The sequence below is a fragment of the Cavia porcellus genome, unplaced genomic scaffold (genome assembly GCF_034190915.1).
Source record: "Cavia porcellus strain 051 isolate PalLab524CR breed Dunkin Hartley unplaced genomic scaffold, mCavPor4.1 scaffold_2, whole genome shotgun sequence".
In the NCBI taxonomy this organism is placed as follows: Eukaryota; Metazoa; Chordata; class Mammalia; order Rodentia; family Caviidae; genus Cavia; species Cavia porcellus.
The window spans coordinates 56,924,668-57,068,846 of record NW_026947485.1 but is presented as its reverse complement, the minus strand read 5'-3'; the positions used below and the strand labels follow the sequence as shown (position 1 = coordinate 57,068,846).

At 33.1% G+C, this 144,179-nt stretch overlaps 1 protein-coding gene across 1 annotated transcript; it reads left to right on the top strand.

Annotated features, from left to right (window-relative positions):
• Positions 1–44,138: 44,138 nt before the first annotated feature.
• LOC100726863 (carbamoyl-phosphate synthase [ammonia], mitochondrial-like) lies at positions 44,139–130,048 on the top strand. The gene is given in 7 exon segments (XM_023567269.2): positions 44,139–44,213; positions 126,056–126,156; positions 127,281–127,516; positions 127,519–128,390; positions 128,392–128,569; positions 128,572–128,936; positions 128,938–130,048. Coding segments are annotated over 7 exon segments (1,983 nt in total). The 3' UTR covers positions 129,094–130,048.
• Positions 130,049–144,179: the final 14,131 nt, after the last annotated feature.

Below are 144,179 nucleotides of genomic sequence, written 5' to 3'. Positions count from 1 at the left end.
TATTTTAGAAAATCCGTCAAGTGTCTTTACCAGATAAATTACAAATGTGCACTTCAGTGAAAGCAGAATTTAACTTTTTTTAAAAAATTCAACATGCAGTATAAAAATATTCTAGTTATCAGATTATTGCATACCTTATAAATGTCAACTTAGAATAGATAGCTTTCAAATTATTCTTGATCATAGTTTATTATATAATTAAAACTTCACCACCCTAAACACCTAGAAATGAACATCATACATAAGTTTTTAGGGTGATAAAATGTTCACTTTGATAATTTTGTCTACTCTTAAAAATGCATTAGTTTGGATGTACTCATTATGATACATATTTTAAATAATCACAATGAATAGAACATTGACAAGTTTGGGGAACATCTACTTCATTTTCAAACTTAACCATTAAAATAGAAACTATGAATATGTAGTTTAATATATGTATATATATATATATATATATATATATATATATATATATATAATGATCCAGAGCTAAAATCCACCCTAATGGTAAAAAAGTGACTACTTAATACTATTATCAAGGACAAGACAAAAGTGTTAAATCTTCTCTTTTATTTCTGTATCATGTTGGAAATTCTAGTCAGTGCAATAAGGCAAGAAAATGGAGATGAGAAAGGAATGTACAGTTGACATTACTCCACTTGGAACATGCTCAGAAATCAACATAAATATTAAAATTAAAATAAGATTGAAAGATACAATGTTAATGTGAAAATCAACTATGTTTATCTGTAGGGAAATATTTGAAAATTTAATTTAAGATGTCATTTGTAATAGCTATAGAGTGGTTAATTAAGCAGGATTTTAAGGAATATGACATGATTTTTATAACAAGATTGATATGATGACACCACATGTCACTGATAAAAGAAGGAAATACTTGGTACACAGTTCTGTAAATATATATGGGCTTTGGAATGGACAATTCAATATTTAGGTAACAATTCACCCCCAAGAGGATTTATAAATTTAACTCAGCACCTCTCAAAGTATTTGCAGCACTTAAAAAATAAAACATTATTCTAAGATTCATATGTAAAACTCAAGAAACTAAAATACCCAAACTAGGGGTTTTTTTTGTTTTTGTTTTTGTTTTTTTTTAATGCAGGAGGTCTAATAATGCTGGATTTGAAATGTAATAAGGAATTTTAGTAATCACCCAGTGTGGTAACAAGAAGACACATTTACATAAATGGGACAGAATCTTGACTGCGGAAAACAATGCATATATGTACATGGAGCTGACGTTCAATAATGAAGAAAAGTTAACAAGAGAATGTCAAATAAAATTTGCATAAACTTTGATCCATAGTTCACAGCTTGTAAACAAATTAACTCATAATCATTCACAGACCTAAATGAAATATAACAAAACTAAATCAATAAGCAAATAGCAAAATGAGAGAAAACCTTTGTTTCTTTAAAGTAAGTCAAGACTTCTTTGGTGCAATGCGAAGTCCTTTATAGAAAGGAGGACGCAGATGAATTAAATCTAATTTAATTTAAATCTAATTTAATGAAATCTCATTAAAGCTAAGAATAACTGACTTTAAAAGATACTGTCAAAAGTGAGTAGTTAGAGAATTTGAGAACTATTTACAAGTCAAATACTGTATGATTTAAAGAACTTTTGTTCAAAATATAGAAGTTACAAAATTCAACAGCAAAAAATCAATAAAAAGAATATTACCAAAAACTGGCAAGAATTTTAACAGATAATTTTGAAAAAGGATGGTATATGTTTGGAACATAAGAACAAGAAAAGATGTTTAATATTATTACTAGTTGCAAATTAAATTTTAATTTCAGCAGAAATGCAAATTAAAACTATTGTGAGACTCCATTACAACTCTACTGAAATGGTTTCAAAATAAAGAAAAAGCTTCACAATACTTAGTTTGAAGGAGAAAGTAAAGCATTTCTGTCTTATATTTTAAGATTAGGAATGTAAAATGATCCAGCTAGGTTAGAAAATAATTTGGCATTTTTAACATGTACAAGGCTAATGCATATTTACCATAAATCCAGAAACTATAGTCCATGTCATTTATTTCATGAAAATAAAGCCTGTGTTCCTCTAATACCCATAGGTAAATTCATATTAGAGCTTTTTTTCATACATGTCCAAACTTAGAAATAATAATGGCCTTCAAATGCAAAATACACTTGTAGGAATACATATAGTAGAATGCCAGTTGTCATCATTGACAAAAATAGCAAGAAGGGCAAAACAACAATGTATTAATCCATACAACATGAATAGATCTCAGAGTTTGCTATGAAGAGGAAACCAAATCAAAAAGGCTGTATTCAATTTATACAGCATTCTTGCAAAGATAATAGTACAGAAATAACTATGGAAAAACAGAGACCAGTGCTTGCCAATGGCAATTTACAAGAAGTGTAGTGCTGGAAATACTAGCCAGAGCAATTAGATAAGAGAGAGAAATAAAAGGAGTAAGTTTAGGAAAAAAAAAAAAAAAAGGTAAACTAGCATTATTTGCAGATGACATGATACTTTACATAGAAGACCCCCAGAACTCCATTGAAAGACTCCAGGTATAATAAATACATTCAGTAACGTAGCTGGATACAAAGTCAACACTCAAAAATCAAAATCACTCCTTTACTAACAACAAATCCCCTGAGAGAAAAATAGGAGAAGCCGCACCCTTTACAATAGCATCCAAAGAATAAAATACTTAGGACTCAATCTACCACAAGAAGTAAAAGATTTATTCAGGGAAAATTTAGACTACCCTGAAAAAAGAAATTGAAGAGGACTTCAGAAAATGGAAAGACATCCCTTGTTCATGCATAGGAAGAACCAATACTGTGAAAATGAACATTCTTCCAAAACTGTTATAAAAATTTAATGCAATTCCAATGAAAATACCTCTAACATACCTCACAGATCTAGAGAAATCATTCCCAAAATTAATCTGAAACTAGAAGAGGCCTACAATAGCAAACACAATTCTAAGCAACAAAGGCAAGGCAGGAGGCATCACAATCCCTGATTTGAAGTTATACTACAAAGTTACTGTAATAAAATCAACAATGTACAGGAATAAAAAGAGATTAGAAGATCAATGGAATAGATTAGAAGATGCAACTGCAACTATTAACACACACAGCCACCTTATCTTTGAAAAAGGGATCAAACATGTTCCCTGAAAGAAAGTGTCTTCAGTAAATGGTGTTGGAAAAATGGTTTTCCATACGCTAAAAATTAAAACTAGACCCATGCCTATCACTGTGTACTACACTAAAATCTAAATGGATCAAAGAGCTAAATATTAAAACAGAAACACTACATCTGTTGGGAGACGTATATAGAAATCTTGAAAACACAGGGTTTGGTAGAGAATTCATGAACAAAAATTAAACTGTATGGGAAATACTCCCCAGAATCGATAACTGGAGTCACATCTTATTAAAGAGTGTTTGTATGTTGAAAGAAATCTCCAGCATAGCAAAAAGAAAACTCACAAATTGGGAAAAGCTCTCAGTGAACTGTCCCTCAGACAGTGGACTTCTGTCTAGAACATATAAATAATTAAAAAAAATCAGACCTCCGAAATTCAAAGATCCAATCCAAAAATGGGCATCTGAGATGAATACACAGGTCTCAGATGAAGAAATACAAATAGCAAATAAGCACATGAAAAAATGTTCAGCAACATCGGTCATTAAAGAGATGCTAATTAAAATCACACTTAGATTCCATCTCACTCCAGAAAGAATGGTCAGGATCAAGAAAACTACCAATAACAAATGCCAGAGAGGCTGTCGGGGAAATGGAACTCTTCTGTACTGTTGGTGGTAGTGCAGACTTGTGTAACCACTGAGGAGGTCAATCTGGAGGTTCCTTTAAAAGCTTGGATTAGAAGTCCCATTTGACTCATCTATTGCAATTCTGGGCATATTCCCAGAAGAATTGCAAACATCATATCAGTGATACATATGCACCCATGTTTATAGCAGCACAATTTGTAATAGCCAGATCTTGGAAAAAAGCCTAAATGCCCATCAATTGAGGAATGGATTAAAAAAATATATGTTATTTTTATACAATGGAGTACTACTCATCTATAAAGAATGGCACACTGAGATATTTATGTACAAATGGATGCAACTTGAGACCATACTCATAAGTTAAGTAAATTAAACTCACATGTAAATATTGTATTGTCTCCCTAGTGTAAGAAATGGTAAGAATACATAAGATACAAAATACTCAGTAAATACAGTGAAAGGATAAGAATCTGCTCAAAAGGTGAAAAATAATATCTCAGGGAAAAGTAGGAAAATAAAAGGGAGAAGAAAAAAATCTAAAATTATATAATCGCACTTAGGATAAGTAAGATGATATGCTACAAATTCCATAAGTTCTTGGAACAAAACAGCTAACATCCATAGGGTTGGAACAATTTTGCATGTTAGTGTCTGATGATCTGAGGAACTTTTGAAGAACAGTATGTAAACTAACAACCCTAGTTATGCTCCTATCACCTTGTTTTGAAGGCCTATATCATCATTGTTTTGGACTCTTTGATACTGTTATTTATTTGTCTTTTTGTTTCATATTTTTCTAGTAATTTGTTTTGTTTGGTTTTGTGCTTCACTCTAATGCAGAAAGGATAGGTATACATGTAGAGGCTTATACATGCCTAGAACGTTTTCTAAATAGTTTATGAGAGCTGATTATATTATGTGTGATGAAATGAACAGCTACTTTGAAGAAAAAGAGACTTCATGTTATCTATTTCTGATTCCCTATTATCATGCTGTGAAATCCATTAATGTTTTTATTCTTTGTTTAGAGTGGTTTTAGTCTGTTTTGTATTGTTTAACTTCAACATACATGAAGATAAGGACATCTATTTTGAAAGAGAACAAGAGACATCATGGCTGCCATTGTTGATTTTCCTATTTCTGGGTTTTGAAGGCCTATAATGCCTTCATTACTCTGTTCTGGTTAGTTTAATACTATTTTGTTTTGTATGAATTCATTATGAGTGAAGATATGGACAACTATTTGGAAGAAAACAAAAGATATTACAGGAACCATGGTAGATATCCAACTATCTTTTTTTGAAATGTATCACATTATTTTCTTCTGATCTACTTTGTTCTGTTTTGTTATGCTTAGTTTTACCCTCTTTAAAATAAAATAAATAAAAATAAAAGAACACAAGAGAAATTCTGTAGGAAAAGGAATTTTCCTATATCTTGACTTTAGTAGTGTTCATACAACTATATGCTCTTGCTGTAGCTCATAAGACTGTGAACTAATGATATTTTATTTTATAAAAATTACATTATATTACAATATTGCAGACACATAGATTTCAGAGTGGAGAAAAACATAGATTGACCCTGTGTAAGCACACAAAGGTATAGAGTGGAAATAACATTTATAAAGCTAAAATGATAGAGGATGAAAATGTTTCCTACATTTTAAAAATCAATTTTTAACTACTTATATTAAAATTGCTTTTTAAAGCATTCCATTTATGTCCATAACAGTAATAATTTCCATATCAGTTTAGCCACACAATTAACTCACTTCAAATATAAAATTTAATGTATTTTACCACATTCACAGAATTGTGCAACAATTAGCGTAACTTTAGAAAATTTTCATTATACTCAAGAGAAATCCTGTGCAGTCACTTTCTCCTTTTCCTAATTCACTAGCCCTAGAGAACTACATCTTATCTATCAATTGGTTCACTGTTCACATGTCATAAACAGAAGTTTAGATAACTGTGGGCTTTTGTGACCAGCTTTTGTGACCAGCTTTTGTCACTTAATGGGATATTTTCAAAGATAATTCATATTGAAGCAAGCATCATTATTACATTCATTTTTACTGCTGAATAATACTCCATTGTACAATCATATTTCATTTTGTTTATCAAGTCTCTGAGTCATTTGAGTTGTTTCCATTTTTTATATATGAATATTTCTGTATCAACCTTCATGTACAACTTTCTATTGGTACATAAAAAAGTTTTTAATTCTCTTGGGTATATGACAATGAGCAAAGTTGCTGTGTCGTAGGATAACTCCGTGTTTAACCTCTTGAAGAATTACCCATACATTTTTCAAAACATAACTGAATTACCACTTTATATTCTCATTAGGTGATTAGTTCTAATGTTCTACCTCCTTGTTAATATTATTATCTACCACATACATTGTAGCATCACAGTTAGAGTGAAATAATAACTTGTAGTTTTGACTTGCTTTTCCATAATGACTGAAAATGCATGATATTTAAATTACAAATAATTAAAATGGATTTCATTCTATTTGAAAACTTAAATATCTGTGCAGGTCAATGAGGAAATCAGAGATATTGAACCATTTAGAGACTGAGTGCACAAACTGCAACCCCAAACCCACTTATTTACTGCAAGCAGTTTAATGATTATTGCCAACACATTGATTAAACTGCAATACTGACGTTTTAAAAAGAGTAACTCATACATTAACACATTTCTCTTAAAAGAAAAAACACATCACATGTACTGTAGGATGACGACCACTCATGAAGGTTATTTGTCTGAAAGTCACAGAGTTTAGCTTCAAACTAACATGTTCTATGGATGATGATTGAAATTAATTCCTTCTTTTCTGAACCACAATCTTAGAGACTGAAGTCAGAAGACTGACATTATGCATCTTTAAATCTTCTGATAAACAACAGTATTTAAGAGAGCAAGGTATAAGTAAAATATATAATTAACCAGTGAAGATACACATATTTCATTATTTTTTTCATAAAGTCAAATTGACAAAGCAGCAAAGGTAAAATAATTGAAGAAAAATTGTCTTTTCACAAATTGGGTTGGTACTGTTAGACATTCACATGCAAAAATAAAATGAATCTAGACACAAACTTACCTGTTTCATAAAAATTACCTCAAAATTTATCATAGGACAGGCTTTGCACATCTATAGTCCCAGTACATGGGAGGCTGAGGTAGGAAGATGCTTGTAACGTCAAGGCCATTCTGGGCTCCACAGTGAGGTCAGGCCACTGTCAACTACACAGCAAGAGCGTGTCTCAAGGGAAAAGGAAATACTTCTGGTCTTCGTGGTATATGCTGGCAGTTCTAGCGCTCAGATGGCTGAGGCAGGAGGCTCACTGGGAGACAGAGACTGAATTGGCTCCATAGTGAACACAGGTCACCTGCACTAAACAGTGAGATCCTGTCTAAAAAAAATGATAGAGCTAAATATAAAATATAATACTATAATACTTATAAGAACAGAAAACACAGGAGAAAACCCAGATTATACTAGGATCATGACATTTTAGACATAACACCATATATAACCCATCAAAGAAAAAAATTGGTAAGCTAGACTTCATTTAAATCAAAAACCGTTGATCAGTAAAATACACTTTCAAGAGAATGAAAAGACTAATCAGAGACTAATAAAAATATTTGCAAAGTATATATTTAAAAAGCATTATACAAAACATTTCTAATGTTTAACAATAAGAAAACAATCTGAGTTTTTTAAAATGCCAAACAAGATACCTGAACAGACACATTACCTTAGAGTACAGGAGCTAAGTAAGCATGTGAAAAGATTTAATACCATGTCCCATCAGGAAATTGCAAACTAGAACAAAAATATGGTACCACTACCTTATCTATTAGAATTAAAATCCAGAACACTGACAGCACCAAATCCTGCCAAGAGTGTGGAATAAGAAGTCAGCTCATCTACTTATGGAATATAAAATTGCATACAATTTTGAAAGACAATTTGATAATGATTCTAAAACTAAACCCACTCATAGTATACCGTCTAGTAATCATGATTACAGAGAATGTGAAAATTTATATCCATACACATCTTGTACACACATTTATAGCAGCTTTAGTCACAATTTTGCTAAATTCTGAAGCATTCAAGACTCTCTTTAGTGTACGAATGCATAATAACAAGGGGTACATTCAGTCAATGAAATAATGTCTAACACTGTCTTCTTTACTGTTCACTCTGCTGAGACAAAATACCTGAGTCTTTGCTGAGTCCAAAATTAGAAATGGAAAGATTTATTTATCTTACAGTGTTTGGAGGTTTCAGTCCATATTAAGCTGGCTCCAAGGCAGGGTGGAGTGGCATATTGGCAGCCATTCATGGTGGCCACAAACAGCAGAGTTGACAGGGAAAAAGAGGAAACAAAAACTTGCCTTCTTACCTCCCTTATATGCCAATTCTTCTCCTGGATGGGTGCAGTAGTCACATCACCAATCCCAGTGCTAGACAACAAACCAGACTCAAACACTAGATTCAGCCACCTCTATTAACTGCATGAGCCTTGGGAGCCGCCTAGACACAAACCATAGCAAGCACTATAAAGAAATGAGTGACTATGCTCCACCAAGACAAGGAGGAAATTTAAACTTCAAGTTGCTCTGTGAAAGAAGCCATTCTGTAAAGGTTACATATTGTGTAATTCTGACTATATGACATTCTGGAAAAGTTAGGACTATGGACATAATAAAAATAACTGGTTGCCAGAAGGTAAAACAGGAAGAAACCAACAGAACAGCTCTCAGGATTTTATAGGCCATAAAACATTCTATGGGATAATGTTATGGTTGATACAAACTGTTATATATTCGCCTAAATCCATAAAACATACAGTATCATGACTGTATCCATAGAATGAACAATATCCATAGGATGGGCAGTATCAAGAGTGAATCATAATACAAACTATAAATTTCGAATGATAATCTTTCAATGCAAATTTATCAGGTGTTTCAATGTGCCATTGTGTTTGGAGATGTTGAGAATAAAAAAGACTACACTGGGGACACAGGTGTATCAGACATAGGTGTCCTTTCAGTTCTACTATGAACAAAAACCTGAACTTACAAAGAATTATTTTTTAATTAAGATTAGAAAGGAAATTCTTGTAGGTCATTCTCAGAGAAAAAGTTTGACTCCTTGAAGCTTATAGAAAAATATTGTAGCTGTAGCTGTAGGAGCAGTGATCACAATGAATGTGTCTGCATAAAGACTTGCTGTGGAATCACTGCCAAGATTCTTTGTTATGCCAAGAATAGGAAAGAGGTAACTACCATAAGCAGTTGTCCAATAGAAAGTGCTGTCTTGGACACAAAATTCCTAACTGGTCATTTCTCTCTAGTTCAACTTTCACTATCAGGTTGCATGTTTAGGAAACATTAAAAAAAAAGAGCAACCTAAAAATAACAAATTGCTTTTAACATATCCTGCAGTCCTTTCTGTCTACTTAACATACTTAACTCTTGCCAGGCTTTTCTGAAATTTCTCTGGCTTGCAGAAGATACTCTTAATTCTTGGATAATGTTGCCTCTTTGTCTCACAGGTGCTGTAGTCTCATTTATCTTCTTTCTCACTGGAGTCGTACAATCAAGATCTGTCACACCTTCCAATAAATCTAACCGTAATTGTGTTAAGAGCTGGAACTCACCTTTAACTTACCACAAAGCCTGTTTTATAGTCTGTCTCTTGCAGGTAAAATGGAGAGGAATGTAGTCAGAAATTCACTAAACCAGGAGCATGACAATTTTCCCTCCAAAGCCATACAATGTGAAATGCAGTTTCCAAATACTTTATGCCTATGATTACAAATTAGAGATTAATAAGGATTGACATTGAAATTTTGCAAAGAATCTGTAATTGTATATGAATAAATGAACAGGAGGAAAAAATTTTTAAAAAGAAGCCAATTGCCTGTGATGCCAGTCAAACCTTTCTTAAAATTACACAGAAATGTTTCCCATTTCATTTTCCAAAGGTAATAAAAAGTGTTCTCTGCTGGAAAGAACTGCAGTGACAGTATGCAAGCAGGTTTCCAATCTACTGTTTGTATTGTGACACCCACATACACATCCCACTCTGATCATGTTTTTATATTTTTGATTGGTATGAACTATTATTAAATGTGAAAGGGCTGAAATGCATGAATAATAGCTATTAATTATCACAATTTATTTAATATATCAAGGCAGCTGGGACTTCAGTCTGTCCCTGACACAGATGAGGCTTTAGGTAAACAGTACTCACAAAAAGGTTATGTTTAGTCATTTTTGCAGGACTTTATTTAAAACTCAAACTTTGTAATAACATTGTGCTTGTTTTTATTTTTATCAGAACTCTCTGCTTCCAGACAATCACCACTCTAATATGTAAAAATAAACACAAAACCTCAAATACTACTGTATTTTTACTTTTCCATAATTGAATATTATTCAGAAAACTATGTTCCATATGACAGTATGAGAAACAGTGGATAGAGACACAAAAAGGCAAGAGTATGTTCAATTTTACCTTACACAGGGCAGAAGCGGTAAATTCTTGAGGCACTAAACAATGAAAAGTAGTGGCAATGATATTTCAGGTGCTGTAACTGCTCCATTTTCATGTATTTGGCCTAAAGATGATGCTCTACAATAACTTCACAGCACTTTTACTAGATGGACTATATTTTACTGCTATTTCCATTTTGCTGCTCTTCCTGCCTATAAGTGAAAACGGGTATTCCAATTTGAACTTTTAACATTCATCTCATCAGGCTACAGTGTGTAAAATCAATTCAAAGTAAGTAATGACTTTGATTGTTTACTCAAGTCTCCTTTATTGTTTTATTTAAAATACAGTGAGTTTTCGTCTTCCTTTCTTTCTTTCTTTTTTTTTTTTATTTTGTATTTTGAGAACTCTTCCATACCATTTGTTCAGAGAGAGAGTCTGAGATCAATAACTCACACATCTGTCTTCTAGGACGTCACTAAATAATTCTCCAAGTCTATCAGTTCCCACATTATCACAAGAAAGTGTGTCTTCCACATAGTTTTAAAATTTTATGTTAGCTAAGATGTGTCTTAATAATCTCATACACTCACTACTCATGTTTATTTTTCTTCTACTTTTCTCAATAAAGAGTCTATAGAATAATTTTAAAAGTAGTTACATAGAGAAATGATTGAATTCAAGCAAAGTCGTTTGAATTTGAGAATCCTTAAGAATTTTAAAGAAATAATGAGTAGAAGTTCCCATCATGAAACAGGTAAATCTTCACTTGGCAGTTATTTGGAAGTGAACATAACACAGAGGCTAGCTAAAATCATAGAGGCTACTCTGACCTTCAAAACACTTTATGCCTTTATAGAAACTAGCCGTCTATCTCTATTATATAAATAAAGAAAGAAGAAAATAAAAATAAGGATCAGATTATAAGCGTTCTTTTCATGATTTTGCATTATTTTCATTTCCAAGTAATGTCACCCTGACCAACAGTGCAGGTTAAATTTTATAGGCAAGTTTTATAGAAAGTTCAATTTAGTAACAAATCTGATAGTTACCAAGCAAGAGATTAATATGAATACCCAGAGGCTACAAACCTCAGAAGGTATTATCAGAAGTTGCTAACCCAGCAAGAATGATACAACCATTACAGTTTCATGATGGTAACTCACATTACATCAAGTGAAAAACACAATTTGAATGTCAAAGATAGAGAAGGGTAGGAGTATCCTGAAATTTAAAGCTCATAAATAAACAGAGAATTCAGGGATGGGAATCTAAGAGAAATGAATATGAAACAGGGAGTAAGAAGGTCAGAGATGGATAAAGAACTAGATCACCAGTAACTACAAAGTAAAATGGCATTTAAGTTCAGGTCCATTGTGTCTCTACAGCCATACTTAGAAGGATCAGCTTCACTCTATAAGCATTTAAAAATTCTGTCCACCTAGATGAAAGCAAAAATAACAAGGATCCATTTTATAAGCAGGAAGACTCTTGTTAAGCATAGTAACTTAGTTATTCCAGATGTCAAGATAAAGCAGGAGATGCATTAAAGAAAACATTGCTAACAGATGAATCATGTGTTCTTTCATTGGAGTACATTTTTAAGGTATACTGAGTTTGACTTACTGTCTTACTTTTCCCTTGCTGCTGAGACAAAATACCTGACATTTGAAATTAAGCAAGGAAAGGTTTATTTCGTTCACAATTTATAGAGGTTTTGATTTGCAATCTATTGGCTCCAAGGCAAAGTGGCATGGCAGAGGGGCAACAGTTCAAGGCAACAGAAGACAGAAAAAGCAACAAAAACCAAAAAACGGATGAGAGCAAGCCTCTTTTTCCACCTTATATCGTTAGCAGACTACCCATCCTGCAGCAGGTGCAGCACTCACATCATCTCCCTGCTCTCCTTTTGCACAGGCTCAGGATGTTTTCAAAGTGAGAACCCTGCCCCTTGCTGAACCACTTAGTTAGACTCCTAAACTTCTCAAGTTGACACAATGTATCAACCATCACACTTACTTTGCACATACTTTGTCATACTGAGCAATCACTTAATATTCGGGTTCAACAAAAATTCTGACATGATAAATGCAATTTCATTTTGTCATTATTTTAACACAACTATTACAGTGACAACTGAAATATACTAAATGAACATCTCATTTTTTAAATTGGCATTTTTAAATTCTTACATATTGAACAGTAAAACTGTGTGTTTTGAAAGAAATTCACATATTGAAACAGTGCTGAATTTGAGATAGTGTACACAGAAGTATCAGAGAGAAAGAATGAGAAGATGAAATGGCCAGCTTATAGGAAACATTACACACATCCAATGATGAATCCATTGAATGTGTCTTTCTACAGTTAGTTGAAAGTATTTGGCACAATTTTAGGATTTTAGATATTTATGCTTGTTATAGATTAAGAATTGGTGGTCAACTTAATGCCAGCTGTATAACATCAACATGGTGCTGAGTGTAGATGTCACACCTGAGGAAAGCATAAATAGAGCCAGCATAAAGACTTGAGAAGGAGAAGCTGTTGCGTTGAGGCATTGAGGCATTGTAGGTTCTCCTACCAATTGCTGTTTGAGCTGTTGGTTCTCTGGAGAAGCTCTGGTCCTCATATCAAGCATTGCTTCCTGGGTCCAGAGGGGAAGACGTGTGCTGTTTGGTCTTCAGGATGAACTCGTCACGCTAGCTTCCTGGCATGTACTCGACTATGCTTATTGTCAGAGAAACTCGGGGGCTCCGTGTCACTGAGGACGGCTGTCGTGCCTTTCAGGACAGCCCTGATCTTTGTTGTGAGTGTGACTTCTTGGCTCCAGCAGAGAACCCTCATCGCATCAGCACAGCTCCTTCACCCAGCTAGCATGGACTTTCTGGCTTCTACCACTTTGGGCCTTCCTATCATGGATCCATAAAACAGACTGGCGGGAGTTCTTGTTGTGGGCTCTGCACCTCCAGTGGAACGCGTGGGAAGCATTGTCATGAACTCTGGGCTTTCATTTGGACTCATGTGAGGCATTGCTCTGGTGTTGTGGATAGATTTCCTGCATTTTCTTGTGTTAACTCCCAGTGACCATCATAATACAATATTACAAACTCCGTGTCCTGATTCTAATTGTTCTTTGCACAACCCCTAACTACTACAATGCTTCAGGATATATTTGAACTATTCATTTGTATATCTCACACATATTGTTAAGATGTTTTCATCCATTAAAAGCTAAAAAGCAAAAAGGAAATATTTTAGAAAAATTCGCAGTAAATTTGTTTCTTTACTTACACTACCTTGGCAACTATATATGAGTTTATCATAAATCATTAAAATTTACACTAGTTAAATATGATGTACCTGTTTAATCTGGCTTAAAAATGCTCACAACATGAAAAAACCAGAGCTGCTTACCACAGCATCTATCACTGTGTCACTCTGATACAGTGATAAATTAGTGCCTAGGTAACATGTAATCTAGAACCTATGCAGTAAGGGAAAATGGGCGTGTGCTATTGCTTTCTTGAGAATCATATGTGTTTCTCCTCTTATTTTTAATAAATTCAAACAATCCTCACTATATTCATAAATAATTTTTCTGCATTAATTTAGGAATTTCAAAGTGGAGATAATATAGAGGATCATTTAAACTTAATCACATGTCAGTGTTACCTTACCACATGTATTTGTGATTGTTTTCCATTCTCTTAGATTTTAAAAACTTTATTTGCTGGAAATGAAGGTGATTAGTGAAAAGTAGAAACATCATCTTCACAAGCTTGTAATATTTACCAAGAGGCACTTACTTTATGACACATTTCTTTAGAGGAGTATATTTGCCAAGTTCTTCACATATATGCAGTGTTAATCCTTCCTATTCCATTTATTATCATCCCAATAGAAGGGTTCATGTACTTAATTAAATTTTTCAAGAAAGTCAGAAATAATTTAAAAGATTCTGACTTTAATCAGAGAGTTAGTGTAATTTTCAATTAAAAACAAACCAAAGCAAATTATAAGTAGGAATTGTTTTCAATTAGAATATACTGAGACTACACTTTTAAGATTGAAAAAGAGCTCCTTTTCTAAATTACCAGCTTCCCCCTAGAAATTCCAATTCTCCGCACAAGTAAAGGGGCAGGGTATTCCTTACTCCCCAATGCTAAGAACATGCTGATTGGTCTGTGCATCACAGGTCTTTGTTTATTTTAGATTTCCCCTGTCACTTTTGGCTAAGTACTGAACAAGGAAACTGAGACTTAGTAAAAGTGATGCCAGAAGTGTCTAGTCAAATAAAAAAAATTGTATTGCTGAATTTTTATTTTATCATTTTCAACTATCACTCTGAATGTCTTCTGAAATTCCAAACAATTACTGTATCACCACTGTATCTGACAGTTAGTAAGTGGTGAGTGAACATTTGAAATTAATCCTATCATTTCTTCTGAACTAGTGATAAAACCTTGTTAAACAAATGGAAACTTTTTGTCTGTTTCTATGAAAACAACCAATTTTATGTTTGAAGAGCACACATGGAACAAAGCATTCCATGGCTCCTATATGACAGCAGGTGTCACCAACTACCCTGGAGCATCATGGTGGTGAGATATAGCACAGACAGAACTCAGAGCAGATGGCAGGTGGACCACGAGGATAATTTCAGTATCAAAGTTCCAAATGTGTTACAGTAAGACAACGGGAACATTTTTCCACTCAAGGAGAGTGTTCTACTTCTGGGGATGTTTCATTATTATTTGTTTAAATTTATAATTTTAATTTCATTATCAATTTGAATCATGAAAATGTTCTTGAGGCACTTAAAAACGAAATGATCTAGTTTAAATTTAAAGGACAATATGGTGGTTTATTATACAGACTGATAGGAATGGAAATCATTTTCAGTGCACCATATAGTTGGGCATACACAGCATCAGGATATGTTATTGGCAGTGATATGCTCTGACATAATATTAACATATTAATTTAATACACTTACATTTCTCTTTTGCTTCACTCCAAATAAACTATCTTTATGGTGTGTTCACATATGAAGAGTATTACATATGGACAGGTCAGTCGTAGTTTTTATACTAGCAAAAGTTTAGATGAGACAAAAACATCTATTAAAATGTTCTATGAAATATCTATATAAAGTAATAAAATAAATATAGAACAATCATTTTATATCCATAGCTATTAAAAATCTACATTATTTTAAGTAAATAAAGCAACTGACTGAAGACAGTACATATTATGCTACTAATTTGTTATAAAGAAAAACATGGACATATTTATTTAATGTGAATACACATTATATACACACATGTATAATATATATATATATATATATAATATGAAAAAATAAAAACTAACAGGTAATTTTTTGCTGCATGAATCTCAACATTTGAAATATAGGAGACCAAAATACTGAATTTTATTCAATATAATAGTTATATATTAAAACAATTTTAATTAAAAGAATGATATTTGTGTTGCTCTTAATATAGAATGCAAAAATAGTAAACATTTTCTTATATTTCTTATCTGCATTTCTTCTTTTAATTACTATTATGCCCCAAGTAAACAGAAAATAAAGACTTTAGTCAAGTGTTTCATGTAGGTCAGGATTTCCCCAGCTCTTCAATATAAAATAATTACTTTGAATTTGATTTAGGGTTCTAACATGTTAGCAACAATGAAGTTTTCTCTTTCCTTAAATGTTTCATGCAATCCTTACACTAAAACTTGCAGTGAAACTTGGGAAAATCAATGCTTCTGGGGACTCCATGTCTTACTTTCATTTCCCTGGAGAAAGTTTTCAGCAACTTGCAGACAGAGCCCTTGCTTCTTTGTTAATATCGTATGGGACTTGGTTTTCACGTTATCCCTGTGTGTGTAGATTTCTAAATGCCATTACAGAAATTGGCAGCAAAGTGGTTTACTTCTGCATAAAGGCAACATATTTATATTTTATTGGAAGTCTTTTTCCTAATACATGCGTTGGGTTTAAAAATCAAAAATATAATTCAAGCAACTCAGGCTTGACATAGAAGCACTAAAATGAATTTAAACAAGTGTGGTATAGAAAAATTAATGACAGTTTCTTTATTACCAGAGAGCTAAAAGACCATGAGATGGTTTCTTTGCTATTAAGAAACTAATTAACTCTTATGCATACACTGTACATGTCTCTGAAATCAGTCATAAATTACTTAAATGCCAAAATAGCTGGTATTATTTTTGCTTATTTTAGAGAGCAAGATAGAAATGGCTTCTTCTATTTATTTAATAATTAAAATTTAAAGAGTTTATTTCTTCCTAGTCTCTTTATTTTATTAATATATTTTTGCACATTAGTGTTAAATGAGTTCTAAAGTAAAATTATGGATATTAAGACTTAACTTCAACATGCATTGAGCTCAATCTTTCTATGATCAGTATATTTGTGGTAGTATTACTCATTGTCTCCTTTGAATTACAAAGAAATGTGATTTCATTGTGATGAATGACATTGTTTTCTTTTTCATTTGTCCTCCTAAGACAAGAGACTGGGTAAATGAATGAATTGTTATATAAAGTTTAGTCAGTTTATGCATTTGAAATGTATTAAACTTTAATGTATTTCTTCTGCTTGTTTTCATTTTTAGATAAAAGGACAAGCACTAAGGTATACAAGACCTAGATCTTTATTGATGGGGTATTGTCTTCAGAATTAATTATCTTTACATTCTCAATGTGTATGTGTTTATATATGTATGTATGCATGTGTGGTGTAGCAGTTATGGTTAGACACTGGACATTTTCTTAATTGAAGGACTCTTACTAACATTATGAACATGCTGGTTTTTGAAGAGAGAATCAGAAGCAAAATGACCTTTTGAATCACAAAAAGGCTTTGTAGTTTTAATATTACATATGCATTTGGCATTCCATTAATTTTTTTATTTGAAGTAAATAGAAAACCAGCAAAAATGAAAATGACAGTATGAGATAAAGATAGAATAAGTAGCAGTAAAATGGGTATATCTAAGCTTACATAATTTGGTTCAAATTAAACACTGTGCTTGAAATACCTAGATATGGTAAAGATGACTGTTGGCTTTCTTATTTATTACAGAACTCATCCTTAAATTCTTAAATTATTTCATTTGGGAAAGTTCTTTCTAACAGTCTACAGCTATTGCACATTACTGCCAAATCAATGCATAAAATTCCCTGGAGTTCTTCTAAATTACAATAAATCCATTAACCCCCAAAGGGCATTGGTCAAAGAACAGATTTACATGCTTGTGTTGAACTTAGCACTAGAGATAAAGAAATAACTGTTTTGGATGTTTATCAATTAAATTGATTCACACAAAACAAAATAGAGAATGAGGAATTCATTCAGATATATACTACACCAAAATGGCAATTTCATCTCTCAAGTTCTAGGTTATGCTTATATTTGGTTTTGTTCTTTTTATTTCACACAACCACACCCATTCATTACATTAAAATGACTCAAAACTTCAGTTGTATACAATTGCAGTACCACAAATTATTTAAGTAGGTCTCATTCACAACTGTGTCTTCCTACTAATCCAAGCAGCACAAACATTAGGGTAAAACAGGATGAAATAGCCATATTGCTTTAGTGTCTGTGGTGTGACTGATTCATATGTGAAACACCTCTGTAAATCTAATAGATCATGAGTTTTGAAAACTTTATTGTATTCTTTCATCAGTAGGTATATCACTTTCATATTTAACAAATCATATCACACATGTTAATTTAATTCTATTGCAGAGTATAAACAAACAAGTATTTATATCTCCATGCTTATCAAAAATTTGTATTTTAATACAATCTTACAGGTAGCAGGCTCCACTTTTATGCACTGAATAGGTAAATTGAGGCAAGGGAAAAAAGAAGAAAAGGAAATGAAATGTAACAAACAGGGAAAAAAAGACTACAACAATAACAAACACAACCACATTCAAGTATGGCAAAATTAAATCAGTACCCCTAAGTGAAGAAGACAAATGCAATGGAATTATGGAATTTAATAGTGCCATATTCTCTGTACTAACTTATACTTAAGTATAAAGAAAAGGAAAAATATGTTCCATAAATCACTGAAGACTCGTAAAGGTACCAATTAAAAAATATGCACCTCATAAAGGAGGTTCAAGCCAAGTTTAGGAAATAACTACATAATGCCACTCATACGTGAAATATTAAAAAGTCATGCTCAAACCACGTGTAGTCCCAGAACTCTGGAGTGTTGAGGCAGGAAAGTTGAAAGGCTGAGCCCAACCTGGGAAATTGTGTAACTTAGTAATACCCTGCGTGAAAATTATAAAAAAAAAAAAAAAATTAAAAAGAGATGGAAGTGTAGCTCAGTGTGGAAGTTCATGGTTCAATCTCCAGTACCACACGCGCGCGCACACACACACACACACACACCACCCCAGCTGAGAAGTTCAGAATACAATGGTGATCATCAGAAGCTAGAGAAAATAGTCGAGTGGGAAGAGTAAAGAGAGCAGGAGAAGCTGAGCAAGTACCAAGTTACAGCTTGAAGAAACTCTTGTGTGGTATTGCACAACAGAACACTGTAGAGAACAATCACAGGTTTAAAAAAGCATAAGAAAGATTTTCAAATCTTTGTGCTTCAAAGAAGTATTGAGTATTTGAAAATATATATTTAACTTGATTTAAATACTACTTAGCATGTAAATGTTTCAAGCACCACGACGCACTTCATTAACGTGTAAAATTTTACTTAATGTGCATTCAGTTAAAAAATAAAAAAAACAAAAGAATAAAAAAACAAAATAAATAATATATTTATTATTGTTAATTAAATTCCAAAGCCAATCTTAACTGAAAATAGGTTGTCATATGCCTTTCTTACAGCACTATTGTGGGAGTAGTCATAATTAAAGTTCTGTATCAATGAAAACATTTGGTCAAAGAACACATTTTAATAAATACAAACCAGAAATACCTGAAACTGAAAAACTGAAAGTCTTCATAGTATGCTAAAACAAGTTCTGCTACACAAATAGCCTTCCTACACATTTGGAAAGTATGTAATTAGAAAGTATGTAAATAGCCCCAATTCATAAGTAATCTTCATTTTGAATTTGCTAAGCAAGTTCTGCTTTATTGAAGATACTTCTACGATATATTATACAACAAAATTTCATCATTTCTTAAGTTATATTAATCTATAATAATATTTTATAACCCTAATTCTAATTTGTTAGCTATATCAGCCATTCAAAATCCATTCAAATTTTATTGATATCCATTCAAAATTTTATCTATAGAACTATGGTTTTTAATTTTTATAAGGAATAACAGGAAAATGCTTTATATTATTTTCCAAAAGACATGAAAATATTTTCAGAGAATCAAAGAAGATCTTTTATGTAGAAAGAAAAAAGTCCCTAATTTTAAAACTTCATCCAGCTAAAGCCATTGCTATATTTAGCTAAAAGTTAACTGCTGGTCACCCAACTGTTTCTCTTACTTGCTATGAATTATTCAAGTCAATAGTTTGATGGTTTATGTACAATAAATTACATTTACATTTAAGACGTAGGTTATTACCAATGCAAAATAACTCATCTTTCAGACCTAGATAGGAAAAGATAAACATAATATGTAGCAAAATTATAAGTTATTCACTTTAGCAATACTTTATTTCTTCAATAATTTTCTTTCTATAGAATGAATTAAACTATTCCATTGAACAAATACTGTCGTATTTCAACACTATAACATGCATGTTACTAGAAGAAAAAAAGTCAATTTATGAATATATCTGTTAATGTCAGTTATATTTTGTCATAGCATAGTTAAATTCTTTAAGTGTTAATCTATTTACAGTTTATAAATTTTAATTCCATTGTTTCCCTAAATCAATATCATTTTAAAAAACGGTTTTAAAATCATATTACACATTTCTATCACATACCCACTGTTATAGGTTAAAAGCTGGTGGCCAACTTAATACCAGCTAAATTAAATCCACATGGTATTGAGTGTAGATGGCCCATCTGAGGAAAGTTGGCAGCATAAATAGAGACATGGAAAGGAAAAGTGGGCTTTGTGAGTTCTCCTAAGTGATATTGTTTGGAGCCATTGGTTCTCCTGGAGGATCTTGTCATGATAAGAATTCAACCATTATCGTTGGAGGAGCTCTGCACCTCCTCGCTGAGAGTGGCTGTGATTCATTTTGGAGAAGCACTGGTCATTATGTTGAGCATCACTTCCTGGCTCTAGATGGGAAGATATCTGCTATTTAATCTCCACGAGAAGCTTGTCACTCTGGCTTCATTATATGTACTCAATTGTTCTCATCATTACAGGAGCTTGGGACCTCACTGTCACTGAGGTCGGCTGTGATACTTTTTGGGGGATCCCTTATCTCTATTTTGAGCCTTGCTTCTTGGCTCTAGTGTAGAACCCTCAGCCTAGTGCCACAACTCCTTCATCTCACTGGCATAGACTTTCTAGCTTCCACCACTGATCTGTGGACCATCGCAGTGCAGATCCATGAAATAGACTTGCATATGTCAATGTCATAGGCTGTAGGCTTCCAGTTGGGAGTGTGGGAGGCATTGTCATAGGCTCTGGATCGTCAGCTGGATTCATGCAGGACATTGCTGTAGGATCCAGGGCCTAGGGCTGGATTTTCCAGGTCTTTAGTATTTTGGTCAGATTTCCTCCAATTTCTTGTATTTAACTTTGAGTGACTATAATAAAATAATATTATAAATTCTGTGTGCAGTGTGTAGTTGTTCTCCGTGCAACTCCTGATGACAACACCAACTTACTAGTCTTTATTCTCAAATGTCTAGATGAAGTCATATCTGTTCATTTATAATTTCACTTTGTCCTAATAGTTCTTTCCTTTTCCTCTAAAATACACTTTCCTTCACATTATTTTAATTCATGAACTATGATTTACACATATATGATTTATCATTGTTCTGGCTGTATTTCCTATATTAGTGACCATGTGCATATTGGTTATTTTAATAGCAATTTATGTTATCATGATTTAAAAATACAATTTTCATAACCTTTCTTTTTATAAATTGTAATATCACAATGTACAGTGTATATCTGATAGGAGGGAGAGAGCAAACTCAAATGCACTTTTTGTAAACGTAGCAGGAATTATAAATCAAGGTATTCCCTTTCCAGACACATGACTTATTTAGGCAACTTGAGTAATTTTAATTTATTCCTTAGATTAATCAAGAAAAAATTGATTGACCTAATGAATGCAAAAGTGTGTATGATTGAGAAGTGAACTATACTTAGAGCCCAAATAGGAATGCAAAGAAGAAAATTGAAACTGACCCTTACACTCAGAAAAATTTTAAACTTTCATTTAAGGGCCTCATAGGACATCAAGTATAAAATAAAAAGTGCAAGGTCTACAAAAATTAAAAAATAATTGAGAAATACCCCATACAAAGTTGATAACACATTTGTCCCCTTGAAATTTATGAATCCAACAATATCTATTGATATCAGTAAGGAAATTCCTCAAAAAACTAAAACTAGGTATTGCATTTGATCAAACAATTCCCTTCCTAGATATCTTTCCAGAAGAATCAAAAACATATAAAGAGATCCACATATACTTGTGTTCATACCAGCACCAAAAAAATCTGATTCTTGGAACCAGCCTAGATGTGCAATGATAAATGAATGAATAAATAAAATGTGTTATTCAGAACCATGTAGTACTATTCTGCCATAGAGTAAACTAGATTCATAGAAAAATGGGTGTACCTCAAAAACCTTAATGCTAAATAAAATTAATCAGACACACAGCCTAAATATCACATTTTGCTCTTATATGAGGAACCCAAACTAAAAACAGAGAACAAAATACAAGAAAGATAATAAGAAATGCAGATATAGATATACAGAGACAGATTTTTCTCAAGAGGCAAGAAGGAGATCAAGATATAGATGAGTTGGAGAGGATAGAAAGGAATAAGGGGTTGAAAGAAAAGAATTGGTATGTGTTAGGTGCTAACTCTACACAAGAAATTTAAGAATTGCATAATGCACTATGTACCAAAAATAAAGAAAATAAAAGAAGAAAGAAGGAAAGAAAGAAAGGAAGGAAGGAAGCAAGAAAGAAAGGAAGAAAGAAAGAAGAGGAACAAAGGGTAATGGAAGGGGGAAGGAGGGGAAAGAGGAAGAAAAAAGGAATTAAGATGTATAATACACAATATCAGCTTTCTACAGAGAATGAAAATATTAGGTGGTATGTAAATATACTAATAAACTAAAATTAAAAAAAATAAATGAAGTGCTATGCACTTTTGTATGATAGAAATCATTATAAATTCAATTTACTAAATTAAGGAAAATTGTCTTGTAAATACTTTGGAGCTAGAAACTGAGAAAATGAAACTCACTCAGTATCAAAAATCCATCCATGTGACCATTAGCAAATTTGTCAAGCAAAGAAAATATAAAGCAAAAAGCAAACAGACAAAAAATATACAAAACAGACAAAAAAGAAAAATTAGTCAAAATGAGAATGCAATATGGCCAGATTTGTTTTCCATATACCCAAATAAACCCTGAACAGATCCATCCTTTCCTACAGATAAGAATTAAAGAGAAAAATGTGAGCTAATAATGAATTGAGGACATTTGAGAATGAAAAATTAAGTGGATCCATTTTAGAGGGAAGTCAATATTTGTAAAAATGGAAAGATTTGGGTGAATTAGCCCTTTTTATGGTTCAGCTTTTAAGATTCCAAATATGACACTACATAAATTATAATTATGATTAAAAGAACATATATTTTCAAATTTAAAGAATTTAACAATGGAGTTGTTGGAAACCAGCATTACAAGAAAGTGGATAAGAAGTAGCATCAAGTGATACTACTAAAATCACTGGCTAATTCTTGAGTTCCAAGTTGAGTTCCAAATATGTGAGGTAGACTAAATCTAAGAAAATTATAGTTTATCTGAAATTTGAGCTTCTGTCCAAAACATGTACTTTGTGGTTTTAGTCTAACCTGATTTATTACTTGCTAAAATAAAAGATTAATTTTTTTTGAAACACAAACACACATATGACATCCAAAATGTCTAATGTCTAATGGTTATAATGCTCAGGATTTAATCCAAAATCAGCACTCAATGAATCAAAAAATATGGCCTTTAAATAAATAATCAGGGGAGACCAACCAAAAGATGACTTATATTTAGGAACTGGTAGATAGAGACAGTATATAAGATATATGTTTTCCTCAGTATTGTAAAGGAAAATAGCCTCCGTGTTAATGAAAATATTAGAAATAGTAGAAAAGTAGATATTATGAAATTAAGGGAATATAAATTCATTTTAGTGGAAGATACATACAGAATAGATATTTTACAATTTATGTTTTTTTTACTAACAATTTTTTATTTGGAAGAGAATAAAACCAAATGAAACAAAACATAATAGAGTCAATCAAAACAAAAGGATGAACATGGTACATGACTTAAAAACAAAATACAAGGAGATCAACAATGGCTACCATAATGTCTCTTATTATCTTCAAAAGAATTGCCCATACCATTAGGCATAAAACAATCAATCAAAGTAGTACATAATAAAATCAATAAAAACAGAACAATGGAAACAGTATAGGACTTCAAAGGAAGAAAATAGTAAAACTACAGTGGGTATTTTATTGTCTTCAAAGTAGTTTTCTATACCATCCAATATGACACAATCAAGCAAAACAAAATAGAATAAATTCAGTAAAAAAAAAAAAAAAAAAAACAATGAAAGCAAAACAGGGCCTCAAATCAAGCTATTAGGAAATCAAAAATGGTTACCATGCTATATATTGTTATCTTTGAAATATTGTCCATGCCATCAAATATAATGCAATTAGACAAACTGAAACAGAATAAAACCAAACTAAACAGAACAATGAAAACAATATGAATTTCAAATCAAGATAACAGATTAACAATGGCCACTGTTACCTCTTTTTAGACAATTCCTCCCCTTTTACTTTCATAGGATGTATCTTACAAGTTGGATCCCACTAACTCCTTTAGTTTTTTATTCTAAGGAGGCAACACACTATTCACCTATGTGACTCTGAACATTTTTATCCCTGAGCATGATCTCAAGTTGTATCCATTTACCTACAAGAACCTCAAGGTTATCTTTCTTTATAGCTGAGTAGTTTTCTATTGTATATAAGTGTTATGGCTTTCTAATCAGTCTGCAGTTGATGGGCAAGCTATCCCCACTTTTTTTCTGGTTCCCTGTCACACAGAGCATTGTTTTCTCAGCTTTGAATTTCAGTCTATCAATCCTCTTTTGGGTTAAATGTGTTTCTTGTATAAAGCATATTGATCGACCCTGTCTCCTGATCTACTCTGCCTGTGTTTCTTTTTACTGTGAATTGAGGCCTTCTATATAAGTGATTATGGCCAAACTTCTCTGCCTCATCTCTGCCATGCTAGTTTACTGTAGTTTTTGGCCAACTTTTCCCCTTCTTTCCATTATCGGCCCCACTCAATGAGCTCTCTCTGCCACTGTTCCTGAAACCGTGGTCTTTTTATTTTTTCCTCTCTCTTGAATGACCTTCAGTATTTTTGAAGGGTTGGTGTCGTGGTCATAAATTCCTTCAGTTGTTCTTTGTCATGGGAGTATCTTGTTTCCTCATTAATTCTGAAAGATAGTTTTGCAGGATATATCGATCTGGTTAGATGTTATTTTCTTTCAGAACTTGGAATACTTAACTCCAAGCTCTTCTTGATTTGATGGTTTGTGTCGATAAGTCGATCATGATCTGGTGAGTTTTCCTTTATAAGTGATCTGTTTGTTTTCTCTAACAGCTTTTAATATTCTGTTCTTGTGTTTAATGTCTGGAATCTGGATTATTTTATGTCTGGGTATAGATTTCTTTTGGCTATGGCTGGCTGAAGTTGTATATGCCTCACTTATCTGAATATCCTTCCTTTCACTATGCTTGGGAACTGTTCAGTAATTATTTCTGTAAATAGCCTTCATATTTCATTTGTGTTTACTCTTGCTTTTTCACTCACATTTATTATTCTTAAATTATCCTTCTTTGTGTCATCTTGTAGCCTTTGAATTGTTTCTTCCTGGTTCCCTGTTATTTTTAGAAGATCTTTCCTTTCATGATTGTAAGCTTCAAATCTATCTTCAAGATTTGAGAGTCTATCTTTAGTTTCTTTAAAGCAGTTTGCCAGCTTTCCATGGAGTTTTTAATTTCCTGGTAATCTCTTTGAATTTGTTTCATATATTGCCGTCTCCCTTGGGAGGACTGAGTTCTCTGATCTCACCACCAGCCAGTGCTTCCACGTCTGCTGCTCCCTCCCACCAATGTCTTTCTTTGCAGAAGCCTTCAGGCTTACCTGCCACTACTGTCACTGTGACCTTGTGTCTTCATGTTCCAACAGCTTTTCTTTTCTTGAATGATGGATCCAGCTCCAGGTGAAGGCACTGCTAGCTACTGCTATTTTCTTTGTGTAATTTTTTTTTTTTTTTTACTCTCTCTGTGGGTTTCAAATTTCACTTTAGGTTCTTCCTGGATTGAGGGGACCAGTTCCCTTCCTTCTTGTCTTCCCTACAATTCTGTATTCCATCATCTGGCCTTTTTCTCTCAGAGTGGTTGTTTTCTCTGCTGCTTACTGTTCTACCATTTCTTGTAAATTACAAGTATTGTTTTAATAATGGTTTATACATCTAACCCTTAGATATTTGTTTCTAATATTCTTCTCCCTGAAAGGAAATATTATTCTATTATGAAAACTGATTTTAAGATATAGAGAAAATTAATCAGAGAGAAAATTTCCAGGAAAAATAATAAAAACCTCTCTGTTGCAAGGCATTTTCAAAAAACACAAAGTCTACTGAAAAAGTTGCCAGTATCTACAGTTAGATCAATTCAAACAACAAAGTAGACAAAGCAAAATTGAACTACAACCTTCCCCCCAAGATAAATATTTATTAGTTCATAAAGACCCAAAATAAAATGATGAAAACAATTGATAAATAGATGCAAAGAGACAATGTCCCAAATAATATAATTCTAAATTACTTATGTAGACAAACCACTTTTGCAAAAGATGAGCACAGCTCTCCATTGCTTTTTCTTCTAATGAATACAATGTGTGGATGGAGAAAAATATAGCTTAATAAATCAAATAAATACTACATCAATTAGGTGAATATGGTCAACAATATCAGTGGTAAGTCATACAGATCTTACATATTCATTTATTTTTCTTTTTGGTACTGATGATCGAGCTCATGACCTTGAGTTTGCCAGGCAGGTGCTCATTCCACTGAGCTAAATCCCCAGCCAATATTCTTGATAAAGAATAATGAAAATAGCAGTTTGCCCCTGATGTCTTTGTCTCTCAACTCTATTAGTCCATTCATGACAAAAGCATCACATAAAACATGATAGAAAGACATTTTACCAAACACACAACCAGTATACCTCCTAACTATCAAAGTAAAATATTAGATATTAGTCTGAGGAATGGTTACAGCAAAAAAAGATGCTGAAAAATGAACACTTAATGTAACATAGAATCCAAGTTGGGAACATCCTTTCTCTATGAAATACCTTTGACCACTGCAAGATAAAGAATCATTCTTTTTGTAAACAAAAAGGCCCTTTTGACTTTCAGTGATGAACACTCTACAGTTTATTATTTATCCATCAATAAAATTATTCTTTCCTGCAATTAAATTCTTAGTGAAACATTGATGAGTTAAAAAGCTTTGTGTCCTTTGACATTTAACATAATTCCTTGGTAAAAGGAAAGATTCTAGATATCAATGGTGTTGCAATTAATTTCTAGGGTTTTTTAATTAAGGAAACATAACCCACTTACAGGCTTGAACAATCAAGATACTAGATAGTCCTAAAGAAAACTAAATATTTTCTTTAGAAAGTTTTATATGATAACTAAAGTTTTATATCATCTTGTTGGTATTTTTTGGTAACTTATCCATTCCTTACCCTAATAATTTACAATGTCAATTTTTATTTACAGATATGGAAGTAGATCCATATCTGTAAATCAACTGAAAAAGTGAAAAATTAGCAGTTTTAAAGAAAAATTAAAATTCTATTTAGCAATTTATACATGATAGAGATTATTCACCCCAGAGTTATGAAGAGTATTTACACAGGAAACCCTAATATGACTGAAATCATCCAGAAAAATAGTGAGATTTTATTGACATGTATGATACACGCCCTTCTTTATTCCAGAATGAATCATTTTTCTACCACTTCCGTATGTATTTATGCCTACTTCTGTATGAAAACCTAAGCCCAGTCATCTAAATTAAAGTCCCCTAATCCTCTAAATGAATTAACACATTAATCTATATTTAAGCTTTTATATATGTTTATTCTATTACCACTCTATTCTTTAAATTATTGTAGATTCTTAGGCTATGTATTATTCCTATTTTAATATGATTCTCATTTCTTTTGATTGTAAGAATAAAATCATTTCTTCATCTTTATTTATATTGAAAAGTTTTTGCAACCTTGTGTGACTTGTTCACAAACCAAGTATATAAAGGTGAAGAATTCATTCTTTTGTTAATTATAGAATTTTTCCCCAATCATAACAGAATACAAAAAGTTCTTGCTTTGAGAGATCTTCAGATAGCACCACTGCCCACAAAGTTAGATATCTTCTGAGTTGCCAGTTTTTACCAATGCCAGCTTGTACCAAGAAAGTAAAAGTAGTTGAGATAATATCATGAAACCATAATTATAGAAATTCTGGTCTATACAGGTACTTCTTTCTGAAATGAGAGAGACAGAGAGAGAGGGAGAGAGAGAGAGAGAGAGAGAGAGAGAGAGAGAGAGAGAGAGAGAGAGAGAGATTTAGGATAAATGTGACCATATAAAGCATTTAAATTGCTATTTTAATTTCAGGATAACAACAGATAATCACAATCATACCGAGAAAAGATCTTACCTGGAAGGCTAAGAAACATGGTCTCAGTACTTTTTTAATGCATCAGAGATATTTTTATTTGTTGAGCTTCAATAAAGCTTCAGTTTGTTTAAAAAAAAATGAGTTCCTTGTTTTCAAATAAGGATGAGGGAATTAAAAACCAGTATTAATTCAAAATATATACACCTTACCAGATTTTATATACAAAATATATACACCTTACCACCTTACCAGAAACAGGGTTGAATTTGGCAACAAATTCATGAAACTTCTTTATGTGAAAATGTTAAGGAAGTTTTTTAGTATTTAACTTCCTCAAAATAGCTTAAGCTCCAAAATTATCTGATTGATTAAAAAATTTAAATATTTTTATTGAAACTCTGGATGAATCAAATAGTGTTTTCCTTGTGTCTTTATTCATTCATCTGGCATAAAAGAAATAACAAAAGGAACTTATTTGATTAATAACCTTTGCTAATCATTTCATGAGAACACATGAAAACTTTTTTTAATTTTACTTCACTAACAAATTAAGTTAGTGTTAATCATAAAAGTCATTCACATGCAAATTATGCATAAATATTCAGGATGATCTATATTTTATCAGTAATAGCAGAAAGCTTGTCAGTATGGGTTTAAACAAACAATTAGTGCATAACTTATTAAACATTTTAAACAAATGGGCTTTATCAAACCCAAATTAGGAGAGTTCAAAGAAATCTTATAGCATCTTCAGTGCACAGATGTCTAAACTCTTGAGCATTTCTACATTTCTGAAAGATAGGATATGTTAGTTTTACATATCTTGTAATCCTGTTATACAGCTCTAGTCTTTTCACAGGCATTTTTGGATATGCTTACTGTAAACTCTGTCTTTGATGCCATGTACTTTGTAATGTTTCAAGCTTTTGGGGAATTCAAGTAAAGAAGGAAAGTTTAATGGGGGTGAACTTCTGAACTAGACAATTTAAACAAGGATTCTTCAAAGTTTCCAATTAAGCAAGAGTTATTTCTCTCAGCAGAACTTGTAGTGTTCAAGGGAGCCTGGTATATGCTGAATGAGAGCAGTGTATCAGGATCTTATAATCTGATGTTTTATTTTTGTGGTTTCTTTTAAAAAACAGCTTAACGTTAGATAGAAACTTCTTATAATTCATTGAATATTTTTATTTTCAAGAAATTTCTCATTTTCCTGGAAATTACAGCATGGAATGATGGCTCAGGACTAGAAATAGTTCACTATGTTAATTGTTCTAATAGAATGATCATGTATGTAAAGTGTAATCCCAAGTGGGACAATTTGAATGGTACAAAATGTGTTTTTTATATTATTGGTGAATAAATGTACTTAATTTTATTGAAGAAACTGAACCAGGCATGGTGTCTTATCCTCCATAGGATACCATAAGAAGAAGATTGCGAGTTCAAGCCCAACCTGAATAATTTACTGGCTCAGAGAAATCCTGTCTCAAAATAAAAAGGACCAGAGTTATACATTACTAGTGCAATGTCCCTGGGTTCAATCTCCAATACACCAAAAAATGGAAAAAAAGTATGAGAAGTGTGCACTAAAAATTAAATTACTTCAGCCTAACGTGGTGAAACGTGCCTGTAATTCCAATACTTTGGGAGTTGAGGAAGGAAGATTGCAAGTTCAAACCCAGCCTAGACAACTCAATCACCAACCAAGATGCTAGCTCTGAGTTTAAAAATTTTATATTGCTTGTAATAAGAATGATGCTATTTCAATGCCAAAATTAAATAAATTGATTATCTAAATATTAAACTTTTAAGGCAAAAATTAAACATTTAGGTACTTGAACCAAATTTTTATTTTTTCTAATACTATATTGCCTATATTTCTCTGAAGAATATATTTTGAAGTAATGTGTTAATTTTCAAGTTTTTTCAGAAAAATTTCCTATCATTATTTTCAGTGTTACAGGAGGAAAGCACTGAAATGATCAACGATGTTAATTAATATTGCTCTGCAGTTGTCTATATTTTTAAACAAGAAGATAGTCTTTCTGTAGATGAGCAGGTATCTTAAATATTTAGAGAAGTTATGAAGGACATTCTCAATTTTAATCCCCATTAGAAATGTATGAATGTTTCAGCCCCAAAATTTTTGCTGTTAAAATATTATTGCTCATATATTAAATACCATCTTCAAACAATATTTTTGCAGAACCAAACTTGCAAAGTAGATAATCTCCATTTTTTATTATTTTGAACATATTGCCCCATTTGGGTTCTATAAATCATAACATGCTGCTAAATTTTGTCATATTCTAGTATAGAAAAGAACTTTCACAAATTAAAAATACGGTACCAATCAGTAGCCATTTCTCATGTCAATTTCTTCTAAAACAGTTATAGAATCTAAATATTTATTTTTAGTGTATATTAGTGCTAGCTATTGAGTTTATTAAAATTCAGTTTTAAATTTTTGGTCAAATTTCCATGTTTTTCTGCTTGCAAATGTTTCAATAGTAATATCTGACTTAAAATGTGCATGCTGAAGATTTTTGTTTCTTTTATTGAACATTGTTAGTAAATAGTTCTAATTGATCTTAAACATAAAAGAAACAAAAATTTTATGATTTATTTTATAGAAAGTTCAATACTATTGTAAGATATTTTTAAGGTGACATACAAAGTATTTTACAGCTCAACTTTTTCTAAAAGCTGATTGTCACAGAGCATCAAAGAGAGAATTCATTAACTTCAAAGTATAAAAAAAGCATTACATTTGATTTAATTTTTTTCATACTTTAGTAAAATACATATATATATATACATATGTATATATATATATATATATATATGAAGTGAGAGCCAAAAAATATACATAATTCAGGAAAACAAAAACTTGTGCAAATATTTTAATACTAAATTCATTGTGACATCATGTGATTAGTACAAAATATTTAAAATTATTATCACAATTTGTTTCTATTGGATGCACATTAGGTATTTACTAAAGCAACTTGTATGTGTTACATTCCTAAACTCATTCTTAGGGCATCAAATTTTGTAATGTTTTTCCTACTAGCACAATAAAATAAATAATTAAATCTTTAATATTGAAATTATTTCAATTTTCAGTAATGTCAGATGCTGAACAATCAATGGAATGAACTTCTAAACCATGTTTCCATAAATTATATTCAAGAATAATAAACTATGATGGAGAGTTAAGTAATTTTGTGTTTGAAAATTCTGATTATATTGGTTTAAAGCTAGCATCATTTAACTGTCCAACAATTTCTATTTGAAACAATTGTTATTTGATACAAACTTCACAAGATGATCTGTAAATATATTTGCTTCAGCTGTTTATATTAAATTATCATCCCAACACATTATCTCTCTAGCAATTATTAATGGTAAAAGGAGATGTTACAGGATTACCAATGGTTTTGCCTTCCAATTTTCAGTGACAACACTGTGATTCCCAAAAGATCTGTAAATTCAATATACAATCTGTCTTATTTACTGAGCCATTTTGACTTGTAAGAAGCAGAAAATTATTACAATTATTATGCAAGGATAAAGGTAAAAACGCCTACAAATATAAGCATAAGGAGCACAATCATCAAAAATCTGCTATCTTGATGAGTTAGTTTTATTTAAGTAATATTGTTGAATTTTATATTTACCAGATAAATGTTTACATTCATAATCTTCAGTGTAAAAACTAGAAATGCAGCTCAGTGGTACAGCATTTGCCTAGCATGCATATGGTTTTGGGTTTAATCTCCAGCACTGACAATAAACCAAGAAATACAATGTTCATTGTAATAACACACAGTTTTAAGAAAGTTTAGTATTAGAAAGCGAGACAAATAAAATACATTAAGGCACAGCTGACCAATATTAGATCTGCCTGTATCTATGTAGTATTTAGATATTGTAATATATGCTATTTATTAGTCTTTTTTTCTTATATAAGTAAGGTACCATTTTTCATTAGTTGTTTCTAAGTGGGTCATATTATATATGTATTTCATTTTGGAAGAATAGTTAGAGTCACAAAATATTATGAATTTGTTTTCAAATTTAGTAATTTGATATGACTAGAAATCACTGTTTTAATGAAACTATATTTTTCAATCCAATGCATGATAATTCTTGTTCCTGTTACTTCCTGCATCTTTCTTTTAGCCTATAATAGACTCTTATCTTCACCTCACAAATTTATGAAGTCCCTGTCCCACCATTTCCTTAAGGTACAGCCTAAAGTCCTCTAATAAATGGCTCCTCAAATCATTATGTTGTTTCTGGATGCCTGAAGTCATATATCTGTAGTTATAGTACAAATATCTAGCATCTTTCTCACCACTAATATTATTTATTTTTTGCTTTATAAATTCTCTGGTAAATTAAGGAAGTTATAGCTTATCTCTAAATTATATAATACACTTGTAGTGGCATATATCACATCAATAACTTTCACTGAAAGAATTGAAAAGGAAAACACTTGAGACATATGTTAACTTTGAGATGCGTGAAGAAATTTTGATTTGTTGAAGAAAGGAAACAGTTCTCACTGGTGCTTATTCCCTCTGTATAGATTTTTGTTACAATGTCAATAATTATCACAATGTCTGCCATAAGCACCAGTGAGAACTCATCAAAAATGAATACTCAGACACACGTGAGTGAATAAAGTCTGAGAGTATCACAGGATTTGACAATGAATAGTTGACCAAAGAAAAGAACATTGAATGATTCAATGTCATAATATCAATTCGAGTAACAATTTATTGGCATTTTTGTATTATGAGAAGTGCCCTACTCTTGAATGTTACCATTAACCTTCAAATCAATCTGTCCAGTTAAGTGTCTCCACTTTACATGGAAAGCAGTTGAGGTCAGAGAAAATGTCTTGACTAGCTTATGGCTAGAACTGGTGGAATACTGATCCTGGTACTTCCTGTGTGCTCTTAACTACGATCCCCTAATTTGACAGCAATCAAATTACAACCGTTGAGGGGAAAAGGTAAAGGGTATGGATGGTGTGAATTTTGTTAGCAGAAGACATAACACTTCCTTAAAAGGCTTGAAAGGCCTGATGCACTTAACAGAGGTTGGTTTGTTTGTTTGTTTGCTTTAGTAGAAAGATGTCTCTGTGTTGTAGAATAATGATCAACATTCCTGTAATCTCTACTAACTCAATGCCAGTATCACATCCTCTAACCAGGGTTGCACACCCAGAAATTTCTTCCCATATTGCTAAATATCCCTGGGAAGTACAATATCCCATGTTAACAATCATTAACTTAAATGTATTGTGCAGTCAAAGGAGAGTGTTTCATTTATTTCTTTTTTTTTTTTTCTTGAAAGTGAAGGTAAAGATACATAGAGACCTCATTGTGCTTAGTGATAATGAGAGAAAGATTTACTAGAGAGTGACTAATTGAAAATGCATGCAAGATAAATGAGGCTTGCCAGAACAAGATCCTATGATATTCAGCATAATATGTTACAAGGACATAAACATATCCTACCCACACAAGAATAGACTGAGATTCAGAAGCCAGCTTCCTTTGTCTGAGCAAGCAATGATTTCTGTGCAATATTTATCAAAGTCTCTTGTGTGGAAAATATTACTGAGGTTATTTCTTAGAAGCTTGGTGTTAACATTAAATTATGTTGAAAATACAATTTATTATAAATCTGAGATAGTCACACTGCACAATAACATGTTAAAGATATGGAAAATTAAACATTCATTTAGAATATTTTTGTCATGACATTTTGATATGTCTGACACTTGTTAATATATAAAATATAATTAAGAAAAATATCTAACATTAATGAGTTCTTTTTGACTTATTTGAAAGTAATGCAACAATCTATTCTTGTGCAAAAGGACAATTATGAATCTTTTTCTCCCGTCTCGATTTCTAAATACCATGAGTAGTCCATTTTCTCTTGCATTATGGCCCCAAGTCTGTCTTCCCTTAGATACAAAAACTTTTCCTTTTAGGATTTAGGGTTTGAAAATATGTTTCATACTTTATTTTACCCAATTACTTAGTTACTTTCCCATTACTAAGACACAATTTAAGGAGGAAGGGTTCAATTTGGCTCACAGTCTGTAGAAGTTTCAGTCCACGATCAGGTGGCTCCAAGGCAGGGCTGCATGGCCAAGTAGCATAGCAGCAGAGAATTAGCTCAGGACATGGCAGACAGAAAGCAGAGAGAGAACAATAGTAAAGGGAGGAACATTGTAGTTACTGGGTCTTTGTGTAAATTTTCTTAAAATTCCATGTGTTAAACGCCGGGAATTTAGCTCAGTGGCATAAGTCCCTGTCTGGCGAGCGTGCAGTAATGAGTTCAATCCAAAGTATAACAACTACAAAGTTTGTTATTGTATTTATAAAAAATAAGTAAATGATAGAATAATTTCTATTCCTTAGAAAGACATTGAAAAACATTCTGTAATAAGCCTGAGATTTGATAAATTTTAAAATGCAAGAACTTACTGTAGTGTGTGAATTAAAATTAACAGTAGAATAAAATCAAGAAAAAATGGGACATATCAAGTGAAAATACAAACACAAAAATGATGAAAGAGGAAAAACTTCTAGCAGTAGGTTTAAGAATCTGTGTCAGTACTGGCTTATTGTTTTAAAAGAACTGAAAAACAGCATAGCTATTAAAATGATGTTTATAATTATATGAAATTTGCTCTTTTGTTTGTATTGATAATCTATTTATGAATCATTTTATTCCAATTCACTTTTCTGACTTCATTCTCAAAATTTTCACAAGGTGTGTTAATGTCTGTTTCACAACCTATAGAGTTTATGTAACTTTCTCAAAGTCATATTTTGATATTTATTTAATTTCAAAGTCTATACTATTTTTCTGTTCCCTAATCATAGTGATGTGATTGATGAAACAAATCAAATGTCTTCTCCCAGTATTGAGAAAAAGAAGCACCAAAATAAGGCCATTGTTGCCCTTTATTTTCATCATTTCCATAAAACAAATGAAGTCAATTAACAACAAACAAAGAACCTGGAAAACTGCAAAATACTGAAGAACAGAAAAATATTCAACATATCTTAACACAATAGTTTTGTCAGTTCGGCTGCTATTATAAACATTTCATAGGCTGGGATACCCAACCTATATTTGTTTTATCTATCATAGTTATGGAAACCCTGAAATCCCATAGCAGGTTACTGTCACATCCTATGCCTGTTGCAGGCTTTTCATTGTATCTTTCCATGCTAGGTTAAGGAGAAAAGAAACAATTTCTTGTGTCTCTTCACAGAAGGAACTAACCCCATTCACATGGGTTTCACCCATACAGCTTAATTACTTCCCAAAGGTCCCACCTCCTAGAAATATCAATGCAGATTAGGATTTCAACATATAAATATGGAGGGATACAAACATCTGATATATAATTCATAGCATATAGCCACTGGTATAAAGAAGAAAAGAGAAATGGGTTATCTTTAAAGATATTTTAAAGTTTGTACAAAAAAAGGCAAGAAATGGTTTGTTTTGTGTTTACTTTGCCTTTTCCTTATCCTGACTCCATTCATGGGATGCACTGCAATTCCCTGAATGTCAGTATTTCAATTTCAGTAATTACCAGACATTGTAGCAAAAACCATGTTCCATGTAGTAGAGTTTAAAACAGATACCTGGAATATAGCAGATGGCTGATATTTGATCATTTATTATTTCTTAATTTATAACTGTAAGAGAATATATTTCAAATTCAAAAGACTTTTTGTGCAGAGCCTTATTGTCCTAGAGAATCTAACACTCAAAATTGTAAGAAATAATTCACAATAGTAACTCTGCCTCTATCTTCATCAGAGCTAAATGAATTGATAACAGACACTTGACCAAAAAATTAATAAGATTAACTTTGCAATAGTATGGGGAAAGGGAGAATAAATCTACTACATCTGCATTGTTGAACTATAAGTTCATCAAATGCTGGAGGATAATATCACCACTTTGGATTGGCTGGATGGGCCATGTATCCATAGGTGAGAACAAAGAAGAAACTTAAACTCGAAGAAAAAAGAAAAGAGTGGAGAGAGAGGAACATAGATGTTGACAGATGTTTAAAGGAAAAGAGAGAGAATCAAAAAAGAGAGAGGAAGAGAATTAGTTTACTAATATCTAGTTTCAGTAAAATCTAACCATTTTTTTCATTTATATTTCTCAAGATAGTCCTTTATCTATACAATAACACCGTCTTTTCACTGGTTTTCTCTAAGTGGATTTCAGCTCACTCCAAAAACAAAAACAAAACAAAAAAAATCTTTACCTCAGGCAGATTAGGGCTTAAAATTAAATAAAGCCATTCAGAAAAACAGTAACATTCTTGCTGCTACTCTTATTATTCTCTCTTAAGAATTCAGCAGGCTTCTTTACTCTTGATGTAACAATGGTTGTGAAGATGCTAAGCCTTGATGTGAGGGATAAGGAAGAGTTGCACAAATTAGCATGAAATAAAATAATTTCAATTCAAAAAGAAAAAGGCAGATAAGTGAGAAATTGATCCCTATAGATTTAACTCAACTGGCTGAGTGGTCTTTAGCTGCTGAGGAGACTACTGATGACCACAAATTTCTTTCTCACTCCTTATTTAAATTTTGGGAAGGAGGAAGTAGACTGATTACTCAGAAATGCATCCACTGTGAGAAAACTGTATTTGCTTAGGCTGAAACTGTTTTTAGAAAACAAAGTTTGCTTTGTAATTACTTAAGATAAGTGAAAAGAACAAAATGTGACCACATTACCCATGTGTAGAGAGGTAGAAGACAAAGATGGCAAGCACATGACCACATTGATTTTTGCAGTAAGTAAAGGTTTGTGAAATGACACATGAGAAAATACACAGATGTCAGCATATTTCCAGCTGTGCACTGAGTTTTGAATTACCACAGTAGATTCAATGATACTTTGTAGCTGTAGGCTATTTTATAATCCCATCACACAACATTTTTACTTAGATACTTGATAAAGCTATTTCTCCTTTCAAAGAGAATATAGACTCCTTAGAAACATACAGACTTATGGAGAATCTGACAGATGCTATTAACTAAAAGAAATGTGTATTTCATGAGTAAAATTATTTTACATTCCACCCAAACTAAACCATAATTGAGTTATTCAAAGTAGTTCCAAAAACAGTAAATATTCTGAATCTTGGGACCCATGAACATTGCCTTCTAATGATTCCTTTGTAGAGAAAAGTGACAATTTATGATGAGAAAGTGATACCACACAAAGAGATATCACTTGCCCTGACCTCACGTGGGGTTCACTGACAAGCAAATGTGGATGGCTTTTTGCTACAAGTTGTACCCTCTGTTTTTCCTCCAGAGAATTAAGATGTAGAATACAGGCTTCAGCTTACCAATAATAGACTATACGTCAGCCAAGAGTAAAGTTTAATTAGAAATGAGTAGAACAAAAAAACAGCGAACTAATTGATGTTGGAATTCTAGATAACAAGAAATGACAACATCTCTTTTATCTGTTTCTACTTTATGGTTCTGAAATTGAGTTTGCTGAACTTCAATTCCTAAAATTATGAAATGTCTAACACACTTGTTTTTATTTAAAATACATATGCATAGAATTCTAGTTTTCCCATCAGAATACTTCCCAGTTAATGTATGCAGGGATTGACCAGTCGAATGCATTTGTCTCTCAAGATTTCATTTAAAGTGATTTTTCAAATTAAAAAATTGTCCATGTGTTTAACCAAGATAGAATTACTCTTCCCTTTGTCCACATTTTTCCTCTGTTAAGACATTTGTATCAACCATTCCATTGATCTCTGAAATTCATCAGTTGGAGCAAAGTAGCCTACATGAGGCTCTTGCAGAGGAGACACTGTAAATACATGTCTGATATAAAGACTAAAAAGTAAAGCAATGCAGACAAGTTTGTTTAAAATAATAATGACAATAAAAAATCTCTTCATGACTTAAATTTAAAACCTAAGCCATTTCCTAGCACTGTGACAACATTATTCTCTTTCAATATTAAATGTTAGAATAAAAACAAACCAATAAGAAAATCATTACTTTGTTTAACTTCTTGGAAAAAGGCGACTTATGTCTCTGCAAGAAAACAGGCTTTGTTTCTGCCCAAAATGTCTTTGATATTGAAAGTGTCTCTAGTATAGAGGAGGAGGTGGCGAGAGATGATGAGGAAAAGGAAGTGGTGGGGGAAAAGAAAGTGAAACTCTGTTTTAAAAAAATATAATTCTGTACCACCAAAAAAGACACAAACTTTGAGACAAACATTACCCCACAGTACCTGTAGACTATAGCATGTCACTTAATTTTTCTTAATATATGTAAAATATGACAACCCTTCCACAAAGGGTGCCTACAACAGGGCCGTCCTATCAGAAATTAAAAACAGAAGTTCACTTATTTTCCTTAAAATAATAAAATTCTTAAATAATTTTACGCAGAATATGTTCTTACTGTCTCTCCTCCAATCATATACAAAAAGAAAAACAAAATGCCCTTACTATTTTTATAAATTAACACATTATGTAGAAGATAGGTTTTAATGTCAGTTAAGAACTTACCTCCTTCATACCTCAGTACTCATTTTAATACTTGTCATCTTCTCATCTCTCATTCAGCCTCTCATTGTTCTCTCTCTCTCTATCAGACACACACACACACACACACACACACACACACACACACACTCAGTTATAGTAAGACTAAATCTGAATCAGTTTCTTTGTTCTAGTTCGGGTCCTGAAAATCCCCAAAAGGCCCACATGTAGAAGGTACCATTGAGAGGCAATAAAGTCTTTAGCAGGTGGAGCCCAGTGACAAGGTTTAGCTAATGAAAGAGTTGCCCTTGAATGGAATATTGGCACCCCTCACCTCCCGCTTTGAGAATTACAAAGTTTTCATGCCTCACACATGTCTTCCATGCAGTATTGTGTAATCATAAACTGAAAGCAACAGGACCTATCTGACATAGACTGAAACTTCTGAAATCATGAAACAGAATATACATTTCTACTTACAAGCTGGTTATCAGAGGTATTTGGACACTAAAGGAAAGCTAAGCAGAACATTCTGACTTCATATAAATGTTGGTGACAGTAGAGATGTTGGGTAAATTTACAGAAAGATTCACGTGATAATGTTGTTTGCATCATTTTGGAAATTCATAGTATCTGCCGTTCTCGCTGTATAAGAAGCATGCTTAACAACTCCTCCAAGTCCAAAAATTGTTTAACATATTCTAGTGCTCACCCACATTAACAAATATTTTAGTAAGTTTATAAATAATCTTTCAATAAGAGGATCACATTGAGCATATATATATAACTAAATTCAACAATAGATTAATTAAGTGCCTACTGGTAAAATTTACTTTGTCCAACTAGGCACAGTGGCACATATCTGTAATCACAGCATTTTAGGGGCTGAGTAAGGAGGATCATCGTGAGTTTGAGGCCAACTAGACTATATAGCAAGACCTTATTAAAAACATAAAACAATATGAAACAGAACACACATAAAACCAAAAATCTACATTGTCCAAGAATCTCTGTCTGAAGGTATATATAAAACATATGTAGTCACATTCATAGAGAGTCATTAGTAGAGAACTCTAAGAGTATTCACACTCAGTTCCTGATTTGCAAGAAAGCAAAATATATGAAAAAGCATGTATCTTAATGAGAAAATAAAGTGCACTAAATCAGAATTTAGAATTCACAAAAAGACTCTGTGGAAGTTTATCTAGGTTGTACCTAAGCAGATGTGATTTCCTGAATTTGTTTTCCCAGTACTGACGATGTGGCATTTTCACATTCTCAGCCATTTAAGAATATTGGCAGACTTATTTCAAGTTATTAAGTGTCAGAAAAGTGTCCATGACCAACATGAGAAAACAGTCTCTTCATGCTTTTCAACACTCAAAACATATTCAAATGTAAAAAATCCAATAATATGATTGCAATAACAAACTCACTGATGTGTGTTTATCTTGCTTTTACACACTGGGATTTACTAGAAATCACCTTATGGAAAAGTAGTTCTATGTGCTAAAGCCCTAACTCAATGGAGCACTACACATAAAAGTTATTAAAATCAAATGGTTCTTTTAAACTTTAAATTTAAACCCAGAGAGCTAGATAATCCAAAAAGAAATTAAGAAAATGACCTGCTGTAAATAGTCAAACTACTGAATTTGAGGGAGAAAGTAATAAGTGATAGAATATCTCCTCCAAACAAAAGAAAGTCCCTCATTTTGGTAAGGTAAGTTAGATTTTTTTCATGCGTATTGGAACTACACAAATAAATATGCTTCAAAAATTAATTTGAAAGACTTAAATAGAGTTAAGTAAAATAAAAAATTCACTTCCTGATATTATTTTCTGTTTTGGTTAATGATAATTCACACCATTAACCAAAACAAAAAATAATTCTGAAAATAAACGGTTCTTAAGTGTAATTCTGATTCGTGCATTAATAAATAGAAATATAATAAATCCCTTTTTCATGCTGAATAAGTTAAATGGTTTGCAGATTCCACAACTTGTAAAACTTTCTTTTATAAACTTATTTCTTTAGCAACTAACAATTAGTGTATAAAATATAGTTTAATATATTTCTTTATATATTAAAATTTCATTTTTCATATATTTGTATACTTATATTCACATTATTTGATATTTGAAAAATATTTGGAAATGTATTGAGATTATATTATGATATGAATTTAAGGAAATCATTAATTTTTTAAAAGAGGCATTGTAAAACCACAAAATATTAGAATTAGAAAGTAACAGAAGGAGAAGAAAAGAAACAAAATACCACCTACTGGATGTTAAAAGAAATTCCCTATTACCTTTGGTGTCAAAAAGCAAGAAATTTACCCCAAAATATAATAAAACCCTAAAGTTATACTAAAATCAGAGTTTTAAAAATTATGGGATTTATCTGAATGATTAGTATCAGCTGAGATACAGAAGCTGACACAATATTGTTGGTGTCGGTACTTTAGAAAGAAATACATGAACTTACATAATGATCAGGAAGCAAATAATTCTTAACTTCTTCAGGAAAAAAGGTGTCATTGGGAAGCTTCATCCTATATCAAAATAAAATTTAGGTATATTAAAATGTATGATAAAACAACTGAAAACTTCACTTAAAATGTAAAGAGCAACATCTCGGTATAGAATAAGTGTGACACTGCAGAAAAAAAATCTTAGAATAAAAGATAAAAGGCATCTAACATAGTTCTTTTAAAATTCTGTTTATCAACTTAGAACTAAACAGTCACAAAAGGGAAGACATTTACAAAAACATTTTGTAAAGATATATTACACTCACATAAAAATATTTAAAATATCAGAGTTCAGATGAGTCACAAAAGATAACGTCAAGACTCCAAGTATAATTTCATAAGTGTTTACTATTTCATTTATTTAAGGAGCAGATAAGCATTTGAAAATATCGATAAATAAATAAAAGAAATAAATCAATAAAAGATTAAATAATGATGTTACATATAAAAGACATTTCAATTTCAAATATAATAAAATGTATGCATTAATTTTTACATAAAAATATTGAAATGAAACTATAGCATTGAGTAATTCTTCCTGGCTTTAATATGGGCTTAGTGTCAAGAATACATTCCTGAAATGTACTAATCATAGCACTGCAGCTAGTGACAACCAAAATAGCCCATCATTGGAAATATATTGTGTGACTGCCAGCATGATTATTTCAAATAATCCAGTATAAATAAGTTGTGGCATGCAACAGTGCTAGATTTTCATTATGTCCATACTGCTTGATTTCAAGGTGTCAATCTGAAGAACATCCCCATATTGACATTATTGAAATCTGCTGCCACTGCCACCATTCACATGGCCCTGGCATTCTCTACCTACCCTTCTGGTTACTTATACTGTTTGTGACTAAGCCATTCAGCTGTTCGAATATTACGGGGGCAATGAACAAATCATGAAATCAACCAAGGAAAATCATGAAACTGAAATGGATATCGGCAATTCCTGTCCTCTGCTCTGCCAATTTATGCAGTTAGCAGCATCATCCTACAACTATTTGTCTGAATTGTTATCTCAATTTTCCAGTGAAATACTGGATACTACTAACAATATATGTTAGAAGAGATACCTGAACAGTTGACATGTACATGTGTGTTGTGTGTGTGTGTGTGTGTGTGTGTGTGTGTGTGTGTGTGTGTGAGTGCTTATGGAGAGAGAGAGAGAGAAAGATAGAATTTTACTACTAAATCTAAAGTCAGTACTTTTTACATGGAATGAACTTGATAAAAAGTCACAGCATTCTGAGGTTATTAAAATAAATTTTATTAATAAATTATGTAATATAATTATCGGTACTAGTTAGAGTGAGTTGAATATAATTGTAAGGAATTCATATTGTACATAGAGTTTTAACTAAAAACCACATCTTGTTAGCATCTATGAATTAGAATGGGTAGATAGATGCACAAACAGAAACACATACAGCTTTTTAAAATGCATTTTGAAATAGTTACAGATTAATAATTTTTTATAATAAATAATAGTCTGTGTGCCCTTTCCCTAATTTTTTTTACAATAGTAGCATCTGAAAAAAAAAAAACTATTCCATTATCACAATAATATAAACAATGATGTGATAACCATACAAAATTTCCACGATAGCCTGAATCCCTAAGCATTTTCTCTTTGGAGACTTAATTTGTGATCTCTTAGGCTTCCTTTTTATTCCTGGCTACCACAAATATGATCTATTTTTCTATATTTTTATAACAATATATAAATTACATTCATACTGGGTAAACTTTAGGGGTCATATTTTTTCTATTCATCAAGGGTCTTTGGGGATACATAGAAATTATTGTAAAACACAATCTTCTTTACTTCTCTCTGAGGTCCTTGAGATTCTGTTCATTTTTCGTTCAACTTTTCATTTCTAAATCAATTTTAACTGCTCTAACTTCCAATTCTTCTAATTTCTGTTAATTTTTTCTAGTTGTGCATCTCTATGGTATATAGTGGTGGTGACAAAAGCATCTCACTGAGACACAGCTTTGCTCTCTTACAGGTTTCCCCATGGTTGAATGGAAGTGGACCTCCAGGTATTTAATGATGTCCTACAGGATTCCTTTGATTAGGACAATGGGATCATCAGCTAAATGACACATGTGTTAGTCTGTGAGGATTTCCATAATAAAATACCACGGATTTCATGGTTGATGAAACTTGCAGTAGACTGAAACTTATTTCTCTCTGCTGTGGAAATCAGAGGCCTCAAATCATCTTCCATTGTGTTTCATATTTACGGTACAAGATCTTGATCTAGAACTGCCTTTTGTCTTCAAATGGTCTTTTTCTGAGGGTACTTGTAGGAGAATCATTCTGACTCAACCTCATGACCTCTTTTATCTGTAAGTATCTCCTAAAACCCTGCCTATAAATGTAGTTATCCTGAGGTCTAAAGCATCAAACTATGAATGATGAGGACAGTCTCAAGTTCAGGAGCATCGGTGTCATCTGGGAGACTTCAGTAGTTGAGTGATAACAGAGTCCTTTCAGATTCACATTGGACTTGAAGATCATCAAGAAAATAACTCACACATTAAAATTTGAATTTTTCTGAATACCTTGTGTATAAGAAAATAAAAACAATTGCTGGCATGTGAGAGACTATTCTTAGCTTTCATTGCTTTTCATTATTGTTTAAAAAACACACCCAGAGAATCGGACATGGTGGAACCCAAGCCGCTGCAGAAGAAGGCAACTCGCCCACCGTCTTGGCAAGCACCTCCCTTACTGGCTTCAGTGAGTCTACTGGCATATGGGCTGGAAATCAAAGATCTCAACCCCAGCACCTCATTTAGCAACTAGGGACAGAGGTCTAAACATGACTTGAGAGGATGACCTTAATGCAACATAGCAAATATGGGGGATTTCCTTCCATCTTATGTTTGAAGGTAAATGTTTTTTTCACTATTTTGTTTCATTACGATTAATTATATTACACTATTCAATATTCTCTTTTGAATAGTCTTATAATGTTTTGCTTTTGATTTGATTTTGTTATACCTAACTACCTAGACAACTATTGTGAAGATAACAATATATACTATGATACCTATTACTGTTATGCTGGTATCCTGCTGTGAAGTTCTGTACCAGTTTCACTGCATTGTCTCAATTGGCTTTGTTCTGTCTTGTTCTATTGTGTTTTTACTACCTTCAAAATAAAATAAAAAATAAATAAAGTCAAATACAGAACCATAGAGAACACGAAGTGAGAACAAAATTTGTAAGAAAAGTGCAAACTTCACATTGAAAAGAAGATAGTATTTGGACATTAACTGTTTACTCTCTGATTAGGTAGGAAATTAAAGATTAAAATAATTCAGAAAGGATTCAGGAAGGTGATTTAGCATATATTGTTTGCCACAGATTGCAGACAGTAATAGAAAGGATGACACATTATGAAACACAAAGGAAAAAATAAGAGAGAAGTCTACAGAAACTAGTGAAGAGGAAGACATTGTTAAACCTCCAGGAAGAGAACAGCACTACTCCACTCATGAAACTGATGTGTGTAGAATGCAGTAAGATTTAAACCAAATGATATTTTGTTAAAAAATATTTTGTGGCACATTAGAAATAAAAATATAAAGCTTATTTCTATAACTATAACTGAAAACCAGTATAATAAAAGTGCACTGTAGCACATTTAAATGTCAAAACACAGAAAACATACTTTTAAACAAATAGTAGTTTGGAAAAACGTTCATTGGAGTATGATTTACATTCTATTGTCACACGTATAGGTATTTCTATTATATCATTATAGGTTTCAATTTTTCAGTGAATATGTCTGAGGGTTCTTTTCCTGTATTTGAATTAATTGTTTAGCTTTTCTAAAAGTGGAATTTTTGTATTTTTATAAAATGCATTCTCATCCTTTAAAAATAAAAAAAATTAATGTCTCAATTTTCTTCCTGAAGCTTCTGTAATGGGATAACCTGTGAAGCCTAGCTGGAAAAAAATGGCAACTTCAAAGTCATAAACATTTTTCACTATATAAAAAGAAGACAGGACTTTACCTTTGGAGCTAACTTATTTATATTGGGAAAATCAGTTTAACAGATAATTAAGTCAAGTGAACTTCAAGTAAATACTCTACTGTCCTGAGAAAGTTTGAGTAGACCAAGTGAAAAATTCATAAATATGTTAAAGTCCAGCTTCTGAATGAAAACAAAGTAAAAATGTATTACATAATGAAATGTTTTAGAATACATAAACCATATGTGCAGTACTATTTTTGCAAATGTGGATTAAGATGTTCTGAGCCCAAAAAGCATTGTTTAATCTTTGGGGACATGTTAGGTGCTGACCACAGACTGTGAGAAGAGACTGCACCACTGCAGGCTGCATCAGGCTGTCTTCAGTTTCTAAAGGAGAAGTTCCTGTGGGGGGCATTGAGCTGAGGTACTGTCAGCCTGCAAGACACGAAGTATACTGCTTAATTTGTAATCTTGGGAATTATGTTCTCTAACTCTGATAATTGTCCATAGTGAGTCCCAGGATTAGATATTTCTTTTTTGAAAAGAAAACATGGTTTTTCCAGAAAAGAAGCAATATGCTTTCTACCTAGCAGCATTGGGACTGTGTAAGGCAGGCTGGGTACATTGGAGGCAATAACAGAAACACATTCCTATTTTGGGATAATAGATTTGGTATTTCTCAAAGCTAGGCACTGAAGTATTTGGGAATGGTAGTTAATGGGACTAAATATGTATCAGTCTCATCAGAGAAGGAAAATCTGCAGAATTCAGGTTTTTTTTTTTTTCTTTCTTTCTTGGTTTGTTTTTTGTTTGTTTGTTTTGATTGGTTTATTTTTGAAAAAGAGTTTTGCTATGTAATTCAGGCTGGCCTTGAGCTCATTTTGTAGCCCATGCTGATCCCAAACTCATAAAGATCCTCCTTCCTCAGTATTCTGAGTGCTAAGATTACAGCAGTGCACCTCCACACCTAGCTTTAGAAGTTTATTTTCATAAAAAAATAAAAAAGTAAGATTTTGTTGTGAGATCAAAATCATATAATTTCACACTAATTATCTCTCTTACATTGCATTTTAAAATTAGAATGAAACGAATTTCTGTTCAATTTTAGAGTACAAATTCAGTACCTCACACGATACAGGAAAATGTATACCCATTATTTCAAAACTAGAAAATTAGTTGAGAATAATTCTTTAATATAATAAAACTTGAGAATATTGGTAAACTATGGATTTTAAATCATGTAGAACTCAAATCAAATTGAAATTTCCTTTGAAATTTTAATTTCTAAATTATACCATTTTAAAGATCCTAACTTTTCACACAGTAGTCATATGGCTTTTGGTTAATAGTGATGGTAAATGTGTCCCTTGAGTCACATTTTTCTTGTATTGCTATTTTAATGTATGCAAAATGATGATTAACATTGATGATAAAATCATCTGCATTATATGGTCTTAACACAGTATCACTAAGAGACATAGAAAATTATTATTCAATAAAAATTCAAAATGTCATATCAGTACATTTCCTGATGAAGAAAGAGAATAATTTTCACTTTATAATATGATGAGTTGCTTCTGAATGTCTGATTTTAGGAATAAATAGAGGGAAAATCTGTTAACAAGGTATTTAATGATGGATTAAAATTTAGCCAAATACAGTGGATTTTTTTTTCAAATTAATCCATCTCCAAACAGGGCATTCTATGCAGTAATGAGAAGTGCTCTTGGATTTTGTTGTGCACAGCACCATCTTTGGAGTAATAGATCATCTAAACACCTTTTTCTGATGATACATTACTCAGATGAAGCATCAGCCAGATCAGTGTTTCTAATGATTTATAAGTCCACTAAATCATTAAAATGAGGCATAGTGATGAGACAGTATTCAAAGATGGTTCCATATGGACAAGAGGAAAAATTTTAACTTTGCAATTCAAAAATCAAGCAAAAATAGTAAAATCTCTGAAATTTAAGGAGACATTATCTTTAACTGTTTATTTCTATACATACTAAGTATTGTCTCAGAAATATGGCATTAGTATTTTTTGTTTTCATAATTATTTTTTCAGCCAATTGCATAATATCTTAAGAAATAATTATTTGACATGATTAACAATAAATTTGAATAATTATGATATTTAAGAGTTCTAAATAAAAATAATAAGAGAACCTACAATTTACACTGCTTAAAGAGCTAGAAAATATTAATTACAAGTAGGATTGAAAATTAGAGATAGCAAAGCTAAAATAGCTGAATTAGCCATTTTGAATAGCTGTTAAAGATTGACAAGTGCTTGTTAATTTGCCTTTCGTTGCTACTGCCAATTTTCAATAATTGAAAAGCATGAAAGTGTCACTCTGAAACACACAAGACATCTACTTCTAAAAAAAAGGAAAGAATGAAGGAAGGAAGGAAGGAAGGAAGGAAAGCAAACTGCAAGTCACAAAGTTTTCCTCCATCTGTCGTGAAGCTATGATCTTGGGGCCATGAGATAGACAAAAATGTGGAGACAAACAAGCAGCCATGGTGATAAGTAAGGTGGAAGCCCTTGGCTACGTGTGCAGGCTGGAGTAAGAGAATGGAGTTATTGACAAATTAGCTAAGACCAACTGTAAATTACAAGAAGACTAAGAAGTTCCTGGAAACTACAGATGCATAAGTTGTCACAATATCCCATGGTTTTCCCCCTGAAATCTTAAGAATCTGATTGATAAGACTGAGGAAAAGGTCTGAGAAAATATCCCTGATAGTCCAAGTCTAAGTGAACTGAGCAGCTGGGACAAAAGTGTCACAAATCTCTGATCAGATTCTTCTTGCCTCCCTATTCTATTGAGAAAACATATTACTTTTTAGGTGGGAGGACCATAGAATTACCAGAGGTAGGGAGCACTGGTGACAAAACTGTCAGATTAAGGAGGTGGGGTGTATTCTGGAAGAGAAGGAGCACAGAAGTTTGTGAAAATCCTGTTCCTCCAATCTGGGGGCAAATTACCTCCCTAAAAGTTAATCAGAAAACAAATATTTTCATCCAACCGTAAACATCACATGCATATAAAAGTATAATACTGATGAAAAACTTTTACTTTTCTTCCTTCTTCCTTTTCAGACACAGAAGAACGCAAAATAAGAAATCTAAGTCTGGAGCAGATATTGAGAAAATTTCTGCATAAATTTTATTAACATAAACTCAAGCTGTCATTAGCCAACTTAATGCTTATATTTAACTTGAGGTAATGACAAGAAATATCTGCATCAAACCGTGAGGTCATTCAGTTGGGACACAAAAGTCCCAAAGGAATGACCAATAGGAAAAATGTGCACAATCTATCTCAGTCTCTACAATCTTGCAAAGGAAAAAGAGTCATAAGACATAGGAAAAGACAATGAAAAAAAACCAGAAAATTGCTACGAGGTGAGGCAAGTAAAAAGAACACACACAAATTCTGTATGACACAAATTTTATTTTTAACATAAATATTTGACCCATGATATTAAAATGTGCAAATATTTTAGACCCATATTTTTAAAAATATGCCGATGGACAACATGCAAGATGGATAATTTCACCAGACATATGGCAGGTATAAAGGACTCAAATGGAAATACTAGAGATGGAAAGCATAGCAGTATAGATAAAGAATTTCTGGATAGATTCCTGAGTGGATTCCACATAATGAAGAAGTGAATCAGTGAAAAAAAAAAAAATATATATATATACACACACACACATACACATAATGAAACAAATGAGAGAGGTACAAATGCTTGAGCATCTAAATACTGTGAGACAACATAAAGCAGTCTATTGTATACCAAACTGGAATCCTAGAAAGAAAAAAGAGAAATAATTGCTAAAATTTTCCCAAGTACTCGCTAACAATATATAGCAGACATACTATTTTTAGAGATCATTAAATAAAATGAATTATAAAACATACAAGAAAATGAACAATTAACACACATATATGTATGCATTCACACACACTTATATGTATATCACATATTATATTAACATTTCTGGAAACAATAGACAAAGAAAAAAATCATAAAGTTAGACAGAGAATGAAGAAAATTTATGTGCACATAAAACAGCATAGGAAAAACTATATACTTCTCAGATACCATACAGACTTGTATGCATTAGATGAGCATATTTAAAACTCTAAAACAACAACAGAAACAATTCTACAACAAGGAAAACATCCTTTGAAAACAAAAGAGAAAGGAGAGCTTAAAGAAAAATAAAAATAATAAATTAATGCTAGCACTTTAAATCAATGACAAATGTTAAGTTGCTTCTTTAGATATGTGATATTAACAGGAAATGGAAGTTATGTAAATACATGGACATTGATAGATATCCTACAAGATTGTTTATTTTTACTATCACTTTTTTATTGTCTTAAAGATGAAGTAATTATCTCAGATAAAGTGATCCATTAGTCATTACATAGAAAACTGTATAAATGTGAGGAATCAGAAATATCATTAGAAAATCCTTTTGTTACAACAGAAATGGTATTATTTAAAGATGTTGATTTACTAAATATACATATTATAAATCCTAGAAAATAGTCACTTAAAACCAGAGGAAAAAATGTACGTTTATATGGTTGTCTTTTTTTTTAAAGGGGGGGGGGGGCTTACAATGTTGTTTAAGCTAGCCTTGAACTCACTTTGTAGCCCAGACTAACCTTAAATTCATGGTGATCTTCCTGTTTCAACATCTTGAATGCCAGAATTATAGGCATATGCCACCAGGTCTGGCATATATGTCTTTCAACAGACAGATGAATTAAAAACAATGTACTGCATACTATTGAGTTATACAATACTATGAATCAAACTTATATGCACTTATGAAGAAAATCAGACTTCAAAATCTATTTATTATTTTATAAAATATTGATTTAATTTATAAGGTATATTGAAAAAGCTAAAATATAATGAAACAAAGCAAATTCCTCATTTTCAGTGATGAATGATAGAGAATGGGAAAAGTTTCTGTATGATATCCTCATCTCTCAGAAGTGCATTGTTTTTTTCAAAATAAAAACCAAAAACTTCATTACTGAGGCCCAGCTGAAGAGTAACTTGGGCTTTGATGTTCAGAAACAAGATTATTTCTTGATTTTTACTGGAGTATGTGATGGGAAATATGAATGTTGTGCATTACATTTCCCTCGCCCAACATTCAGTCCTTGAAGCTTTAAACTTTAAATCTCATAATTTATTGAATTTGGAAATAAGGTTTTCAAAGTGGTCACTAAAATAAGCGGAAATTAGAATGATTCCTAGTGAAATCTGACTGGGATCCTAAGAAGATTTTAGGGCAGGATAGGCACCTGGGACAATACACAGTTGAAGTCACCTACCAGCCCAAGAGAGAGGCCTCAAGAGAAATAAACCTGTCTACAACTGGATGGTGGACTTCATTTCCAGAAATGTGAGCATATAATTTCTTTTGTTTACATCACTCACTCATTGGTGTTTTGCTCTGGTAGATGAAGCAAGCATGAAGAGTGTTACTGTACCTCTTGCCCAGAGGGGTGGGGGGCTATGCAGGCTTTGACTAAGTGAGCATCTCCAAGTTTTCAGTTATTTACTTAAATATGGTGAATAATAATTACGATTATGAGAAAACACAAATAGTTACATTGGTTTCTTGGTGATGAGAGCTAAATGTTTGCTGAGCATGAAAGGAGGCATTGAAGTTCACTGCTTGAGAGGAGGTGAATGTTTGGAGGAGGTATTATAAGAAACAGAAATAAAGGTAGACAAGAAATAAAAGATAATCCCAATGAACTCCATGACAATATAACACAGGAAAGTAGTTAATATGTTTGAATTAAAGTCTAATTATAAATGCCTTGTCTGCTATTTGTAATTCATATACTTTTATCCTTTTGTAAAACTGAAATTCAGTATAAAATATTATATTTATAATAACCTCAACAATAAAAGCTTTCAGATATTTGGCTTTGAGTTATCTAATTAGTGTCAGTAAATCTTAAAATATGCACAGTTCACACTAAATAATATATATTAAGAAATAATTTTCAGAAAAAGGCAAAATTATAACTATCATTTTTTTAAAAGAACAAAAGTTAAATACTGTATTTAACTCATGAGGCAACCAGGCAAATGATACAACTGACTCAAATCAGAATCCACAAAACAGGAACAATTATAGGCCACGAATATTGAAGTGAATATGCAATTTCCACAGTGTAGAAAGAAGGCAATTAAAACTCTGTCAGACAGGATAAAATTTGTATGTCCATCAACTGACATGTAACATATAAATGATAGTAAAATCCTTCAAACAAAAGACTATCATCAGATATCCTGTGTCCGTCTTCAAAAGAGAACACGTACACTTATTTTTGAAACAGTGCATACAATTATGCAGGATGTTGACACACATTTACATATTCAATAAATATTTAATTCCTTAAGTGTGAATAACATAATGGTACAGTGTCTAAAAATGCACATAGCTTAGTTCAGAAATATTTAATTGTAAATATAATAATGCTCACCTGATTCTCCAGAGATTCATAACATCTTGCTGAATGAGAGGTCTTGGGTCAATTTTGTTAGATGTTGCCTAGTCAGGGTGGTGGTTGCTAAAGTTTGACATGGTTGTAACAGTTTCTTAACATAAGATATCAATGCAGTTTCCCACCTAAGGTGACTAAGAAAATATTTCTCTGTAGCATGCTCTGAGCAGGATTTAAAATTAAATAATTAGCTTTCTATGTTTATCTGTGAGTCTGTCCTAGGCCTAGGCCCCTTTCCTGGTGACGGGAGCTGATTCATAGCAAGTGAACCTCTATGAATCCCTAGTCCTGGCTGAGGCCTGTAGTGGCCTGTGAGGCCAGAGATACTTCAAAAGGCAAGATAAGGCCATAGCTGTGGACACTTGGCTCAAACGTCAATTAAGTAGACAGAGACTGCAGCTGCAGGAATTACTCCTACAGTCTCACTCCTACCATGCCTTCATGACAAGACAGTTTCACTGAATTGACTTGATTCATTACTTGGCCACGTCCTTGAAGTGACTCCCAAGGTCCTGCTCATTCCTGTGCTTTCCTCAGTTTTCTCACCCCTTGTTGTTGGTCATAATAAATAAAGTGGGCTGTGCAGAGAAGTCTTTGTCTTAGCCCTCGGAGTCTTGAGCTCAACTAAAGTGTTTTAACCCTCCTGCGGCCCTAAAATCATATAACTTTTCTCAATTTATTTAAACCTCCACCATGCACTAGTTTGGGAGACCTGGGATCTAGGTCAGGACTCAATAAAAGCATTTAACTCATAAGAGATTTTCTTTCAAAACTGAGTCAGTCCTCTCCAACTGTTGCTTCGTATTAACTACATTTACATTATGTTCGTATTAACTACATTTACATTATGTTCTAAATTCTTTGTTGTTTCAATACTGATCACTGGGAGTAAATTCTATCTTATGAAACTACTATTTGTCATTCATTAGAATTTCTCACTCTTTCAAATTTTGTAGGTGATGATCACAATTCACATTTTTAGGCACCACTTTTAATTCAATATTTTTAATTCATCTGCAGTTATTTCCTGTCCTAAAGTCTTGAACTCTACAAAGACTTCCATGAAGACTGGAATCGATTTCTTCAAACTATTGTAATATTGATGTTTTGGTGCATGTCTACAAATCACAATCTACTTCAAGGTGCGCAGGATGGTGAATTCCTTCCACAAGTTCTTAGCTCCAGACTTTTCTTCCACTGCTTCTTTGCCACACTTATCCTTCACAGAATGAGAGTCAGAGCCTTGCTCTGGCTAGGTTTCAGGTTAGGGGATATTGTGCATGCTTGGATTTACTCTCTGTCCTGACCTCTAAAGCTTTTTCCACATAAGCACTAAGGTGTTGTGCTCACTGGTGTAGCACTTTTACTCCCTTCAACACTTTTTAAATTTACATTCACAACTTGGATAATTATTTAATACAATATTTTTGCTTATCTCAGCCTATCTCACTATACTCAATCATTTCTAGCTTTTGATGTCAAGTGAGATATGTACTGCTTTTCCTATGAACACTTTGAGGCAATTGTAAGGTTAATTGGTCTAGTTTCAGTACCGTGGTGCCTTGGGGAGGGTGATTTGAGGGAAGGAAAAAATTGGAAAATAGGCTGATAATTGGAGGAGGAAAAAGCACACCACATTGATGAAGCTCACTGCTACCTGGGTCAGGGTGTGGGTCCTATGAACAATAAAACATCCAAAATAATTTTTCAAAGATCACCACAATAACAGATAATGATAAAATTTAAAATATTGTAAGAATAATCAAAATGTGACAAAAGACATGAAATAAGGAAATGACTTTAGAAAATAAAAAGTAACAATAGACATATAATGCAATGTTTCCAAAAATGTGTAATTTGTGAAAAAAATACAATATCTGCAAAGCACAATACAGTAAGGTAAGCTTAACAAAAAGTAAACTTAAATACTTTATTTGACTGGAGAATCTATGAATTCTTGGTTTAACATATATATGTAATAACACAGGCAATAATGTTACATTTTAAAAGTTTGACTGAAGTGAATTATTGATATCTTTTTCACACTTTAAAGTATAATGAATAAAATAGGTGAAATCTTGAAGACATTGGTGCGGGCAGAGACTTAATAAAAAACCCAGACTTCAAGGGAAACATTAAAAAAATCAACAAATGGGATCTCACTTTACTAAAAAGATTTTGCACAACAAAAGAAATCACCAAGTGAAAAGACAATCCACAAAATGGAAAAATTATAGCAAGTTGTCCCACAGACAAAGGACTCACATCTAGAATATAAAAAGAACTCAAAAACATCGGGCTTTCCCCTCCAAATTCAAAGACCCATTCCAAAAATAGGCATCTGAGATGAATTCATACTTCTCAGATGAAGAAATACAAATGGCAAATCTATACAAGAAAAAATGTTCAACACCATTGGTAATTCAAGAGATGCAAATTAAAACACTGAGAATCCATCTCACCCCAGAAAAAATGGCTATCCTCAAAAAGATAAAACTGATAACATATGCTAGAAAGGCTATGCAAGCAAAGGAACCCTGCTCCACTATTGGCGGGCATGTAGAATTGTACAACCACTGTGGAAATCAGTGTGCAGATTCCTCAAAACCAGAATTAGAGGTTCCATTTGACCCAACTATTCCCTCCCTTACAATCTTTCCAGAAAAATTAAAAACATCATACCACAGTAATATTTGTGCACCCATGTTTTAGAAAAACAATTTGTAATAGGTATGTCTTGGAAACAATCCAAATGCCCACCAACTGAGAAATGGGTAAAAAAGTTTTTCTTTTTTAATATAATGGAGTACTATTCAACCACAAAGAAGGATAAACTGGAGACTTTTATAGGTTAAGGATGCAACTGGGGACCATATTCATAAGTGAAATAAATCAGGCCTATATGTGGAAACATCACATAGTCTCACTAGTGTAAGAAACTGAACAAGTAAATATGATCCAGAATGCACAATAGATGTTGAGAATTGGGAAGAAGCTGTTCAAAAGAAAAAAAATTATATATATACACACACACACACACACACACACACACAAACAGTATACCGCTAGTTTTTCTTAGTTCAATGAAAAGAAAGCTTTGTATTAATATTGTTTGGACAAGACATCATGACTTTTTCTTGTAACCTAAATAACTACTACAAAGATAAAAATACACAATGTGTTGATTATTTTAACTATCCCTAGCTTGTTTAGAAACTGTTTCAATGTTGCTTTTTTTTCTCTTTAAAATTAAAAAAAATAAGTCTTCCACCAGTTGGAGAAGGCCATATAGTTTTGTTTTGCTACTCGAGACCCCTTAAGACCCATTAATGTGCTCAGCTGATAAGTGGTTTATTTCTTGTTTCTAACAGCTATCAAACTTCCTGTAAAGTGTTGGTCAACATACACATCTCTTTTTTTTCTTTGCTCCCAAAGTAATCATTTATTTTTAAAGGAGTATCATTTGCTGAAGTCATTGTCACAGATAAAAAAATTTATGATTTTAATCAGATGATACTTGTTTTTATTATATAACAACAGGTGATTTGACCAAGAGAGGGGGGGCATAGCTATGGATTTTTCCTATTACATGTATTCAGGACAACAGAATTATCAAGAGAAACTAATCAATTTTTTAAACAAACATATCAAGGTGTTTGTTTGTCTGCTTGACTGTCCCATTCTCAGTCTCATGTAAAATATGGAAAATAAAATACGACAGGAAACATGACAAAACCAGATGAGAATGAGCAGTGCAAAAAGTAATAATAGGTTAGTGTTGCCTGGAAATATATTATGGAAGCATTATTAATATTAAAGATACAATTCAAATAAAAATCACCACAAATTATAGCACCATTCATTATAATTACAGATACTTGGAAAACATTACTATTTCCAACAGTCCTGAGGTAGGAAATAATGAAAATTTAAATGAGAACACAGTTCCAAATAGGGCTGTACTGGCATAAGTGAGATTACACTGACTGACTCTCTTGAAATGTACTAATGCTTTGGCTAAAAATTGAACAGTTGCCAAAAAGTGATAATTCAATATTCTCAGAATGGCATTTCTGATTATTTTAGTGCCCTTGTAAACTTGGAAGCAAAACAGATTCCAAAGGAAGTAAGAGCAGCTCTGAATTTGAATACTGAGTGTAGGTAAAGTACTTAAGCTAATCAAACCTCATATCCCTCCTTAAAATTGTGTGATTAATATTTACCTCAAACTATATGTTTATGTATTTTATGCTTAAATATGTTTCTTTCCATACAAAAATAAATTTTGGTTAAAATTTTATTTTGAAATTAAGAGACTAATTAAATAGACTGTAACAGAAAACACACACACACACACACAACACAAGTGCACAGAAAATTGTTTCATTACAATAGTGAATGTATACATTATTAAATCAGTTTTCATACTTCTTTGTTAAAATTTCTGGTGTGCTTTTTTCTGTGCTGCCTTAACAAATTACAACAAACTAAATAGCTAAATAACACATGTATTATTGTACAGTTCAAAGGTCACAAGCCTGGAAGGTCTAGATTTCACTGAAACAACACCAATTATATTGGTGGGACTGGTGCCTTTCTCGGGGCTCCAGAGGAGATCTCTTACTGCGTTTGCCCCAGTTGGTCAAATCAAGTCCTGGCATTATTGTTTTTGGACTGGTATATTGAAGGATACCACTTTATACGTGGATTCCAAGCAAACAGGCAATAAAACAATTGAAACATAGAAATAGAGAATTGAGGGATTTATTTAGAAGTTACAAAGTAGCAGACATATAGAACTAACCTCTTTAGGGATCTAATGTACAACATGAGGTCTATAATTAGTAAAACTGAGTCATGTTTGGGATTCCTGAGAAATGAGTTGATTTTAGTTCTTCTTGCCAAAAGAAGAAGAAAGCAACTGTTAACTATGAGATATGAAAGCTGATAACATGTTTTACAATAGCAAAGATTTTGCATATGTGTTGCATAGCATCATGTTGTAAACCTTAAATATTTTCAATAAAATGTATCAAATAATTGGACAAAGCATGATATAACTGTTTGTGAAATGCCTGCTTTACATATAGCGTTATACATTTTTAAATTTACAAAACAAAAAATTTATAACATATATTAGCAGTTGACTTATTGTCTTTTTAATGATGACTCTACAGTTTAATCAAAATTAAAGATTTTTAGAAGCTATTTGGGCACTGTCTAGAGGTATCAAATTACAAAGAAAGCAGGGTTTTCTATTCTGGTTAACCTACTCTTACATATTCTGATCACAAGCCTCCTCCCCTACTAAAGCTTGGGCCTTGTAGTGGGTATCCTGACATGTGCGCTGACATTTCATCCCTACTAATTTAATGGTTGAATGAATAACAGTTTATAAATCAATGAATAATTTCTTTTCTGTATTTTCGCAATGTCTGCATTTAAATGTTGGCAAACAGGTTAAAATAGAACTATCACAGCAGTACTGGTAGCATAAAAAATTTATGCTATTTAAGTTTTGATCAAAGTTGAGCAAGGAGTTTAGTTGTGTAATAACCTGATAATATGTGAACACTCAGGAGACGACCAAACAAAAATACTATTTTAACTTATTTTAGAATTCACAAGTTTCTCATCAGGGTCCTATTTAAAATAAATGAAAGGTGTTCCTAAAAGTTGTTTCTGTAAATATACAAGGGAATATCAAACCATAAAGCAAGTTTACATAACAGTAGTAGTACAACACTCAATGCCCATAATTTTATTCAAAATACCCTTATATTTTGAGCACACTTATCCTACAATTATTGACACCATTTGAAGCAATTATGAAAGTCCTTTTGCATGAATATTTTCAAAAGATGTGATAGAATATGTGATAAATGCCAGTGTTCAATATCATCCAACAAAATAGCAGTCTCCTAAATCATTACTGTGACTTATCCACTTTATTCCTGGAATCTGGCGTTGTGTGACTATGGATTTTCCCTAGTGTCATTCTGACAAAGATGGTAAATGCCTTAAATCAATTCAGCACAGCCAGATGACTACACTAGCACAACTAAAGGTGCTCTTGAAACAGTGAGAGTACTTGGAGAACTGCTTCAGAAAGTGTCAAGAATGAGGGCAAGGTATATTCTAAGTGAGAGGAAATATATGGGAGGCTGGGGAGGGTGATGCAATTATCTACAATATCTTTTATTTTAATATCTTTTAAGAATTCACTGCGTTTGACAATCAAAGCAACATTAACTTTTTAGAATATGAATAGACTTCCAAAACCTTACAATAACTGAATTAGAAAGCATAATTTAAAAAAAATTATATTTGTTAACTGTGAAAGTGCACATTAACTAAAAGAATGAGAAAATTCCAATATTTTTCCAAAAGTTATTCAATAAGTTTTGCATAAATAGCATGGCATACAATGCTGATGATGGGAACTTTTCAAATTGTTGTGATTCCAAGTATCCCTAAAATGTTCTATAATTTTGACCACTCCTATGACTCTATATTCATTAAAATCAAAACATAATTTTAACATAAAAGTTTTAAACTTTATTTATAGGTATGAAGTATTAAAAACTAAAAAATTAAAACATTAAAAATTAATAACAATAAAATTCATTGTACATGAATTCAGCATTCATGCTTTAAGATATTAAACTATTAAAACTGTTTTCCAAAAATGTAGATAGTAGTGGTACCAGAAAAAAACATATCAATTAGTAGAACTGAATATGGAATTCTAAAACTGAAAGAAGGATAAAAATATTTAGTAGTATTAACATAAGTTCAAAACACTTTAATAAAAAGAATAGTTAGGTAAATGGAAGCAGAAATTTGGGAATGGAATATAAATTTATTTATTCATTCATTTTTATTAGTATATATATTTGTGATACATAGCGACTACATTTATCATGGGAAGTTTAAATATACACATAAATAATATATATAACTGATTATGATATATATAAAAATATAAATATATGACTTATTTATTTAAACATATATATGTATATGTATATGATTGTATGATTGTATATGTCATCTTAATCACTTAAAATTTTTTTGTGTCTTCTCATTTTCTCCCATTTTTTTCAGGTCTCTTTCCCATGTCTACATATTCTACTCTCCCCATTGAGAGTCCAAGTTTATTTTTTGACATACAAATAAATCCAATACAGAACAATGAAATAAGGAAAGAAAGAGGGAAGAATCAAAGGAAACAGGAAAGAAATGAGGAGAAAAAGAAGAATTAAAAAAAAGGAAGGAAGGGCTAAAAGTAAATAAATGTGGCTATGCAAGATGTTATAAGTATATAATACTGAATGTGTTTATAATATAAAATATAGGCAAATTAAAATGATTATACAATGCTTAGAAAATTCGTATTTCCATAAACAAGTTAGAAAATTACTTAGCTCCTATAATTTTTAAATTTTATTTTACAAAATCATTTAATTTCAGGAAACTATTTTCTGGATATGTAATCAATTGCTTGAGGTTTCATAACTTCTTACCCCCCTAAGTGGTCAGTAGAATTATAAATCTTAAGCTACCCTGAGAATAGGTGACCTTGATACATATTCTAGACATTCAAAGGGCAACAGAACTCTCAAAGACTATCAACATCAAAAATTTGGCCAAACTAATGTGGACGTGCACAGCTGTGATTCCTGTTACCTCAGGGCTAAGGTATGAGGACAACCAATGCCAGTTCAACCCAGAGAAATTAGAAATACCCCGTCTCCACACAACAGCAGTAAAGGACTTGGGATGTAGCTCATTGTGAAGGACCTGGATTTGATTTCCAGTGGGGTGAGGAAGAGCCAGAGACAGTGAGGAAATGAACAAAGAAAAGATGGAAGAGGAGAAGGAAAAAGAGAAGGGGAGGAAGAAGAGGAGGTGAGGAAGGAAGGGATGAAGGGAAGGAAGAAAGGAATGAAGGAAGGAAATGTTATGTCAAAGTGCAAAGGATTCAACTTAATGTGGCCAAAGATGAGATTAGTTGAACACAGTGTCAGTAACATTTGCAATGTGTGTGAGTTTATCCTCTGCCAGTTGCCTTTGCCACACTTCTCTGCCTCTCTATCAGCAGAGTATGCACTGAAACCTCTACAGATTGGGAACCAATATAAACCTCTACTTTTTTTTTTATTTTGAGATCATCACATCATGTGTCTCAGTGAAGAGAAAAGCAACTAAGACAGAAACCATCAGAAAGAGTTGAACTTCGGCTGCATATTTGATAATGTGAATTATTTAATTGAAGCAATAATATTTTAGGGGTATATAGTGAAAATTATAGAAGAAATAAAATATCTGTATTTTGTCTTAATATACAAGGTAGTTACAGACATGTGAGGATATTAATAAATCAAATTGGGACATGTAATGGTGATTAATTTGGTAAAGGATATAAGGAGGCCTATTCTATTTTCTTCATTTTTATGTTTATCTTATTTTAGATAGAAAATAAAAATTAAAAATAACAATAAAATAGAGTTTCCAAACAGGCTAGTGGGACAGTTACATTAATTGGTACAATGTCTTTTTTTGTCTACATAGTGGTAATTCAGTGCACACAATACAGGCAAGAAATATTGTCCAAATAGTATTAGCATAGACCTTTATTTTCAGTGAACTAAGGAAATTAGCTGTAAAACTATCTTGTGTATAAATCTATTATTTTTCTTTTTCCTTTTCTTCCTTTCCCTTTTCCCTATCACAATTTGTTTCTCTCTCTCTCTCTCATTCTCTTTCATTCTTTCTCTCTCTGTCTAAAGAATAAAATAGAAATAAAATAAAACAGTTTCAAAGCAGACTCATAGGACAGTAATAAAAATAAATACATTGTGCATTGTTATCTTCATAGAAACTATTCAAAGTAAAATTAAGCCCATATGTGTAAAAATCACAGTGTATGACTAGCGTGCGAAGCTGAGTGAGTGAATAAGAATCACAATGTACAACAGATATTGTGAATTGGTAAGAAATTACTCAAAAAAAAAAAAAAAAACAGAGAGACTAAGGGGGAAGAGAAAAGGAACAAAGAGAAAATATACACACTCAAAATAGTTAAGATAATTATACAGTTAGTTTACCTTAGTCATTGGAAAAGAAAAAACTTATATGTTTCTATATTAATATTAGAAAAGAGTATTTTGTTTTAGAATAAATGTTAACAGTTTACTATATTAAGATTAAAGCAGATATAAGCTCTATCGTCATCCACTTTACATGACAATCATTTTAATCATTTAATAATTTACTATGAAATGAATCATAAAAATGACTAATACTTTAACAGAACTGTCATTCAGAAAGAAAGGTCTGTAATAGTGCATCTGTGTGCAAGCACATTTCTTCAGTTACCTGGAAGCATAGCACAAGCTCATAAAAATACTAAAAATGTGATGAAACCAAAGTTAATAAAACATATCAAAAACTGCCCTCTCCACAGTCATTTCTTTCCTTTGATTTAATCAACATAAGTTGATTACATATTTTATAAGCATCATTACCTCCTTAACAAAGGTGAATTTAGCACTACAAGATTACTGTTGCAAAAGCCAGTGCTGTATTGTGTAAGGTGATTTATATCATATATGAAAATCTTGACATGCTAAATCTGAAGTTGATCTGTGGTATCAAATTTTAATGAGTACATTTGTGTCATATATATATATATATATATATATATATATATATATATATATACTTATTTTTGGTACCAGGCATCAAACTCACAACCTCGTGCTTGCCAGGCAGGTACTTATGCCACTTAAGTAAATCCCCAGTATGTAAAGTATTAAAATGCTTCCCAGTTACTATACATCACTGCTTAAGAAGTATGAGAGATTTCTTGCTTCTCTCTGGGGCCATTTGGCAGATATTTTTGGTTAGCTGCAATTTCTGTTATCAAATTAAGAAACAGTGTTATTGACACGGGGTTGCTAGAAACCAGGGATAAAGTTTAACCTTCTCTTCTGTACCTGGAAATCTACAGTGAAGAATTACCCAATTCATTTAGAAATTACACTTTATCTATAACATGTTTTTCTGGGAAAATTCATAACTTTCTTCAATTACAATGAAAAATTTTATTTTCTTGAATTCATTTATACTCTTTCTTCACACTAGACTATTTTACTTTTGAGACTATTAATTTTTTGTTTAAAATTATAAATGATAGGTCTATCTAACTTGTATGTGTTTTTTAAATATTTTCTTCATTGGGTAGATTACAATTACAATGACAAAATTTACTTCAGGTCTAAATTAACGATTATCAAATTTGCCCTAACATTAGAAGAAAATAGCAACCACATAGGAAACACGCCCTTGGACTATAATTTTAGTTCACTGGAAACATATTTGAAAGGTGAGTAAATGCCTTTTCTTTTTATAGATAACAGTTTTCAAAATGTAATACTGTTTATTGAACTTCAAAAACATTTGCACATTCTAATCATATAAAAATAACAGAATATTGTAAATCGCATTAAGAAGATTTGTAAAGTTTTGTTAATTTCATGGCTCTTTGCTTTGCTAACATTAGTTCCTAAAATTTGTTTAAAAACAAAAGTTGAAAATTACACATGTAACTATGGCACTAAAAAAGAAAATGGAAACAAATGAAAACAAAAATGAACTTTAAAAAGCACCTCTCATGACAGTTGACTCAATTTTTTTTGCAAGTAAAAAAAATATCAAACTGTTATGTCACTGTACACAAAAACATAACAACCTAAATCAGAACAGAAGCCTATCTCAGTATTATCAGGTTCAACCTCACGCCCCTCAAAAAACCATCTTCCCTCCAGCTGCAATGAAAGCCCGGATGCCCAACAGCTAGTCTACATCATTTGTTCATTTTGAAAACTATAAGTATAGCTGATAACTCAGGGTTTCAAGCTAATAATGACATAGTTAACACTACTTGACAAATATTAAAATATTTTTAAAGGCCTGTTCACACAAGCAGCAAAATGAAAACAAAGAGGTTTTTTTTGTACAATTTTACTTAGTTTCAGGGTATTTCAGGTACTCATGGGTGTCTGGACCTCTTGACAATTTCTATAGCACGTTGAGAGAGTATAATTTCATCATGATTATGTTCTATAATTAAATATAGTGAGTACAATAGATATGTCTCAAAAGTCCTGTCAGACACATTGCTTCCCTAAATTATTCATAAGAAGGTAATTTCTAATTCATTCTTTCTCCTTCTTTCTCTTTCCTGTTCACAGCCCATCTGTGCTGGCTCAGCATGATAGGTTACCAAAACTTCAAAGCAAACACATGGTGGCAGCTTAGAGATAGAATTTTTGAGAATTGCTAGCAGGCAAGTATCCACAAGGAGAGGCATACTGTCCCACAGCATTTCTCAGAAGCTCCAGTGCAATCCAGCAGGACACATAATGGCTAATTTCTGCACAGCACTTTGCTTGGTTTATGTGGGGTGAGAAATTTTGTACATTTAGCTACATACCACTGCCATTATTAGCTTGTTGTCTTCATTGTATGTTTAGCATTTTAGGAATTAGGTGCCGTAATGCAAAAATATAGTTTCATGGAAATCACTAATTTACCCTAGTTCTCAATATGCATGAGATGAAGCCCATGTCCTTTAATATAATACTGTACTTTAATATCTATTTTTGACCCTTCAAAATGGCTAAAACTTTGGGAATGGAATGGTATGTTCACAGACATGGTGTTTTTACTTTCTTCTTTTTCACAAGAATGATACTTTCCTTCTCTTCTTTCTCCTTGTTTTCTTCCCCATATCCTAGGAAACTTAAGCAAAATTTTTGCTATCAAACTATTAGATTTACATTCATCTTGTAATGCTACTTTGGTTTGCTGCCACAGTGTGATGGCCACATCAGTGGCCATCATAATCAAGATGGTTCCATATAATCCTAGAAACCAAAGGGCAAGATGCTTCCTTACTCTCCTTCATGCAGATATTCACAAAAGAACATAAGGAGAAAAATAGAAATCTCTTCTTTTTGCCTTCATTTATGGCATTTCACATTTTAGCCCATTTTTGCCCTGTGTGATCATTAATTGTGATCATTAATTATGATATTGTGTGACTTGAATATGAACCCCTTAGCAAATTAGTACATTCTGGGTGTTTTTGTGCATTACTAAAAAGGAGGTCAGCAAACTGAGAGGGAAAGGTTCACTGCAGATATGGGGAAAAAAGGAAATCATTTCCATTTTTGGAGGAGCTCCAGTCTTCACCATTGACTTTGAATGTCGGTTGCCTGTTCCTTCAGCTTTTCAGTGCTTTCAGCCTTCTAATGCAGACTCTTTAATTTTCTGATAGACTCACACCAGTGACTCTCCACTGAGTTTCCAGTTCTTGGGCTTTAGTTGCTACCAGTTTCTGTAGCTCTCCAGCACACAAACGGCCATTTTGTATTCTTCTACCTCTGATCTGACAGTCTTCCAAATCTCATCTTGAAAGCTGAATAAACCCCATGCATAATCAAACATATATTTTATATTGATTCTGCTCTACACACATCTCTAAAAGAGATGTCAGGCTTTGCCAATTTCATCCAATTGGGGCATAATTTTGAACAGAACAAGGAAAGTACAGACAGTGGTCTTTATGCCTATTGCTTGCCTTAGCCATAATCCTTCATTTCTTCATGATAGTGTTCTATCCTAGTTGCTTTCTTATTGCTTCAGCAAAATATCCAACAATCACAAGTTAAAGGAGGAAAGCTGTATTTTATCTCAGAGTTTTAATAGGTTTCTGTCCATAGCTGGTTCTTGGGATGGGCAGCATGGTAGAGGGGCGTGGCAGTGAGAGAGACAGACAGACTGATAGATAGATAGATAGATAGATAGATAGATAGATAGATAGATAGATCCAGGCTATGCTCACAGTGACCCACCAGGCTTTACCTCCCAAGTCACGCCTAGCTCTAAATCCAGCAATGGGTAAATCTAGTTCTCATACCCATGGTCCAGTCACTGCTCACAATCCGAACCTATGAGCACATGAAGCTTCAGGTAAATATCTCAATATAAGCCATAATGGATATTTTACCTGTTTTGATAATTCATCAGTTTTGGATTTCTCTTTCTCTGACACTGTCTTCCAATTTTCAGAGTACTTATTGGAAAATTCTAAAACACTGACAGGAACTTCCATGTTTTTCTCTCTATGTTCTTTTCTGAATGTCTGCATGAGTTCATACGAGCAGGCATCATACTTTTTGGTTTCTGGGGTCTTTAGAGCCATCCTGATTGTGATGGCCACTGGTCTGGGTTGTACAGTCCATCTCACATCACTCAGCACTCTCAAGCATCCACCAGGTTCCCCACAACAGCTGCTGAGAAAGGTCTTCCTGAGAAGGAAAAGTGCTCTAGCACACTACACAGTTTACAAAGAGCACTGTCTTAAAACTAGTACTGTCTACTAGTACTAGCACTGTCTTAAAACTAGTAGCATGCGACCCCATCATCAACAAATTATAACTGCAAGGAAAAGATATTTGGAAAGCATATTATGAAATTATATGGATTATATGTTTAAAATTTGATTTTTTGAAAGAATGCTTAAAGATAAAAAGATAGCATTGGACTTATTCTCAGATTTGAACCAGAGTATAACAGAAACAAAATAAAATAATCCTGTTATCTTTATATCAAAAAAGCTCAGAGATAATTTATTTTATTTAATTTGAATGAAAAAATGACCACAATTAAATTCCAAATTTTATGTCATGTAACTTATACTGAGTCACAATATGTATCCTGCTTCAAAAATGCTATCATCACAAAATTTATTATTTATGTTTTTGCATTTTAAATAAAAAGTTGAAGCAAAGTTAAAACTTGAATTTTAATACTTAATTTTCAGTAATAGTATTTGAATTTTTATTATTAAAGAAATTTTACTAAAATATCCTTGAGTTTTAAAACGATGAACATATTTTTAAAAATCAAATATTTACAAAATATATTCTTCACCAACACAGAAGACAGAGTGACTTTTACAATGTTTGTTTTTGTTATTACATGCTTGCAGTACATAATGATTGCATTCATCATAGGGAGTTGGGCCACGTACATAATACTCCTTAAGTTTTCTTTCTCCCTTTCCCTTGTCTTCTATCCCTGTCCATCTTTAGGTCTTTCCCTTTTACAAAGGATACCTTTCCCTAGTTCATATCATTTATCATTTACTTTTATTTTTTTATATATCTTTGGTTTCTCATGCAAGAGTAAATATGATAGGCTAAACAATTATAAATATTTAGATTGCACTTTCCTCAACATGAAATAATATAACTGAGTCATTTACCTCAATCTTAATTTATACCCATATAATACTGGATAATTAACTCTATACTTGAAAAAGTATCTAATCAGATAATATGGACTTTCTCATTTTACAAAACAAATCATTGTTATCAAATAGTACATTTATATAAAAGAGAAAATGTGGCTACCAAAAATGAAAGATTTTAAAGACATTCTAATTATACTAATAATGCAGCAAAAATCTCCAGCTACAGGTAAGTAGATATACATTTAAGATTAACAAATTTTTTATTGTGTGATATTAATTATAAAGAATGTGTGATCACTGGAGAATCTTTAAGCCATTCTCCATTTAATATTTCTGAGTCTACCTAGAATCAATAAAATTACTCTATCCAAGCATAAAATATTTCACATTTGTAGCTTATAACTTTCTTTGAGAATATTTTAAAAGTATGTAATTGTCATTAAAGACAAATTCACTATAGACCCTAAATCCAGCTATAAATCAACAAAGACAAATTCAGACCATATAGTAATTGCATCAAACAACAGCTCTTTTCCAATCAGACTAAAGCGTGCTATCATTTGCCAGTTTATTACAAGGCTAGTAACAGCAGTCAGGAATAAGTGTGGCTTAAATGAGAGGAAAGGCTAAATCTTCCCATGCAAAATGTATTCTGAGGACACTCCAGGCTAACTATGATGACTCTGTTGTTTTATCAAACCCAAGAGTTTTGTTTATTTGCTTTAATATCCTTAGCACTGATTTTCTATCTTTAAGTTAGTCTCATGCTCCACAGGGATAAAAAACCAAATGTTACAACCGAACTCCACCAGAGAAGCAGACGAAGAAAAGGAGAGTGCCTAGGGTCTTGAATTGCATTCCTGGAAGCTCCTTTTAATAGCTTTTGCTTCCATCTATCTCATTGTTCAGCTGCAACTGCAGAGCCATCATGTGGGCTTTCACTGTGTATCTTACTGGTTTGTTTCATTTTTCCTCTTAATCGAAGAAAATAATAGGTAAGGACTAAGAAACCAGTTGTATGTTTCTCTGCCCTGAAAAGCACAACATGTACCAAATCTTCATTCTCAAAGATATCAAGCACTTACCAAATGATCTTAAATTTTCCATTTGTGGTTCCTATGATATGGTACAAAACATCCAAATAGCTGTGCTCAAGTACTTAAGAAAAGACGTTAATGGGATGGAAATGTCATTATGGAAACATTTTAACACTAGTTAACAGTTATGCATTAGACTGAAGAAAGTATATGGTGGATTGATTAATGGTCAATTTGTAACACTTGGCTGAACCGAAACAGCTTGGTGTTGGGCGTGGTGTCGGGTGAGTACCTGAGAATTGTGTTCAGTGGCATTAAAAAGAGAACTGGAAAGGAGGAGGGTGGATTATTGATTCTCCTGGAGAAGCCTCTCACACTAGTTTTCCTGGCATTGAAGTCAACTGTTCTCGTCCTCAGAGTTCAGATGCTCACTGTCACTAATGATGGCTGCAGTTCTCTTCAGGGAAGCTCTGGTCTTTACCTTGAGCATCTCTTCCTGGCTCCCATGCAAATCCCTCAGCCTCCTGGCACAGATCCTTCATCCTGGTGGTGCAGACTTCTACCTTCTACCATGACTTTCAGGGCTTCCCAGTGCAGATCTTTAATACAGACTTGCATGAGACATTGTCGTGTCCTGGGGCCTCCAACTGGACTCGTAGAGGCCATTGCCATGAGCTCTAGGGTCTTCAGCTGGACTCCTGCAGGACAATGCCATGGGATCCAGGCCATTCGCTAGATTCTTTTGGTCTCTCTTTGTGGATAGATCTCCTGCACTGTTTTACATTTGAGTCTTTGAGTGAATATTATAAAGTAACCCTATAAATTATGTGTCCTGTATCAAATTTTTCCCTTAAAAATCCTGACTACTACAAAGTGCATTCTTTTTACATTTTTTCTTCAACTTTTAAACTTTTCATCAGTTATAAAGCTATGGAAGTCTCTTTGGGTGATACGTATTTCCTGTAAAATAGAACCATTAGACAACTCAAACACTTAAACAAACATTGCTGGTAACTATATCTGCAATATAGTTACAGAATTTGGCTATACTTTAGGAAAAATTCTTTAGAAAATTATCATTTGCAGAAAATAGATTTCTTATTATGATGAATGGATGTTATATATGTAAAGTCAAAGGGACAAAATAGGAGAAAGGGAAAAATTTGAAAGGACAGTGCGCCAGTAGCATGAGTCCCTTCTCATGACTGCAGCGTAGTCTTCTTCTACAACTCTATACAGCTGTACATCTCAGTCTCCTCAGGTAGCTCTTCTGTGCATAGCTCTTTTCTTTCATATGGAGTGAGGACTTGTTTTTCTTCAGATACTTACTTCTCATCATTGTTTAAAAAATAGAAGCAATTATTTTTCACTCATTTATCTTATACAATATTTTTGATATTGTTAGATTAGGAATTGATGATGAATTACTTATATTTATGATGAAACCTGGATGGGTAGCAGAAGATGAATATCATATACTGTCTTCTATAGAAAATGATGCTGATGCAGTAATTGGAGTACAAAGATGCTTATCAGATATCAATATCTGTTAAGAGAAGTCTTTAGAACTGAGAAGAACCATGATAGGAAGCCATATAGCTTTCAAAAATCTAGTAGCAAGCATAGATGAATGAACTGTCCATTCAGCTAACTGAAGACAGCTACACACAGGATTCTCAAAAAATAGTTGACCATAGGAAAATAGCTTTCTCCTGAGTCAGAACCCAAAATCTCAGAAGCAGAACCTTCCTCAGACTATACTTTATGTCACTGGTCAACATATCTGAAAGATCATCAGGAAAGTACGTCTCAGTGTCTTTCACAGGCCATCCAGAGGCCGATCATCTGGAATTCTAATGTATTTATTTTCCTCAGAGGAAACTAAAAGCAGAAGCTAATGCTTCACAATCTAGTTATTAATATTTATTTGGAATCAGGATACAGTTGATAACATTTCTCTCTTCAACTACTCAATTTATATAATATTTTCCCCATTCCTTACTTATCTCCTTTTCTGAGATAAAGATTCACCCCACTGATTTGACAAATCTTCATCCATGAGCTACAAAATACCACACCATTTTCAAAGAAATTACATTTTACTTGAACATTTTCAGTCGTTATGGGACAAGGGAGAAGAAGAAAACACTCAAGAGTCTCAGCTATGTTCTACACATGTCTTTTTTCTCCAATATTTAATAACTCCACCTCTTCCAAAATATAAGGGTTGATTCTTGCTGTAAACACACTAATGTGTTCTTCTTTTTGTTGGTCACTGGATGCAAGTAAACTAGTTGCCCAGGTAGTAAACACTGTCTGTAACCCGATGGGACACTTGCTGTATTCCTTGGTGACAGTGGCTCCTTTCCAGAGTAGAACTTCTACTCATCAAGAGCCCAACATTGCAATGACATAAATAACAAAGGCTTTTAGTGGATCATTGGATATAATAAGTGAGGCTACCCAGACTTCTAGACTTTGCTTTGGTGTTTATGTATACTTTCTTTGGGCAAAACATTTCTCAGAGAATCTTTTAGTTAGTGTGCTTATGATCTGATAATTTTATTCAGTATGTAATCTTGTTTCTCATCAACTGTGCTTTACTTTACCAGGAAATTTTATATTTTTATTTTCTTACTATCATAGTTATTTAGAAGGAAACAAAGATTAAAGACAGAAAATTTTTAATATTTTCACAAGTATTTGTTTCATGTCACATTTTGAAATCTGCTAAGTATTGAGAAGTTGAAACATATTATGAATTCCTTATTCATGGAATTCAATCCTATGATTCTTGACAATTGCTGAATATATTCAAAAGGGATTAGAAATGTAGAAAACAAAAATGATACCAATGTACCATTTGGAGTTTGGACTAATTTAATTGATCGCATTTAGATGTTATCATATGTGGTCCTTTCCAGTGGAAAAATCTCTGATCATCCTGTTCCAGATCCACTAAGATCACACTATGTGTAAGTAGAATATGAATTAAAGAATAAAAGAGAGGCAGGAAGGAAGAGAGAGAGGGAGGAAGAGAAGGAAAGAAAGAAAGGCAGAGACAGAGAGACGGAGAGAGACAGCGTGAGGAGGGGGGAGATTGAGGGAGAGAGAAAGGTGTCTTTAAGAATAGGGAAAACTAGTGTGTTTATTAGTTATATTTCAGAAGAGAGGTAGAATTGCCAATAAAAAAGGGTTTACATCTAATAGAGAATTGGAGCAGGGGAGAAAAACATCCCATTAAACTGAGAGCAATTGTGTTAAAGTCCATTCATCTTGGATCTTAAAAAATCTTAATGCACAGGTCACTTTCTCATGAGAATTTACACATGCCCTAACTTACACTACAAGGTTGTATTCTTCACAACATCTGGTCCAGTGAAGTTGTTTTTCAGTATCTCCTTATATGACACATTCAGGACTGCATTGTCTCACTAAAATTTTACCTTCAATTTTTCACATAGGAAAGAAAATATGTTTTCACTTTCAGAAATCAGCAAGTGAATAATTCCTGAGAGGAAATGACTAGAATAGAACAAGCTAAGTAAGATTCTCAAATAGTAGCCTGTTTCTTTTGATGACAGTGAGTAAAGTTTATACTGAGAAGCATGCTTCAGTTTATTGATTTCATTAGATAAAAATGTGGGTAGGTGAAAATCTTTACCCTTGGGAACTTGGAAAATAAGTTTTCTAAAAGTTACTCTGCACACATTTTTTTTTCTGATTTGTACAATGTGAAAATAATTCATATTGTCCATACACCTGTGCCTAATCTGCCTCCGCTCCTTTCTCCTAAGTACTCTCTGATGCTTATCTTTAGCTGCAGTCCTCTGAAGCTCCACCTTGGCCAGCACAGTCAGCCTAATCATTTCTTCTTAGATTAGGCACCACTGAGCCATGTTCACTCAGGAGACTGCTGGTAAAGCTCAGCTTGCTTTTCTCAGCATCACTGAGCAAAGCTGTTCTTACATATTGGGCAGACTTAGCCATCTCAAAGTGGGAGGCTTTGGGTGGCATGATAATCACATTTTTTCCTCTTTAGAGCTTATTATATGATCTTTGGCAACCCTGACCTTCATTTTCACTTTAGATATAAACTTTAAATGTTACCATGCCATTACCTTTTGTGTGTCTAACATGGAGACTCTCACTTTTTTTAACATCTTATTAGCTAATAATCTATTTTAAAAGAAATGATACAAGACAAAGAGTTATCAAGTATGTACTACATAATGATAAAGACTGAGAACTTATTTAAATGACTTTAACTTACATATAAAATTATATCTCTAAAAACCATATGCATATTTTCCCTGAGTCTAACTTGAATTGTTTTTGAAACAATCTGAAAAGCTACCTCATGGTATAAGATCACACTGATTTCATTTATATGAATATGGACACAAACTAAGGATTTTCATCAAGAGAGATAGTAAATACTGATTATAATTTGTCCAATAAAAGTGTGTAAGTCATTAGGAATTATACTGGTATATAAATTAAGAGATTGAAATAATAATCTGAATTCAACTATTAGTTGGAGCACATAATTTAATATTTCTATACTTCAGATTTCTTGTCTTTTAGATGATGGAATTTAATTTAATTTTTTTCCAAGGAACTTTTGTATCTAAAATTATAAATTTAAATCTATGAAATATTCCTGTAGCAAATCATTAACAATTTATGTTAATTTTCATTAAGCAATGATTGCTGCTCAGTAACTATTTGCATATCAATGGGAGGTCAAGGATTTTGTGCAGTCAGATCTAATTTTTCCCATAATACAAAGTTAGCTGCCTTTTTCATAATAAGATGGTTATACTGTTATAAATAAAAGCACTAAAAACCATCATTTTTATCTTTTTTTATTGTTTATTGGTACAATTTAGACACACATGATGCTCACTTTCATCATAAGAAGCCTATACCTGTGCATTGTATCTTTGCTCCTCTTTTTTCTCATTCTTCTTCCTTCTCACCCCTCTTTTTCTTATTTACAAAGATTTATTTCCATTTTATCCTTTTTCTCATTTTTTTCTTTTCCTTCCTTCCTTTTCCCACTCCATTTTCCCTTTCCTTTTGAACAATGACCTCCTATTTCACAATACCTCTTTTACATTTTGATTTTCATTTACACTTTAAGATTCTCACACCAGAAACACAATAGGACATTTACACGTATATGTCTGATTGTTTCACTTGAAATTATGCTCTGTTTGTTCATACAAATGTCTCAAATTTGTCAAATTCTTTAGGGATGAAGAGTACTCCATTGTATTAAAAAAACACATCTTTTTTGCCCATTCATCATTTGATGTGCATTTATCCTCTCTCCAAGATTTAGCTATTGCAAACTGCGCTACTACTAACATGGGTGTACATATATTGCTATGGTATGTTTTTAATTATTTTGGGAAGACATTAAGAAGAATAATAGGATCAAATGGGGCCTCTAGTTTCAGGGTTTTCAGGAAACTCCACACTGATTTTGACAGTAGTTGCACCAGTTTACACTCCCAACAATAAGAAGGGTTCCTTTTTCCCCACAGCACTACCAGCATTTTTTATAGGTTGACTTCTTGTTAATATCTATTCTTTATAGAGTGCTATGAAATTTCAGGATTATTTTGGTTTGCAACTGTAGAATGATCACTAATGTTAAACTGTCTTTCATTTATTTATTTGTCATTTGTTTTTTCCTTTCTGTTAAGTGTATATTCATTTCAGATGCTCACTTTTGGAGTAGATATTTAAATTTGGAGAACTGTTTTTTTTTTTTTTCCAATTCTTTATAAAGAACTGGTTTAAAGACATTATAATGAATTAGTATAAAGACATTAGTTTTTTGTCAGAGGAACAACTGCATAAGACAATTTCTCACTCTGTGGGTTGTTTTCACTCTGTTGGAGTGATCTTTTTTGTTGCACAAAATTTTTAATAAGATACCAGTTGTTGATTCTTTGTAGTATTTCTGTGCCACTACAATTTGTTCATTCTGTCTTTGATTACACCCATGTCTTCAAAATTTCTACACTATTCTCTCTTCCAGTAGTGATTCTGTTTCAATATTTAGATCTTTACTCAACTTTGATTTTAGTTTAGTGTATAGGTGATGGACATGGGTCTAATTTTAGTCTTCAGTATATGGCAAGGCATTTTTTCAAGCACCATTAATTTTTCCTCCAGTGAATGGATTTGATCCTTTTATCAAATATAAGATACCTGACTGTGTTTGGAGTTGTGTGCATCTTTGAATCTGTTCCATTTATCTTCAGGTCTGTTTTTCTGCCAGTACCATGCTGCTTCCATCGTAATAGTTCCTTAGTATAATTTCAAGTCAGGGATTATGATACTCCCTGCTTTGCCTTTATTGCTCATAATTATTTTTACAATTCTAGGTGTCTAATGGGTCAAATGAATTTTAGGAATGTTTTATTTATGTTCTGTGAAGTATGCTAGCAAAATTTTGATTGGGATTGCATTAAATCTATATAGGAATTTTCAGAGTATGGCTATTTTTACTATATTGATATTTCAAAAGCAAGGAATATTTTTGAGTTTTATATATATTCATATATACCTTTCCAGGGTACTGTAATTTTCAATATACAGTTTCTTTACTTCATTTGTTGGATACATTCCTATATATTTAATTTTTTGATGCTATTGTGATGGATGTGGTTTCTCTAATTTCTTTTTCAGTGAGTTTGTGTTTTGTGTACAGAAATGATATTGTTTTGTTTTCCTAGTCTCAGTTGCATTGATTTCTGCTTATTCTTATAATTTAATCCCTTTATAATAATTAGACTTGATTTTTTCTTCTTTTTCTAGAAGTTTGAGGTTCAATGTTAGGTTGGACATTTAAAATTTAATGACAAAATGAAGAATCAACAATGCAACTCCTAACTTCTAGCCCATATGGGAAAAATTCAGAGGACAACAGATTAGAAGAAATCAGAATCTATTCACATAAATTATCTGAAATATCAGCAACAGAAATAAAAAATGTACCTGAGTTTATAGGGGAAACCATAATAGAAATAATAATATCAGGTAAAAATAAAAGAGATAATGACTAGAATACAGAATTTACTCAGAAAATCTAGAGTAAACTTAGATGAAAAAAATAGAGGAGCATAGATAACTTATGGAAAACATAAAGCTCAATATAGGAAAAATGGAATCCATCAAACATTTTCAAACATATCCAGGAAATTAAAAATTTCATTGCAAGTTTAAAAAAACTGAATGAAAGAAATCAAAGATAGAATATCGCACCTAGAAGACAGAATAGTGACAGGTGATCATGAAAATAAAGATCTTTTAAAAATAGGATGAGACTATGAAAAAACAATCCAACAAATGCAAGATGATTCAGAGATACATGTATCTCTGAATTGATCAAAGTCCATGAAAAAGCAGGGGTCATCACAAAGGAAATAAAACTCCTATTCACAAAAAAATATTAGCAGAAAACTTCCCAGGCATGGAAAAAGAATTTTAACATACAGATAAGTGAAACATGCTGAACTTGAATTAGTCATGACCAAAATAAATTTACTGCAATGCATATAATAATCAAGATTCCAGAAATTCAACACAAGTACAGAATATTAAAAACTGTTAAAGAAAAGAAATAAATAACCTATATAAGAAAGCCCATCAGAGGCATCAAGCTTCTCAACACAAACTCTTAAATCAAGGAGATTTTGGAGTGAAATATTTCAAGCCCTGAAAGAAAATAGCTTCCATCCCAGAGTGATGTACATGAAAACTTGTCAATCAGAATTTAAGGAGAAATAAAATACTTCCATGACAAAAACAACTAAAGAAATGCAATAGAACTACCAGCACTACAAAGTGTTCTGAAAGATATTCTAGAAAAAGATAACTCAGACCACAAATCTAAGAGTACCAATGGAAAGAAGCTACCAGGCAGGGAAAGCATTTAAACAGAGGGGACAAATGGAGTACGAAAAGAAAAATAATATGACAAGGACACTCAGTGTGTATCAGTAATAACCACTAATGTGAATGCTATCATTTCACAAATAAAAAGAAATACACTGACAGAACAGATCAAGAAACAAGATCCAAAAATACACTGTATATAAGAAACAAATTTGGCACATGAGGGAACCTTCCTGTCAATAGTCAGTGCAGGCTAGAAGCAGCCAGTCATGTCCCTGAACAACAGTCACTATGAGGAAGCCTCTGTGCAGCCTCACAGATGCAGAAAAGCATACCCCATTCCCACCTCCTCCCTGGGAACCTAGGTTCAGTGAAACTCAGGTTCCTGGCCCATTCCACCACACAGCAGATGGGTTGCCATTGAGGGAAACACCTGGTACACCACAATTGGCTCATCCAGAAGAACCCAGGAAAATGCCATGAAAAAGGAGCAAAATGGAATCTCAGACCTCCAGCCCATTACAGAACACATTCAGAGACATAGATGTAGCAGAATTGGATATTTAACACTTGAAATTTCTGAAATGATAGTAATGGAAGTAAAAAACAACTTCAGGAGGCTGAAAGAAATCAGATCAGAAAAAAATATCTCAGGTAAAGAAAGAAATGACAATCATGAAAGAATTGTTGAGCATATCTAAAGAAAACATAGATTATAAAAAGAGAGGAGCATAGGAAAATGATGGAAACCTTCAATGAAAAATATAGGAAACAATTAGAATGCAGAAACAGATTTAAAGAAATATCTGGGCAATTAAAAACTCCATTGAAAGCTGACAAAAACAAAATTGAAGACAGACTTTCAGACATTGTAGACAGGACTGTAGATAGCAATCATGAAAGGAAAGATCTCTTAAAAATAAGGAACCAGGAAATAGCAATTAAGCAGCTTCAAGATGAGGCAAAATAAAATAATTTAAGATTGATAAGTGTCAGCAAAAAGAATCAGGAATCAACACAAATGGCATAAAAAGACAGTTTACAGAAATAATAGCAAAAAACTTCCCAAAAGGACCTGGCATACAGAAGAGTGAAGGACACAGAATTCCAAGTACCCACAACCAAAATAAATCTACATGCACACATATGATGAGCAATATTTCAGGAATTCAGCACAAGAACAAAATATTAAAAGCTGTTAGAGAAAGAAACAGATCACCTAAAAGGGAAAAACCATCAGTATCATGCACACTTCTCAACACAAACCACCAAGTCAAGAAGAGCTTGGAGTGAAATATTTCAAGTACTGACAGTAAACCACTTCCAACCCAGACTGACATACCCTGCAAAACTACGACTCAAAACTAATGGATAAATAAGGTACTTCCATGATAAACAACTGAGGAAATTCAAAATCACCAAACCTACCTCTACAAAGAGTGCTGAAAGATATTCTAGAAAGACATAAAAATGACCATAATTCCAAGAACAATAACAGAAAAAATCATCAAGCAAGGGAAGCAATTAAACAGAGGGGAAATGTAGAGAGGCAACAGCAAGAAAATGACATGACAAAGACAAGCCAATACATATCAGTTATAACCAATAATACAAATGGCCTAAATTCACAAACAAAAAGAAACACAGCCAGGGTGTATCAAGAAATGAAATCCATCACCATCATATATTGTATACAAGAAGCACATTTAACTCCAAAGGAAATTCATGGGCTTAAAATCAAAGGAAAAAAAAATAATACTCCATGTGACAGAAACCCAGAAAATAGCAGAAGCAGGTTGCCCATCAACTGCTGAATGATTAAGAAAGATAAAAGTTTATACAATGGAAAGCTACTCAGCTTCCATAAAGAAGGACAGTCTTTTTTTTTTTTTTTTTGTCTTTTTCGTTTTTTATTGGTACCAGGGATCGAACTCTCGACTGCACACTTGCAAGGAAGGCGCTTATGGCGCTGAGCTAAATCTCCAGCCCCAAAGAAGGACAATCTTGAGGCTTATAGGTAAATAGATGTAACCTGAGATTATGCTCAAGGGTGAAATGATTCACTTACACGAGTGAACATTGTGTTTTCTCTCTAGTATAAAACACTGAAGGCGTTAGTGTGTTCCAAAATGTACAATAGATGCTGCGAAAGGGAGGAAATGGCTAAAAAGGAAAGGAACAACTGGGATGAGGGAAAGGAGAAAGACAGAAATACTATATATCATATATGTATGTGATACATATGCAACATAACTATCTGTCATACATACTAATCCAAAAAAAATTCAGGGGTATCTATTCCATTTCCAGAGGATGTACACTTTAAGCCAACATTGATCAAAAAAGATAAGGAAGGTCACAGCATACTTGTCAAGGAAAAACTTAAAGAAGAAGAAATAATAATCTAAATATACATGCACCAAATACAGGGTCACTTAGCTATATAAAACAAATACTAATGTATATGGAAAATCAAATAATCAGTAACAATTGAGAGGGGGAGCCATGATACCCCACTGTCATAAATAGATAGATCAACTAGACAAAAAATCATCAAAGAAATATCAAAACTGAGCCAAACCTCTGAACAACTAGATTTAGTGGACATCTATTGAGTGTTCTAATTCACATCAGAATACACACTCTTCTTAGTACAATATGGAACACTATTCAAAACAAACCATATAGCAGCCCATAGAATATGATTAAGGAAATGCAAAATAACTGAAATCACCCTTTGCCTATTATATGAGCCTAGTGCAAAGAAACTGAAAATCATTAACTGTCACAACCCATGTGGCTCTTGAGATCCTTGGACGGACCACAAGAGGATGAGAAAGTAAAGAAGACAAAAAAGCTACGGTCAGGAGAAGCCTTTATTCTCCTGATGGGAGATAAGGAACTGCTTAACCACTGTAGCATATTTATACACTCAAGAGGAAGATGTCGTTTTCAACCCTGTTGCCTAGCAAGTTATTTGCCTGGCTGGCCTGGACTCCTTGCATTCTTAGAGCTGGAGCAGCTGGTTTAGGTGGCCTGTTTGGGGCTCTCTGGGTTCTGGCTGTTTTTTTTTTTTTTTTTTTTTTTTTGTTTGTTTGTTTGTTTGTTAATTTTATTTAAGGAGAAAAAGAGAAAAAAAAGCAGAGAAAGGGTACAAGTTATACCGATTTACAGAAAAAAATAAACAGTAGGAAATCACTAGTTAATGGATTACATATTGTCATTTAGAAATAATTGTTCAAGTTACAAAATTAAAGCTTATAAAGTGGACATTCCAACAGTGAGACAGTTCTGTTCAATAATCCAACAAAACTCAGTAATATCATTATCTATCTTATACACTTAAATATACATGCAGTCATATCATTCAGAGCACTTTCTTTTCCTCTCTTTTGTACAATGACAATTACACATTTTGGGTTGTGTTGCTCCCACAGTTCTTATTACTTTTTTGGAAGAGAGTAGAACCAAATGTGACATAACAGAACAGAGTCAGTCAAATCAAAAGGGTGGACATAATAGACAATGTAAAAGCATAATACAAGGTGATCAACAATCGTTACCATAATGCCTCCCGCTGTCAGTAATAGAATTGCCTATATCATCAGTTATAATAAAATTGAACAAAACAGTAAAGAACAAAACCAAAACATTTGAGACATTATAGGTCTTCAAAAGTAGATAATAGTCAACCAGAATGGGCATCATAATGAATCCCACTATCTTCACAGCTGTTGCCTAAACTTTCGAGCCTGGTACTATCAAGCAAAACAGAATAGAGGAACATAAGTCAAAACAAGATGGTGAGAGCAATACAGGGCTTTAAATCAAGATAATGGAAAGTCAAAGTGGGTTACTATAATATATCCTGCTATTTTTTATTTATTTTTCCCTTAATTAAAAGGATAAAAATAAAAAAGTAAATAATAAAATGGAGATTGAGGTAAAAGAGGGCATAACAGCAAAACAGCGCAGATCAAAACATAACCATTTAAGCAAAATAGTGTTTCACCACAAGATAATCCTGACATAGAAGTAGTTACCATATTGTCTTTTCCTTGAAATTTTTGAGTATAACTTCGTATACTGTAGCATCAAATATATCAAAACAATGTAAAACTATTTAAGAGAATGACAGTATTACAGGGTATTTAGAATCAACTAACAGAAATTGAACAATGGTTTCTGTATAATCTTGTCTATAAAAGTTTTTGCTTATACTATCATATATAATAAAATCCAATGGCTGGTTTTAATTTAGCCCCACACAATGATCAATCTCCAGCTTAAACAGCTCCTTATGAATAGCAAAAGAAACCACAATACCTCCCTGAATATGTGGAAATTAAACAACACCTTACTGAACAACCAAAGTGTCATAGATGAAATTAAAGAAGAAATTAAACAGTGTTTACAATTAAATGATAATACCAAAACAATATATAAGAATTTATGAAATACAATATAATTCATTCTTGTTATGTGGTGAATTCAAAAGCTTTTCCTCAGAATCTTATTTTTGAAATCCACTCTATGCTTGGTAATCTTGATAAATATATCTGTCTGGAGAAAAATAAGCACAGGAGAATACTTACTTATGATTATAATTTTGAGGGAAATCTAGAATGGTGAAGTGTAGTGAACCACATATAAAATATCAGTTAAAATGTAAAATGTAAAATGTCTATATATATAATTTTCATCAAGATCTTGAAAAAAGTGATAACCTCTGAAATATTCATGAATATTGATAGGTTTAATAACTCAAACTGATTGTAACATGAAAAATGACTATCATTTAATGTTTGTGATAAAAGACACAACAATCATCAATTTTACAATTTTAGAATATTGAGTTTGTAAAAGGAGTTCTAGTATATGTCTAGAAATTGCAATCTTATTATCACTTACTGCAACTGTTTCAGATATGTGACATTTGCTACACTCCCTAATGTGTGCTTGTTTTTATTGGTGTATAGGATCTTACTAGACATATGTTTCTCTTACATGTAAATTTTAATTGGGAAATTTTAATTGAGGAATGAATTTTTGAATTTTAATCGGGAATCATAGTATCTTCTATTTATACAGTTTAATATTGTTTTATGATGCATTCTAACACTATTTTATATTCTATTTTATACTTATATCAGATAATATCAAAGAGTAATGCTTATGCTCTTATGCTTTTATAGCTTTCTTCAGTATTATTGACAATACAACACTACAAAGCAAAGACCTAGCAGCTTTTTGTCCTTTAAAATATGTCTGTAACCATCAAATAAGAAAAGTTTTATTTAAAGCTTGGCTTGGGGCTTTACTGAACTGCATCCACCCTAAACTGTTGAGTTTATCACATTTTGACAGATAACATTTTATAATTGCTGATAAAACCTGGCATAATATGTTATACTGATAGTCCCTGAGGCTTAAAAATTGCTATGACAAAATGGTACACTACAAATATATATATGGAAATCTTTAAACTCATATTTCTTCTCTTCAATTTTAAACAGTAATCCATGTTTATAACTGTTACCAAAATTAAATACAGCACTGGTAATGTACTTTTCTTTAATATTCTAACTATATATTCAACACAGTGACATGATTTTCATTAAAAAATTCTAGGCTTGGTGGCACATTCTTATAATTCCAAAAATTGGGACTCTGAAGCAGAGGTATAACCAGGAGTCTGAATACAGCCTAGGTAATACAGGCAATAAAAGGCCAGATTGGATGACATAAAGGCCAATCTAAACTCCATGTAGAGATCTGGTTTCAGAACAACAACAACAACAAAAAAAAACAATAAAACACATGCACATGGACATATCCTTGAAAGTATCTTAATTCCTTTACATTGTTGTTATTTATATCATTTGAGTCAATGAAATGTGATTCTCTCAAGTATATTTTATAAATGGAATATATTTCAATCTTCTTGACAAAAGAGTTCAAAGAGAATTAACCTTATCTGAAGTGTAACTTGATTTTCAGTCTAACTTTGTAAATCTTGAAGATTTATCAATTATTTATATTTGTTAGGGTACAAAGCACTTCCATAAAGCAAGTTATATGATTGTATTCTAAGAAAAATGCTACCAAAAAAGTTATTAAATCACTCTAGCAGATGTACTGAATATTTTTTTTTCATGGAATATCCTCAGTTTGTACATAGAACTTGAACTTTACACTATATATGTACATTATTCATAGATTTACACTTGGTTCTTTTTGGAGGCTACTACAGCAAAAATTCCTTAAGATTAACTACATAAAATGTTTGACTTGACTCTCTCAGGTACAGAGGAAATGACATCTAGAAATAGTTGTTAAAAGCTGTCAACAGCATTTACACATAACAACTCTGTCAGTTTTCAAGAACTGCAACTTGTCATTTGTGGGTTAGACAGAAATACGAGGACATAAACTTCTTTGTTTAATAAAACTTAATAAATTTTAAAATATATTAATTTGCATTTATAAATATTTACAACTTTCTTTTTTAAATTTTATTTAAAAGGAAAAAGAGAAAAAATAAAACAAAAGCAGTGTAAGGGTACAATTAATGCAGAACTACAAAAAAAAAAAAAACAGTAAGAAATCACCAGTTAATTGATTACAATTATCATCCTAGAGACAGTTGCTCAAGTCACAGTATCAAAGCATACAAAGTGGACATTCAAACAGTGAGACTGCAAACAGTTGTGTTAATGATCCAACCAAAAACATTAATATGGGCATCTATTTAACAACCCTAAACACACTTGCAGTTGTATACTTTAGAGCACTTATTTTTCCTCTTTTATACAACAAAATTTACATGTTTGGGTTTTATTAATCCTTAGTTCTTATTACTTGTTTTTTTTTTTGGAAGAGAATAAAGTCAAATATGGCAAAACAAAGCTGTCAATCAAAACCAAGGATAGACATAGCACATGATGTAAAAACAGAGTACAAGGTTATCGACAATGGTTACCACAAAGACTCTTGCTTCCTTAAAAAGAATTGTCTATCTCATTAAGTATTATAAAGTTGAACAAAACAGTAGAGAACAAGACCAGTTTTCAAGAACTGCAACTTGTAAACACCTTGTAAACACTACAGGACTAAACCTTGTAAACACTACAGGACTTCCAAAGAAGAAATAGTCATACCAGAATGGGCATCATGGTGAATCTTATTGCCTTCAAAGTAGTTGCCTATATCTTCAAAATTGATACTATCATACAGAATGGAACAGAGTCTAATCAGTCAAAACAAGACAGTGGGAGTATTACAGGACTTCAAATCAAGTTAATAGGAAATCAAATAAGTTACTATAATGTATCCTGCTAATTTTTTATTTTCCCCTGTAATTAAAATATCATAAAAAATAACTAAATAATTTTTTAATGAATAAGGAAGAGACTGAGATAAAAGAGGACATAACATCATAACAGTACAGGTCAATGCATGACAGTTTCAGCAACCTAATGCTTCACCACCAAAGAACCCGGTTTAATAGTAGTTACCATAGTGTCTTTTTCCTTGAAATATTTGAATATAACTTCATATACTATAGCTTCAAACATATCAAGTCAGTGTAAAACCATTCACGTGGATGAAAGCATTGTAGGGTTTTTAGAACCAACTAACAGAAAATAAACAATGGTTTCTATATTATTTCTTTGCCTATAACAATTTTTGTTTATACTATCACATATAATAAAATCCAGCAAGATACATCATGATAAAACCAATGGAGACAGAAGAGCCATAGTTTGGTGGGGCTTCAAAACAAGATGATAGTAAATCAGCACTAGCTATTATGATGACTTATTTTCTTCAAAATAGCTGTTCATTTCATCACAGGCAATAATATCAAGCAGCCCAGAATAAAGCCTTTCCAATTAATAAGTGAAAACTTTATAAGGCTTCAAGGCCACATAATGGGGAATCATAATTAGCACCTACTTTTATATATTTGAATCATTACTTACATTAGGGAAACTATTCAATATTCACACATGCAAGATTGATTTATTTCACTTATAAGTATGGTCTCAAGCTGCGCCCATTTATTGATAAATATCTCAATGTGATCCTTCTTTATAGCTGAGTAATACTCCATTGTATAGAAATACCACTACTTTTTTATCCATTCCTCAGTTGATGGACACTTAGGTTGGTTCCAAGATCGGGCGATTACAAATTGTGCTGCTATAAACATAGGTGCACATATATCACTGTGGTATGATGCTTTCAGTTCTTCTGGGAATATGCCTAGAAGTGGAATAGCTGGAACAAGTGGGACTTCCAATCCCAGCTTTTTGAGAAATCTCCAGACTGAGCTACACAAATGTTGCACCAGTCTACACTCCCACCAACAGTGTAGGAGAGTTCCTTTTTCCCCACAGCCTCTCCAGCATTTGTTGTCATTGGTTTTCTTGATCCTGGCCATTCTTTCAGGAGTGAGATGGAATCTCAGTTTGGTTTTAATTTGTATTTCTCTATTGACCAATGATGATGAACATTTTTTCATGTATTCATTTGCCATTTGTATTTCTTCATCTGAGAATTGTGTATTCATCTCAGATGCACATTTTTGGATTGGATCTTTGAATTTTGGGGGTCTGAGTTTTTTTAATTCTTTATATGTTTCAGACAACAGTCCCTTGTCTGAGGGGGAGTTCACTAAGGTCTTTTCCCTGTTTATGGGTTTTCTTTTCTTAACATCAGGGTGATTAAAAAAACTATTGCATGGCAATGCATTTTACTAAATGTGCTTGAATTTTCTAAATTATTATATTTTCTAATTTAAACATTAAATTTCAACTATGTACAAAGCATGGTATCAGGTTTTGGGATAAGAAAAAAAAAGCTATATATATATTTTTTTTTTAAATAGATATTTCCTTAACATAATCTTTATGAAAAATACTAATTATTTAGTGTTTGTTTAGAGTTTAATGTGAAACCAATGAAAAGAGATAATTTGAGAGTAATGTTCTAATAAACAGAATTGAATATTTTCTTGAATACAACTTCTGCTTGATGCTGAAATATTAATAACAGAAATACAAAGTGAACAAAATTTCTTAATGATAGAATGTTTCCTTAGATGAATAGACATCATTTATTTCTGAAAATAATATGAATAAACACAATATTTCTATAATTCCATGCTGCTTCTAAACCTCTGCCACATTTTTTATAATTTGAAATTATCTCAAATTATGGTATTAATATACATTTAACTTTTTTCAATATTGTTCCCTCTTTAGATCGCAAAAGAATATTTCTACTCATGTTCCTATCCAAACCATTTTATTCCATTGGAAAAGCAGGCCATTTGACCCTTCATGTCATTTTCAAACACCAGTATCTTTTCTCATATAAACTAAGCCAGGTCTTTCTGCTTGTATTTTCCCCAATCTTATTTGTGCAGAAATTATATACAATCTGTAAATCAGATTGTCATCATATATTCTGTATGATACATCATATATTCTAATAAATAGCTATATTTTCATGTTACAAACAATAAGCCAAGCCACATTTCCTAGATGATTTTAAGTGACTGAGCAAAATTTTTCAAGCATCCGGAAGTCTGACACACCTGACAAACTTTATTAATGATTGAAATTTTCATTTCAGTTTATTAAATAATAATCACTTACCTGCAAATTCATAGCAGTTACCAATGAAGTTAACATGATTTCAACATCCACAGTAAGTCTCTATTTTTCCCCTGAAAAACAAAAAATATTTTAAGTGAAAAGGAGCTTTGCTTTTAAGAACTGATCCAAAAGAAGAGAAGAACAACTAATTTAATGAAAATTAGGTATTTCAGAAAGTCACTCTTTGACTTGGAATGAAGTATTTTTAAAAACATCGTTTCGGGTGCCTTGGGTGAGTTAGCTCCCTATCCAGAGCCCAGGAGACTGAGTTAAGATCATTGCTCCCAGAGCTCAAGGGCCCGCCCAGAGCCCAGCCACACTAGGCTGTGCTCACCTGACAGGTTTCAGGCCTGCCCAGGCAACCTTCTCTGGAACCCAGAACCAGGAAATTCAGCTGGTGGCTGGGGTGAGTCAGCTCCCTATCCAGAGCCTGGGAGACTGGCTCCCAGAGCTCAAGGACCCACCCAGAGAACACCCACACTTGGCTGTGCTTGTCTGTCAGGTTTCAGGCCTGCCCAGGCCATGCCCAGTAACCTTCTCTCGAACCAGGAACCAGGAAATTCAGCTGGCAGCTGGGGTGAGTCCACGTGCTGTCCGGAGCCCAGGACATTGTGTTAATATCATTGCTCCCCAGAGCTCAAGGAGCTGCTCAGAGCCCAGTCACTCTAGACTCACCTTGGGAGGTTTTGCAGCCTAAATAGATTACCCCCATGACCTTCTTCAATTACAGGTGTGGAGAGCAGGTGAAGTGAGTTCCAGGGAATTGGTCTCTGCCCAGGGAGTGCTTTAGCCCATCATCCACAGTGATTAGGTGCCTGCCCAGCTACCTGGTACACTGAAGGTGGGACAGGAGGGCTTGAGGGCCGACTGGACCACACTCAGCAAACTCCATTCAGTACCAGGAGCCTAGAGCATAGGAGACAATTTCCAACACATCCAGGGGAAGCTTTAGAAAAACACTTAAAACACAGAAATATAGGAAAATGACAAAACAAAAGACCAAAATGCAATCTCAAACATCTGCCCATCCCAAGAAACCCTAGGAGCCATGTACATAGAAGAAAATATATGCCATACACCTGAAATACCTGTAATAATAGCAACTGAAATAAAGAAGCAACTCCAGGAAGCTTTAAAGGAATTCAAACTAGGAATAATCTCCCAGGTAAAAAAAGAAATGATAAAAGTAATGAAAGAGATGTTGAACACATCTAAAGAAGACACAGTTAAAAAATTAGAGGAACAAAACAAAAAGATAGAATCCCAGTATGAACAATTTAAGAAACAAATAGAATGCATGAAGCAGATTCAAAGAGGTATAGAGGAAATAAAAAATGCCATTGAAAGCTGTCAAAACCGACTCAATGAAAGTGAAGATACAATTTCAGACCTTGAAGACAAGATTGCAGCTAATAAACAGGAAAGCAAAGATCTTTTTTTTAAAAAAACAAGGAATCAGGTAATAACAATTCAACAGCTGCAAGATGATGCAAAGAAAAACAACATAAGTTTAATAGGGATAAATGAAAAAGAAGGGAACAGCACAAAAGATGTCAAAAGGCTATTCACATAAGTCATAGCTGAAAATTTCCCAAACATGAGAATGGAAACTGACATTAGCATTAGTGAAGCATATAGAACTCCAAATAGCCATAAACCAAATAAAGCTACACCAAGGCATATAATAATCACCATCCTAGTAAACCAACACAAGAATAGAATACTAAAAGCTGTCAGAGAAAAAATACAGATCACCAATAAAGAAAGGCCTATCAGAATCACACTAGACTTCTCAACACAAACATTGAAGTCAAGAAGAGCATGGAGTGAAGTACTTCAGATCCCACAGGAAAATAAATTTCAACCTAGACTGATGTACCCTGCATAACTGTCCTTCAAAATGGATGGATAAATAAGATACTTCCATGATAAAGAACAGCTGAAGAACTTCATGATCACCAAGCCAACTCTGCAAAGAATACTGAAAGACATTTTAGATACACTTAGGAAAAAACCACTAAGCAAAGCAGACAAATAGAACAGAAAGATAAGATGCAACAGCAGAAAGATAACAAGTCAACAATAAACCAACATATAACAGTTATAACCATTAATGTCGATGGACTCAATGCACCAATTAAAAGAAAGAGACTGGCAGAATGGATCAAGAAACAAAATCCAACCAAATGCTATCTACAAGAAACTCATCTAACCCAAAAAGATACTCACATATTGAAAGTCAAAGGATGGAAAACAATATATCATGCACTGGGAACCCCCCAAAAAGCTGGGGTAACTATTCTTCTTGCAGACAATGTGAACTTCAAACCAATAATGATCAGAAGAGATAAATAAGTTCATTACATGCTGGTTAGGGGAAAACTTCAAGAGGAAGAGATAGCTATCTTAAATATATATGCACCAAATTCCAGAACACCCAGTTATATAAAACAAATATGAACAGAAATGAAAAGCCAAATTAGCAGTAACACAATTATAACAGGAGACATTAACACTCATTGACACCAAGGGAAGATCAACCAAACACAAAATCAGCAAAGAAATAAAAGAACTGAATCACACTTGTGAACAAATGGACTTGATAGACATATACAGAGTGTTCCACCCAACAACATCAGAATATACATTCTTCTCAGCAGTATATGGGTCATTCTCTAAAATAGACCATATATTAGCTCACAAAGCATATTTAAATAAATGCAAAAGAGTTGAAATTATCCCTTGCATGTTATCGGATCATAGTGCAAGGAAATTAGAAATTAATGATAAAAAATACTGCAAAAATTCCACAAACACATGGAAACTGAATAACACACTTTTTGTAAAATCAGTGGGTGACAGAGTAAATTAAAGAGGAAATTAAACAATACCTACAAGCAAACAAAAAAACACAAATACAATTTATAGGAATATGTGAGATGCAATGAATGTTTTCCTCAGAGGAAAATTTATTGCACTGAGTTCCCATATCAGGAAAACAGAATGAATACAAATAAATAACCTGGTGTTACACTTCAAACATTTAGAAAAAGAAGAGCAAGTCAAGCCCAAAGCCAAAAGAAGAGAGGAAATTATCAAACTCACAGCAGAAATTAATGCAATAGAGACTAAGAAAACAATCCAAAGAATCAATGAATCAAAGAGTTGGTTCCTTGAAAGAATAAATAAAATCGATAAGCCCCTAGCCAACCTTATTTTTAAAAGGGAAGAAAAAGCTCAAATTATTGCAATAAGGAATGAAAAAGGCAAAGTCACTACAGACTCTGTAGAAATACAGAAGATCATCAACATGTATTTCGAAAACCTCCACTCTCATAGGTTTGATAACACAGAAGAAATAGACATATTACTAGAAACATATGCAGTCCCAAAGCTAGGTCGAGAAGATGTAAAACTACTGAATAACCCAATTTCTATTAAGGAAATTGAAAATGTAATTAAGTCCTTACCTACAAAGAAGAGCCCAGGCCCAGATGGATTCACTGCAGAATTCTACAAGAAGTACAAAGAACAATTAACGCCAACACTTCTCAAACTGTTCAGTGAAACTGAAAGGGAAGCAATCCTTCCTAAGATTCCTGGAAGCATATATTACCCTAGTACCAAAACTAGAGAAAGACCCAAATAAAAAAGAGACCTACAGGCCAATCTGCCTAATGAACACAGATGCAAAAATCCTCAATAAAATATTGGAAAATAGAATGCAGCAAATCATCAAGAAGAGTATACACCATGAAGAATAAATATTGTGAAAATGACCATTCTCCCAAAATTATTATACAGATTCAATGCAATCCTAATAAAAATACCATCAACATATTTCATAGATCTAGATAAATCACTCCTAAAATCCATCCCATTTATGCAAGGATGGTTCAACATGCATAAATCAATAAATGTAATTCACTATATTAATAAAACCAAAAGTAATAATCACATGATCATTTCTATAGATGCAGAAAAAGCTTTTGATAAGGTCCAACATTCATTTATGAGAAGAACCTTACAGAAAATTGGAATAGATGGTCTTTACCTCTATATAATAAGGGCTATCTATGACAAACCATAGCCAGTATCATACTAAATGGCCAAAAATTGCAGGTCTTTACTTTAAAATCAGGTGCAATACAAGGCTATCCCTTATCAATGCTCCTATTTAATATAGTACTGGATATACTATCCAGAGCAATTAGACAAGAAAGAGAAATAAAAGTGGTAAAGGTAAGAAAAGAAGAAGTTAAATTATTATTATTTCCCGATGACATGATACTCTACATAGAAGACCCCCTAAACTCCATTGAAAGACTCTTAGATATAATAAATAAATTCAGCGAGTTAGCTGGATAAAATGTCAATACTCAAAAATGAATAGTATTCCTATACACTAACAACAAGATCACAGAGAGAGAAATAAGAGAAGCCACATCCTTCACACTAGCAATCAAAAAATGAAATATTTAAGAATTACTCTCACAAAAGAAGTGAAAGACTATACAAGGAAAATTATAATACACTGAAAAAAGAAAGTGAAGATGATCTAGGAAGTGGAAAGAAATGCTCATGGATCAGAAGAATAAATATTGTGAAAATGACCATTCTCCCAAAATTATTATACAGATTCAATGCAATCCTAATAAAAATACCATCAACATATTTCATAGATCTAGATAAATCACTCCTAAAATTCATCTGGAGTGAGAAGAGACCTAGAATAGCAAGGACATTTTTAGACAGTAAAGACAAGGCAGGAGGTATCACAATCCCTGACTTGAAGTTATACTACAAAGCAACTGTAGTAAAACCAACATGGTACTAGAATCAAAACAGAGCTGAAGATCAATGGAATACATTAGAAGATTCAACCACAACTACACACACACTCTTTTTTTCTTTTTCTCCTTAAATAAAAACTACAAACACACTCTTTTTTCTTTTTCTCCTTAAATAAAAAAATAAAAACATTGTTTCATGAATTTGATGATATATTTATTTGTCTATACAAGAACTTTTCAATTTAATATTTGTCAACTTTTTAAAAGATCATAAAGGAATACATGAACATCATCCAGAAAAGACTAGAGTAATAGAGTGACCACTGATAGCAGAACACTAACTTGATACATTTTGCATGCTTTATACATGGCTTATCAATCTCATTATTTATTTATTAACAGAAAATATCTAGAATTATTTACTCCACCTTACTGCTGCCCACTAAAACCCACTGTCATATACTGTTTTCTTCTTTAAAGAAACTTTTGCTAATATAATGATCACTCTCAAAATAAGCAAATAAATAAATGAAAAGAAAAATACATGGTTATGGTACAATCTTATTAACAAACATCCGATTAAAAATGCTAGACATTCAGAATTTTCTTTTCTCATATTGCAATAAGCTGAGTGTTAGGCCATTCCAGTTACAATTTAGTAACATTAACGTTAACCTAGCTCTTTCATCATCTCTCTGCTCTACTATTCTGCATATAATAAAATTTTCTCGGATATTAGTATTGTGTCTGCCTCAACTCTGAAAACTATATTCTCACAAAGTAGCCACTGAAGAAAGAATGTGAGAAGACATGGTTGCTCCTATGTACTGCTTAGTACAGAAGAAAATTATGCTCAGTAATCTGTGCTGACTTTTCTTTGTTATCATTGCTAAAAATTGGATCACCTTGAAGTCACTATCAGAAATGAATAGGTCACCAGAATTTAACTCAGTCAAGGTTTGCATCTTAAAGTTAGGGAAGTGACACAGCCTTAGTATAAGCCTGCAAACCTAAAACCTGAACAGATTTGAGGAAAGAATGATTATCTGATAAAGCATCAATCATATGAGCCTGCAGATTAAAGTGGTCTTCTAAAATTCTTATGGATAAATTTATAAGAGAAAGGAAAATGTGCATAGCTGCAGATTTGGTGAGCATTAGGGAGTAGGTAGATAAAATAGGAATTTTCAAATGGATGTTATGATAATGCTGAAATTTGTTTTGATTTCCCTAAATCTTAGTGGTGGTAGGTATCTTTCATATGTGATCTTTCAAATTTTTAAGTCATTTTATTCTTTATATCTGTAGATGTTTTAAAATATTTTCATTTCTTTCTTCTATTTATATTAAAATTATTTACCTGAGAAAATTCAATTTTAAATTCAAAAAGTTTGTAAAATTTTATGAATACTGTAGTTACATTAATCTCTCTTTATTTAAATAGATTACAATAATTAACAAATTGTTATTGGAAATTTACCAAAATTGTACTTTACATAGGTTTGAGTTACATATGAATTTTCTTGTTTATTAAAAAATGTATTCATATTCATCTTATTTTTGCAAGATCTATAAATTCTAAATAAATACTAAAAAGAATCATTTATTTAAAATATTTTGTTAATTTTTTATGTAGCTAGGATACTTTTATATTCAGTTATACTCTAAAATACAAATTATATTCCTTTTTGGTTCTATCTGAATATCAAGGTAGATTCTGTTACCATTTTCCTTTTGATTCTTGCCCACAATCTAATGACCATAAAAAGTAAATGTGGAATTGATTCAGAACATCAAGACAGCCATGACAACATAACTCAAGACATTTGGGTAAGAAGACTTCCAGTACTGCTTCAGACAGTGTACAAAGCAATACAGAGCAAAGGAGCTTGATAGCAAGCTGTCTTTTCCCATGTCCATTTTTAAAAATTTAAGCATTTGCCGTATTTCTTCATCATATCTTATATATTACATTTTGATATTATTAGTATAGTAAGACTAAGTGGAAAGAAAAATTGTTAATGTGTACATTTTATGAATACTTGCACATATATATCAATAAATAAATAATTATATACTATTGTATCTACATTTTTGATATGTTATAGGAAGTAGATATCCAAAGGTGGAAAGATTTTTCAAGCTTTATTTGAACTGACCTTCTGGTAAAACAAAAATTTGGTCAACTGTAATTTTTTCTTCTGTTACATTCGAGTGGGACAGGCAGGGTCAGAAATTTGATTGTAAAGAACAACTTGTCATATATATGTTCTTGTCACCACTGGCACTGCAAAATATTGTGCACTGCTCTCTGAACCAAAGGAAAGTTACAGTACCACATCACAGCCTTACTGCAAAATTGTGTTCCACTCTTGGCTCTAATACCAACCTGGCAAATTAAATGACAAGCACAATACTCTCAATATCAAATATGAGAAAAGATAGACTGTCACTGCAACAAATAACATTTTCTTAGCCTTGTCCTCAAAGCATTATGCAACAATAACAACAAAAGGTCTTATAGAAAAGAAAGTATAACCACTACTTGAAAACATAAAACATTGTTTGAAATCTAGTGCATTGCATTCCTATTAAGAATGGAAAAGCAGGCATTAAAATCAAAAGAAAGAAATAGTAGATTTCCATTATTGTTCCTCTTCCACTATAGACAAATTCTCAAGTAATTTGTGCAACACAAGATACTAACAAAGACTTTGTGATGTAGTCTTTGACATATTGAATAACATCAATGTGAAAAATGAGTGAAAAATATTTTTCTTCAACTTAGTAAATGACAACACAGATATTGGTGGTGCTCATATGTAGTAAACAGCCAAACATCAAAACAGCAAATCATCATTTAGTATAAATGCAATAATATACTACAGGGTAAAACATATACAATAAATAAATAAATAAATAAATAAATAAAACAGCAATAAATAAATAAAACAGCAAAATATATACAACTCTTATACAGAAAATTTTTCAATTAAATGTTGTCTGAGGCCCTAAGACATCTGTCACAACTGTTTTGTTGGCCCAACTCATATGACAGACATTCTAGAATGTACTTATAAAGTAGCTGATTGTAAAGTGATTTAATCATTAGTCAGGGCTCAATTTAATTCTGTAAACGAGATGTAAAAAGTCAAGAGAAGAATGAGCTACAATTCTTTTTAAAAAAATTAATAGTTATTTGGCATATATTTTAAGAGCAAATTCCAAACCAACTCATGTTAATTCACCACAGAGGTAGGAAAAGCATGAAGTTGCTTCATATCCTCTCAAAAAGGCCAGTTGGAAGACAAGTAAGCATTTTGCAGTGAAGTCTTTTTGCTTGTCCAGGGGCTCTGTGGGGTGGTCTTCCAAGAAAGAAGTCACACATGAGAAAACTGAAAAGTCCCATACAAAGGAGTTTTTAACATGTCCAACAATACAGGGCCAAACCCAGTTTATAACTATATAGTGATGTTAAAATTTACTGACTCATTTCATCTGATCCCCCCCTCCTTCCTCACTCCATATTGGATACTGGTTATATCGGATACTAGAATTAGCAACTTAGGAAAAAGGCTCTAAGAAGTTTAAATTGAATAATATGATAAATTTCACATTTTCAAGGCTGATGTCGTTTGCTTTTAGCTGCCTCTACCTGAAAAGAACATTAAAACTGGAATGAGGATAGAGTGTGGATTATACTCAGTTGAATGTTACTATCTTGCAAAAATTGACTTTTCTTTTAAATTGACAAGTGTTTGTTTCTTTGTTTTGTTTTTATAAATTTTATTTAAAGAGAGACTCAACAAAACAGAAAATGGCTAGAATTCATGCATATGTTCAAAGAAAAAATAAACAATAAGAAATCACTAGTTGATGTTTATATAATGTCCTCTTACAAATAGTTGTTCAAGATACAAAAGTGGAACATATAAAGTGGGAATTCAAACAGCAAGATTGCAAACAGTTCTGTTCAACTATCTAACAAAAACATAATAATATGGTTATCAATCTTAAACATACATGCATTTAATCCATATCATCATTTATGTTGAGATTAAACAAACTAAAGCAGGCTAAAATCATTCTGGAAAAAGAATAATAGTATTCATGGATTTCACATCACGACATTCTGGCATTGGTACTGAGTATTTTAGTGTCTTTTTAAAAAAAATTTATTTAAAGAAAGACTGAACAAAACAGAAAATTTGTAGAAATAATACATACGTTCAAAGAAAAAATAAACAGTAAGAAATCACTTGCTGATGATTACAGATTGTCCTCTTACAAATAGTTATTTAAGATACTAATGTGGAGCTTATATAGTAGGGATTCAAACAGTGAGATTGCAACAGGTTCTGTTCAACTATCCAACAAAAACTTAGAAATATGGTTTTCAATCCTATACACTTAAACATACATGCAGTTATCCATATGTTCAATTATTTTGAGACTGAACAAACCCAAGCAGTCTAATATCACTTGGAACAAGGAATAATACTATTGCTGCGTTTCACATTATGATACACAGGATCAGCATTGGGTACTTTAGTGTCTCTTTTTCTTCAAAGTATTTGTTCATTTCATCATCTGTGATAAAATCAGTTCTCATAAACTGTTTATAGATTCTACACATGCATGAGTCTTAATATGTATTTCTCTCCTTTCTATATTAGAGGGAGAAATAAAGCAAGACAAAACAAAACATATTCCTATAAACACATGAAATTAAAAAGATATACAAGACCATTATACAAGGAATTCTACCATAGTTCCTGTGTTGTCTCTTGTTATGTTTAATAGAATTGGCTATATCATCAGACATAGTATACCTGAATATATCAGTACATAACAATATTAACAAACCCACAACTTTGTTATAGTTTAAAAGTTCAAAAACAGGCAGTTAGCAAACCAGAATGTGTATGGTAGTGAGTCTTGTCATCTTCAGTGTAGTTGCCTATACCCAGACTTGATACTGTCAATCATATTAGATTTGAATAAAATCTGTCAATACCAAACAGCAAACAAACAAACCAGATTTAACAAAGATCAGTCATGATAAAACAATATAAGTAATACAGGGCTCTAGATTAAGTTAATAGGAAATTGAAGATGATTAGTGTGCTATATCCTGATGTTTTGGGGATAGCTATCTGTGCCCTCAAATCTAATACCAGTAGACAAACTGAGAGAATAAAATCTAAGCAGAGCAGTGTGAGTAATGTGGGTTTTAAATCCTGATACACTATTAAAAATATCTTCTGCCATCTTTTTTAGACTCTTTCTCCCCTTTCACTTCCCCAGGTACATTGTGCATTTTGGGTCCGACCAAGACCCTTGGTTTTAAATTGGGGGTGGGGGCAACCTGCCATTTACCTATTTCCGAACCTTCTCTCTCCTGGACTTGATTTCTAATTGTATTTCTTTTCCTATGAAATCCTGTCTTTCCAACCTATCCACAAATACTGGTCAAGTTGCCCCTATTACTCTCTGATTCTCTGTCACATAGAGCATTGTTTTCTCATATTTGATTTTCAGTCCATGTACTCTTTTTCATGTTAATTATATTTCCTAAAAATAGCATCCCAGTGGATCCTATCTCCTGATCTACTCCACATATGGTTCTTTATTTTTTTAAACTTAATGTATCATGGCCATCTATATTAGAGATTATAGCCAACCTTCTATGCCTCATTTCTGTTATGCTCTTTCTTTGCCATCAGTTGTCTGCTTTTCTTCTTCATTCTGATTTCTGTTCCATTCATTGAGGCCTCTCTGCTACTGTTCCTGGAATCCTACTACTCTCTGCAGTATTCTCTGTAGAGTTGGATTGGTAGTCGTAAATTTCCCAAGTTCCTCTCTGTCTTGGAAGCATCTTATTTCTCCATTAATTTCTATAGACAGTTTTTCAGGGTATATCAATCTGGGTTGGAGGTTATTTTCTTTCAGGGCTCAGAATATTTCACTCCAGGCTCTTCTTGACTTGATGGTTTGTGTTGAGAAGTCTTCCATGATCCTGATGAGCCTTCTTTTATAGGTTATCTGTTTCTTGTCTCTAACAGCTTTTAATATTCTGTTCTTATATTGAATTTATGGGATCTTGACTATTATATGCCTGAGTGTAGCTCTGTTTTGGTAGGTGGCTGGAGTTCTGTATGCATCAGTCATCTGAATATCATTTCCTTTTCCTATGTTTGGGAAGTTTTCCTTAATTATTTCCGTGAATAGCCTTTGTAGTTCCTTTGTTTGTACCCCTGCTTCTTCATTCACATTCTTTATTCTCAAATTATAGATCCTCTTATTGTCTTCTAGCCTTTGTATTGTGACTGCTTGTTTCTTTGTTGCTTTTAAATTTTTTTCCTTTCATAATCCCACATTGCAAAACTGTCCTCTAGTTTGGATAATCTATCCTTATTTTCTTTCAAGCAGTTTTGCCATCATTGCGTAGAATTTTTAATTTCCTGGTAATCTCTTTGAATTTACTTCATGTATTCTATATTTTCTTTATATTCTTCATCAGATCATTCTCTCCTTTGTTTGAGTTCCTCCCTTTTATCATCTGTGTCTTCTTGAGGGGTGCATAACATCTCTTTTATTAATCCTCTTATATCTTGCCTTACTTATCTAAATATTTCACTTTTGAACTCATCTGTGAGGTCCCGAAGATATCTCTTTATGTCCTCTGGTGCTATGTTTGATATTGCATGTTTGCTGTTCTCATTCTCCTTTGTTTTTACCTGTCCTGGGTCAATGTTCTCAGGGATGGGACCTGGGGACTTTTTGTTGTTGCTTCCTCTTCCCATCTTTTTTATTTCTTCCAGGAGGCCCCAGTTTCTTTCTTTTTTTGGTAACAATTCTTCTGAAGCACATTGGCTAGATGACCCTTCCCACTGCAGTGTGCTAGTGAGTTACAAACAGGGGCACTGTATGCTGGCCCCTCCCCTCCGAATCAGTCAACCTGCTGAGGCGTTTACTGTATTCCTGTCCACTGCCTCCCCTCCAGGTCAGTCAATCTGCTGAGGGCTTCATTGTGTTGGTGTGCACCGCTGCCATAGGGAATTGATTTCAAATAACCTTTTGGGTCTCAGTCAGGTCATGTGAGCCAGGCAAAGCTCATCCCACCAATTCTGTTCAGGAAGGGAACAACTGACTGAAGTCATTGCTGCCTCTTGTTCCTGCCAGCCCTGCCCTGCCCCAGAATGTCATCTTTTGGAGCCCCTTCTCTGTAGAATGGTTTTATTCTCATCACTCACCACATGTCAACGCAGGTTCCCTGCTAACTCAGCTCTCTTTTCGGCTTGCCAAACCCCTACCTCAGTGTGACTGTGTTTCCAGTGAGTCAAATGGTGGGATTATGGATAGCTCAGTAAGACAACCACTGCTCGAGTTCGAGCACTGCCAAGTGGGAGCACTGAACCTTTAGCTGTTCCAATAGTAGCACTGGGACTGTATGTGTGATTGGTTCTTCTCACCTCAGTTTCTTCTTGGGATGAGATAATTCATCTCCCTCTGTTCGGGACTCCCCACGCTCTATTATGTTGAATTCTAAGTTGACTATCTCTGGGAGCCTCTGAAGCCTGCTGTTATCCATCCACCATCTTTGCTCCTCCCACATTTGTTTTCTGAAAGATATGGATAAAGTATGTTCAATAAGGAAAGAGTCATACAATGAATGTGCAATGGATAATGAAGATGGATGGTAGGTAGGTTTCTTCTCAAAAGAATCCATTTCATAACTAGAATGTTAAAGAAGTATTTCCTATTCCTTGTTCAGTTCATACTGACACATCCATTTTGTAACTTCAGTGATATATTTTCTTCATTGTTTTATTATATACTTGTGGGTCTTCTAAGCTAAAAGATAATTGTTCTAATAACATTAATATATTAATTTACTTTACCTAGATTTGCATGAAAATTTCTAATGAAAATTCCATGATGACTGAAAATAATAAAATTTATGAAGAATGAAGTTGTTTTTAAGTTTAGTACCTGATTAATAGGAACTCAAACTGCATTACTCTAAATTTGCTTGCAATAGTATTTGTCTGAAACAGTACTCTTTTATATATAAAGAGATTAATCTTTCCATTGTCACTCACTTTCATGGTTATTGTTTGCCCCATTTTAATTTAATCTTGTATGATATTATTTTTCATTTTTAGAATGAGTCAGATTTTTCAAGTAGAAATACATAGTTTAATACCCTCTCTATTTCCCTGTAGTTGTTTACTCTTAGTTATTGAGTCTCTAGTTCAAGGTGGTAAGCACATTATATTGTACTCAAATTGTGTTGCAGGGCTTACCTCGCATGAGTAAGCTTCTGGTTGGACCCCCAGCACCAAAATAAATAAAAAAGTAAATAAATAGAGGCTTATTCAGATTTTTCCTGCTTTATAAATTTCTGTGTTGTGTATGCTTCTGTGTTCTGCTGAAGTTTTTATTTTATTTATAGAATGCTCACATTTTGTTTCCTTCAGTTTGTTTTAAAAGTAGTCCCAAGGTTGCCTTGAGTGTAAGTGGCCATCAATATGTCTGACAACAAATTTCTTTCTTTCTTTATAAAAGATTTTCCCCTTTGTTCTTAATATTATTTGGGGTGAAATTTTACAGATATTCAGTGATTCTTTCAAGAATAAAGTCCTTTTTAATATCAGAAAAGTTGCCTTGAATTGAAATTATAAAATTTAGCTTTGATCTATGGATTTCATTTTACCTTTTACAGAAGTATGGGCAGTTTGAATCTATATTGTCTGTATTCTGTATCTACCACTTTTTCGCCAATTTTTCCACATCTTTAAGACTTATTCTTACTTCTATTTTTTTTCTATTTCTCTGTAATATTTAAATCCATAATTAAACTAAAAATGGGAAGAGTATGTTGGGTAAGGAGAAGTTGAATATTTTATTTTCCATGATTTTACTATATATCTCAATAAACTTTTAATAAATTAAACTCATGTCATTAAGTAAAATGATAAATTAAGCAAATTTAAAAAGGAAACAAGTACAAGGAGGCAAAATATAAATTTGAAAGCAGAATATATGACCAAAGAAAAAAACTTTCATACGTAGATATAAAACCTGAATTCTCACACAGTAAAAAACTCTGACATGCTTTGTGTAGTCAGCAATGGAATAAAGATTTAGCCTGATTGAGCAGTATATAGATGGATAATTTCAGCCACTGAAGAGCAAGGAATCTTTATTAATGCATTGTCATGACACTATTTACTAACTGATGCCCATGTCATTCAATCTTTTAAAGCCAAATCTTATCTACCTCTTAATTCTAGTCATATTTCTGTTCGTTGCATTTTTTTCCTAAATTGTGATATACACATTACCAGTAACTACAAGATAATTCGAGATTTAGGATGAGCCTAAAGAGGGCTCTGCAGACTTGTTCTCTCCTGCAGGTCTTTAATTACGGTCTTGATTCTCTTAGCACCTTATTTGACAATGTTATGCTCCTCAAAGAGTGCCCTTTGCTACCTCGGCTTGGACTGCACTGATCACGATTTTCTCCCATCACTTAGGGCAGAGCAGCTCCTGCTTCAAATCCCTTGCCCTATCCTCAGCGGTACTTTCGACTCTGGCAGAGCCTGAAAACTCTGAAAGGAGAAAAAATAGAATGCTTTTAATTTACTTTCTTGAAGTTTCATCTCTTCAGCAGACAATGAAGACAGGTACAAGGTTACATCCCGCTCCTTTCTTATCACTCAAAAAGCTCCAAAATCTTAGGGGGAAACATATACTACTGTCGGGTTAATTATGTTACTATTTCTAACCACGAGTGAATTTCATCAGTCAGTAAATTTCCGAATAAAAGAGTAGGATAGTTTTATGAAGAGAAAAATTCTTTATTTTAAGCCAAAATTAATAAACAAACCTTCACTTTGTAATCATAAAATCATTTAAATAAATTACTACATTCATGATATCCCCATATTTAATTGAAACATATTTATCATTTTGTTTAGTTGCATTCATAATGTTTGCTTTTGTATTAGAAAACAAGTAACGCTTTTTTTCCTTAAAAACAGATTCAAAGCTTTCTTTTTAATACACACACACATATATATATATATATGTATATATAGAGAGATACATAGATAAATAAAATGTATGCATAGTTTAAATATGTATATAGATAAAAATTTATATACAAGAACTCAGCAAATTGTAATATAGAAAATGAAATTTAACAAGAATTGTGAAAATGGTACTCATTTGCCTGAAACGTGAAACGAAACCCAAGTGACTGATTATGTAAACTTTACTTCACCACATTTTCAGAAAATTCATGTGCACCCTAAGTCTGCCTCTGTGGTCCCATTTTGTACTCTGGTTCTTGGGATTGCCATATACACAATCTAAAAGTGTTTTTTTTTTTTTTCTCTCCCCGTTATTAGACACCATTCCTTTTCTTTTAAGTCATATTTTGAGCTATGTATCTATGGTTTTATATTTGATCTCTACCTGTGTTTACAATACTTATGTCACAGGAACATAATTCTATTTCATAAACTAACCTCCCCTTCCTTAACTCATCCAATCTTTTGTTTAAAACCATCTCGTTTAAATGCATTCTTTAAAAGAAATTTAAAACATGAATTTACAAAGGGAGTCCAAAAATGATGATTTCATACTGTTTAGGAAAATTAGTTGCTAAATTAGTGGGAGGAACTACACAATATATATTCACTTCTTTTCCTGAGTCTTTGACCTAAAGAAACATGTATGTCCCTGCTGTGCATATGCTTACATTTAGCCATGCATTATAAAGATTTTATGACATGATTAAAAATGTAATTGTGCATCATCTAATTATATCATTAACACACACATTATGTGATTAGAGCTATTTACATTAAGCATGCAATTAGATCATATTATGCTAACAGGAAAATTCAGAATATTTAACTAAAATTTTTAAAGCATAGAAATTAATTCAGATAAACTACATTCAAATACCATTATGTACATAAAAGAAAGCAAGTAAACACTGTTTTATTTCTACTAGTTTAGGTCCCAATCTACTTGCCTTTTTCACTTCATCTTCCTCAACTGTTCAAACTGAACGAATAACAATCATTTGTTGAGAGCACAGATTCAGCACATTACTGGGGATCAAACTTACAACCTCCACTTGCCAGGCAGGCACTTGTACTGCTGAACTAAAACCGCACCCCCTAGCATGTTACTTTTCTGATTAGAAATTTACAAGGAAACTCTTTCCTCATTTTAAACAATCTACTCCTCTGAAACACCAGTGACCATAGCTTTCCACAAATTATGTGAGTCTTTGTAGTAAATTATGAAATTTAAAGGTGGTCTAGGTAAACCTTTGGCTTTGCAGTTGACATCTGAACTGAGGGTGGTGTTGTGCAGACACTTTCCTCTACTACATTGGAACCAGTTCCTTGCAGTTGGTGTCAGAAGTCTTAAGCAGACATGCATTGTGGAGTTTCAGGTCCTCAAAGCACAGTTTGCCTAACTCTGAGTAGAGTCCTTCAATTAAATACTTATAGTTTCCTCTCTCTCTCTCTCTCTCTCTCTCTCTCTCTCTCTCTGTCTCTTTTCTCTTTCTCTCTTTCTCTCTGTTGCTCTCTGTCTCTCTCTTCTTCCCTCCCTCCTTCCTTCTTTCCTTTCTTTTTTCCTTCCTTTCTTTCTTTCTCTTAGCCCACATCAGAATCTTCTTTATTGCCAGTACTCATAACAATACTTCAAACCAGTCTAAGAATGTTCTAATATGTACTTAAAAATTCTCCCACTTTATCCACTTCGAAGTCATGCAACACTAACCTTATTTCCTGAGATCTTGCTAAACTTAACTTACTGATTCTAATGTAGACTATGCGTGCTATTCATGATACTTTGCCAAAACAATGGTTTTCTTTCAGAATGGAATTAGTTTTTTGTAATAATTTTATTTATAGATAACTTTTATTACATATAGTTCATTCACTTAAGATGAACAACACAGAGTTTTAGAGTACTCACAAAGTTATGCAAATAGCTCTATAATCAACTTAACCTGCCTCCTGCCCCAGCTTTGTCTGGCTGGATACTCACAAAGGCCCAGAACTTCCTGTCTGTGGGACAAAAGACCTCTGGACCCCAGGCCTGAGAGCACATGGGCAGGCATGCAGGCACTCAAACCTCCACATGGGACAAGCTTCTGGATAAAACAGGGTCTTGAGCTGGGAAGATGGTGGAACAATAAGCAGCAAAGTAAAAAGCCTCTCTGAGAAAAACAGATGCTGCAATATAGCCACCTGGAGAAAATCAGATGGAAGGTGATGGATCCTCTCTACCCAGGAAGAAACTAAAGTAGAAAGAAAAAAAAAAAAAGAAAGAAAGAAAAGAAAAACATGGACAGAAGGCTATAGCCAGACACATCCTCGTTGAACCTGGTCCAACTGTGTGAGAAACATCACTGGAATCCGAAGACCTATGGTCACAGTGAAGTGAGGGGTAGACAAGCCTGAGGGCCTCAGCAGGAAGATGTGGTCATGGAGGGGAGCAGCAGACTGGAGAACTGCACTGGCATATGGTGAGTGTGGAGAACTCAGTCCTCCCATGGGAGTGGGCAATTGTCCAAATGACATTTTAGAGTCAAACAGAATGAGCCCAGAACCAGAACTGCAGCCAGCTTCATTGAACAGACTAGTGAGAATTGCTCAGACTGAGGCCTTCCCATTCATGGGATCCAGTCACCAAGACCAAGGTTTCCCTGAAGCTATCCCTAACTGGCTTTGACCATGGCACACACTAACATGGTGAAGACTCTCAGTGGTTGACCAGCTTATAAGGGGGGGGGGCAGCCTTCCCCATCCCTCTTGTGCTCCAGTGGTCACAAGAAGACTGGAGGGGGCAGCAATCTCTAGCCAGCATGCTTGAGTAGTTGTAACCAATACAGGAAGTGTTGGGATTCCCCACTATCCACTTGTCAGGAAGAAACCAGAAACATAACAAGAGGAAAAGACCAAAAGAAGTCTCTAGCCTCAAATCCAAATAGTACTGGCCCAGGAGAGGTAAACACAGAAGAGATTGGGGGTTGCACAGCTGTAGTTTCTGAAGAAACAGCATCTGACATCTTTGTGACACTATAAAAGAACTTAAAATAGCAAAGTAAAATATAAGAAAAATAATAAAAGAAATGCTAAGTACCTCCAAGAAGACACAAATGGAAGAGTGAAGGATCATAGAAAAAGGAGGGAAACCTTTGATGAATAATATTAAAAAACTAGAATACATGAAACAGATTCAAAGAGACCACCAGGAAACTAAAAGCTATTGAAAGCTGAAAAAACTGCTTGAAAGAAACTAAAGATAGTCTACCCCACCTTGAAGACAAGTTTGCAACTTATGATTGTGAAAGGAAAGATTCTTAAAAATAACAAAGACCAAGAAACAACAATACAATGGCTAGAGGATAAGAGGATCTATAATTTAAGAATAAAAAATGTGAATGATGAAGCAGGGATAGACACAAATGAAATACAAAGCAATTTACATAAATAATTAAAGAAAACTTCCCAAGCATAGAAAAAGGAAATGATATTCAGATATATGAAGCATACAGAACTCTGGCCAGCTATAAGCAAAATAGATCTATTCCCAAACATATAATAATCAAGATCCCAGAAATTCAACATAAGAACAGAATATTAAAAGCTGTCAGAGAAAAGAAACAGATCACCTCTGAAGGAAAACCCATCAGAATCGTGACAGACTTCTCAGCACAAATGATCAAATCAAGAAGAGCTTGGAGTGTAGTATTCTAAGCCCTGAAAGAAAATAACCTGCAACCCAGATTGAGGTACCCTACAAAACTATCTCTCAAAATTAATTTAGAAACAAGATGTTTCCATTACAAAGAGGAACTGGGGGAGTTTGTGACCACCAATTTAACCCTAAAAAAAAAATACTGAAGGACATTCTAGAGAGAGAGAAAAAAGACCATGGCTTCAGGAACAGTGGCAGAGGGGGCTCACTGAATGGGTCAGAGAGTGAAATAAAGGAGAAAAGTGGACAACCAACAGCAGAAAAATAGCATGTCAGAGATGAAGCAAAGAAGGTTGGCCATAGTTGATAACATGGATGGCCATGATACACTAACAAAAGGAAACACAGGCACTGGGGACTGGGGATTTATTTCAGCAGCATAAGTGCCTGCCTTGCAAGCAGGCAGTCGTGAGTTCGATCCCAATAAAAAGGAAAAAGACAAAAAAAAAAAAAAAAAAAAAAAAAAAAAAAAGAGAAAAGAAAAGAAAAGAAAGAAAGAAAGAAAAAGAAACACAGGCAGAGTACATCAGAATATAGTGTCCTTTGAGATGTTCTATGTAAGAAATATAATTAACCTGAAACAGTTTTTATAGACTGAAAGTCAAAGATAAGAAAATAATGCTCTATGTGACAGAGAAACAGAAAAAAAGTGGGGGCAGCTCACCTTTCAGGTGCAGATTGGTTGTAAAGACATAACACCTTTATACAATAGAGAACTACTCAGCTATAAGGAAGGAAAACCTTGAGGCTCTTGTAGGTAAATGGTTACAACATGAGATCAAGCTCAGAGGTAAAAAGTTTCAGAATTATTTAGGTAAGTAACAGGTTACCTCCGTAATATAAAAAGTAAAGGAGTTAGTGGGATACAAAATATCCAATGCACCCTGAGAAAATGAAGGGGGAGGAACTGTCTAAAAAGGAAAACAGAGGACACTGTTAATCTTGTATCATGATTTGAAACCCATATTGTTTTCATCACTCTGTTTAGTTTCACTGTATTCTGTTCCAGTTTGTCTGTTTGTACTAGATTTGATGGCATGGACAGCTATCACAAAAATAGCAGGATATACTATGGTAAACATTTTTAATTTCTTATTAACTTAATCTGAAGCTCTGTATGGCTTTCATTTTCTTATTTTGACTGATTTTATTTAAATCTGTTTTGTTTGATCATTGTCTTGTTGACTGATTTTATTCTAATCTATTTTCATAGTATTAAGTATGAGAGTATAGGCAACAACTCCAAAGATAATAAAATTCACTATGATACTCATTCTGGTTTGACTATTATCTTCTTTTGAAGTCCTATAATGTCTCCAATGCTTTGTTCTTGTTGATTTTGTTTTGCACTGTTATATTCAATTTTATTGTTTCTGATGATATAGGCAATTCTATTGAAGATAACAAGAGACATTATGGTAACCATTGTAGATCACATTGCATTTTGGTTTTAAGTCATTACATGTCAATTCTTTCGTTTTGACTGACCCCATCCTTTTTTCATTTGGTTTTATTATCTTCAAATTAAAAATTAAACAAAAAGAAAAATCAACTTGAAAATATTTTTCTCACCTCTGAAATCATCTTTATATATTATTCCCCTGAACTCATAACCTCCCATTCTTGAGCAAATAGTAATCCATATTCTATCTGTATAGATTTACATGCTGAGCATTTTGATAAGTGGAATCATGTAAGACACTGTCTTTTGGGAAAGAATTCTTGCACTATTTTGTTTTGGCTTATTATTGGTTTTGGTTTTAAGTTTGGCTTTGGTTTTCTGAAAAAGGTTCTCAGTATGTAGTGCAGGCTGGGCTTGAATGGTTAATGATCCTCATGCTTTATTTCAAGTGCTGGGATTATAGGTAAGTGTCACCATGTTTGGCTCATATAAATTAGCATTTTAATTGTTATTGTCCTAATGAGATTGAAATATATTGCCATTATAACCTTTATTTGAATTTTTCTGTTGCCCAGACAAAAAGTACTTTTTTTGCAACCTCATAGATCACATTATTTTTTTGAGAATTCTGTACAGGAACTTTGCAAAACCATTGTTTTAATTATTGGAACTTTGAAGATTATTTTGAGGGTAGGTAACATAATGCTTCCTACTTTTTTCTTTACATTCAAGATTGTCTTTGCTTATAATGACTGCTTTTATTCTGTATGATTTTAGTGTAATATTTGCTAACTTTATAAATGTTACAATTGGTATTTTGATAGTATACTGAATTTACTGATTGGACTGGATAGTACAGATACTTTAACGATACTGATTCTCCTAATGTATGTGTATGGAATCTTTTACTTTCTGTAAGAAATAGGGGTGTTATATGTATGTTCTCAATTTTTTTCATCATTGTCTTATACTTTTTATCATACAAAATTTTCACCTCAATTATTTTTTCCTATTGTTTATAACTATGGCAGCCAGGGATTTATCTCTTGATTTCTACTTCTGATAATTCATGATTGGTTTACAACATTGTCTTTGAATTTTATATGTTGATTTTCTTTCCTACTATCTTATACATTCATAGTTCTAGTAGGTTCTCAAGTCTTTGGCAATTTCTCTAATTGTAATCATGCCATGTATTAAAAATCATCATTTAACTTCCTCTTTTTCAATTTGGATACCTTTTATTTATTTCTGTTATGTAATTACTTTGGCTTGAATTCCCTGCTCTATATTGATAAAAAGTGATAAAAGTGATTTTTATCCCTTGTAAATACTTTAAAAAGTAGCTTTCTTGAGATCTTAAGATGGACATATTTTAGATTTCCCCAATTCAGCACAGTGTTAGTTTTGACTTATATGTGACATTTACTACCTTGAAATAAATTTCTATTTAAGCTTAACATTATGTCATGAATATTTAGTTCATTTTTTTTCTTGTCATACCTTTATCCAAGCTTGGTGTCCATGTAAAACTTGCATCACATGATAATTGGAGAAGTTTTCTTTTACCTCCTATTTTTTGGAAGAAATCCTTTTGTGTCTTATTGAAGCTGTATGAGCTAGTACTGTTAGAATTATTTTGTTAATCAGTCAACAGATAGAAAACTACCTTTTAGTTAATAGAGAGAAAGTTATCATAATATCAACACCTACTTCATTAAGAATAGTTACCTTCTATCTTTCAAGGAGTTTCATTGTAGTAAAGTTTTGAACTTAATTATGTGGAATTGTCTGTAGGGTTTAATTTCTTTTACAGTCTTAACATCTGAAGTAATATCCCTTTATTGCTCTTCATATTATTCCATTTTACCTACTCTCATTTATTCTTATTCAGTAGGATAAACCTACTCTTATTTCTTAACAAGTCTAATACATGATTGTATTAAATTATTCTATTATTTTCTTTTCTGTTTCAAAGATTTCTCATCTATTTCTCTCCTTCACCTTCTCTTAGTCTAATGCTCTCTTTTTACAACCTCATAATTCTTAAAGTAGGAGGCTAGATAATTAATTCAAGAACCTACCTCTTTACAATATAAACATTTCATGCTCTAAGCTTTGCTTACCATTTTTACCTCCACTCTTAAATTTTGATTTGATGCATTTTGATTTTTATCCTGTAAAATTTATTTTCTGTAACATAACAATTAAACAGAAAGAGATAACAACTATAAAAGTGTATTCACCAAGCACCAACACACCCAAATTGATAAATCAAAAATTAGTGAACCTAAATAATTAAACATGAAAACAATTGGAATGGGTGCTATGGATTGTGTCTAGATGTGCTCCCCAAACCTCTTGTGATCCATAGTGAGGCTTCTCACAGATGCCTGTATCTAAAGAGTATTAGGCTGGGATTATGTCTGTGATGGTGGGATTAACAGTGTGATTAACACTGAGTGATTCTGGGTGTGGCTGGGAACATTCTTAGGGTGGTTAGCCTGGAAGGAGTAAACGGGAAAGGCAAGCTGCTGCACCTGCTTCACTACTTTGCTGGATTGCTGCCTTCTCCCTGCCATGAGCTCTTTTTCCTTTACAGTGAATTTCTGCCATGCCACTTTGCTGTGGAGCCAATCAACTGCCAATTGAAACCTCTACAAAATGTGAGCCAAAATAAAATTTTCACCCTTTAACTTTGTATATTAAGTATTTCATTTCATCACTGAGAAAAGTAACTAAGACAGTAGGAACCTCAATACTTCACTGTCACAAATAGGTCAACTAAACAAAAATAACAAAAAAGGTCAAAGATACATCAGAGTGGAGTCAAATGTTCAAAGAAATAGACTCCACACAGAAAAACACAATAGATACTTTTATTTAAAGAGTATTCTGCTCCATACTAAAACAACTGAATACATGTTCTCAGCAATATATGGGACTTTCCTCTAAAATAGACAATATACGAGCTATTAAACCATCTTTAAATGAAGGCAAAAGAACCCAGTTATACTGCACATGTTATCAGATCATAATGGTATTAAACTATAAATCAAATAAACTACATAAATCACCAAAACATACGGAAACTAAGCAACATATTTTTGAATAATTAGTGTCACTAAAGGAACCAAAGATGATGTTAGTCATTTTCTAGGCTCAAAAAACAATGCCAGTACCATATAACCGAATTTATGGGGTACAATGAAAACTGTCCTAAGAGAGAATTATTTCATTGTGAATCACCACATTGGACAAACTGAGAAAACTCAAACAAATAACCAAATGATTCAGCTGAAGATCCTTGAAAACTAAGAGAATCCCAAATCCAAAGCTATTACAAGAAAAGCAATTATAAAGATGAAAGCAGAAATTAAAGAAATTAGACAAAAAATTATAGAAAGTGAGGAAATAAGCAAAATAAACTAATATTTATCCTCACACCAGAAAAGAAATGGAAATATACAAGTCAGTGCAATTAGGAATTTAAAAAGTGAAACACAGTGGACAGAGCCAAAAACCAAAAAGTTACTAGCAACTACTCTAAAATTTATATATAAGCAGTTGGAGAATTCAGGGGAAAAAATGGATAGATTGTTAGAAGTGAATAAATTAACAAACTTACCCAAGGAGATGGAAAACTCTGCATAACTCAATAACAGTTAATGAAGTTGAAGCAGTAATAAAAAAATCTATCAAATAAGAAACTTCAAGTTCCAATGGATGCGCTGCTAAATTTTACAAGAACTTCAGAGACAGATAAGGTGCAATTTCAATACTCCTTAAATTTTTTAATGAAACTGAAAAGGAAGGAGTACTCACAACATCATTCCAGTAAACTAGTGTTACAATAATTTCTAGATTATATGAGCATCTCAACAAAATGTGACCTACAGGATAATTTTGAATGATAGGGAGACAAAATTCCTAAAGAAGACGCTGGCAAACAAAGCAACAAACCATCAAAAATGAGGCTTCACCTTGAGGTTGCAAATAAGTAAATAAATTACATTTCATATGTAAAATATATTAAATTATTTCCTAAATCAAGAAGAAGGCAAAACTACTCATTATCACCTCTCCTGTTCAGTATAGTACTCAAAATATTAGCCTGAGAAAATCTGCAAGAAAAATAAAATAAAAAGCCTATATCCAGGAAAAAAAGGTCAAATTTTCATCACTTGCAAATGACATGACCCTCTACATAGAACATCCATAAAATACCAACAAAAGACTCTAGAATTAATAATCAAATTTAGAAATGTAGCAGGATGAAAAAATCAACAATCAAAACTATATAGTGTTCCTATAGACTAAAAATCAGCCTGCCAAGAAAGTACTTAGGAAGAAAATGTCTTTCGCAGTAGCATTAAAAAACTTTAAACACTTGGAAATTAACCCAACCACAGAACCTAAAGATCTCTTGTTATATTTTGTGTCTGGATGTCGCTTCAAAGCCTCATGAAGTCATGGGAGTGGGTTTATAGAATTTGTGATTGATTCATGGTCATATGCTGGCATTAAAGGTGTGAGTGCTATACCCACCCTAGGGCAAACAGCTTACATATGATATAAGGTACAGAAAGAGTCTTCCTTGAGTGCTCTTCCCTTTTGTTTCATGATTCTTTTTCTCCTTCTGCCACCATGAACTATTGCTTCTCTGCCATGAGCCACTCTGCCTTGAAACCAGCTAATTATGGACAGAAACATCCAAAAATTGTGAGCTTAGTAAAACTTTTCTTCTGAAATTTTGGGTATCTATTTTGTGTCATCAATGAGAGAAAAGCAACCAACACAAAATGCCGGAGGTCTGGGGTCACTGCTACAACTAGTACCAAAACTTGAGAAAGACCTAACTAAAAAGCAGAACTACAGGCCAATCTCGCTAATGAATACAGATGCAAAAATCCTTAATAAAATATTGGAAAACAGGATGCAGCAAATCATCAAGATTATATACCATGATCAAGTGGGATTCACTCCAGACATGCAGGGATGGTTCAAGATATGTAAATCAATAAATGTAATCCACCATATCAATAAAGCCAAAAGTAAGAATCACATGATCATTTCTCTAGATGTTGAAAAAGCTTTTAATGAAATCCAACATTCATTCATGATAAGAACCTTACAGAAAATTGGAATAAATGGTCTTTACCTCAATATGATAACGGCCATCTATGACAAACCAACAGCCAGCATCATATTGAATGGCTAAAAACTGAAAGGCTTTACCTTAAAATCAGGCAGAAGACAATGATGTCCCTTATCACGGCTCCTAGTCAACATAAAACTGGACATACTAGGCAGAGCAATGAGACACAAGAAAGGAAAAAAAGGAATAAAGATAGGAAAAAAAGTTAAATTATCATTATTTGCAATCTACATGATTCTCTACATAGAAGACCCCAAAAATTTCATTGAAAGACTCCTAGATATAATAAATAAATTCAGCAATGTAGCTGAATACAAAATCAATACACAAAAATCAATAGCATTTCTATACACTAACAACAAAATAACTATGAGAGAAATAAGAGAAGCTACACCTTCCACAGTAGCATCTAAAAAAATAAAATATTTAGGAATTAATCTCACAAAAGAAGTAAAAGATCAGGGGCAGGGGATTTAGCTTAGCGGCATCACCTCCTGCCTTGCAAGCAGGCAGTCATGAGTTCGATCCTCGTAACGGAAAAAAGGAAAAAGACCAAAAAAAAAAAAAAAAAAGAGTAAAAGATCTATACAGGGAAAATCATGATACCCTGAAAAAAGAAATTGAAGAGGATCTCAGAAAATAGAATGACATCCCTTGTTCAGGAATAAGAAAAATAAATATTGTGAAAAGGGCCATTCTCCCAAAACTGTTATACAGATTTAATGCAATCCCAATGAAATACCATCAACATACCTCATAGATCTAGAGAAATCACTCCTAAAATTCATCTGGAACCAGAAGAGACCTAAAATAGCAAAAGCAATTCTAAGCAGCAAAGACAAGGCAGGAGGCATAACAATCCCTGACTTGAAGTTATACTACAAAGCTACTGTAATAAAATCAACATGGTACCGGAATAAAAACAGATCTGAAGATTGATGGAATAGATTAGAAGATACCACCACAACTACAAGCACATTCAACCACCTTGCTTGGATAAAGGGGCCAAATATATTCACTGGAAAAAGGACAGTCTCTTTAATAAATGGTGCTGGAAAAACTGGCTCTCCGTATGCTGAAAACTAAAATTAGACCCATGCCTATCACCATGTTCTAAACTAAAATCAAAATGAATCAAAGATCTGAATATTAAAACAGGAAACACTAAATCTATTAGAAGACAAATTAGGTAAAAATCTTGAAGACATAGGGGTAGGTAGAGAATTCATGAACAGGAATCAAACCACATGGGGAATACTTCCCAGCATCAATAACTAGGATCACATCTTATTAAAAAGTTTCTGCATGTCAGAAGAAATCTCCAGCATAGTGAAAAGAAAACCCACAAACTGGGGAAAAATCTTAGTGAACTGTCCCTCAGACAAAGGACTTCTGTCTAAAGCATATAAAGAATTAAAAAAAAATCAGACCCCAAAATTCAAAGACTCAATACAAAAATGGGCATCTGAGATGAATATGCAGTTCTCAGATGAAGAAATACAAATGACAAATAAATACATGAAAAAATGTTCATCATCACTGGTCATTAGAGAAATGCAAATTAAAACCACACTGAGATTCCATCTTACTCCTGAAAGAATGGCCAGGATCAAGAAAACAACCAACAACAAATGCTGCAGAGGTTGTGGGGAAAAAGGAACTCTCCTGCAGTGTTGGTGGGAGTGTAGACTGGTGCAACCACTGTGGAGGTCAGTCTGGAGATTCCTCAAAAAGCTGGTATTGGAAATTCTATTTGTTCCAGCTATTTCAATTCCAGGCATATTCCCAGAAGAACTGAAAGCATTATACCACTGTGATATATGTGCACCCATGTTTACAGAAGCACAATTCATAATAGCCAGATCTTGGAAACAACCTAAGTGTCTATCAACTAGGAATGGATAAAAAAATTGTTGTATTTTTATACAATGGAGTACTACTCAGCTATAAAGAATGATCATATTGAGATATTTATAAATAAATGGGCGCAGCTTGAAACCATACTCATAAGTGAAATAAATCATACTCACATGTATAAATACTGAATAGTTTCCCTAGTGTAAGAAATGGTAAGAATCCATAAAAGTATGTGGGAAACATGATTCCTCATTACACTGCTTTGAGGCTTTATAATGTTTTCATTGATTATTTGGAATGATTTTATCCTGGTTTGTTTGATTTTATTATCTGTGATAATATGAACAGCTATTTTGAAGAAATAAGAGTAAGATTTAATATCATCTTACCCTGAAGTTCTACCATGCTTTTGTTCTTCTATTTCCATTGGTTCTATCTTATTGTATCTTATTGGATTTTATTATGTGTGATAGTATAAACAAATTTTCTATGGAAAATAAGATAATATATTAGCCATTGTTTATTCTCTGTTATTTGGTTCTGAATGCTCTGTAATCCTTTCATTCTCTTGAACTTTTTTATACTATTTTGTTATGTTTGACACTATTGTATATGAAATTATGCTCAACTATTTCAAAGAAAGAGACTTTATGGTAGTTGCTGTTAATTACGGGTTATCTTGTGGTGAAATACTGTGTTGCTTACATTGTTCTGTTCTGATCTGCTTTTATGTCCTCTTTTGTCTTAATGTCTTTAAGACAAAAAAAAAAAAAAGAATTTGTTCCTTGGAATTTTACTCAGAGTGCTCAGCAACCTGGCACTTGTCTCCAACAGGCAAGAGAAAAGGAAGGTTTTCTCCTGCTCTAGGTAGCAACTGGCCTTGATATCAGCAACATGTTGCTGATTTTAGGTGAATAAGTAATGCACATTATGGGGTTAAAAAAGGATTCCACCCATATATTTAAAGAAAGCCTGCGAGGCCAGGGAGTGTGCACCTAAAATGACAATATACAAAGGTGTGGTGGTGAAGCCAACATGTGCTGTGGAGACGCCAGAAGTATGGAAAAAACCAGGAATGTGGATCATCTGAGGAAATCTGCAAGCTAAGAACAAATCAGGGCCAAGGGAATCCATAGAAGGTGCGACCACTGGAAGTGCCATAGGTGTAGAGCCACAAAAATGCTTTGGAACTCACAGGTTACCACTGATTGTTTTGGATTTTCCACAGGTAACTATTAGTGCTTAACATTTGCCCTGCTGGACCAAAGCTGGATGCTTTGGTCCCGATCCTTTGCATACCCTTGTTTGTATCTTTTAGAATGGTAATATTTATCTTATGCAACTGAATGTTAGAAATGCTTAACTTTTCATTTGTACAGGGACTCAGGCCTAAGACTTTGCCTTAGATCTTGGTGAAGAATTGGGCCTTGGACTTTTCAACAATGCTTAAACTGTTAAGACTTTGGCAAGTCCATGTTGGAGATGGACTGTCTTTTGTATAAAGCATGTGCATTAGTAACTGGGGGATCAAGGGCAGAATACTTGTGTCTGAATATCCCCTCAAAGCCTCATGCAGTCACGCAAGTGGACTTATAAAACTTGTGATTGATTCATGGTCAGATGATGGCATCATGGATGTGAGTGCTGCACCCACCTTGGTGGGGTAACCTATATATAAGTCACACAATCTTCTCTCATGCTCCTCCCTTTTGACTCTTGTTACTTTTGCTGTCTTCTGCCACCATGAAGTGTTGCTTCTCTGCCATAAGTCTCCCTGCCTTGGAGCCACCAAATTACAGACTGAAATCTCTACAGACTGAGCCTGACAAAGCTTTCCTTTCTTAATTTTGGGTATATGGGTACTTTGTCTCATCAATGAGAGAAAATTAATCACTATACTTCTACAATGATTACTACAATACTCCTAAAAAGTATATCAACAAATAAATCTGAAAATAAAAATATGTGCCTTATTCCTGGATAGACAGAACCAATAATGTCAAAATGGCAATACTTCCACAGTTGATAAACAGATTAATGCCACCTACTCAAAATACAAAAATGTTCTTTCCAAAACTAGAGAAAACAGTACCAAAATTCATGTGAAACCAGCAGTGACCCAGAATAGTAACAGCAATGCTCAATTAAGGAAAAGAAAAGAAAAGGAAAAAGAAAAAAAAAAAGCAAGAAGAATCACAATTGCATATTATAAATTATATTAAAAAGCTACAGTGAAAAAACACATGACTGCCATAAAAACAGACCTGAGGATCAGTGAAACAAGAGAGAGGATGCAGGGATAACAGTGTCAAAACATACACCAGAGAAAAGTAGTCTTGTTAGAAAATGGTTCTAGGAAACGTGGCTCTACACATTCAGAATATGGAATCTAGGTCCGTGTCCTTCACCAAGTACAAAGCAAAAATCAAAATGGATAAAAGATATAAGTGTTAAAACAGAAACACTAAATTGAGTAGCAGATAAATTTAATAAAACTCTTAAATATATAGGCATGGGCAAGGACTTTCTGAAAAGAATTCCAAATTGCCTAAGAAACAACATCGAGAATCAACAAATGAATCAAAAAACTAAAGAGATTCTGGACACCAAAAGAAACAACAAACAGCACGAAGAAACAAATTAGAACGTTGAAAAATAAAATACAATAAAAATTGCCAGCTACTTCTCAGATAGGAACTAAAATCCAGGACATATCAAAAAACACAAGAAATAAGACTCCTCGTAATTAAAACACCTACTTGAAAAATGAGCAAGTGAGATGAATAGACGGACTAGGTACTTTTCTCTCATTGTATGGAATACGGTATAAGTGCCAGTTATACTAACTTCATTGTTGTTCTTCCTTCAGTTATTCCCTATCTTTCTATTTCTATTAGTTCTGTCACTAGAAAGCCATATTTAGTTTCCAGTTATTATTCTTGCTTCATTTAAATATGGCTTATCTGTTTTAATTTTGTGTGTTCTGTAGCTATATTATGTGGTCCATGAACATTTTGTATCTCTTTGGTAAACTGATACTTTCTTCCTATGCAATGCCTAGATTTGCCATTGATAATGTCTTCTTTCTAGTCCCCTTTCTCTGGTACCACTATAACTTCATTTTTTTAAATTAGATTTTGTCAGGCATAACTTTGTGGATTATTTTTAAACTGTTTACATCATGCTAGTAGAATTGACTTTCATTCATATAGTGCATAGTCTCACCTTGTATGCTGCTCTCCTTTTCTAAATTGGTTTCATTCTTATGCTTGAAACATTTATATTTGATGTAATTCAGATATGTATAAATTTATTTTTTCTCTTTGTTATTTATTTTATTCCATTTTCTACTTCCCTTTTTGGAAAATACAATATTTGGAATGAAGTATTTAATGAATCTATGAGACTTTTATGATATCTTAACACTTTGGTTTATGAGTTAAAATTATCTTTTTATAATTGATTTTATATTAAAATAATATAAGAATTTAGTACTTTAATTTTAGTATTAAAATATTACAATCATATTTTTCTTTACATCTTGCCCCCTTAATGATAGTATTTATTATAATGTATTACATATATGTTCAAAGAAAAGATTATTGTTTTCTAAAGGATTTGTAAATATTTGTTCATGTACATGTATGCAGGTGTACAGATATTTGTGCCTAAATACAGTTCAATCTTTGGATTAAAATTGTTATTGAGACATAAAAATTGTAGTAATTTATTTGTCTTTAATAAACAAAAATAGAAAACCCATGCTAGTGTTTTAAATCATAAACAAGGCACTAATAATTATCAAGTTATTTTAGAAAAAAACTAAACATGGAAAGGGAAATTAATTTGATAGTACCTAACTAATGGCTATATTAAACATCATTTTTAATGCAATGCATTTGAAACATTTCCTTTAAATTTTAGAAAGAAAATATGTTAGCCATTTTGTGCTCAGTGTCACCCACTGATTTTTTATTATTTACTTAATAAAATACTACATGTGTTTAAAATACTTTAAAAACCCACATCAATGTGAAATTTTTTTCTGCCCTCATTTCATGTTCCAGACACTTTCTCCACTTCTGGGATGGACATTTCACTTTTCTCGACCTGAGAATAAATTGCTATAACACTGCCTATGCTGCTTTTCTAATACTATACAGGGTCTGTGTCATCTAATGAGGCCCTTTTGTTAATCAATGTGAAAATCTCGGAAAATTTTTCATACTGTGCACAAGCACAAACATTTGTAGAACATGCATAAGTGTAAAATTTCTGTTTTCAAACATAAATAAGCCAACAGACTTTGAAGTCGATGATCTACTCTATCTTTAGTAAACATCTTGCTCATGATTTAGGTGGCCTCCTGAGGAAAGTATTCATGTAGTATTAGTGAAATTTGAAATCATGTTCTAATTTTGTGTTCCTTATTCTCTTTCAAATATAATATAATGAAATTTGAATTTAAATTCTATGCAGATATCATTTGCTTAACTTCAAATATCTCCTCATGGATTTTTCTAAGTGATGGAAAATGTATTTGTAGGGCAATAAAGGGCTGGGCAGCTATAAATCTTATTGTTTTAAGGAATGAAAAAGTGAAAAACACACAGTGTTAGACTACAGACAACATAACTAAATCACCTATAGTAATAACCAGCACGCAGGGGCAAATCCTCATTAACACTGTTAATCCATTCACAAATGCAAACAAAAATATCAAAGGAATAAATGTAACCTTTTTCACCTTCATTTTTATTTATTGATGAAGCTTTATTTTACCTTACCTTACACTTACCTAGTTTTTTATAGCCATGTAAGGAAGGAGGGAGAGCACCTTCAAGACTTGGTCCTTTATATTTAATTCAAATAATTTCCTGAATCATCTCTGATAAGAGCTGAGAAGGCGCATAGGTTGAAAACTTATGAGGATATATTCCCTAATTTTTTTTAAACGGGTAAAAGTGCACTAAAATTAGGCATTTTGTGCATAATTGAGGACTATTCCCTAGGAAACAGTCAAAACATAAAACACAAAGGCAGTTTATATTTTGAGTACACAAAAAATAGGGGACAAACAGTGAACTTTTCAATTGCATGCCCTTTGTTGAATCTCTAATGTGTTTCTTAAACTGAGGCAATGAGGTTACACTCTTAATTGTCAAGCCAAGAATGCTAGTTGTGGTCAAATGAGTCACTCATCATCATTAGAGGACATATGCAGGGAATTTGGTCATTGTGTTCCCAGCTGGCAGCTTTTACTAACATCTGGGTTATTAACATTAGAATCAGCAATCTAGAGAATTGTTCCTTCTAACACATCCAGCTAATCCTGGACCCAAATTGGTTCTCTTCCAAATCCACCTGCAGTAAAATCTAGCAGTCAAACAGATTACCCTCTCACAGAGTGGCTGAAATTGTATGTAACATTAAATTAGGATTAAATATTCCAAAAATAATTTAGGTCTGATTTTCTATCTCTACTCTTGTTTTTGGAAAGTGAAGGTTAAAATGCCAATGATCTTCATTAGCCCTTGAGAAATTTCAGTGAATATGCAGAGATTCTAATTGTAACTGAACCAAAATTGTGGTTTGAAATAAGGGATATTTACTTCATATTTAAAATAATCTAACTTGAGAAGTATCCTACAAATATTTGGACAGTTGTAGAATTGTTTGTTTATGTCAAATACACTGATAGGAGGTTTTACTGACAGTTATTTTACTACTTGAGCTTCTAATTCTGAAAATGGTTACTGCCTTGTTCTTTTCTGAGTTGAAAAATTTCACAGTGTGAAAATCTAGATCTAAAGCTCCTTCTGATTAATCCAATTATATGTTATCTTGCTGTATTTACATGTCACAGGGTTGAATTCCAGAATACTTAAAATTAAGTTTCTCAAATAGCTTCTTAAGGTTAACTGATTATTCCTGTTAAAATGTGCACCCTCAAGGAAGAGGTTATTTATGTATATATCCACAAGTAATTTGAGAATCCTGGTGATTATATCACAAACCCGTTGTTTGTGTTTTGTCTCTTAAGGCTTGTGGCTCTGATTGCATTATCATTTTCATCTGATTTCATGCATTTTACAGAGGACACTGGGTGCTTTCCCACAGAAAATATTTTGGGTCAAAGACATTGAATATGGATCGCTTGATACTTTGTTTATAATTTCAATTTTTAAATCTTGTGTCTTGATCAAAAGTTTCCTTATTTTCTTCTTCTACAGTCTTTCACATGCAATTTTACTTCGAAACATGTATTTCTAATTTCAATTTCCATATTATAGAGTTATTAAAGACAATGTAAAAACTGTATGATTTAAGTGTTTCTTGCAATATGACATCAGGCCTGACTTCCCTGTTGCTGCAAATTTGTATTACTTTTACCATTGTGTGAGATTTTCAGATCTCTCCAGTAAAACACTTTTCCTCAGGAAATGAAGCTCCTATTTGGATTTTTTCAGAACAAAAGCAATTTTATTACTTGCTTAATTATTTTGTGTTCTATTAAATTCTCTCTTGTAAGTTGACACCAACATAAAACTTTTAGGATTTCAACTTAAGCCACAGTTTATATAGTTTTCTACAAAATGCCATTGATTTCATAGCAGTGTGCCTTTGTAATGATGAGGGGTGCTAGGAATCAAACTCAGGACCTCATACTTGCCAGGTAGGTGCTGTGCCACTGAGCTAAACAACAATGTGCCTTCTTATAAGCATTAATTAAATAATCAGAGAAGCATGTCTGTGGTAGTTACTGCTATTGTGATTAGTAATACAGATGCACACATCTAAGTTATAGAACCAGAAGCTTCAGGAAAAGAACTCTGAAATCCATATTTTAGCATTTCTCTCTCCTTTAGGCCTCCCTTCTGAATCTCATGTACTTGATCAAACTTCAACCAGTATGTACCTAAAATTTTTGATGCATATGTCTGATACACAGTCCTCTCATGTAGTATCAACTCTGAGATTCTAATGTACTAGGGCATCTTACAAATTAACAGAATATAAAATATTATAAAAGTAAAAGCAATTTTCAAATAAAACAAATAGTTTTTTCCAATAATAAACAAAAGCATGACAATCTGTTTTCTTTTTTCCATTTAATAGGGTTTTTTTAATGACTGTATTAGGAAAGTTATAAGCTAGGTATAATATCAAAAATTGGCTTATATTTCTGATATTCTATTTGGCAGCCCTTAACCAGAGTTCAGATATGCATATCATGTTATTTACCAATTCTTTTTTTTTTTTTTTTAAGATTTCTCTTAAGAAGATAATGCTGTACTTGAATTTCCTGTACAGGTTGCTTACTGAAGTACAATAAACTGAAAAGAATCTAAATGTACCACAAAATAAGATTACGAAGGGATACAACTGTATCAAGAAACTAGTAAGTGATTAGAAATTTGCATTAAGTGAGTACAGACATGGAAAAAGATCATAAAAGCATCAATAGAACATAGTAAACACTAAATAGATCATAATGTATATATAATTGTAATGTGAAATGTATATATGCAAATGTGTATTTAAAATATGAATGCATCTACATGGACACAAACATATATATATGCATATATGTACATGCATATGTATATGTAGACAGATACCTTTCCATTGGCAAGTCATATAATTACTGATATATTAGCAATCTTTTAACTTACTTGGATTTCCAAATTATCCCCTAACCTAAAAGCCTTTTGTGGAATGATGATGAATGCTTGCCCAAAATGCAACCCCAAACTCACTTAATTGATTGCAAATTGTCAACACTGCTATTAAACCTGAACACTGGGGTTTTAGCTTAGAAGCAGCAACTCATACACTAACATTTATTGTCTTGAATGAACACCATATCACATGTGCTATAGTTTTGTCACCTCTGCTTACGGTTTTTTGCAAGAAAAGCTCAATAATATTTCTTGAATGCTCTGAAGTTACATTGCTAATTTACCATCTTGGTATGAATATGTTTCTTGACTTATTCTATCAGCAGATTTTTAAGCCTCTGAAGAGCAGAACTGTGATTATATCATCTCTATACTTTCTGGTACTGTCACAGTGCTTGGCTCATAATGACATTAAAAATAACTTTTGGAATGAATGGATATATCATCAACTAAAGTTTAATCAAATTCATAAAAAGAGAATTGAAATTGTTCAACTTAAATCTAATTAACAAAAAGTACTTCAATTTAAACTAAATGCCACAGGTATTTAATGTATCTCTACCTTTTAAATTAAAGCAGTTCATCCAGAACTGTGCTTACTGTGAACCCTCAATTAGTATTGATTGAGATCATTCAGTGAGAGGCATAAGTTAGTTCAGCAGGCACAGAGAATCTCAATGCAAATCATGTTTCCAAACGATAACCAAACTTCAGTGACTCTGCTCAGTGACTTCAGCAATTCTTTTTGGAGAAGAGAATTGGGGCTAGGTTTTCAAGATTTTTTTTTTTTTTTTTTTTTTTTTGTAATGACAGTTCAAAGTAAGAAAATCTGAAATATTTTAACTATAAACATATTTACCTTTCCTATGATAATTTTAACACAAAATCATTGACTAGAAGCAAGAATAAAATGTAACCTTGGGACGACTGATCAAAAGTGTATATACTTAAAATCAAATAAAACATTTTTCTTTTTTTTTCCATCAAATTTAGTGTCTCACAAATGGTAGGCAACTGCCTTACCACTTAGTTCTACATTCATCCTTACATTTATATTGTTTAAAAGCCAAACCCTGACAGCTAGGCATGGTATAGTTTCAACCATTCAGGAGGCCAAGGGAGGAGAATTGCGAGTTTTAGACCAGCTTGGGATAAATAGGCAACATAGCATGACCTAGCCCCAGGAAAAAGGAAGAAAAACATAAGTTAATGAAACAAATTTAATAATTTTACCAAACTCTTTATTTTTAGAAAATTTTTATTTTAAAGAGCAAAATCAACAAAAATAATGAGAGAATTTCAAAACAAAATAATTGAGATTTAAAAATAATTAACTGATTGCATATTATTATGTTTGAAGTAGTTGTTCAGATTACAAGATACAAGAATGAAAAACTGATCAAACAATATCAACACAAACTGTTCATTTCAATGAACTAATAGAAATTAGTAGTATAATTTTCTTAGCCCCCGTTATATATATATATATATTCCCCTATCCTTCATTTTCCAATCCCAGTTGTTCTTTCCTTTTGAGAAATTTCTTTTCCTTTCACAGTTTCTATTGCAAATTTTGTATCTTATTTACTGTATCAGTTTCTTATATGAGGGAGACAATACAATGTTTACACGTGTGAGTCTGATTTATTTCATTTCTGAGTGTGTTTTGGAGTTGCATCCATTTACCTATAAAAGCCTTGTTTATACTTCTTTATGGATGAGCAGTACTCTATTGTATTTTTAATATATTTTTAATACATTCCTTGTTTGATGGACATTTGGGTTGTTTTCAAGATTTAGCTTTTATAAATTGTGCCGCTATAATCCTGGGTGTACGTATATTGCTGTGGTATGTTTTTTTTTTTTAATTTTTCTAGGAAAATTCTCAGAAAGGGTCAAATGGGACTCTAATCCTAGTTTTTTGAGGAATTGCCACACTGATTTCCACAGTGATTCTATCAGTCTACACTCCCACCAACATTGAAGAAGAATTCCTTTATCCCCATAACCCCAACAGCATTTGTTATGGGTTTATTTCATAACGAGAATGCTTGGTTCTTTGAAAGAATAAATAAAATTGATAAAACACTAGCCAACCTTCTCAAAAAAATGAAAAAGTAAAAAATTCATGGAATGATGAATGAAATGGGTGAAATCACTACAGTTTCTGTGGAAATCAGAAATTTGTTAATCCCTACTTTAAAAATCTTTACTCATATAGGATGGAAAACACAGGAAAAATAGACAGAGTCTTAGAAATTTGGCAGTTACTCAAGCTGAACCAAGAGGATATAAACATTCTGAGTAACCTAATATCAGTTAATGAAATTGAGAAAGTAATGAAAATTTTACTAACAAAGAAGGCCTAGGTCATGATGGATTCACTGCTGAATTTTACAAGAAATTTAGAGATTTAATGTCAGTACTCTTTAATGAAACTCTTTAATGAAATCGAAAGGGAAGCAATCCTCCCTAACCCATTCCCGGAAGCAAGTATTATTATCCTGCTACCAAAATTTTACCAAGTATTTTCACTCTTAATTAATTTTTTAAATAAGGCTATGTTAACTAATTTTCATATCTTTACCACTTTTTTTTTTTTTTTATCGGTACCAGGTATTGAACTCACGACCACCTGCTTGCAAGACAGGTGCTTATGCCACTGGGATAAATCCCCAGCCCCAAATTTTCATATCTTTAAAATAATTATAATTGTATGAGTAGTTGCTATAGTTCTGCATATTTTACAGGTGAGGAAACTGTGATACAAGAAGTGTAAATTCTTTACAGTAATATAACTAGTACTTTGTATACTAGAATCTGACATCACAATCAGTATTTTCAAATTTAATGCTAAAGTAAAAATTTAAAAATCCACTTAATGAGAAACATTCAATCTTCTTTTACGTACAACTAATAAAATTTGATATGCTTAAAATATTTTTGTTTCAAAAATTGTATCTTAAAATTTTTTATTAAAGATCATAAGATCAATTTAATAATGTCATGGAAATACTTTAGATTCCTTGTTAAAAAAGCAATAATTAAAGTGTGAATGACTTTTATGAAAACATTTATTTCAAGCAAAAAATCACACTAAAAATTTTAAAGGAAAATTTTTCTGAATACAAAGATAATGCATATCATAAATAAAATAAAAGGTATATTCTATTTTAGTTTTTTTTTAGTCTGCACATTTCCATACTCAGAAAATCATGGTCTATTACTGAGAGTACCTGAAAGAGGTTATAACAACCACCAAATGTTGATTTATTAAAAGAGATAAGATTCATGTTAGCAAAAGATCCTAAGATGCAAAGCCCACATCAAAGACACTATTCATGCTTTACTTAAAAAGCAAGATAATCTCCAGCTAGAAATTAGAAATGCTCACATCTTGAAAGTTGAACAAAAATCTCAAAAACTAGAAATAGAGTTATTTTTATCTAACGCTAAGGACAGAGATTAATGTTATTTTAAACCCAACATCAGATAATAAATGAGTCTGTCTAGGAGTTATCTTCATCAAATTTTGTGAACTATAACCTTAGTCTTTTGTCTTTTATCTTAAAAATGAAGTACATTGTAGTAATACTTTTAAATAATACTGTATATAAGAGTTTCTATGTAAATCCAAAGAAGTTAGTTCTCTATTTTGTTGCTTGTCTGAGAGATTGTAGTCTCCCAGAGAAGATGGAATGGGGAAATTAAGATGGATGATGGAATCTTCTACTCTTTATTTTTTAAGAATAGTAAGGTTGTAAAACAAATCAAATTTAACTTTATGTACTGTAATATATACTTGGTGGACATTTCTAGAAAACTAAAAACAAAAATATTTCAGGTATTTTAGGAAAATTTTATAAACATAGGAACTTCCTTTTAAATATAAATATTTATATTTATATTTATATTAAGACCTTATAACAGTAGTAAAAGTGAGAAGTGAGGCTAAAGACCCCATCTAGGGTAAGTATTCAAATGCATAAGGTACAAACATATATTAAAATATTATGGACCCTTTATAAATCTGTCTAAAATGCTTTTAAAGATATGAGAAAATATGTATAAAGTAAACTTTTAAATAAAGCATCATATATGGTTCTTAGATATTTCAAACTTCATCTTCAGTATCAGATGTCAGCTTCACTGCTATAGCTCCATTATCTTTCATAAATGAAAACTGTATAAAATTATTCAGAAGGTAAAGAGGATGACAAAGAAGAACTGAGATGTAAAATAAAATAGCCAATCAGTTCATTCACAGATTTCCCAAATATCACAGCAAGCTTCTTGTAATCATAACTTAAATCCACATCTCTATTAAACTATGAATTTTTACCTACCTGTGCATAGTAGTCCCAGTGTTTCAGAGGTTTAGCCAGGAGGATCTCTTGAGCCTGTTAATTTTAGTACAGAGTGGATAAATCATAAAGACCTCATCCCTAAAAAATGATGGTGGTGATAATGATAGTAATCCCTCTGTAATGAATTTTCACATTTTTTAAGAAATGTATAAATGTAAAAATTATGTTCATTAATGTTTTAACTACTAAATACATAAAAATAATCCTCAAAACCTCAAAGTTTATTGGAAATGTTACATAATCCACTTTTTTTTTATTTGCACAATGTCTAATGGGAAAAATATAAGTGCATATTAACAGATTAATGTCATCCCCCAAAAATGCCAACCATAATCATTAAATTTGCCATCACCAAAAGTCAGTTTTCAGCTTAGAAAGCCTGGCTCTTGATTTTCCTGGTGCCTGAGCAGATACCAACTCATGACCATAAATCTGAAGAAACCAGTGCATAAAACCAGTGTCAAAAATATTTTCCAAGAAAATAAAAGGGCCCAATGGATGGGACATTTGTGCAACCCTGACAAGTGAATTCTCTCTCTGATGACAAGTTATATAATGTCATCCCATTTATTATGAGGTGACTTGGTAGCTGGAAATGATTATCAGGAAAATAATAATTTGTGATTCAAATGTGTGACTCCAGCTCAACTGATTTCAAAGCTTGGTACCTCCCATCTCCTAAGAGGGACCGACAGGAGAGAAAACTTCACAACACAAAACTTTCTTTATGTGCATTCTTTCAGAGTCATAGTCTCGAAGGACCAAAGTCAAAATGTTTATCTAGCCTCCTTTCCACCCTTATTTTTCTTTATTATTCTCCTGTCAATGTTTTTCTTAAGATGTTAATATCATTATCCAGATTTTACATATTATACTTACATTCATTAAATACATTTCACCTCAGCTATCGGGGGAAATTTCTTACTCTTCCCACAGCTTTTTGTATTTTGTTTATTTTTAATCACAGGTAAAATATTTTAAAATTATAATAAAATAATTTATATTTTGGAAAGAAAATATATACAAGGAAAAGTTAATGTAAAGTTAATGTAATGAGATGTCACAATTTCTAAGCTGAATGAACTATTCTCTACCAAAATCTCATGAACTCTTTAATAAGATTTTTCATTTCCTGATGGTGTTTCTCTTAATAGAGTCTAAATTTTCATTTTATTTTTATTTGTATATGTCCTGCTATTTTACTTGATTTCATTAATCTTTTTTCTCTTGTATTCATATTTTTTCCTTAAATTTTCAAATTAATCTATAACTGTACACAAATTATTTATTTTGATTTATCTTTTGATAATTTAATATAATATAATGTAAATTTTATACCAGGACTGAATAAGAGTTTGTAACTGATGTAGCTGCACTATTCTCAAAATCACTTAGATGTGGTAGCCATCTGAGCCTCACTCATTGGGAAGCTTCTGGCATGCCATGGGTGCCATCCTTGCTTACTGCCAGAGCTTGTTGTCAGCTAGAATTTTAAAGGGAGATCATAGCTCAAAGGAAGGGAGAGCTGTGTAACATTTATAATACAATTGGACCAAAAATATCTAATCTTTTCTTCTGTCTATTGTAAACTAAACTTGTAACTGCTATTAATGGATTCAGAGACCCACAAGAACCGGAACATGAACTACATGCTTTTGAGTGTTACTAATGGAGTAGAAAGAGTGTGCACCGTTTCACTTAAGACCAATACTTGCATCAAGAACTGGAAGTCACCTACAGATTGATGCTGCTCTTTAGGCACCATTTGGGAAATGAAACCATAAAATCTTTGTCTGAATAGGACCAGCAAAATCTGTGTCCTCAACACTGTGGATGAAATACTAGACATCCAAGTCTACCTCAGACTTAATTTCATATTTCTCCATTCAACAAGAAAATGTCTTCCTACTGTGTCCACTGCCACTTGAGAAGATGAATAATGGTATTGAGAACAGAAAAAGACCAACTGCTATTTTTCTGTCTAAGTCAATTATTAAATGACCCGTTACAAGATTGCCTTTTGTTCTTTTGTAGCAGGTGTTTCCGACTCACATGGCAAACCCGATGGTGCAAGCCCTGTATCTGCACTGGACTGTTACCCAATGGGGCAGAAGAGCCAATGTGGTAATTAACTGGTGACTCAGATAAGACAAAGGACATACGTGAGTCATCCGTGACCTAATGCCTGGCTTGCAATAAATAGTCAACTGTTTTAGCAGATTAAAAGAACAATCTACTCAAGTGTACTCCAGATATTGAAGTGATAATTCAGATGATAATCAAAAATGCTGTTTATTTGGGTAAATTATCAATATTTCTCAATTCATTGGGAAACATACAACTTTTCCTTTTTCAATTTTTATTTTTATCAATACATATTTGCAGTACATGGTTGCATTTCTTGTGAGGTTTGGTACAAACTCAAAACACGTGTTTATTCTTTTTAACATTCTGTCTTCTCTCCCTCTCATGCCTCTATCCCTGATTTCCTTTTTCATTTGAGAGACATATGTCATCCTCCTTCCTATTATCTATCTTTTATTTTACTCTTTATTTATTCTTTTAACTTTTAGGTTTGTCACATAAAAAAACCATGCAATACTTAAGTTTGTGTTTCTCATTTATTTCACTGAATATTATCACCTCAAAATACATCCATTCTTGATTTTTAATATTCTACAAACAAAGCATCCAGATAAAATTTACTCTTCATGTAAATAGTAAGGCATTGGACTTCTTTACAGGCCAAGAGGCTACTTGTACCTTATTGGGCTAAGATATTGAATTTTTATGAAAAATTCTTCATTAACCTATATAAATATTGTATTTTAAGAGCTAAAAAGAATTATTCAAACATTGAAAAATTCCTGCATTATAATGACAAGAAAACTCATCTGGGTTACTTTAACATGTCTTTTGAGTCATATGTGGTATCATAAAAAAAGGAAAAAACTAAATTTTTAAGATTTTACTTAAAAGGCAAAATACAAAGTGATCTCCCTGATTTGCCTGTGGCTTGTTTCTCAGTTTTTCATGATCTAGAAACTTGGTCCCAATATGACAATGTTGAAAAGTAGAAGACCCAGTGGAAACTAGTGAATGTCTCTAAGCCATTGGTTTAGAAATAGAAAATAGAACAAAAAGAATGTTACAGTCGAGGAGCAAAATGAGGAGTCTTTGTTGCTCTTTGAAATGGAGCAGCTCAGGGTTTTGGGCTGTGTTTGTTCTGAGCTCCAACCCTCTCTGCTGTCTATTCCAGTGAGTCCCTTTCCCAGGAGACCCTGAGGAAAGCGAAGGAGATTGGCTTCTCAGATAAGCAGATCACAAAATGCCTAGGACTGACTGAGGCCCAGATGAGGGAGCTGAGACTGTAGAAAGGCATCCGCCCTTGGGTTAAACAGATTGATACACTGGCTGCAGAATACCCATCTGTAACAAATTACCTGTATGTGACCTACAACGGTCAGGAGCATGATATCAATTTTGATGAGCATGGATGGTGCTGGGCTGTGGTCCTTATCACATTGGCAGCAGTGTGGAATTTGATTGGTGTGCTGTCTGCAGCATCCGTACACTGCGTCAGCTTGGCAAGAAGACAGTGGTGGTCAATTGCAACCCTGAGACCATGAGCACTGACTTTGACGAGTGTGACAAACTGTACTTTGAAGAGTTGTCTTTGGAGAGAATCCTGGACATCTACCATCAGGAGGCATGCAGTGGCTGCATCATCTCAGTTGGGGGTCAGATTCCAAACAACCTAGCGGTCTCTCTGTACAAGAATGGTGTCAGGATCATGGGGACCAGCCTGATGCAGATCGACAGGGCTGAGGACCAGTCCACGTTCTCAGCTGTCTTGGATGAGCTGAAGGTGGCCCCGGCACTGTGGAAAGCTGTTAACACTTTGAATGAAGCACTGGAATTTGCTGAGTCTGTGGGCTACCCCTGCTTGTTGAGACCTTCCTATGTATTGAGTGGGTCTGCCATGAATGTGGTGTTCTCCAAGGATGAGATGAATACGTTCCTGGAGGAGGCCACCAGGGTCTCTCAGGAACACCCAGTGGTGCTGACAAAGTTTATAGAAGGAGCCCGGGAAGTAGAAATGGATGCTGTTGGCAAAGATGGACGGATGATTGCGCACGCCATCTCGGAGCACGTGGAAGATGCAGGTGTTCACTCAGGAAATGCCACTTTGATGCTGCCCACACAAAGCATCAGCCAAGGAGGCATCGAAAAGGTGAAGGATGCCACCCGGAAGATTGCAAAAGCTTTTGCCATCTCTGGCCCATTCAATGTTCAATTTCTTGTGAAAGGAAATGATGTCTTGGTGATTGAGTGCAACCTGAGGGCTTCTCGATCCTTCCCCTTCGTTTTCCAAGACCCTTGGGGTTGACTTCATCGATGTGGCCACCAAGGTGATGACCGGTGAGCAAATTGATGAGCAGCACCTCCCGATCCTGGAGCGTCCCATAATTCCTGCTGACTATGTCTCGATTAAGGCTCCAGTGTTTTCCTGGCCTCAGCTGAGGGATGCTGACCCCATCCTCAGATGCAGATGGCTTCCACTGGAGAGGTGGTTTGCTTTGGTGAAGATATTCACACAGCGTTCCTAAAGGCAATGCTTTCTACTGGGTTTAAATTACCACAGAAAGGTACCCTCATTGGGACCCAGCAATCATTCCGGCCAAGATTCCTTGGTGTGGCAGAACAACTACACAAAGAAGGTTGTAAGCTCTTTGCTACAGAAGCTACATCAGACTGGCTGAACGCCAACAATGTCCCTGCCAGCCCAGTGGCATGGCCATCTCAGGAAGGACAGAACCCCAGTCTCCCTTCCATCAGAAAATTGATGGAAGACAGCAGCATCGACCTAGTGATTAATCTTCCCAACAACAACACGAAGTTTGTCCATGACAATTAACGTGACTCGCAGGACAGCCATTGACAGTGGGGTTGCTCTCCTCACTAATTTTCAGGTGACCAAACTGTTTCCTGTGGCTATGCAGAAATCTCGCAACGTGGACTCCAAGAGTCTTTTCCACTACAGGCAGCGCAGCACTGGCAAAGCACCCTAAGAAGCAGACACCACAGTTCCATTCTCCAGTCATCCAGGCCATGTTTTATCAAAGAAACTGATTCCTCACTTCTTTTCCCGCAGATGAATATTGATGTGAAGCTCATTGGACTCCACTCTATAGTACCTTATTCTGTATCTTTCACAGTTAATTGTCAGTCACTTTTGCAAAATCTTATTTAGAGTTCTTCCTACATAGCTTGTTCCTTAAGTGATTTTACCATTTATTAATGCTTTATATTGGGTGATTGAGGCTTATTTTTGCACATGGAGTTAACATTTTATGGTGCTGATTAATGATGATCAAGATAGAAATGCTGCCATTCTGTCTTCTGAACTCTCTGTGCTTTAAACATATTTTGCCATTGTTTTTAAGGAGTATCTTCCACATGGAGGACACATTAACAGGGCAGAGTACTATAAAATTTGGTAAAATGAAAGATAGATTTAATTTATAAACTTTTCCATTATGATGTTTGTATGTTGCTTTTGATAATCACTCTCACCTATCTGAGAAGATTATTTTTCATTCCATGATACCAGATTTGAAAAATATGATGAGATCTTTATAGATTTTTATACAGGATGCTTTTTTCCAAGTTTTTTTTTTTTCAATGAAAATATGTTGGCAGATGGTAGAAAACACTGAGTGACTGTAGGTTTGGTTTTTTCCTTTGACTTTTATCTTGGGCCAAGTGAAATCTTTAGCTATTTGTACCATTCACCTGCTTTGCTAATTTTGCCATAATTTAATAATTTCCCACAGATGATAGATTTTATTAATCTACGGAGTCCTACAGTGCACTGTGAATTCCATACATGCTACATTCTTCTGTGTTTCCAGAAAAGTACTTTCAGGGCAGCCTTTGTTGCTTTTAAATGTGTTGTGTTATTACAAGTGCTCTAATTGTGAACTTTTTAATAAAATAATATTGAAATAAAAAAAGAAAAAAGAATGTTACAGTCATAGACTATTGTATTCTGTACCCATTATAGTATGAAAGTAATAGTTTTATTACTAGAGTTAAATGTTTTTTGAGGAAGAGATTTCAGATGAAATCAAGAGATGCTTATTTCAACATAGATACTGTTATATCTTCCCTCATGTGGTCGCTGGTGTGCTTTTTGAGAGGTGATTGGATTTAGAGTGTGTGACACTGGAAATGATTCATGTGCTCTAAGGATCAAGGACACTAGGACTAAAGGTGCCCTAAGTGACCTGGATAAATTATAAGGATAGAAAGAGCTGTGGTCGCCTCCGTTGCTATACCCTCTCTTCCTGCCATGAACTATTTCTCCTCTGTCCGCCATACTATCCTGACTTGGAGCCAGCTGACTATAGGCTGAAACCTGCAAACTGGGAGCTAAATAAACCTTTTACCTTTTAACTTCAGGTGTCGGTTACTTTGTCTCAGTGAAGAGTAAATTAACTAAGAAACATATCACAGTTGCTATTATGTATCTTATCCAAACATTAATATATTAAATTTGATTAAATTTGATCCCTCCATAAAACCTTATACAAATTGCTGTTGTAGAGCCTTCAAAAATATTTTGTCCTGAATCAACCTCACACCAATTGAAATTAAAAGGCCAAAAATATATGAAAACTCTAGGTAGCTTTAAAAATCTTCATTATTTTAGTAAAAAATTATATTTATCTAGTATCCTGAGATGGAATAAATGAAATTATTGTCTGTGAGTATGTGCCTAAGGGGGGAAAAAAAACATGCATTGAAAGATGTTGAAAAATTAACAAAAATATATAAAATTCACAATTTGTTTTAATTTCTTCTTTGAAAGAAGCAATCACATTCTTCCCTTTTCGACAAATCTTTTGATAGTAAATAATTAAGCATTGAGTTTTTGAGTTCTTTTTACATTCTGAACACCAATCCTTGTCAGAAGTAAGTTTATAAGCATTTTATAGGGTATGGCTTTACTCTATTGATCATTTTCTTGTTTTAAATTTTGGTTAATTTTTTGTTTGTTTGTTAATATGGTGACATTTGTCTACTTCTGCTATTGATGTCTTCTTCATGACATCTTTACCCATGCTAATATCCTGAAGCACTTCCACTAGTTTCATTGCTTCAAAGTCACATGTTCAACTGCTCAGCACATTTTGACTTAGTTTTTATAAAGCACCAAGAGAGGTGTAGTTTCATATAGACAATCAATTTTCCCCAAACTGTTCATTGAAAAGGCTTAGTTCTCACCAATGGACGTTTTAGTACATTTCTTAAAAATCAGTTATAAGTATATGGGATTATTTCTACCCTGTTTTTTCAGTTCTAATGACCTATATGTTTGTGTTATACAAATATTGACTCTTCTGATTATTACAATCCTGTATATTCTGAAGTCACATCTTATAGTATCTCTTGCTTTGTTCTAATATTTGGCTCAAACATTTAATTATTAGGAGATTTTTGTGGTTCCAGGAATACATTCAGATACATCAAAACAAATTTACGATATAGTAGGTATTTTCTAACTCTTTGTGAATGTAGTCAGCACTTTGATAGAAATTTTATTGAATAAAGAGATTGCTTTGTGTAATATGGACATTTTAACAATATGATTTTTTCAGTTTATGAATACCTGACATCGTTCTTTTTCTTCACTTCATCCTCAATCACTTTTCTAAACATTTTATAGTTTTTGTTTACTTCATTTAAATTTATTTCCAGGAATTTTATATAGCTATTATAAATAGTATTGCATTATTGATTTCTATTTTAGATAATTAACTATTCATGTATAGCTAAGCTACTGATTTTTGTGTGTTGATTTTCTATCCTTCCACTTTACTGACTTCATTTGTTAGTTGTAATAGTCATTTGGTGGAGTCATTGGGGTTTTCTATATATAAAATCCTGTCAGCTGAACACAGTGGTGCACATTAGTAATCCCACCACTAAGGAGGTAGATGTAGGAGGATTGCCAGGAGTTCCAGGCCAGCGTGGGCTGCTTAGTGAATTCAAGGCTAGCCTGAACTGCATCACAAGACACTATCTAAAAATAAAGTACATCTACTAACAAGGGCAGTTTAATTTTCTCTTTCTAGTTTGGCTATTCTTCATTTCACTGTCCTTCCTGATTATACTGGTTGGTACCTCCAGCATCATTTTGAATAAAAGTGATAGGAATTGGCATTTTGGGGTTTACGCTTTCCCATTCAGTATAGAGTTAGCTGCTGTGTTTTCATATACATTGCACAATGAGATGACTACTATATTGAAGTCAATAAGCACACTCATAATGTCCTCTTTATTTTATGTTTAGAACAACTAAAATGTACTATGTGTAATTGTTAAAAATGTAATACAATATTGTTAACCACAACCTTCATGCTATACATTAGATTGCTATATTTATAAATTCTATTTAACTTAAGCTTGTCATGCTATGACCTACATTTTCCTATTTTCCCCACTTCACTGCCCCAGGTTGCCATTGGTCTACTCTCTGCTGTTTTTTAGAATACACATAAAAATGAAACAATATAGTATATTTCTTCCTTCTTTTGGATTATTTTAACTACCATCAGGTTCTAAAAGTTCACCTGTGCTGTTGCAAATGGAAAGATCTCCTTCTTCAAAACACTGAATAATATTCCATTGAGCACGCATATTCCACAAATTCTTTATCCATTAATTTACTGACAGAAAATTAGGTTGTTTCAATTTTTTACAGTGATAAACAATGCTTCAATGAATAGTGAATGCAGATATGTTGCGGATTTTAATGTATATGATCAGAGAGGGAATTACTGGGCCACCTGGTAGTTCAGTTTATTGTGGAGTAATAATCCCAGTGTTCTCCATACCACTTGTGCCTTTCTCTGTAGCACAGTATAGGGGTCTCTTCTCTCCATGCTCTTACTATCACTTGTTATCAATTGTCTTTTTTATTATAGCAACCCTAACAATTTTAAGAAGATATTTTAATGTGACTTTGATTTCAATCTCCCTCTTATAGACATATATTAACTTTTTTGTATTTCTCTTGCAATTTTACATTTTCTTTCAAAAAAAGGCACGTAAAATGTAAAAGTTCCTTTGATAACTTATAGTGAAACTTCTTAATATTGGGTTCCATGTATATAATATTAATCTTTATTTGATAAACTGTTCACAAATATTTTCTCTCAATATTTTAACTACTACTCTGTTATGATTATTTTGTGGTTGTGCATAAGCTTTTTTAAAGTTTTACTTGGCTTTATTTATCAAATTTTTGTTGCAATATTCTTGAAATTATATCAAAAAATTCATTCCTGGGCCCAATATCATTGAACATTTTATTTGTGTTGTCATCTAGAAGTACAATGTTATCTTTAGGTCTTTCATTCATTTTGAAATGATTCTTGTAGTTTTGAAGTTTTCCATGATTTTACAAGTGAGGTTTTCAAAATACCAAATATTAAAAAAATTACCTTATTCCTCCCATTATATTTTCTTGGCATTCTTCTTAAACAATGGTTGACCAAAGTATGTTGGGTTTATATGTGAGCCCTATTTTTGCCACATATTATTTTGATTCCTATTTATAGATTTTGAAAAAAAAAAGATGTTTGATGCCTATAGCCTTGGGGGTTTTTTGCTCAAGATTTTTAAAAATTTATTATCTGTTCTTTTGTGGCACATACTACTTTTAGGATTATTTGTTTTATTTCTGCAAAAAATGTCTTAGAAATTTTGGTAAGAATTGCACTGAACTGTACATTATTTTGGTTTGTGAAGTCATTATAACAGTAATCTTCCAATCCATGAGCACAAGATATCTTTTCACTTGCTCGAGTAATCAAATTATTTCACTAATTTTTAAAATATATTTTAGTGTACAAGTAATTTATTTGTGGACAGATCCTCCAAGAAACAATAGTATTTTCTTGTTTTTTTTACCGTGACACTTCACTATTAAAAAATTGCAACTGATATTTGTTATATTTAAATTCTCAAGGTAGTTGAATTTGTTGATTACTTCTGACGGATTTTGTGTGTGTTGGAGTGGTGATGTTTCTCAGCCTCTGTGCTTGCATGTGAGTGTGTGTATGTGTGTGTGTGTGTGTGTGTGTGTGTGTGTGTGTGTGTGTGTGTAGTGTATTTAAAGTTTTCACGTGTAGGGACTTGTGATTTTTCAGTCTATAGACAGACTTTTTCTTTTCCATCTTTGCTGTGTATTTTCATTATCTAATAGTTACGCTCATACTTTCTGTGCTATGTTGATGCAAGTGAGTTACAGCTATTTTTAATCCTACCTTGTTTTAACATCTGTGCTTCAATTATCAGTCATTTACACATTACCATTACAGCTTTTCTGAATATTCTGAACTTAACTGTTTGTTTATCACTAAGTTAAAACTTTTTTTGTGAGGCAAAGTGTGTGTCCCTGATCATTTAAGTCCTGGAGTGAAAGCTGCTATGGACTCATGATAGCAATGAGACCTGTTCAGGTCTCAAAAGAGTGCTAAAACCTTGGACCACAGACTGAGACCAAGAGCCCTTATCCTTCTTTGTTCCCAGGCATCTCTAGGAATCCTGACTCTGACTTTCTCCTTGTGAACCTGTGTGAAATGAACCCAAAGCCTCTTGTCCAAGCAGTGCCCCAAAGTGTTGGAGAACTGGTTGTTCATCCCATTTTTCTTTTCCCTGTAAGTGAGACTCAGGGGTCCTTGAGTACTCTGACCCTGCTGAGTGATGCTGAACCAGAGGATGGGACAATGCTGCCAAAATTACTTTTCCTACCCTGCTGTTACTTGATGTCATTTCATCCACTGTATGACTGTAGCTTCAGTGTGTGCACTCGAGCTCTTTCAGAGTTATTATTATCCAAAAGTAACTGTCAAATTGTTGGTTTTTGTGAGGGAAGGAATGCTATTTCACGATCCCGTTGGTCTTATTCCTCCATTAAAACTTCTTTTCAGTATCACATTTTTTCCTGCTTTGTACTTCAGTCTGATATATTGATTCATAATGTTTTCAGAGTGGATGATTACCTTAAATTATTTTATATGCTTTTCTTAATTGCACAGTTTTCTCAGAGTTACTGCACAGTGCTTTGACTTTGGTGCATCTGAAGGTATTGATGGAAGTAATTTTAATAAATCATCTATTTTAGCATAACACTTGCCAAATATCCACAGGAAAATGTTCATGTATTTAATCATGCTAGCAAATTGTCTCTATCCAGTTTTTATTGATTATTCTTAAGGAGCTTTGTGGGTAAAGATGAATAAAATAAACATTTATTGAGTATAACTCCGGTATGCAATATTCTATACACATGGTCTGAAATTTGAAGATTAGTAACTTCATTTCATAAATGAGAAATCTGAAGCTAAGAGAGTTTTAATTACTGGATTAAGGTTAGACTTTAAATTCACTAGAAAGTTGCATAGTTTGAGATTGTTCTTCATGAGTCTCTGACTCTAAAATTTATGTCATTTCTATTTACTCAGATAGTTTCTAACACTTTCCTAGTCTAGAAGAGTTGAGTCATTTTGTATATATTAATGCATTTTAGTCTCATGGCAGTCTACATTTTGCAATTTTAAATAGCATAATGATAATGAGGAGAAGGATAATTAGTATTTTTTTAAGATCTAATGTGTGTGTGAATCCTTGAACCAGAAAGCCTGGGTCTATTTTGTCTATGATACGTTTCAGGGAAGTGATCTCGAGAATATTGTTAATTTTCTCCATGCTTCTATATTTTTTCATTTGCAAAACAGGGGTGTTATTGTGTATTTCTAAGACTATTGTGAAAAATAAATGAGTTCATGTGAACAAATGAACATTTAGAGTCATATTAATAATCAACTTAATTTTTAATCCTGGCTAGCTACTGGTACCATTTTTTTTGGCTAAACACTTAATGTATGTGATATAAATATACACTCAGGACACTTGGTCTTTGGGACTATGCTTCAGTGCTTACCTTTGGATTGTATGATAATAAGGAAAATGTCTATTGGTCATTATACTTTCTCTTTTTTTCTGAAGATTTTTGAAGTTGAATTTTATAATTTCAATTTTAAAGGTTACTCTAAAGGTCAACTAAAAGCAGATATTAGTGCAACTTTTCTTCACAAATGTGATAACACAGACTGTTCTCTTTCACTGAATTACCATAGTCCAGTGATGGCAAACATTTTACAACTTGCAGAGACAACATACAGCCAGCACATGAGCCCAGGTTCACTAAGACTGCCCTTGTCTATTTTTTCAAAAACTTTCTCCTGAAAATCCTAAAATGATAATTTTTAACTTTTAATTTTTCAGCAATAATTGTGACTTATTCCTAATACATCACATAAAAGTATCACATTCCCAGCATGTGTTTGCCATTTGTTCTCAGCATTCTTTTATTGTTTACCTTTTTGTGTCTTTTTTTTTTCTTCTTTGGAGACATTCTGTATGTCATTACCAAGCTTACCAAAGTGTGCTTGCACATACCTGCACACACAAACACACACGCACACACACACACATACACACACACACGCATGCACGCACACCACCTCTTTTGAACATTTCTCACGCACCACCTCAGGTAGAACCTAGTTTTCTCTTTTGTACAGTGTTGTAGTCAGGGGTTGTACACAGAGAACAATTCAGGTCAGGACATGGAGTTTATAATATGTTTATAATGGTCACTGAAAGTTAACACAGGAGAATGCAGGAAATCTATCCACAACACCAACGACATATATTATTTAAGAGCCTAAACCCCATGGCAATGTCCCACATGAGTCCAGATAAAAACCCAGAGCTCAGGACAATGCCTCCACGAGTCCAACTGGAAGTCCAGGGCCCACAAGGACTCACCCCAGTCTCTTTTACGGATTCATGCCGGGAAGACCCAAGGGTCAGCGGTGGAAGCCAGAAAGTCCATGCCAGCAGGATGAAGGAGCTGTGCTAGTGGGATGAGGGTTCTACACTGGAGCTGAGAAGTCACACTCACAACAAAGAACAGGGCTGTCCTGAAAGGAACCACAACTGTCCTCAGCGACACGGAGGCCCCGAGGTCCTCCGACGACAAGCACAGTCAGGAACGTGTCAGGAAGCAGCATGACGAATTCACCCTGGAGACCAGGCAGCACATGTCTTCCCCTCCGGAGCCAGGAAGCAATGCTCGATGTGAAGACCAAAGCTTCTCCAGGAGAACCAACAGCTCAGACAGCAACTTGTAGGAGAACTAACAATGCCTCCATAATGCCTCAATCCCTCTCCACACCTCTCTTCTTCTCCACCTATTTATCCTGGCAACCCTTCTCAGGTGGAGCATCTTCTCTCAATGCTTGCTGATGCAATCCAGCTGGCGTTAAGTTGACCACTAGTTATCAAACCATAACATACAGTTATCACTGCAATGGCCATTTCCATAAGTACCCAGATCAATCTAATGTCTAGGGGCTAGTAGGCTACAATTCTTGCCTTTCAACTCCCACTCAAATTTCTCTGTTGAGAAACAGATAAGAACTCTGAAAGAAACAGTTTGTGAAAATGTCTCATGGTCATAGAACCTGAAATGTAAATATAGCTCCATTTGTTTTTTCACAGAGAACTGGTATTGAGATATTTCCCAAGCCTTCTCAGAAAAGTTCTAAGTGCAGAGAAATCAGCTGCTTTAGTGTTGACCAATTCTATCTTTCAGCATTGATTTGCCTTTACTCCCCTCTGTGATTGGCTCCCAGTTTCACTCGTTCAGTAAAGAGCTCACACATAAGGCTTTTCTTCAAGTTGTGCTCTTTTGATAACACAAACTTTTTGGTGGCTACTGAGTACAACTTGCTAAAACGGGAGTCTAAACAAACCAGAATCCCCATAGCCAATAAAAATTTCTTAACAGTGTTCCACTTTAAATTTCATAACCAAAGGCACACCACTTGTGAAGCTTTTTCTTGTACTGCAATAAATTCCATAAGGCTACCATGTCATCCATAAGATTGAACAGACATAAAAATCAGTAATATTAATTTTTTGACACCTTACTTGGTGAGGTAAAACACAGTACAGACTGTTTTGTTGCTGTTGTTTTTGTTGCCACTAAATATAGTCAATACAAGCACATTAAGAAAATATTAGTTTGATAAGAAATAGTCAATGGGGACGGTAGCCTGGCCTAGTTTTTACATTTTAACATGTTTTTCTTGAAATATCTATAAAAGACAGGAGATAGAAAAGGAAAATAGAGGAAGTGACACCCATAGTTACAAGACAATGTTGAAGATTAAGAAGAGATGCAATCTGAAAGTACTCTTAAGTAAAGCATATGATATTCTTTTTTAACCTACATATATATGATGTAAAGCTCAATAAGAAGATCACTGCCTATTCAATTACTCCTTTGTTTACAAATATAGAAAAGCAGCAAAAATTCCTCAAAGTACTCTTGCATTGACAACACATTTAAAGAAAGGAATTCAAACACTAGGGGATTTCCTGATAGTCTTGATGTTAATAATGCTAGTAAGACAATATGGATTTAAGGAATGCCAAGGAAAGCATTTATTCTTCAAAGTTTTCTTTTGGAGGTGGAGTGGAGGGGAGTGGCACAGATAGCAGCATATGATATTTCAACTTAGTTTTTCTTTCTACTTTATTCTTTTTTAGTTTTGAAGATATATTATATTCATGAAAAGAACTATGCTATCATTAGCATCATTTCATCATTTCTTTAAAAGCTCTAACAAAATATATGAAAGCTATTTTAAAACTGTTTCTAATTAAAAGAAATTGTCAAAGTTGCTTTCAGATTGTGATTTTGTTGGAAATCATAATAAATTTAGTGGCATCTGTGATATTCTATTTCTCCCATTAATAGTCTAATTATTTAAGATACAAAATCAAGGATTATCAAAATCTTACAAAATATAAACCATTTTATTTTACTCTCAATGTTATGATCTGAAACTATGAAATGAACATGAAAAGGAAGTCCAAAATTGATACAATTAAAGATTGTATTTTAAAAATTACATATTTGTAATTCAGACTATCTCTAATTTAAAGCAATGAACCTTAAAAAGGAGGCATAGTATCCAGTTTAATTATATAAACATATCTGGTGTCTAAGGAAAAAGTCCTGAAATTTTATTTGTAATCTCATTTCACACAGCTTTTCATCTCCGGATCTTGATTTAGTAGCAATTTGCACCATTTTCTGGGTAATTTGACTCACTGATTCCTTCCCCACTCCCCTCCCAGGAGTTGAGGGAGGGTCTGGGTTAGGACACTCAGAAGTTACTGCTCAGTAGGGTGCCTGCTTCTTGTCACTCTTCCTGCCTCCCTCAGACTTGTGGTTAGTTTCATGCTGATCACATTCCTCTGCATTAATACTCAAGTTATTTTTCTATTGATTTTACAGAACAGATGTTCCCACGTGAGTTACCATCCTTCTTCTTCCTACTAGCATACTTTTCCTAAAGGAGTCTCTAGTTATTCTTTATTAAGCCCAAAGAATAAATAGGAAAAAAAAAAAAAAAAAAAAAAAGAAAAGAGAAAGGAAACATCCTATGTATCCTACAATCAGATTTCTAATATTTTCTTGTAGCTTGTTTCTCTTGAAATAGTCCTTCATTAAAAATTTTTCTTCCTGACTTTTATCTACTTGTATGCATAATTTTCTCTATTTGTTTCTTTTTCAAACTTTTGTTTAAACAAAATATAACATAGCCCTTGTTGACATAATCTGCATATTCTGCTTTTATTTCAATTTTTGTACAGATCTAATCCAGTGAACATGTTATTCTTGAAGATAGTTTCCTGTATCCATTTCCAACTTTGTCTGTTACTCCTGATTAAAGTTACGACTCTAACTTTACTCTGTCATGTATCAGAGATGACTTTTATTCTATATGTAATGTTAAGCAATAAAAAAGTTCCTAAATTTCCTTATTTTGAAGCTCTTTCACTAAGAAGTGCCACTAGAGTCTTTTAAAAACAATGACAATTTTTTTCCTACTTCTTCATGAATGAGATAGAAGTTCTTCAGTCTAGGGATTCAGAAAAAAAATAAGATCTCGGGCTGCCCTGTCTGTTGCTAAATTCCTAGTGAGAGAGCCACAAACACAATGAAGTATATACATACTGAGTCTTCATGACTCTAGACTTGGAGTCCACCTAGAATTTTCAGAATAAAATCTTTGATTTCAAAGTGACATTTTAAAAATGTGATAAATGGTTGCTAGGGATCCACGCATTTCAAACACTTTCCAAGAAAGGAATAGAAGTCATTATGATAATGTGAGCTCTTTGGGAGCCAAGGATTGAGCTCAGACAAGCTCAAGTGCTAGTCTGATGAAGTTCTGAGTTCAACTCCGATTACAAAAAAAAAAAAAAAAAAAAAAAAGCTCTTTGAATCCAACTTACTTACTTTTTATGTGTCCCACATACCTTTGCTTTAAACTCTCAATGAATCATTTACCACTTGTAACACAGGCAAAGACAAGGTGATGTGTTAAATCAGGTGTTCATAAAGTTAGTTAATATCTGTTTCTCTTTCTCTGTCTGTATCTCTCTTTATCTTCATGTCCCTTTCTCTCTCTCTCTCTCTCTCTCTCTCTCTCTCTCTCTCTCTCTCTCTCTCTCTCTCTCTCTCTCTCTCCAGCACAGAATTTGTAAAGGAAGAATAAAAGTGAGTAGTTTCAGAATATTAAACTTTGTTCTCAAAAACTTTTATTTTACAGGAAAACAAAGTAAAAATGTTTCCCAAATGTATTTTGTAACTCAAAATTCCTATTACAAAGGTATTTAAACAATTCTCATTAATAATAGTACTCTGGAATCCTAAAATGAAGATTTCTATGCTAAGAATGAAATCCCCAACCCCTTCTGGTCCACCAGTAAGCCGTGCTTCTCTTATCTAAACCTTGCTAGCAGCCACCTATCCCGAGAAGCCTAGAGGCATGCAGCTAAGGCAGACCTGCCACTCACATACAGGGCTGTTAGGTAACTGGGGAGAAGGGAACCATTAGACTGTAATTCTTAAAATTTACATCCCCTGCAATTTTCTGTGAAGGTTTTGCTTTCTTGCCATCTAGAATAGACTGAACCGTTCTACCAGTTTATGGCATTTTCCTAGAGTGATGGCAGACAGCCCAGTTAGCTATTTTAAGACCAAAAAAAGAGGTGATTTTGTTTTCCATCTCAATGTTCTTATAACAGTCAAATAACAGAAAATTGTTTATCCAATCTGCCTTCTTTAATCATCATGAACAGTGGCAGATCCCAGAGAGGATATACAACACTTTTTGCTTTTTGGAGCTCAGTGTTAGTCTCTGTCAGGGAAAATTTACAAGTTGGCTTTTACGTTTGTAAAGTTCAATTCCCAGAATAGTAGGTTATAAATAGTAATTACCAAAAAATACTCCACATCTGAATGTTCTACGGAAAAAGAATTGATATTTTAGGATGGCTTTTTTCTATTTTATTCCTGAAAATACACAAATATGGTATAGTTGTTCTTCACTCTGGCTTTTCTTGTAAGGAGCTTACAGGAACGCAAGCTATTTTATGTAAGAGATGAAACACAACATTAGCTAAATTCTCACACAGCAGCTATAAGAAATAGAAATTTCTGAAAAATGTATCACAGTGTTTGCCTTGACATTTAACCTTTAACACAATAGAAGCCAATCAGAAAGACATTGGAGATGGCAAAACTTGCGTTTTACTTAGGAATATTTCTGCCAAGTGCCATGCGGTATTCTGAATAATTCAAAAACACTGGACTAGGTAAATAGGCTCACTAAGCCCACACAGGGATGCTCATTTGTGACAACTGGGAACAACTTTGCCCTCTTGTCCATGTGGACCTGGGGACTCAAACAGAAAAGTACAGTCATGTGTTGAGCCAAGTTAAGCATTCTGCACATGGTGACATATTTTATTTAGTACTTAAAATCATTTTTCTCTCTTTATTAACTGCCTCCTAGGAGAAGAGATCCCACTCATCCTGTTATAAGAGCGTAAAGTATGACTGGTTACTATAGCATAGCATCTAAGTGACAGATGCATAGTAAACTGGAAACATTATTGACAAAATATGTCACACAAATTAATCTATAATGATAGTAACAATAACAGAAACAGACAGCTATGCAACAATATAGCATACAATAATTGCAATCATGCAATAAAAAGCAACAAATCTTATTTTAAAACAGGGGCAGGAGGACAATATTTAGAAAATATCATGAGTAACACATGAAAGACAAATAACAGTTTAATAAAAAGATCAGCACAAAGTAAATGATTAAGAATTGTGTAACTATTATAATCAGTATGCAAGCTGACCTGGAAAATAAACTGAGATTATATTTAGAAGAGCTATAACTCGTGAGTTCCTGTGAAAGCCTGAAACAAAGTTATTTAAAATTGGAAAGAGAGTTCTAGTACCACAGGTTGGTGGATGTGCCTCGTAACTTGTGTGACTAATTGAAGTAGCTAGGGGATAGTTGAGATACCTATGTGTCTAGTGAATCCCTGGCAGGCTGAGTCCAGCCAAGAGCATCTGAGTTCCCTGGGTACATCTTGTTAAAAGATCTGGCATAATCACTCATAGAAACAGCATTAGGATCAAACTGCCCACTGATGTACCTATCATTGTTAAACACATTTTTCTCAAAATAAGCACTGTATCATAAAATCTTTATGCAGAATTCAGGTAGTATTTATTTTCAAATCTATTTCTTATAAAGATTGTGTGTGTTTATGCCTGTGTAACATCAAAGATAAAAAATGAATTAAATTCAGTAAATTTTAATTTTCTCAGTGTTTTTCTGTAGTAAAATTAGTTATAGTTGAATATCTGCATAGAGCTGCATCTGTCTTCTGGCACACCACAGGACACATTATTATTATGATTATTATTATTACTACTACTACTATTGTTTTAGAAAACCAAATTAACAGAAAATATTAGATCTTTCACTTATTGTCCATTGATTTGAGGGATTTTTAAGTTCTATATGTGTCTCTGTTTCCAATTTCAGTAAAAATAAGAAAGAACATGATGGAAAAGAAGAGACATAAAGGAAAAGAGAACAGAATAATGGAGATTCACTTTAAAATGCAGACAAATCTGCCGTTTCTGCTTGATGGCCTGTAACATTTCCATGTAGTGCACTTTGCATGGCAGAATAGCTACTAGTAATAGAATTCTCTCAGTGGAGGTTAATTACTTTTCAGCTACAGCAAAATAAATTTGCTGTCAAGCTCATGGACAGGAATATGCCAGTGTCCCCATTTTTACCCGCAGTTTTAATTCAGCATTAATAACTGATACTTGCTTACATTTAGTGGACTGTTCCTTTAAGCAGTGGGAGCCCCAAAGAAATACCAAGGGACTGTTGGTCATGTATCAAAGTGTATGGCAAAAAGTGATTCAGCTCTTTCAAAGAGCTCCTCAAGATTAACTGACTTTCCTCTCACTTAGAAATCAAGGTTGACCTTCCTGGTGAACTGGAAAAGTACAAGGTAACAGGAGAGAAGGAAGCAGGGAAGAGCATCCTCCCTGCTGCCCTGAACCTTGAACTTTTGTTGCTTCTCATGCTGATTGCAGGGAGACCTTAAGAGTCATTCATGTTAGTCAATTTACAATTAATAAGGCCAAACCTAACTCACAATGTGTTGAATTTTGTGGAATAACGAATGAACAAATCCCCTTTATCATCTAGTTTGTTAGTACAGTTTTCCCAAAAATGAAATTCCTTGTGAATGACAATAGTCATGTCCTCTCCCTAAGTACAGTTAGAGTCACTTAATTAAACACAGGCTAACTTTGACAACACCAAAGGGCCGGCAATCAGGGAAATAAGCCCCCCCACACACACTAGAAACAAAACTGTTTCAGGGTAACAGACACCCACACATGGAGTAAAGTAGATTGTTATTCATAGTTAAAATATTATTGATGAAAGACTTGAAATTGGGAGTGTTTTAATGTGCATTCTTCTGTCTGTGTCATAGCTTTTCATTTTCAAAATTTCCCATCCTGCATTCCGCTCCCATCAAAATCAATTTATCTGGGTAGTCAACATGTGAAAATTTTCCTGATTTGACTAATTTTATTTCC